Source organism: Prunus persica, chromosome G8, assembly GCF_000346465.2.
Source record: "Prunus persica cultivar Lovell chromosome G8, Prunus_persica_NCBIv2, whole genome shotgun sequence".
Taxonomy (NCBI): domain Eukaryota; kingdom Viridiplantae; phylum Streptophyta; class Magnoliopsida; order Rosales; family Rosaceae; genus Prunus; species Prunus persica.
This window is the reverse complement of record NC_034016.1, coordinates 11,566,427-11,686,483: the sequence shown is the minus strand read 5'-3', so window position 1 is coordinate 11,686,483 and position 120,057 is coordinate 11,566,427. Positions and strand designations below refer to the sequence as shown.

Below are 120,057 nucleotides of genomic sequence, written 5' to 3'. Positions count from 1 at the left end.
TGATGTTGAGGCAGAACAAACCCCTGCCGAGGCTGTTCCTTCTGGTAGAAGAAAAAGAAAAGGGCTTGCTCCCCCTCTGGATAGTACCGCGCGGCCTGGCATTCCTGGTAAGTTTAGAGCATTCCAACTGTTCTCTCTGGATTTATTCTGTTTTCTCTTTTCTAATCTTTTCCTTCTGTTCTGTCCAGCTGGGAGTCCTTCTCCTCCTCCTACTAAGTTAAAAAAGCTTAAGAAGAGGGGTGAAGTGGAATACTTTGCCGCAAAAGAAGCCGCAGCAATCCCAGCCGCTACTTCTGGGACGGACGATGAGCTGCGAGAAGCCTTTGAGGAGGTGGAGCAGGAAAAAGAGCTGCGAGAGCTGGAGGAGGTGCCCCAAGAGAAGGTGGCAGCGGTGGAAGACGAGGTGAGTTTTAGTCTGTGACTCGCACTAGTTCCTCTTTTGCTTCATTCCTTCTGTTCTGACCCCCTTTTTGTAGGATGAAATTCCTGCTGAGGTGATAGCGGAGAGCATTGCCTTGGCGCAGAAGCAACAAAAGGGTCCGAGTGCTGAGCTGACCAGCTCAGAACTGGCTCTTTTTGAGGATGCTGAGGCAGAACACTCTATTGCCGCTCCAGAGGCCGAGGATCAGGTGGAGCCATCTGCATCAGACCCCGTGGATCAGGCAGAATTAACCGTTGTGGTCCCGGAGGTTGAAGTGGAAACGACTGCAGCTGCTCCTGTGGTTGTGGTAATTTTCCTCCTTGACTATTCATGTTTTCCTGCTGTTCTGTCTGTTCTAACAGTTGTAGTCTTTCCAGGTGGAAGTGCCTAAGGCTACTGGTGTTCTGGCTACGGTATCCAGCCCCCTAAAGCCTCCCATTGTCGCTGTAAGTTTTTAATAACTTTTGAGCCTCCTTTATCTTCCACTTTCTGCCTGGTATTAACTTATGTTCTCTTCTGCAGATGCCTATTCATTCCTTCCCAGGATCATCTGCCACGGCTTCTTTTGCTGATCCAGAACTTGAAGAGTTTGAGGCCATGGATCTGGATGCCCAATTGGACAGACTGGAGAAACTCAGCTCTCCTCCAGGCAAAGCAAAATCTAGGGCGGTGGAGGAAGCCATGGAGAGGTTGAAAATCTGGCAGTCCACCGAGCTGGAATTTGATGAAGATACAGGGGCTCTTGATCAGCTGATGAAGGACCTGGACCTGCTGCATAGACAGAACATGGCTCCGAGGCCTATTCTTGAGATGGGCCTAAGCCTGGCCCGAGATGTGCTTAACCTGCATGATCGCTATGAAGATCTTAGGCCTACGTTCAAAACTTCTGAGTTCTGCAAGGCCACACATGAAGCCAATCTGGCTGACTTTGCTAGGCAGAAAACAGAACTGGATCAGATGGTGGCTGGATATAAGGAGGCCAAGGCTACCGCGGATAAGCTGGAGAAGCAGATTGAGGAACTCCAAAAACAGTTGGCAGAATGCAGGGAGGTGCAGAGCAGGCTTGGGGCTGGACTGAGTTCTAAAACTAAGGCCACTTTTCTTGTGCAAAGTATGGTTGCAGCCTCCAGGCCAGCTTTGGAGATTGCAGAGGCTTCAATTCACCAGGGGGTGCTGCTCCAGAAAGAGCTTTCTGTCAAGAAAGCGAACCTGCAAGAGACTCTTAGAAAGCTAGGATTTTAGCTTCTTCTTTCTTTTGTTCGAATAATTTGCCGCAAAGGTGGCTATTTTATATAAGCTTTCAAAGCATTTTTACTGCTTTTTATTCTTGATGAAATAACCGGACATGGTTTTGAAGGTACAGTAAAAACAGAACAACTTTAAAGTAAAAACAAACCTAAACAAAACTCCAAACAGAACAACCTTAAAGTAAAAACAAATCTAAACAAGATTCCTTTTCAAGAAACAAAAAGGTCAATCTTGTTCCTCTCCTATCCCGGGATCTGTTTGTACAGCCTGCGAATCCCACATGGTTGGATAGAACTTCTTTAACCATTTGCCATTGATTGGGGCGAAGTGAACAACCCCATCTCGGTCCTGCAACCTATATGCCCCCATTCCGAGGATTTGGTTAATTATAAAAGGGCCTTCCCATGTAGGTGACCACTTTCCATATCCAGCTATGTGTGTTCCAAGGGGCAGAATTGCTTTCCAGACTATCTCTCCCTCTTCAAAACTCTTGTTTTTGACTCTTTTGTTGTAGGCTCTCGACACAGCCTGTTTTCCTGCTAAGAGTTTGTTGAGGGTGTCAATTCTGCTTGCATCCAATCCTTCCAATTCCAGCAACATGGCTTGAGAGTAATCCTCCCCAGTGAGATCGTGCTGGTGAGCAATTCTAAGGGACTGGACTGCTATCTCCATGGGCAGAATTGCATCATGACCGTAGGTCAGAGCATAGGGAGTCATGCCAGTTGCTTCTCTTTTTGACGTTCTGTATGCCCACAAAGTTTCTGACAACTTCTCATGCCACTGCTTCGGATTCTTCTCTAGCATTTTTCTGATGATATTGATAATCACCTTGTTACTTGATTCTGCCTGTCCATTAGCTTGAGCATAATAGGGGGTAGATTGAAGCAGTTTGAACTTGAATGTTTCTGCCATATCTAGCATATCCCTAGATATGAAAGAAGAACCCCTATCAGTTGTGATTGATTCCGGAATGCCAAATCTCTGTATGATCTGTTCTTCTATAAAGATGATGATCTCTTGAGATGTTGTGGTTTTTACTGGCTTGGCTTCTACCCACTTGGTGAAATAATCTGTGGCAACGATGATGAAACAGTGCTGCTGGTTGCTGGCTGGATAGATTTTGCCAATGAGATCCATTGCCCATCCCCTGAAAGGCCATGGCTTTACTACTGGATTCATGGGAACCAAAGGAACCTGCTGGATTGGGCCGTGCCTTTGACAGGCTTCACATCCTTTGGAATAGTCGATGCAATCCTTCATCATGGTTGGCCAGAAGTAGCCATACCTTCTGATTAACCAGCACATCTTTCTTCCTCCTTGGTGAGCTCCACAGATCCCCTCATGGGTTTCTCCCATGACTTTCATGTATTCTGTCTTTCCGAGACACCTTAACAGTATCTCATCCTTACTTTTCCGGACCAAATCTTCATTCCACATGAGATAGTTTGTAGCCATGATCCTGACTCTTTTCTTAGAGGGCAGAGTGGGGTATCGTAAGTAAGTCATGATAGGCTCCCTCCAATCATCTTCAGTGATCGAGGCAGAATTGACTTCTATCTCCATTCCTCTAGTCAGAACTGACGGTAGACTTTTCCTTCCTATCTTGATGATCCTCTGGACGCAGTCTTCGGGCATTTGTATGCCTGATGCTACCTGAGCCAGTTCATTGGCTGCGAAGTTTTCCTCCCTTGGGATGTGTTCCCAAGTAGCTTCTCTGAATTCTGTCAATAGATTTCTAGCTGCCACTAGATATACAGCCAGAGAGGGATTCAGACACTTATATTCTCCAGCAATCTGTTTTAGGACAAGCATGGAATCTCCCAAGATTTCCACGGACTGGACTCCTAATTCTACCAACATCTCGAGCCCTATAATCAAAGCCTCATATTCGGCCCTGTTGTTGGTGCATTGGAAATCTAGCTGGAAAGAATAGCAATGCCTGACCCCTAATGGTTCTTCCAGAACAATTCCTGCTCCTGAAGCCTTGTCTGTCTTCGATCCATCAAAATATAATTTCCAAGGTGTGAGATGAATCGAGTAGATTGGATTGTTAAGGCAAACATGAGCTCTAGTTAACAGATCTGCATTTGCTATGTCCAAAGAATCCATGTCTTCAATTTCCTCTCCCGGGTGATCTGCCAAAAAGTCTGCCACAGCTTGCCCTTTGACAGCTTTCTGGGGGACATATCTGAGAGTGAATTCTGTCAAAGCCAAAGTCCATTTCCCAATTCTGCCCCTTAGCATTGGTCTTGTCAGCATGTATTTGATTAGGTCTGTTTTGGCAATGATATAAATAGTATGTGGCAGCATGTAGTGCCTGAGCTTTACAGCAGTGAAATATAAGGCCAGGCAAAGCCTTTCTATCGCGGAATACCTTCTTTCCACCTCTGTCAATGTTCTGCTTAAATAGTAGACTGCCTGTTCTTTTCCTTCTTTGTTATCTTGAACTAGCAGACTTCCAATGGATACTTCTGATGCAGATACATAAAGTTTGAGGGGTCTGCCCCTTTTTGGTGGGGACAGAACTGGTGGATTTGAGAGGTAATGCTTTATTTCCTGGAAAGCATGTTGGTGCTGTTCTTCCCATTTGAATGTCTGTTCCTGTTTCAGTCTCAACAGGGAGGAAAAAGGTTGGATTTTTCCTGCAGAATTGGATATGAATCTCCTTAGGAAATTGATTTTTCCTAAGAGACTCTGAAGTTCCTTCTTGTTCCGAGGTGGTAGAGCTTCTATGATGGATTTTGCTTTATTTTTGTCAACCTCTATACCTCTCTGGTGGACCAAGAATCCTAAGAAATTCCCTGCCTGGATTCCAAAAACACATTTTTTGGGGTTCATTTTTAGCTTGTGCTGCCTCATTCTCAGGAATGCCTTTCTCAGGCTTGCTACGTGATTTCCTTCCTTAGGGGATTTAATCACCACGTCATCTATGTATACTTCCAAAGAATGTCCTATCATATCATGAAAAATAGAATTCATTGCCCTTTGGTAGGTAGCTCCCGCATTTCTCAAACCGAAAGGCATTACAGTATACTCGAAAGCACCTATATGTCCAGGACACATAAAGGCTGTCTTGTGGATGTCCTGTTCTGCCATCATAATCTGGTTATAACCTGCATTGCCGTCCATGAAAGATAGCATCTGGTTATGAGCGGCTCCATCCACTAGCATGTCTGCCATTGGCATAGGGTATTCATCTTTAGGAGATGCCTCATTCAGATTCCTGTAATCTACGCAGATTCTAACTGCCCCTGTTTTTCTTTTGAGAACAGGTACAATATTTGCTAACCAATCGGCATAGACGGCTGGCCTGATGAATCCTGCCTTGAGCAACCTTTCTATCTCTTCTTTGACCTTCAGTTCTGTGTCCATAGACATTCTTCTTCTGGCCTGTTTGACTGGAAGGTAGCCATCTTTAATTGGCAGCTTGTGCTCCACTAACTGCCTGTCCAATCCCGGCATCTCGTGGTAATGCCAGGCAAAACAATCTCTGAATTCCTGCAAAAGTGCCGTGATTTCAACCTTGAGTGGTTCTTTTAACAGCGCGCTGATGAAAGTAGGCCTTGGATCTTCTTCTGTCCCCAAGTCTATCTCCTGTAGAGGATCCTCTACTTCTGGCAGGGAGTCATCTAGTGCTGCCGGTGCAAATTCCAACACTTCCTCCTGTAAAACTTCCTCCTCTTGTTCTTTTGTGCTTTCATGGGTGAATTCTGCCATATTGATGGCTGGATTCTGTATGAAAAGCCTCCTTTCTCCCCAGTATATCAACAATCTTTTTGTGATGGATCGGATTGTTGCAGCTCGATCCTTGTCCAGTTGACTGGGACTAAACATCAGAATTCTGGAAGTTCAGCACAAGAAAGTCTATTCCAGTCCTCTAGAGAACTGGCTAGACCTTCTTCAATGAGTCTTTGGGCCGTGACGCCATGGGGGCGGCCGTTCTGATTGACTCCAAGGAAAGTGTAGGGACCGAGGTCATCATGATAATACCTTGCTTCAAAGCACATGGCAGAGGGTAGGAATGGCCGTGGATCGGCCTCTATAATCTCCATGCAGCCTTCTTCATCCCATATTGCTAACTGCTGGTGGAGGGTGGAAGGGATACAAAGGCTCTGGTGAATCCAATCCCTGCCGAATAGTGCATTGTAGGTGGTGGAGGTAGTGTCTATAACAAAGAATGCTATTTTCAACTCTTTGCTTCCGACTACGACATCTACATCTAAGATGCCGTGTATTTTGGTGATGCCCCCAGCGAAGTTGGTGACGGTTAATCGTGTTGGAATTAGATCCCTCTCTGTTCTGCCCAACTTGGTCAGCATTCTGTGGGGCAATAGATTAATGGCTGCACCTCCATCTACCATGATCTTGGAGATAGGAATACCTCCAAGATTTGCCGTTATAAACAGCGGTCTGAGGTGATTTGCCATTTCTCTGGTTGGCTTGGCGAAGCAAGGCTGCCCTGTAGCTGGTTTATTGGCTGTTCTGCCTGTCCTAGGGTCGTCTGCTTGCGGTTCTGGCGGCTCCTCTGCTTCTGCCAACCTACATTCAAAGCTCTCCTGGGAAAAAACGTCCCCTTCCAAAGTGCTTTCTTGTCCTTCGGTAGCCCTGAATTCACCTGGTAGGATGAATACCATGTTGATTCCCAGATCACCCTGTAGGAGGTTTTCTAATTCTGCGCCAAAAGCTTCTGTTTCTGGGTCCAATTCTTCACCAAATTCCATTAATTCTTCCCCATATTCTTTCGTCCAGTCATCCTGTTCTGTTAGTTCGAGAGGCTCTTTCTGATCATCCGCAGAAGGTTCATAGTCTAATTGCTCTTCTTCATATTCCTCAGCGTAGTCGTCTTCTTTTTGTAATGGGGCAGACCCGGATTTCTCTGGTGTCTGCGTGGTGTCAGGATGGCTGCCGGACGACGAGGCTATATGGATAGGAGACCTGGCTGGTGGCTCTGTTTTCAGCAATTCCCTTGACTGGCAAGCTTCCTGTTCTGTCTGGGGAAGTGTTTCAGGATTCTTTCCTTTCCCGGCAGAACTGGGTTGTGAACGTACCTGCGTATTATCTTGGCTTTTAAGATATGTGCAGTATTGCCTCTGGATTCTTCTTTTCTGGGTTCTGGTCAGCTCCAGAGTCGGTCTACCGCTTCTTCCTACGGAATACCACCTCCCTTCTATGATCGTTGCCAAGGGTCTTTCGTTTCCGGGCGTCTTGACTGGTATTTCCTTCCTGGGTTGCTCCATCCTCCTCTCGCCGTAGTGTGCAGGCCTAAGACAGCTTTTCTGCCTTGTCTTGTCTCGGGATATAGTTCCAATTCTGTCAAAGACACTAGGTGTGGGCTGATTTTTCTTGTCTAGGACCACCTCTAGCTCTGTTTCACACTTGCACCTACTGCAGAGCACTACCCCAGCCGAGATGGTCGCTCTTGGTATCTGACTGGTCTCCCTTATGATTCTTCTGCCTCTGCTGCAACCAGCATCTGTGATAGGGTCGGTTTTCCTCTGTTCTGGCCAATTTAAGTTGACCATATTGACTTGCGGTTGAGGAAAAGGATCCGTTGTGACGGATGGTGGTTTTTCTGCCAGCTTCAACCTTCCTGCCGTTATTCCTTCTTGTACTACGTCCCTGAAAACGACACAGCTATTGGTAGAATGGTTCCAAGAGTTGTGCCACCTGCAGTACTGTCTGCCTTTGAGTTCTTCCGGCTTGGGTATTCTGTGAGGCGTCTCTATTGCCTTCTGCAGTAGCATTTCGTCGAACAAGGCATCGACCTTGGTTAAGTCAAAAGAGTAAACCTTGTTCTGTGTTGGTTTGTTTGGAACGAATCCTCCTGTGAATGGTGGCGGTTTTTGGTCTTTGGGTGGCTTTGTGAGGGCTTTGCAACTGATGGGATGTTTCAGTTTTGCCATTTCTGCCACTGAAACCTCTTTCTCCTCTGATTCCTCTGTATCTTCTTGTGACTCCACCTCGATCAGGTGGATTGAAGAAGAAGGGGTTTTGTAGTATGTACCTTTGGAGGAGTTCCTCCTTTGCTGCTCTTCCCTGAGTAGCTCTTCATACTTGGATGCCTTATCAGCCAGTTCTGCCAGATCTCCGAACACTATCCCGTCGAACCTTTTCCTGAGAGAAATTTTAAGGGCGGCTTGGGCCATCTGGATGAAGTGTCTTTCTTCCATTGGGATTCGGCACTTCATCTTGAGCTTTCTGAATCTGGTTATGAAATCTTGCGCCGGTTCATCTTCACTTTGCTTGAGGGCAGCTAGATCACTGATGGTGACTTCTGGCTGAATCCTGTAATAGTAGTCATGGAAGACGTTTTCCATCTGTTCCCAGGTTTGAACAGAGTTAGCTGGCAGGCTGGTGTACCAGGTAAAAGCTTGCCCAGAGAGAGAGTTGCCAAAAAGCCTTAATTTCAGTAGAGGGTTGTTTTCTATAGCTATGCATTGGACGGAGAACCTGCCTATGTGTTCGACTGAGGAAGCATGGGGATCTTCCCCGTTAAACAAAGTGAAGTTTGGCACTTTGAAACCTGGAGACAACGGTATTTGATCGATGTAGGCTGGGTATGGCTTTCTGTAAGTAGGCCTTTCCCCTCTTCTAGCCTCGGGTTCCATGATCTCTCTGATCATTCTTCGCAATGCCCCTACGTCATTTAAAGCATTGACTGGGGGAGCAATTTGTCCCTGTTCTGGCTGAACGTAATCAAACCTGGGCTCTGCCCTGAGTGGTCTGGGTGGAACTTCCTCCCTGTGTTCTTCCTGCTCTTCAACTTCTGGATGATTCCTCCAGTTTGCCCCCGGTCTATTCCTGTCATGATTAGCAAAAAGGTTGTTTCCCCCTCGGCCTCTCCTCCCTCTTGCAGGTGGAGGGAATGGATTAGGGTCCATCCTTCTGGGTCTATATGGCAATACTGCCGGTGCTTCAGGCAGAAGCGCCAAAGGTTGATCATGCGGGGCTGCATGATGTGAATTGAGCTGAGGTCCTGGCTGGTTCTGAGCCAGCGCCAGGTTATCTGGTTGGGTTGGGGCCTGATGTTCTTGATTAGGAAGGGCCCTCTCCCTCGGACCAGCCTGAATTTCTGTGTGGCTTGGCACTCCAGCTATCTGTGCCACTAGAGGATTTTCCTGGTATGGCCATATTAGTCCTGGCGGAGGGCCATAAGGAAGATCCAACTGCTGGATTACAGGATCTGGGTTCGGATTTCTGGCCATGGCGGATTCTCGGTCCTTCCGGAACTGTCTGTTTACCTGCCATTGCATCATGGCTGTCATGTTATCGAGAGTGTCCTGGTTCCTTTGTACTGTGACCTCTTGTCGGAGTACCGACTCCTGTATTTGACTCACCCTTTTGGAGCCAGTCCTGGAACGTCTGCTTCCTGTACTGCCGTGGGCAGACTGCCTAGCGTCGCTTTCTTCTGATTCGAGGCCTTCTCTGAGAACCATCTTGTTTTTCTCCATGTCTGGTGTGGGTTCTGACTAGATCTTCCGGCTTTTGTAAATCTGTGAATGATTCTGTCCGAGTTTGTATACTGAGAAATCCCACCGGGCGTGCCAAATTGTTCACCCGTTTTCGTGTTTAACTCCTGATATGGAAGGGCGAAGTTCCCCACTAGCTTGGAGACCACTTGTTGGTCAACAAGTCAGCTTTCTTTGGTGTGCGAGCGTGCCACTGCTAGCAATGTAAATTCTAGCAGACTCATTTTTAGAGTGGATAACCTGCGCCTCAAGTTACTGACTTCTAAAACAAACGATTGTGAATTTGGGTGAGGAATATCTCCCAAGTAAGTTCTTTTCTTGCCTCAGACTGGTGAGGACTTTCACAATTTATCTCAGTATCAAGATGGTTGTTCTGGCCAGAATAGATAATAATGAAGTACTGTTTCAGGCAGAACTGCCTTTTACAAAATTAAGAATGGAGAAATCAACTCTAGAAAGGCAAAAAGATGGCTGGAATCTCATTTCTGCCTGGGTAGAAACTTCTGATCCGGGCTGGACTGGGTATGTCTATGCTGGACTGTACTGTCAACAACTTTAGCTGCTTGGCTTCAGTTGTAAATCGATACCAAAGTTCAATTTTGGCAGAGCTTTAATCTACTTCAAGCCTTGGGAGACTTTTCGAGCGGGCAGAACTGCGACTTCTTCAGTTTGAAAGGACAGAAGTGGCTATTCTCGAGGATTTAACAAGCTGGAACTATGCTATAAAATTTGTTGAGGTTTTCATATTTGTGAAAACTCAAGCTGTGTTTGTTTTGGCTTTTGCTGAACCAAATTTGTAACGAGAGGGATCTCGCTTTCAGAGGACTTATTTTCTAAGTCTGAACTTTGGAATTCTGATCTAGAGCTGTTTTCCTGTTTGTATTTTTTGATTGATTGATGAAAAGAATGTGTCCCTTTTCTTTCTTGCCTGTTTCTGTTTTTATAAGAGACCCTCCTTTTGAAGGTGGTTTTAAATTTTAATAATGGGCGGCAAAAGATTTCTCAAAAAACGTAAAGCAGGAAAGATTTTTATCAATTATGGCAGATAGACTCCCAGTGGTCATTTCCTATAGCGATCCCTTCCCTGGTTTCCTGGCTGACGGTTTTTTTTTTATTTTAATGCCACCGTCTGTGTGAGCTGATCCTATGGCGGTTTTGATTTTTCTTTTGTATTTTCTGAACAACTCCCTGTCTCTTGCTCTTGAAAACGTGATTTGCGAAATCTTTTTAGAAGACGGTGTGTTGCTTTGGAGCAAAAAGTCTCTGATCATAGACGCCCCTTTGATTTTTCTTTCTCGGCAGTGTTTTCAGAAACGTCCCTTCTCACATAAAAACTCTAGTTGGATTTGCTGACTTTCCAGAGAGGTGAGGTAGCCACGTGAATGTGTCTTTAGTCTCTTGGGCTTGAGTTTAAACAATATTTTGTGGGCTGATTTTCAAAGGCCCAATATGACAGCTTTGGGTCTTTTTGGGACTGGATAAGTATTTCACCACGGGCCTATTTCTGGATCTCTTTGGTGTGTCGAATTTAGGCCCAAACACTAACATAGGGGAGTTTTTATGTTTAAAATCAAATGAAAATATAGATTACATGTTTCATGTTTTGCTTTTTTAGGTTTTTGTGGGTTTTAGTTTTGAGGGCATTTGAGTATTTTTAAGTGAGTTTTTGGCTATTTTTGAAAGTTTTTATAAAAACTGACATTTATGAAAGTATGAGATAAATTTTGACTATTTTTGATAAAAACTCGCTGCTTTGCAACAGTTCAATTCTCCCAAACCCACTGATTCTAAAAACTGACATTTATGAAAGTATGAGATAAATTTTGACTATTTTTGATAAAAACTCGCTGCTTTGCAACAGTTCAATTCTCCCAAACCCACTGATTCAATCCAATTCAATTTTAATTGAAATACTAGTAAGTACACCCCTATCAATGAGTACGAGTTTGTAATGACCTTATAATTGGGGGGGTTTACTGTAGTTGATCTGGATAACTTTACCTTCTCCCACGAGCAAAGACGCAAAGCTCGGAGACTAGTTCTATGCCAAAACCTCACGTCACGCCTGGTAATGGTATCTCATCAACTTGGACGACTCGTGCCCACCACCTCGTGATTGCATTCATTTCTACAATAAATTAAATTTCTCTCCAGATTTTCTTCTTTGTTTTTTCCTTTATATGTGCATTGCATGCACTGTTCCCCCTAAAAAAACAAAAAAAAAAAGGCGCTTGCTCTTGAAGACCCAGTTGAGCCAGTGCTTTCCTTTGGCAGATAGACTAGCCTTTTTCAACTCTTTAAGCTCTGTTCTATCTGGGTTTTTGCTAAAATGGAGGTGGGTCTTGTTGGGTTGCTCAGAACAGCTTGGATTGCAGCGATACTGCCTCTACTCATAGCTTCTGTACCTTCTTCTAGGCTGAGCTCATTTCATGGAGCTGTTTTGGAATTTGCCAAGAGAGGGAAGATCATGAAATCTTCTTCTCAGGTTAGTGATTGATTGCTTAACATGATTGATTGATTGATTGATTGTGATTGTCTTTTTAAGTATATGGTCTGTTTGGTTGGGGAGAAAGTGGAAGAAAATAAATAAGTTTAACGGTTTAAATTTTAAATTGTGATGGGTTTTGGAGGATGTAAACTCTTAACTAAGTGAATTTTGTACCGGGCTGAGTAGAAGTGAGGAGGCTTCCCCACGTTTACTTTTCATTTCCAACATTTTCTCCATAACAAACAGAGATTTTCTGAATTTGGAATATTTCCTTGGTTGATAGCATGACCTATGAGTTTGAATGTTTCATGTTCTTGCCTATATAGTTTTCAAAAAATTGCAGCAATGGAATCTTCTCTATTTAGTTTTGTTCTTTAGTTCCTTGCATGATCAATTTTCCCATTTTCAAACTTCAGAAATTTTCCTGTTCTTGTATTGTAGAAGTTCACAGTTCCTCAAAAGTTCTTCTGCCATTTCTATCTGGTGGCTGTAGTGTGGACAGCCCTACTCCTTGTTACAACTGGGATGTATGCGTATAAAACAGTGCCATTGGTTTATCCTACATTTCCCAGCCAATTGACTGGAGGTTCACACATCTTTTCATGGCATAAGTCTCATTCGATTCCTATAAGTTATAGATATGGCGTTTGGCGTTCTGTCTTTCTGCTTTTATTGATGGAAGTTCAAGTCTTGAGGCGCCTCTTTGAGACAATATATGTATTCAACTATAGCTCCTCTGCTCGGATGCACATTTTCGGATATCTGACTGGACTCTTGTAAGTTATTTCAGAAACCCTTGTCCTTTCAATTTTTTGCTATGATAGTTGGCTTTGTGCAATACATATATTGATTTGCAGCATGCATCTTTTCAACTGCTTTCAAGATGTCATTAATTTACGGCATCTTTAATGGTATTGTTGTTAATACAAGTTGAGATACCCCTTCCAAATTATACCTGTTCGCTGTGAAAACCAAATCTCAAATGATAAAGCATAAGAAAGCTGGCTGAAATTCATATTTTCTATAACTGCTACTGTGTTTTCCATAGGTTAAGCCTGGTTAAAACATCTCCAACTTTTTTCTTTCTTGCAAGATGTACTCTCTTCTAGATAATAGATATTGTTTTAATAATTGTAAAATTTAGGAGTCATATATTTATGGGAACTCATAACTGACTAACCTTTTTGTTCTCGAATGGGAAATGTTTTGCAGATGTCAATTTCCCATGTTCTTTCACGTTTACTGTATACATGATAGATGTTCTACTGATTTATGTTATTTTCTGATGTTAGCTTCTACACAGCAGCACCGTTGTCACTTTGCTGCAATAATGCTCTGGAGGTGTATAAATTTTCATTGAATGCAGTGGCTGAGTTCATTGTCAAAGGCAAGACTACTATGCAACACATGGAATTTGATTGGTTGGAATTTGTGAGTTCTCTTTTGAGGCTTCGTTGGCTCCAATGGACTGGTGCAGTTATATTCTTTTGGGGCTGGATCCATCAGCGCAATTGCCATGCAATTCTTGTATGTTTCATCACACACACATACTCTCTCTTCTGCTGTTCGAGTAAACATATATTCTATGCCCTAAGAAATCATACTAAGTTGTTTAAATTTGAAGAAATATATAAAACAAAATGGAATAACCTGACATCCACGAGGTGCTGCAGAAATATATACTGAACTGAATCATTTCATACAGCTGATTAGAGGAATTTAAATCTGTTGTTTCTTATTTCAATCCTCTTTGCATTCACTTTTATGCTGTCCACTGACTTATGAATATATTTAACAGGGCTCATTACGGGAACACAGTGGACAAAATGATGAATATGTGATTCCTCATGGTGATTGGTTTGAAGTCGTTTCATCTCCACACTATCTGGCTGAGATAGTAAGTCTCATGCTTCCCTTCACTGCCTGCCTCAGGAGTATTCTTTTGTCATGATTAACTTTGAACTTCTTCCTGAGTCTTGATTTATATGGTTAATTGCTTTTCTGGTGATGATGAAGGTTATATATACTGGCCTTGTGGTTGCTAGTGGAGGAACAGACCCCACAATCTGGTTACTTTTTGGATTTGTGGTACGATTTTTTTTTGTACTGAAAATATAATGTACATAAACATGCATACAGAAGAGTGCTCGCGTGCATACACGCACAAGAGACCGATGTCCTCTATAGTGACTTTACTCTTTCATTGGGGTATCTTTCAGGTGTCAAACTTGGTATTTGCAGCAGCGGAAACACATAGGTGGTACCTCAAGAAGTTCAAGAATTATCCCAGTAATCGGCTTGCCATTATTCCATTTGTATACTAAGTGCAAACATATAATAGCTTGTGCAAAGGTAAGTGATCGTAAAGCTTTGTTATACACACTTGAACAATCACTATGGTAGCTTCTTTTCTGCCCACAACAAGCCGATGGAAAGATTGAAAACTTTGATGCCCTTCCCAAACTTTTTTTCTTGTTTAACAGAAAGAAGGGTTGGATAGGAGAGCCTCTGACAAGTCTCCAATGTACAACTCTGTGGATGTTGACATACAAGCAAGTACATTGTAACTTGATACTCCGTACAATTTCATCTAAAGAAGCATGTAGCAACAAATAGGTATGCAATCTGTAATTGGTACACCAAACTATACATATGATTAACTTTAATGATCATTCTATTAAATATTAATACCAAACAAATACAACAGCCTTCATTTTATTTAGACTTTTCTTTGCAAGGCCTAATGCAAAGATGTACAAAATTATGGAGTTTTCGAACTAACCGATACAATGAGCATTGTTGGAGGACATAAAGCTCAGTTTATTGCAAGTGAAATTTCATAAGGGTTTCTGTTTTGCTTCCCTTTTTGTTACCCTTTGAAGAACATGTGGAAGCAGTGACTTGGAGGGTTTCGAATTATGCAGTTTATGCATAAACATCTACTCCCCAAGATAAGGAAGGTAGAGTGGTCCTGAATTTCTTGTCTATAGTATTGATCAGCTCTATGTCCTCTTTCTCCAGCTTGAAGTTAAGGACTTCCAAATTCTCTTTCAACCTCTCAACTTTTGAGGACTTTGGAATCACTGGTGTGCCCCTCTCAATGTTCCACCTCAGAGCAATCTGGGCCACACTCTTTTGGTACTTTTTAGCCAGACCCTGACAAAGTAAGAGAAATAGGTGAACAAATATTTTATGAATGCCTAACGTTCTCGTGCCAGAATGAGAATCTGGATCGCACGAGAACCTGGATCACACGTTCATCTGATTGCATGATCAGTCGTTCGTATCTGTAGAAAGAGTATACTTACAATGAGAACTGGATCTTCCAGAGGTGAAATGGAACCAAATGCTTTGACATTAGCCGTAGCACCTCCTAGAGGGGTGTGGGCCATAGGTACAACTCCATGTTTCTTACAGAATCTGACGAGAGATTCACGCTGGAAATAAGGGTGAGTTTCAAATTGGCTCACTTGAGGCTTGATTTTGGCGTAAGATAAGCAATCTCTGGTCAGAAAGAGCTCGTAGTTGCTGCATATAATATCATCATTTTTCTGTTAGGACACGAGACCAATTGAAAAAAAATTTCCTCATCAAAACAAAAAAAAACATTGACATAAAAGAGCCGATGATCATTTGATTCAATGACATTCACCTGAGACCAATGCTACGAACTAGGCCGAGGGAGACGGTCTTTTCCATGTCGTGCCATGTAGTTTCCAGGGAGACTGTAACGTCTATGTCCAACACCTTATTCTCGTCCAAAAGACTAGCAGTTGTACCAACTCCTGTGAGCACACAAGCAATGGATCAAATACCAATTCGTTGCAATCTAGATGAAACATACCATTTATCGGTTTTAAACACATGTCATGTTTTAATTGGATTATCCTAACACAATCACGAAAGAAAACGAGAGAGAGAGAGAGAGAGAGAGAGAGAGAGAGAGAGAGAGAGAGGTACCGCTATGCTTGGTGGCTAATGGGTAGTGAACAAGGTAGAGATCCAGATAATCTAACTGAAGCTTCTTCAGGCTATTTTTGCAGGCCTCAACCACATGCCCATGGTCTGAATTCCAAACCTGCAATTATATACACATGAACATAACCAGATAAGGTCTAATAATAATACTACTCTTAAAATTAAGCAACTTCATTAGATTGGCAATTAGACTACTGGCCTTGGAGGTGATGAAAAGTTCCTCCCTCTTGACAAGCCCACTCTGAATTGCTTCTGCAATTGCGTTCCCAACGTCTATCTCAGTCTTGTAATGAGCTGCAGCATATATATTCAGAAGTTAACAAATAAAAGTGACAATATTTTTAAATTATAAAACAAAAAGAACAAAATTTATATTAGTTTTGGTCGGGATTTTCCTATATCCTATGTGAAGCAAACATTTGACTGGTCCAAAAACATAGGAACGATCGCATGCCACTCATTTCTTTTCCTTCCCTCATCAAACTGCACCTTTGTTATTCTAATTTGGCATGTTGTCGGTGGTGCACTTTTTTTTTTGTCCGGCCAAACAACGGTATGGTACCATGTAAGTTTAGTCAGTTGTCCAGAGTAGCGAGCTTTAGAATGATTTAGACTATCGGTTTTTTTTTTTTTTTTTTTTTTTTGTGTTTGAATTTAAACTATCATTTGTAAAATAAATAAATATATAATATATAATATATAATATAAAAAATAAAAAAACTTGTTTTTTACAACTCAACAACGCTATTATTACAGTAAGAAGAAAAAAATTTGTTTTTTATTTGTCTTTATTCACAAGATATTGGAATATTAATGTAAAGATGAAGAAAAGATGGTCAATCTTGGAAAGAAAATAAGAAGAAGGTGAGGGGATGGAAGGGTTCATACCAGCAGCATCAAAATGGCGATATCCGAGCTTGATTGCGTTTAAGATGGCACTTCTGAGCTCTTCTTTCTCCAGACGCCAGAGGCCGAGACCGATGACGGGCATCTCGAAGCCATTGTTGAGAGTTATGGTGGACATATTTTCTCACTCTCCAAACACAAACCGACTTCTGCAGTCTTTTTCTTCTCTCTCTCTCTCTCTCTTCTCTCTCGTGTATGAGTATTTGCAGTGTTCTCTCTCGTGTTGTGAGTACTCAAACCTCGTGCCCCTTGTGACCTTATATAGCTGCATGGGCATGAAATAATTAAGGAAGCAGGCAAATTTAAATAAATAAAATGCAATAAACTAAAATAAAAAGAAACTTTATGTTGGAAAAGGTGATTGGGTCCACATGAATAATGAAATGAACAGTGATTTTTTTTAAATTTTAGTCCGGATGTTATGGGTCTTTATAATCTTTCGGGCTGACGTTGCGGTATCTTATTGCTCGTTTGATAATATTTTTGTTTTTTTTTAAAAAAAAATTTGGAAAACTGAAAGCTATTTGGAATTATTTGTTTTTGGTTTTTGGTTTTCATTTTAGGTAATATTCTGTGCACACATTCTCTCCCTCATCCATCCTCCTTCCCCTTTCCTCCAATCATCTATGCCTTCCATTTCATCCAATCGTTCTCTCTCTCCTTTGTCGTATATGTATTTTCTCTCTATCTTTTATTTATTGCCCAAAAGAAAAAACACTGAAAACAAGGAATGAAAGTGTAACCAATCAGGTTGTAACAGTCTAGGTTGGCGTGTTGAGTTCCACATGGGTAAACTAATTCGGGGTTCAGAAGTAGTTGCAGAGAGCCTTAGTGACCAGTTTCTTTTAGGGTATAGCGACGAGGCGGCTTGCGGCTCCTGGGTCGTGACACAGGTCTTTTATAAAAAAAATATAAATGAGAATCAAATGTAATTTTGCAATACCCAATGAGATAAGGTAAGCAAATTATGATGTTTTTGAGAGCGGGAAGAATCAAACCTAGGATCTTATGTGACTACAAAATTCATAATTCATTACTCTAATAATGAATTATGATGTATTAATCTCAATTTGTAAGAAGAGCGACTCTATCCATTATTGTATATATAATATCTTCAGGCAAAGTTCTTCTACGAAAAGGTTTTTTTTTTATCACCTTTGTGTACAAATTATATTTATATTTCGTCACCAATTAGGTTAAGTGATGTTGAGATACATAACACATAGTTGTATGAAATTAATATAAAATAAAATAAAAATCTTTCACTGCCAGTTCGGTATCAATACCATAATTATACACGAACTCACCATATTGCATTAGGCATGTGACAAGAGACATAACACAGAACATAATTGTCATGTAATCGACTTATAACCGACTATAACCAACTATAACCGACTATAGAAAATGAAAAATTCTCCATGCCGACATCGTTATCAACACCACAATCATATATGGAACTGAACCATACTCTGCCACACACATGAATGAGATAAAAGACAAAGCGTTTTAAATATATACCATCCTCCTTCCTTTCTACCCACACAAATATCAATCCCATAACCTATAAGACGTCAAGTACACTCCAACCACGCCTTGGAAAATATTGTCTGTACCCTCTAATCTCTTCTAGCGGGCTTGTGAACGAAAGGGGATTAGGGCATACAGGTGTCAGGTGAAAACCTAGCTCATCCTAGTTTTGTTGCTTCTTGGGCCTTCCTAGCTGAGAGTTACCCTGGCCTAAAGCCAGTACAAAAATACGGCTGCGAAAAGTCCCAAAACGCTGGCTAAAATAAGCCCAAGTTTTGACAAGCTTCTATCATTTATCCCCTGCACAATCTTTGTCCTCTTTTAACCAACCATTTCTAGGCCTTGGTGGCCTTGTATTGACCTAGTGGTCCTTATTAATCACACAATCTTTTTTTTCTTTTTCTTTTTTGGGCATACAATCAGGGCTGGTGAAATTGTATCTCTTTGTTTTTTTTCCGATCGACAGGTAGGCATGTGGCTTGGTCAATTGAAAATCGACAGGCATGTGCAACCCTAATTAGAACAGTGACGTAAGTTACGTGAACGGTGGAAAGACCCCCCTTGACAGAGAAATATGGAGAATCTGTTTACTGTTTTATTGGTTTGGAAAAACCGTTGCTATTACAAAAGCAACAATCAGAAGGTTTGGGGAAGCATTTTCCAATATCTACAGGGTATATTCTAATTTCTATCAACAACATGCTTTGAAAGGTTTAGATTTATTCAAATACGAGCCACAAGTTTCAAGAACTTCACCGTTATTCTCAGGGGTGTCATGGTAATTTATCGCTTGGTACGATAACACAACTCAAATTTGACATAAAGTTAATTAATGAGTTATAGGGTTAATCGTTATTCAACACGGATACGAAGATAGCACGAACACTAAACGAATGAGATTATCGATAAGCATGAAGAAACGAAACTTTGACAGATTAAAGAGAATGATTAATTAATCTTTTCAACTTCTTAATAGGTGTTGTATTGTATTAGCCGCTGCATAATTATAGGCTCAGTTTTGAGTCTACCATTCCAAGCCATGTACATGGATTTACTCAGTTTCCATTTTTTTTTAATTGGGTTAATAGTTTCTTATTATCATATCATGTCAAAATAAATCAACAAAATCAAATTTTGCTCTTATTAAAGGCCTTAAAATAATTATAAATAAAAAATTGTGTTAATGGATTTACTTTGTTTCCACTTTTAGTTCTCTTGATAAGAAGAACGTGGATCACTATCTGATTTAAATTCTATGCGTTTACGAAGAATAATTAAACGACTTAGAGTATTGATATTAATCTGAAAGAAAAAGAACATCATCAAGTAGAAGGAAGCAGCTGCATGCAGAAAGGAGGAGTTCGAAATGAATATTCTGACCGGTATACCAAGGGACTCAAGGATTCACAGAGCTCTAATGGAAGGATGAAACCTGGGATCTGAGAGCATCTGGTATTTGATTAGAGAGGTTGAAGGTGCTTCCTTTGCGTTCAAAAGCAAAGTAGATGTTTGGTAACCATTTCGCTTTTCTTTGTTAGAGAGATAAGGAAAATATATTATAAAAAGGAGAATAGTTACAAAACGAGCCAAAAGATTAGCCTTTCTTGATAACTTTCTTGATAACTTGTATGTCTTGTAGGCCACAATTACTCTCAATTAGAACTAAGAAAAATGGTAACGAGACTTGCTTTAAAGTGAGTCCCTACTTGGACTTGCTGCCAACTGATGATCTTAGCGAAAGGATTAATGTTAAGCTTGGCCCATTTTATACATTAAATATGAGATTACATTAAGTCCATATAGGGACTCTCCTTTGATCAAGCCTCGTTAGCATTTTTATTCTGACTAATTTCCAAATTTGCATGCCACACTTTCTCGTATGGAATTTGCGTCTTGTGGCCCAAATAATCATGCCTTCTCCCATGGTTACTATTTATAGGCTCCTAATTTACCAACTACCTAATCAAGGTTAGTCGACCTGAACGTAATCTACACTAAAATATAAGGGTGAGCATCACATACGTTCATTTGACAGCATAGAGCACCCCGATCAGGTTTGAAAATAAAAATGTTAACGTACTTTCGGTTTAGTGTAGTACATTAAAAACATTTAAACCAATGCACATAAAAAACAATTATCATATTATAAATCATTTGATATGCTCGCAACTTTCACAATCAATTTTTGGGATCTTGGTAACATCATGTGATGACCAATCCATAAGTAGGAAGAGTTTCCATTTCACTGGCTACACCTCATAGGTTGTCCGAAGCTAATCAACGGCCTCGAACTAGATGGTTAATTTGGGCCTAAACTACAAAACGGTTTCAAGGCCCATTGGGCTTGGACTCGTTGAGCTAGGTATGACATGTGGGCATAATAGGATGACCACATAAGCCTAAGAGGCCCAACATGAACCCCATGGCCGGTTCTACTACCTAGAGGGAGACTTTGGACTCCTTATTTTAGGGCTATAAATATGCACTTTGTCTCTTTAGAAGAGTTAGGGTTTTGAGCTAGGGAGTGAGAGCATATCAAGCTCCTCCTTAGCTTGCGTCATATCTTCCTCCTTGCCTTGGTATGGAGAAATTATAGGTCACCTCTCGTGGTGATTCCTTCGTAAACCAAAGAAGGCCTATCCTACAAGGTGATCAACTCAAGAATGTTTAGAGTAGAACAATCTAAACTACGACTAAAAGATACTTGGGGTTAGTTTTTTGTTTAAACTCAAAGATTCAATCTTTGCTTCCGTTGCCTAGAACCATATGTAATCTCACATTTGTGGTTCAATGAAACTAAAGTTTTAATATTTCCTTCACCCTAATCGTAAAACCCTAGGTCGAGTTTAGTTAGTATTCAAGCCTAATCAAGTCCTAAGTGCCCTAGAGTAAGTTTAGGGTTAGGGTTCGAGACTTGGAAAGGATTTTAGAATAAGTTCGAAAAATGTTCGCGGTTAGGGTTTCTGGTTCGGAACATGAAATTAGGGTTTGGAGGCTAAAAACCATTTGTGGAACACTAAAATAATTTTTAAAATGTTTTTGTTTATTTTAAAATAATTTTCTAGGATTTTAAATAATTGAAACTGTTTAAATCATTTTGGAAATTAAAGATTAATTTTTAAAGTCTATAAAATAATTAAATATAATTAATTACTATTTATTAATTTTTAAAGATTGAAATTAATTAAAATATTTAAATACTAATTATTCACTCAATAAACACTAATTAAAATCTAATTAATAATTGAATTAATTAAATAAGACCAAGATTTTACTTAATTATAAAACTTAAACTAAGTAAACTAATTAGGAAATTATAAGACTATTTAACTAAATTCGAAATGATTAAATTAATTCATTAAAACTACTTAATTAGCATTTTTTGTATTATATATGTATGTATGTATTTTTCAAAAATGCTTCCATTTCCCGTACAAGTACGGTGAAATACATATTTTTTAAAATCAAATATACAATACATGTACATACGTATTCTTCATGTTTGATACACGCAATTTTTACAAAATTTTCAATAATACATATAAAATTCATGTATTGTAAATAAGTTATATTAAAACATTATATAGTGACAGAACTTTACATTTGTACTTTTCACAAATTTTGTGGAATAAAACATGTATGTATTTTATTCATACTTTTTCCTTTTCATATTTTACTAACAATGAATTAAACCAAACAATAATTCTAAATTAAAAAAAACTCATAATTAAACTAACTAAACTAGAATTAAATTAATTAAAACTAACTAATTGAAATTAAATAACACTAGAGAGAGATTACCTTAAGTAGGAGTGAGAGGCTCTCAAGTTGAAGAAATCAGTGAGCAAGTTAAAATAAAAGTTGTGGGGGGTATATTTATACGCACAAGGGGAGTAATGATTTGAATAATAAAAAATTCGGTTGAAACAAGGGCTCAGATCGAGTGTAAAGGGCGGTGCCATCTGGGCCATCGGAGAGCCAACGGCTGTATTGCGCCAAAAGGATGAAAATGACATGTCGTCTATCTGCTACACGCAGCACGCATTGAACGGCCCAAATCGAGACAACGGAAGATGATCAACAGTTGAGAACGTGGGCGCACAATGATAGCGTACGCAACTGTCGACGGGTCGACACGCGGATATTGCTCTGGGTCGGGTCTGCCAATTGTAAAGCGGGTAAATTGCTGAATACTGAATTATTATGTTTGTCAAAATTTCCACCCTAAATTAATTTTTCAGCCAATTTAGCCTTTGTATTAAATTTATTTCCCAATTTCACCTATGTCGTTAATTTTTTCACAATTTCATCTAAATACCGGTCAAATATAAGGATAAATTTGACATTTTACAAGATTTTTTTTTTTTTTAGAATATTGAACAAGATATTGAGGTAAAATAGGAACAAAAATTAATTTGATTATAACAAAATACAATGATTATGCATGTCTTTCAACAGAATAAGTGGGGGAAAACAACATAACCCCGAGTATCATAACTTGCGAAGATCTATCCCAGCCTTTTTGGCAACGGCATCAATTTCGTTTTTCTCTATCGTTTTCAATGCTTTAGTTGACAAGCGCAGTTTAAGAAAGCGCTTCCTAGCCTCCCACCAAACCCTCTTGTATTGTAGGTTCACAAACTGAAACTTTTTGGTCTTGTGAGTTGAGAAGGAAATCTTGTTTGCCTTATTTGATTTCTTCCCAGTGGAAGGACAAATTCTACTGGCAACAATAGGCTAAAGGGTAGGAGGGGAAGAGGAGAAGATGGACTTGGGCAGCTGAGACGACATGTTGTTAAGGCCTAAAAAATTCAGGGTTGGGCTCAAATAAATTCCCGGCCCAATGCAATGCCTTATTAAGAAAAGACCCGATTTGGAGCACGCGAAAGTTCATCATTCATGCTTGCACAAGTCATGATCCACATGTCATGCCAAATAAATATGCAATCTGTCATGCTAAGAGTTGAAATAAGCACTAGCTTTATGAGCCCAAGCTAATTATCCCGTCAAGCGTCATATCCCTCTTCAAAGCGACAAAATTCAAGCACGCCAAGCGACATGCAATGCCAAGCGAAAAATTATTATTATTACACCTAGCCACGCTACAAGTTTGAGTGGGCCCAAGCCACGCAAAATGGTTGGGGCTTGTTGAGTGGGTTGTGATATGAATGGTAACGAGCTTTCATGAGGCCCATTAATGAGCCGAAAAATGAAAGTTTTGGACTGCTTGGGAGCCCTAAAATTCAAGCGCATTTCTTGAGCCCAAATATGTGGGTAAGCATAAATGAGAGAAATAGCCCAATACTTTAGGAAAAATTAGCCCATCATCTCAATAAAATAGCCTTATCACTTTAGGAAATTAGCCCATTCCCTTATGGGTTAACTAGGGCTGGCAATGGGTCGTGTCGTGTCGGGTTCGTGTCGTGTCGGGATAATAAACGTGTCAAGAATGCTCAACCCGAACCCAACCCATTTAATAAACGTGTCGTGTCGGGTTCGGGTCATCTTTTATCGTGCGGGTTTCGAGTCGTGTAACGGGTTCATAAAAAATAACATGCATGTTACAAAACTCACAACCGAAAAAATTTTAATTAAAAAAAAACAGAGAGAGTAGAGAAAATATAAGGAAAAGAAAGAAAGAAAAAAGATAGAGAGAGGAGAGAAGAGAGAAGGAAAAGAAAGAAAAAAATAGAGAGAGAGAGAGAGAGAGAGAAGATTGAAGGAAAGAAAGAAAGAAAAAAGAGAGATGAGAGAAAACTAAAGAGAAGGAAAAAAAAAGGAGAGAAGAGGAAAGGAAAAGAGAGGAAAAAAAAAAAAGAGGAGAAGAAAGAAGGAAAAAAAAGAAAAAAAAAAAGGAGAAGAGAGACGGAAAAGCAAGGAAAACTCAAAAGAAAAGAAACATTATAAATATCAAAAGGCATACCATAAAATCACAAAGTTGGTTATAACATGGTGGATAAGATGTTTGAGAAAATGAGGATGGGAGGGGTTCGAAACCCCTTGTGTGTGTGTTGAAGTCTCCATTTGTCTTTATTTTTTAGCGGCTTAGCGGGTTGTACACGGGTTGACACGACCCGTGACACGACCCGTTTAATAAACGGGTTAGATAGGTATTATAGCGGGTTAGCGGGTTGACCCGAAACTCACCCGTTTATTAAACGGGTCAGAACGGGTTGACCCGAAATTGACCTGTTTTTTTATGTGAATTGCTGGGAGGCTCCAGCACGTGGGCAAAACAAACCTCAAGGCAGATCGCTCAAAAAACCAAAGGATATTGGCTCTCGCAAGAGAAAAGGCAGCCTTCAAACCAGCCAAAGTTACCTGTCTCCTTCCTTTACCAGATCTTGCCATGAAATTGTGGAGGGAATGAGGAGAGATGATAGCCAAAGATAAGAAATAACCACTAGAATGGCTACGGGAAGACTTCTAAATTCTTAAAAATCTTGTCTCTATGTACTGAGCAGAGGAGAATTTCACAAAATTGGATGGATCAAGGGAGAGAAGAGAAATGAAAGGGGAGACTTGGCAAAATTGGAGATAACACATTAGGGTTTCTTGGGAAGGAGGAGCTTCCAGCTGTTATAAAAGGAGGTACCTCTTACCCATTAAACTTAACCAGAGTAGTCGAGCAAGCTTATTCTCTTAATGCTAGAAACATCAAACCCAAGTGCCTCGCCTTCTATCTCCTTCTTTTTTATCCTAGGCAACATTCATCTGCAGAGCAAACTTTATCTCTCACCTCTAAAACCTCTGCAATTTCGAGCATCATCCTTCCATCTCTCCCCATTTTCCCTTTTGGTAAACAATTCTAAAGCTTGACAGAGTTTTCGTCAAGCTGCCGGAAACTACTCAACACACCCAATATACCCCCATCTCTCTCTCTCTTCAACAAATCTTCTTAGAATCCCTTCCATTTCCTTAGAACCTCTATTTCTCATAGGAACTCACATCTCGCTCTCTCTCTCTTTAATGCTAAACTCATGATTGCTTTGCTTCCATGCCATAACTCACTCATGCCAAGCTAATAATTTATCTGTAAGCGACTATTAGTTTTGCTAGTGAAAGTAACCAAGGTGCTTCTTAAGGCTCAGCTACCCTTTAGAAGCATTCTTGGGGTCTAATTCTTGAACTCAGATTCAGGGAAAATTTTCACACTTTTGGCTCTTTACAGTAGCCCAGGCTCGCAGTAACTGCAGGAACAAAAAAGCCCATACACATGTCGTAGGAGATTTTGATGCCACCTAGCTGACTGATAAGAAAAATATAAAAAAATCAAATAAAGAAAAAGAAAACCTCCCACCAATTTCTTCTCCCCCATTTCCCAACCACCACCTACAAACCACTCCCTCCTCCTCCCACACTACACCTGTAGAAACCAGAACCCCCTTCACCCCCTCCCCCGATTGTGTTGAAATAATTAAAAGTTCTAATTAGTTATTTCCATATGGTAATTAAAAGTCGAAATAATTTATGATGCCTTTTTCTACCAAATTAACATAGTATACATTAAAGTATACCAGCAGATAAGTGTTTATAGCTTTACCCAGAATCAGCACACCTTCCCCCGATTTCTTCTCCCTCATTCAGATTTCTTCTGCCCTCATTTCCTAACCACCACTCACAGACCCATCCTCAACCTGCAGAAAAAAAAAAAAAAAAAAAAGGACATTTTGGAAAAGGCCAAAGGAAAGAGAAATATTTTTCAAAGAGGCCAAAATGGACAAAAATGCTTTATTTCTTTCTCATTCAAGCTCTTTGAAGAACCATAGGAAAAAAAATTAATTTTTAATTCAACAGTGAAGCATATGCCTAATATGGTATTTTTTTTTAACAGAGATTTGAATGGAAATTGTAAAAAACTAACGACATGGGTGAAATTGGCAAATAAATTTAATACAATGGCTAAATTGGCTAAAAATAATTAAGGGTGGAGATTTCGACAAGCGTGATAGTTTTGGGAGTATTCGGCAGTTCAACCTTTAGGCTATCTCCAGTCATGGGCTAAAAAAAAATTTGCCAAATTTGGAGGGCCACATTTGGCCATTTAGCCCTCCAACCAAGCCAATTGTAGGTCAGCTTTGGCCTAAGCCAAACATCTCGTGCAATTGCATATCCAACAGTCAATATTAAATGCTCGTTGACTTCATTGATAATGTCAACTAGTCGTTATGATTTTTTTTTAAATAGTCATTTTGAATGTTATCAATGTATACGTGTTATATATAGAGTCTTGTATCATAGTTTTTCTCAAAATAATAAAATATGAAAAGCCCTAAAATAAAACCCTGCATGGCTGGAGATAAAAAAATTTAACTCTGTACTATTCTTTAAAAAATTAATATTTTAGACGACTAAATTTATAACCCGACCTACATTTAGCCCATAACTTGGGATGGCCTTATAAAGCAGTTGGACTATTCCTTTCGACGACTTTGGCTTGCGGAAGCACGAGAAACACAACCACTGGGGAGAGAAGAGAGACCAGAGATCCAAAATTCTGAGATCCAGACGACGTCGTCCCAGATCCACGCTCCATAATGTCATCTTCAACCTTCAGCGGTGATGAAACGGCGCCGTTCTTCGGCTTCCTCGGCGCTGCTGCAGCCCTCGTCTTCTCCTGTAAGCAAACGCTAACCTCAAACTCCTTTTTTTGTCTCTATGTTTTTTGCTTTCTGCGATGTGTTTGGTTCCCGAGAAAGTTTAGATCTACTTTGGATTTGATCAATATCTGTTTCATTGGGTTGTCAATTGAACTTCGTTTCTATAATAACAAGCAATTAAGTGAAGTTGTAGTTGTGATTAACTTGGGTTTTCTCGGTTGAATTTTGGGTTATTTATCATATGGGACCCTGAAAAACAAATCTTTTGCTGGAAATAAGCTAAATTTGGTTATTATTCTACTAGTTGGTTATGATGAGGCCATCATAGTATTTTAATCTTCGTTGTTTATCGACTTCTGTGGTCTGCTGATAGGATTTCTAGAGTTGTTAACATGGTTCTCTATTAAATTTTGAATCTTTATTGCTAATAATCATAAACCCAATGACTCAAAAAAGGCTAATTGATCTATCTGGCTTGGTTTACAGTTAGTATTAGTGATTCTTGTAAAAATTGTTAGATGCCCGTTGAAGGTTTATTGTACTTGATGTGAGGGTTTAATTGGTTTGTTTAGGTATGGGAGCTGCCTATGGAACGGCAAAGAGTGGTGTTGGTGTGGCATCTATGGGGGTGATGAGGCCTGAGCTGGTGATGAAGTCCATTGTTCCTGTTGTTATGGCTGGAGTTTTGGGTATTTATGGCCTTATTATTGCTGTTATCATTAGTACTGGAATTAACCCTAAGGCCAAGTCATACTATCTTTTTGATGGTTATGCACATCTCTCTTCTGGTCTTGCTTGTGGTCTCGCTGGGCTCTCTGCTGGAATGGCAATTGGTATAGTTGGTGATGCTGGTGTAAGGTATGATTTTATGTTCTTTTGAGCGCATAGGCATGCACATAATTGTTTCATGTTGTCTGCTGCTGTTTTGGTATGTTTGTTGTATGGTAACGTGTATGATAAAAAAATGTCATTGAAGTGGATGCTATACGAGTCAGTACTCCTTTTCTTTCTCTTTTAGATTAGTTCTGTCTTTCTTATCAAAGGCAGGATCCAAAACCGTAGAAACTGAGATCCATTCACAACATATGTAGGGCAGCCATATTTGTCCTTGAACATTCTTTTGAGTAGTAAACAAAATTGATCTAATTGCAGAAATGGAAATACTGGTCTTTCTCTCTCCGCTTCTTTTAAATGTTTCTTACAGAAACTGCTTATTACAGAGTTTGGCCGTCAGCTATTCTTATTGACTGTCATTTCGAACTGAAATACTTCACCTCTCAATCTAAATCCCAAATTATTGATATGCAAGCCAGAATTTTCTAACAAGACTGAAATCAAGGGAAAACCAATTGGTGTGATAGAGGATCAGCAAAACCATTGTAAATTAGAAAATCCAAAGGAAGATATATCTGCTAGTTTTTATTGCAATATGAAAAGTTAAATTCCTAGACAAGGATAGTAAGTTAAAGCCATTGGTCTGATAGATTCAAGAACTAAAATTAAAGATAAAGGTATTGGTCTGGCAATGGATAGTGAAAACATTATAAACTATGCAAGGGCCAAGAAATCTTTAAATGTTTGTGGCAGTGTGAAAGTTATAGTCCATGGCAAGGGTAGTTTTCCCCGTTGCCCTGCAAATGAGACAATTGTCAATGTCTGTTTGTCATGAAAAACAAAAAAATCATTCTCAGGAACAACTATTGAAAGTGGTTTTAATTTAGAGCTTGCAATTAGTTTGGTGTTTGGCTGTAGCCTATAACTATAATCCACACTGGCCTGATTATTATCCTAATGTCTCAATTGTAGTGGTCGCATTTAAAATGAAAATGTCAGTTGCAGGACCCTTTAATGGTAGTTTACTTTAGAGCTTAGAATTACTATTATTTGGTTAGACAACCAGCATGTTGTTTGACTATAATTTGGCAGCATGGGTCAAAAGGAGTAAAGATGAAAGATTGCCCAGCAAGTTTTCATGGGTTATGTCAGGCTCGTGTTTGTCGCTTGAGAGGGGAAACATTTTAATAATTAGAAGTCATTATCTTGTTGTGCTTGATAGATATTCCCATAATTTCTCCATTGGATGCTCTCTACATGATTTGAGATTGATAATGCTCCATGGTCTCTACATCGTATCGGCCTAATTTCAATGAAGTTGTGCACCTCTGGAATAACTGAGCCTCTTTTGCAGAGCTAATGCACAGCAGCCAAAACTCTTTGTTGGGATGATCCTCATTCTCATCTTTGCTGAAGCACTGGCCCTCTATGGCCTCATTGTCGGCATCATCTTGTCTTCCCGATCAGGCCAATCCAGAGCAGACTAAACCATGCAGTCTAATATTCTTTATTGCTTATTAATGGCACTTGAAAGGGAAAACTTTTGGCTGATCTCTGGTTGGTCGTTGGGCCGTGCTTGCTGGTTCGTACAGATTATGTTTGTGAAAGTAACGACTGTGCCTTGTAGTAGTAGGATTGAGTTTATCAACAGAATAAAATCTTTCTAAGCAGGTTTTTAAATACGTTTATGTATTCTTCCACCAGAACTATGAACTGCTATATTTTTTATGATTCTAAATCTAGTGCATGTATGATCTTATTCATCCACCAATTATCCATAGGAGGCTGGTTGTGGTACATCTCAATTACTTGTTAGTCATAATGCGTTCATCGAATCATTGCAAAAAGAAAAACAAAATAAACAAAAATAAACAAGAGATTATAGTGACGGTTAAAGGAAATAAACCTTTTATTATAACTTCTTGTTTTTCTGTTGTTTTTTCCTCCTTTTTATTTTGTTGGAGTTGCTTTATTCTTTTGATATTATTCAATCATGAGGACAGCAATGAAATTGTCTTGAAATTGAAAGTATAGCAAAAACCTATTACAAAGAAAAATTTAAAAGATATCAGTTGGCGTTCATAAGGGTTGTGGAAATTTGGTACAAACATGTAGTAATTGATTGGAACAAAATAGTTGGCCTTCGTAAGGGTTTTAGAACGGTTCTAAAACAAAGCTAGTAATTGTTGGAACCTACAAGACCATATTTGAGTAAAATAACTTCTTTGATGGTTGAGTCGTAGTTGGGCTTGTAGAATGCAATTTGGGACATCTCATGTTGAGTAGTAAAGGTGAATCTTATAATGGGTTTACGGGGACAAGGTGTGTGAATGTGAAGGTGAAATGTCCCACATTGAAAAGTTAAAGGATCTAGTCAGGATTTATAAGGTGTTGGGCTACTCCCCCTATTGCCAATTGGTTTTAAAGTAGAACCTCAACTTTCTTCATGGTATCAGAGCAGGTTAGCCCACGTAAAAGTCCAACGATCACACGTGCTCTACGTTTTCCAATATCTATTGTCTACGTATTAAGCTTGAAAATTCACCATTCCTAACCCAAAAGCTGGCCTAAAGGTACCAAATGTATGTGAAGCTCTTGCAAAGTTTGGCTGGTAAATGGTTAGGTCGATGTGTGAGGCCTTTCCTAACTTGAAGTTTGGGTACTCTTTAGTACATAATACATCTCATGCATCTTAAAAAGGGCACAGCCTGTGATCTTTTTTGTAACTCCCCCATCCATCAGAAGGGGTTCAATTATTTTCTGCATGACTAGGCAGGCAGGCCCCCCTCCTGGGCTTGTAGCAGTTGAGTACATGAGTTGATTGGGTTTGACTTGTCTTCCTGCATAGGAAAATGGGAGCTTATGTAATTGTTTTGAAGTCCAATTATGGCTCATGCAACTATTAATAAATACTTTTTCTTTACTATAACTGATTTTGAAAATTAATTTACACAAATATTCATCGAGTGTTTGAGGTTTTAAATTTTTATCTGCATAAACGAATAGAAGAGTTCAATCAACTGAACTATATTCACCGACATATTTATTATACTTTAAATTCATACACGACACACCAACTTTTTTAAAATAAAAATGTATATATATAACTTTTCGTCATCACTTATTGGAAAATTGACAATTTTGTCAAGGTGAGATGTGATGCATGTGAAGATATGTACTTATTAGAGATAACAATTTGAATGCACCATCGAATCATGAGGTAGTGGGTAAGTAATTAATAAAATAAATCGTGGGGTTTCTTGACCTGAAAAAATTAGGTCATTGTTGGACAAAGCAAGTAATTGTTGGAAATTGGAACCCACAGAGACGACCATGAACACATCCAGTAGAATCCTCTCGTCACCTCCTGACAAATTGCAGATAATAATAGGCTGTGTGCCATGTTTTTCAGTAATACTTTGGCTAAATGCACAGGCTCCACATTAATTATTATTAATTACCAAAAGAAAAGAAGTGATTTTTTTTATTATATATTTTTGCTAGCTAAAAATAAACTGAATAAATTGGAATTAGGATTAGTACTATGTATATTGTTTGAAAAAAGGTTTTTTCTTTGGGTTTAAGGAATACATTACAAATGAGATACCTTGGGATCTTAGTTCCGTACATATTAAAGTAAAACCTAATAACTACATTCATAGGAAAATTACTATTTTTTTTATAAAAAAAAAAAAAAAAAATTTGTTGCAATGCACACTACAAGAAAATAACAGTATTAGTTGCTGACATCGGTGACACAAATGAGATGGTTAAAAACACTATTATTGCCTAATAGTATAATGAGCACCAATAACTATGTATGTGATACGATACTAAGACCATCTCCAACCATGTTGAGGTTAAACTCAAATTTTCATCTCTAAAATACAACTATTCATGTATTTTTAGGACTCAAATTGTTTTCTCCTCCAATTTAAATTTGTAACTTTATTTAAATTGTTTTAAAATAATTTTTTTTCTTTTCTTTTTGTCGTTAATTTTTCTTGACATTATTTTTGTTTCAACATTCTTGATTTAATTTTACTTTAAAAAATTCAAAATTCAAAATTCAAAACATAATATAATTTCACTTTTAAGTACCAAAAAAAAAAATAGCACATCAACTTAAATTTTTTATTTTTTATTTCGCAAAACAGAGCAACTTTAAGTTGCAAGTTTAATAAATAAATAAAATGAAAGAAACAACAGCTACAAATGGTGAGCTACCACTTGTAATGCTAAAGCAAAGAGAAAGCAGCAACTTTCTGGCACGCGGGGCTCACTCCATTTTTCCTCTTCACGTGGGCTGTGCAACCTGAGTTGGGGTCCACAAAAAATTTCCAGTCCTAGCAAAACCCAAACTGGAGTTCCGCTGAATTCCACCCATCTCAAATTTCCACACCTCAAAATACATAGGTACCTGGAGATGAATTTTGGACTCAAAACTTAAAATTTGAATTTTTACTCTTTGGGTTAGAGATGGCCTAATAGTGTTTTTAGCCACCTTATCATGGGTCACAAATATAAGTGATTTTTTTTTAAAGTACAAGAGGTAGTTTAAACTACACGTGAAGGTGGTTTCTCACACACATACTACCAAAATATAATGGGGATTCAAACATAAAACCACTAGTTTGAAAGTCAATCCCATTTTTTACTGGACTCGACCATGTTGACTAGTAGTTATTAATTATATTTTCTTGTGACGACATAAACATAAAAAATGTAAACAATTTAGTTCGAATCTGGATTACGTACCATGCTAATCCCAATGTTTAATTAGTACTAGCAAATACAAGGCTATGACCAAATTAGATGTTTTACCACAAGTCTTTTTATCCAAATTACATCATATGTGTATATGTATATATACATATATACATACATACATACATACTATATATATCATATATTCCAATCAACCCTAGTTAGCCAGGCCACATATCTTTGCTTAAAATGCAAATTAGGTCACCGTATGTGTCAAATTTCTCGAATTCACCCACATCTCTTTCCTACAAGTTTCTTATCTCCTTTTTGCAAAGGTAATCAACCCGTTGATAGGCTAGGCCACATCTCTCTTCTCTTAAAACGTAAAACTAGTTAGGTCACGACGCACAATTTCTCAACATGTTTGCCGCCATATCTCTTTTTCTCACTTTCTCCTTCTTTCACAAACAGATCACGCAGCCCCACCTTGCTGCTTTACAATTGTTTAGCAACTCAAACCCTTTTTATGGCAAGCAAGCAATCAACATTGAAGGCGATACATCCTGCATGATAGAGTTGCATACGACAACAACTTTGACAAAAAAAAATGGCTCGGTGGCCCGTGGATGGAGCTGAGAAGATAACCCTACGCAACATTGCATTATATGTACATGTTGTGTTCATTTTTTAGGGTTTAGATTTTAGAAAATATATGTGCAATGTGCTTTATGATCCAAAATCTTACGTGGGAAACCATGTTTCTCTGTCCTGCTGACCAAAACATGCATTTGATATCAATTGTTCTTTTCTGGAGTCTGATAAGGTGCACTGCTCACGTCCTTCAAATAATGGCCTAATTTCCATTCCTCTCTCATGTAATATTTTTTTTTTGGATATCGGTTTTGCCCAACTTTCTTTAATTATATCCTTTATGTGGTTCAATTGTAATTTTTTTTTCTTCCTCTTTTGATATGACTATATATATGTATGTGGTCCAAATTGAAAGAAGCAATTCATTGCACAAAAACTAACATACGAATGATATATAATATGTTCTTTTGTCATTCATATTATAATAGATTAGTAAACGAGCAATTTGAACCGTACACTCAAACAAAAATCTACATTATATATATGTAAAAACGTTGCATATATCGTAACGTAAGGAATTGTATGCATTGTACAAGAATATTTACCTAATTTGTCATAGAATTTAAACATGAGGAAAAGAATTGTTGAATTGTCATTTTTACCATTAATCAAGCTTACGACATAAAGGTCTATAAAATTTTATTTTAAAAAGGTGGACATTTGCTGATGAATTGAAGCAGGAATCAAGTAAGAATCTAGACCACCACAACCTTCGCTTTTTTGATTTGTGAATTAAGAATGGGGCAACCATACATTTGAGAGAGAGAGAGAGAGAGAGAGAGAGAGAGAGAGAGGAGAGAGAGAGAGAGCTAGCACTTTTTTTCTTTTATATTATTGTTTTTGTCGTGCGAGCAAAATGAATAATATCATATGTATCTGAACTAAAACTTCAAATTAGGAAAAGCGTAGAGATGATGGGTGGTAGTGACTCAATTTGCCACTTCAAAAGCTCTTCTTCAATATGATGGGTGTCAAAATCTTGTCCAAACAATTTGATACTTCCAGAGACCTTAAGGTTGCCACCGCTTAGCAATTGTGGCTGTTGACCTTTTTTGGCGCCCACCACCGCCAAATTAAGTGGCTCATGCCACCAATTTTGGGCAACTTTTTTTTCGTCGGTTTTTGGCACCGATTGGGCGTTGCAAGCACCCCTTTGAGAAGTAGCCATCTGGCTGCTATTATCAGTATGAGTTTAGTAATACTTATCTTTTTTTCTTTGGATCCGTCAAAGTCAGAAGATTACATTCATAATTCAGTTGTAAAGACCATCAGCTATAGAAGTTAATACAAATACACTAACTATAAAGGGGTAGTACAAATATTTAGGTAATGACTTCAAGTTTCGATGGTGTAAAATATCGTTAGTTCTATTGTAAAAAGGAAAATTTAGTTCTTTTTCTTTTTGTTTTTGGAAATTAATAAAGTTATACTTGTCACATCTGCTGCATATATATATATATATAGAGAGAGGATCGACAAAAGGGTACGTCTCTTTATAATTCCATTGTCCAATAAAATTTCGTTTTTAAAAATGAAACAAGAATAATATTACTTTATGAACAAGAAAAATAATAATTAAGCAAAAGCCTCTCAGTGGCTCTAATATAATATCAAATTAGAAAGTAAAGTGAAAAAGTTCAGAAATAAAAACATAAAAAATTAAAAGCAAGCCTATTGCGGCGATTCCTGGGATCCCAATTGTTTTTTTTTTTTTTTTTTTCATTTATAAAATTACAGGATATTATTATATACAAAAGCCATCCCTACCGTGACCTAAACCTAAAACCTATTGATAGAAAAAGCCGAAAGGGGCCTGCCTGGGAAGCTAAAGTTTCTTTTTCATTTGCTTTTTATTTAGAAAATAAAAAAAAAGGTTGAAAAATTTATTAAATTGATGGAAGAAAGGCCGGAAAAGCATGCGAGATAAGATATTTTAATGTATAGAGTGTTTGAATTATGAGAGGATGATGAATTTGTCGGCCTATGGCGATTTCATTTCTCCTTTCGGAAGTCAGGTGGTGACATGCACCAGACTTAGCTTCCGTTACTTGCACACGTAACTGGAGGAGGTATAGCATTATGTAAGCACCGAATGAAGAGTTATTCTTACCATCTAACATTTAGTCCATTTGTATTTGTGTAAATTTAGTTGGATAGGTTTCAAATTCGGCTCACATAAATAGCGAAAACTATATAATTATATTGAATTTGATATTTTGTTATAACCAACCGCATTATGATGATGTAACTTTGTTATCGGTGGATTATAATGATAAATTATAAATATCTTAGGCGCAAGTGTTAAAAAGAAGAAGTTATTCTTGAATTTTTTGTCTTTTCGGTCATTAAATTTCAATCATTGGATAAGATTGAATTTTTTTTTAAAACTAGATTAGATTCTAATCGACACCCACATCAGTGTAATCAGTACAACTCACATTTTATTGTTTCCAATTTTTCCCAAAATGGCTCCACTTTTTTAGGAATTGGCTTCTTTTTTTTATGAGCAAGGGGGGAAGAACCCCAGAAACAGAAAGGAATTGGCTTTCTAAGGGACAAAACATACCAAGCAAGGAATTGGCTTTCAATATGCCAAGCAAGGAATTGGCTTTCAATATAGCAAGCAAGGAATTGGCTTTTCAATATACCAAGCAAGGAACAAAACATGATACATACTCAAATATGACAAATACCTAACCAACGTTATATACCAACTTTTGATGTTGAATAAGTGCATCATTCAACTCTTCCGAGTTTGGTGTGTGTTTGTGGTCTTTCTACGGGAGAGTTTAGGTTTGTACTTTGCGTTGTGGGTGTTATACTTGGCTTTTATAGATATACGTTTATGCCCAACTGTATTTGGCATGTGTGACTTGGAGTAGAGGTATATTGTATGAGTTTAATAATGCTAATGGATCTCTCCATATTATTTGTAAAGTGGTTTTAAATCCTCTGGGGTAGTCGTAGTGGCTGTTGTGGCTATTGTATTTGTAGCCCTCATGACATAATTTATGAAAACAATCTCCCTAGTATTTGACAAAAATAAAACTCATTACAATATGCTCGCGTATTTGTAGCCCTCGAAACTTGAATCAATACGCTTGTGGGCTTGGTTTGAATTTGTCATGTACATTTAATTAATTGTGGTGATGCTTTGTTTTTGTTTTTATTTTTTTTTTCATGTACATTTTTTGTCTAATTTAGTTTTGAATTTGCACTCCAATTTGTTGTCATTTTGAACTCTTGAACCTTTTACCGTCTTGACCGTATTTTTTGAAGTTACAAAATTCGCTATTTCAATAATTAAAGAAAAAATAATTGTCAAGATAAAGTACCTAATATGCAAGCAAGTTTTCATTTTATTTTATTTTTTTTATATATTTAGAGCAGGTGCAGCTCTGGCATGGTGCAAGTGTGCTACTGCATAAGGCCCCCTAATTTTTGAGGGCTCTTGAAAAACTATGTATATATACTCCAGCGTGCAGCACATCAACACAAAAGTATATTTGATGGAGCTTAATTCTAGCACATATCCCTTGGTACAAGACCCAAATTTGAGTCTTTGTGATGTCATTCTATTTGTATTTTTATTCTATTTTCATTATAACAACAAAATTTTGAATAGTACCCAAAACAAAAGCAAGTATTTTCTTCCACCCAAAACAAAACCAAAAAACAATTTATGCCTTCTTCTTTCTTTTGAAATTTTTTTTTTTTACCGAACATATTAAAAAAATTTATGAATTTGATTTGTGATTGCTTTTACATGTAAATTGATGATAAATTTTAGTTATAAAAAATTTATGTTATGACATTAAGTCATGACAAATCTCTTTTTTAGTATTTTCATATTAGATTATATGAGGGTTCCAGTTTAAATTTTACATAAGACCCTCAAAATCTCTTAACCGACACTGATCTAAAGTACTCAATAATTGTGAAATATGAATCTAATTATATCAAACAAGTTTCAAACAAGTGCTTAGCTTGAAGATATGTTGTGGGGAGGTTGGTTTTGGGTGGGTGTGCCTTAAACAACCACAGACACCTCTGAATGCTACTGCATGCCTAAGTGCCAACAATAGCTCCAAAACGAACATGCCTTATTATTATTGTATTGAGGAAGTGGTCACACTCTGCTGATGCTGAACACCAATTTTGAACAAACCTCATCTATATTTCTAGATGGTCCGCCTCACCTTATCTTTTCCTATTGCTAGCTATAAGCTACGAAGAATTAGAGAAATTTGGTCCATTTCAGGACACATGGCTTTAGCTAGCTAGCTATCCCAAGTTAATTTATTATGACTGATGACTATGCGACTCATGGCGGCGTGGCATAGTGTAAGTGATGACACCGCACAAGGCTCTTAATTTTTGAGGGTCTTGAAATTTTTTTACTTTATATTAAATTTTTAGTATTATAAAACGTGTACATATATCATAGCGTACAATACTTCAAAAATAAAATGGGAGATTTACTATTAGTCTCAATATGAGGTCCAAATTATAAAAATACCTTATATGAAATGAACTTTAGAAATACACCCAAAGCTCATTTACAAGATAACAAAAAAGCTTTTAACTTCTTATAAATTACAAAACTGACATCAATTTCTTAAAACAAGCTCAACCCCAAAATCTCATAAAAATACCCTCAATACTTGATAGGGCATCAAAGTAATTTAATAATTAATATTAAATTCAATAAGGTCAGCTGTCATTTTTTGAATTTTTTTTGGGTTTGTTTATAGAAATTCAATTGTGTATGGTTTATTTATAATATTAGTGCTAGAAATGAGTATATCACTAAATATCTCAAATAAAATGTGTTTGGTGAAGCTGAGTTTTAGTGCATGTACCTTGGTAAAAATCCCTAGTTCGATTCTTATTCAAGTCATTCAATTTGTATTATTATTATTATTATTATTATTTTGGTAAATACCACGAGGTGTCTTTAGAAGGATGAAATTAATCCCCGCTCGGGGTTCGGCTTGTCCTTGGCCACAAAGCGCTTCCAACGGGTTTCGAATCCCTGCCATTGAGGCACCAGATAGCTCGCCAAATGAATGTGGTAGTTTGCCAACATCACCACACCTTGTGGTTTTTTTATTATTGTTGTTTTTCATTATAACAACAAAATTTAAAATAATTAAAACATGAAAAAAATCCAACTAAACTAACAGTAGTATATATCCCGTGTACGCTTTCTCCTTAAAAAAAGTACTTATTTCCACTAAAAAAATTATTTAACTTAAACTTATTTCTCTTAACATATTTTTTTGTCATAAAAAAAACTCTTATTTTTGTACCGAATATACTATTTAACTTTATCAAATGCAAACATTAAAACTTTTAAGAATTTGATTTGTGATTGTCATTACATGCTACTTGATATGAATTTTAGTTATAAAAAAATTGCTTTATGACATTAAGTTATGGCAAAAAAAAAATTTAGTATTTTAGTATTAAATTATGTGAGAGCTTCAATTTAAGTTTCTCACAGGGTCCTAAAAATCTCAGATCCAACCCTGCGACTCAATACGTGCTCAATACAAACATTGATAAATGACCATTTAAATGATATATTCGACCAATTACATGGTGTATTAGACTATAGAAGTAGTGCTACACCATTTCATGGGCCAAAGTTATCACTGATCAAATGTACTACTCAATAAACCATGATAACCCAACGAACTATTTGTAGCGAATACTAGCTTGTACGGTAGTTTTTTTTTTTTTTTCAGGTCTAAAAGAGTTGATTTTATTTAACAAGTAATTAAGTTTTTATCCTACAAATTTTTATATAATTGCAAATGGTAGCTGTTAGTAGAGAGATAAATACTCCAATTGAAATCTTATCATAAGCAAAACAGAAAATAGTCCAATTTGAATAACATCATCTGTTAATGTCGGCACACCTTATTAGATGCTAATATTTAATACACATGTAGATGACAATCTTGACCTGTAATTGAAGTCATTATTGTGTCTCCAACAGCAACAGCTGATTGGGGAATTTCCAACAAAGAAAAAATCGGATGATTTATTATTATTATTTTTAGTACGAGCGATTACACAGAGGAGGGGGAAATTACACAGTTCGAAGATACTGGTTCTTTCCATTTCCCTCATTCCTCGTAAGTAGATATCTTTTTTTTTTTTTTTTAACGAATTACAATTTGATATATATGTAAAAATAATTTATTAAAAATATAAAAATAAAAACAAAAAAAACTTATGCACATATAACACACTGCTGCTATTAATAAAAATATAAAAACTCCTACTTAAAACATCTCCAAGGGAGATGTCAAATACCAAACATCAAATTTAAATTTGATGGTTGATGTGGCAATTTGACATCTTACATAGCTTTACACTCTACTCGATATGTCAAATTAAATTATTATTTTATTACATTTTAGTGTTGATTTATTTTTAATTAAAAAGAGAAAAAAAAGAGAAAATAATAAAATATTCATTGCCATCTTGCTTTTGGAATGTCAAATATAACATCTCAACCTTTAGCCTTCATTCCACATCAACTTTGACACATCGGTTGACACTTTTAACACATCAATTGGAGATACTCTTACATGATAAGAATGGAATTGTTTTCCAGATGAAAATAAGTATCTATTAAAAGAAAACAAAAAAACCAAAAGCCAAAAGCCAAAAGCCGAAAGAACATGAAGACAAAAGAGAAAAAAGAAAAAGGTCAACCTTTCCATGTTTGTGTGCAGTATTGGTCTGTTACGATCTGAATAAACAAATACTAGTGAGTCTAGCAAAACTAAATGACCTAGGGGAATCTACTAAACGTGGTTTGAAGTCCTCAACGGTTAAGAATCTAGAAAAAGCAGAAAATCAGATCTGTGTCTGAATCTGGGCCCAACACACTGGGTCCTACTAGGTGGACTACTCATGGCTAGGATGACATTTTTTTTCTACGGATTAGGGTTTTCACGTTGTTTCAACGCTAATGGAGGTTGGGTATGAAAGATAGAAATCAAATTCAGGGATGGGGCAGAGTGGGTCTAGCTCCTAATCCGAATCCGCCTTGTTTAAAATATATAGTATTTATTTTTCATATGAATATATTGTTAAATTCATCCTAGTTGTGTCCTATGACTCTCATATGAATTATTTGAGTATGGTGTTCGGGACGAGGCGGGACATAGTATTTTAATCCCTAACTTGAATTAGCTTTGTTTAAAATATATATTATTTATTTTTCATATGAAGATGTATTAGATCATTGAAGCTAGGGGTTGTTTTGTGCACATCGTAGGTTGGGTGTTCACCTAATTCAAAATTTTATTTTATTTTATAAAAATACCTACTTATGTTATAAGCCCAGTCCAAAATTAAAAAAATTAAAAGCAAACCCTACATTATATCTTCTCTGCTCATCCAGGTGGTCCTATATTTTCTCTCTCCTCTTTTGGCTATGCGACATCAGCTTGTTTCTCTATCTTTTAGCTACTTCACATCAACATCTTCTTTCTCCCTCCATTTTCTATATATCTTTAATTATAGTATTAATTTAAAATTTTGTATTATAGTGTTTAATTAGGGATGAAAGAGAGTTTTCTAAATAATGCATTGATAATTTAAGAATTTAAGAGTTCTAAGCATCAATAGTTTTTTATTATTTTGCATTGCATTTAATTTGGGTTTTAGTTTTAGTTTTTTGCATTTGTGGAACTTTTATTTATATATAAAGATGCATTTGAGGGTAAGGCTCATTACGTCATCCTTGACTAAGTGTATCTTTTTATGTTTATTAATGAAATTCACTCGTACCGTCGACTTTAGTATATAAATTTTGCCCAATTGACTTTCGAATCCTGAAACCGCCATTGGATGGAGATGGGAACAACATAACCGAGCCCTGATTTGCCTGCATTACCATCAATATTAAGATGCGTTTGTTTGGATCAAAATTGGCTCAGCCCAAGTTATGCAATCAATGTGCTGATTCTATGGGGCTCGATAGAAGTTATGTTTAAAAGCCCAAACGCATCGAACAATGCAGGACTTTGAAGACGTTGACTAAACAAATTGGTCAACTGGAAAAGTAAAGCTCATCAGACAGAATGTGCCCGATGGATATCATAGAAATCAAATAATGATCTCAAAACCAAATTGAAATGGTTATTACAAAGTCATATGATTGAGTCCCTAAAACGGATAAAATGATTTCTTTTCTTTAAGATTCATAAATTAACAAACAATGTGAATATATGAATTTAAAATCAATTCTCTGCCAATACATGGCATGTCATAATTGGTCCCAAAAAGAAGGTCATTAGTTTAAATAAACAAAGATCTATGGTGTGGTTTATTCGAAAGTTTTTTGGCTGAAACTTAGAAGACCGTTATTTTCACTCGGGTAAAAGCTCGAGTATTCAATTTTGAACTAAAAGCTGACTTCGACAACTAATGGAAAGTCATATGGTGGGAGAAGAGCAAGACAACTACATTAAATGCGATTTGAACCATGAAGATCGGCCGCTCTAACCTGTCTGAGCCAGCTAAAAGCACAAGAATTGAGGAAGATCCAAAAGACCGCCAAACTTAGTTGCAGAGAAGAGACCAGTAATCAGGACTTTCCCTTTTTACTAAGAGGACAAATCCGAGAAGCCAAAAAGACTATAAATTAATGGAGGAGATATTGATTCAAGGACAACCAATTTCTCTCAAGAACAAACATCTTATTTGAACCAACTTTAAATACACTTGACTCAAACAACTTGCTAAATACATCTCACAGCTAATCAATGGCTTGGACTTGAATCAAATCCTCTCTCAATCTCTTGAGTCCCCAGTTGACAACTCCTGATTGAAACTCTCTTCTTTTCCCAAACACATACTCTGATTAATTCCCAGTTGACAACTCCTGATTGAAATTACTTTGTTATAGTTTGTAATCATAATGCTCTGCCAACATCAGTGCTTTGTATGATTTTTGTAAGCTAGTCACTTTTTCTAGTTGATCTAAGATCAAATTTGTATATACAAGTTTTCCTAAGCATTGTAGATACTGTTGACACCTTCATCGGACTCATTGTACTATCTCAAGTAGATTATAGTAATGTTTGAGGAGTTATGTTTTTGTCCAATAATCATTTCTTTGGTTCCTGTTAGGTTGCTTATTGTTCTTAGATCAAATGTATTTGATCTAAATAGATACGTATTTGCTTTCTTGCAACAATATAATACCTTTCGGACACCACCAAATTTAAACTTTTGTTACACTTTCTATCTGATATCAATTTAAAGTTGTTGCTTCTTCCAAGTTTGTCTCATAGCAAGTGAAATATTGAACTCCTCTTAACTGAGGCATAGAAAAGAACCTATCTAAACAAGAATCCCAACTTGAAGCATAATGGCTTTAGTTAGAGGTTAAGATCAACGGGCGCAACACCATCTTCGCATTTGGTTACTCATTCTCTCTTTCTACTAGAAGAGTAAAACACTAGTAGTGGCTCGCCAAACACATCCAAAGAAAAGGGCAACGTCAAGCCCAAACTAAGGGCTCAAACAAGCCTTTCTTGATCAACAAGTAACACATCGCAACTGAGTATCAACCTACAAAAAGACTAGGGCATCGCAATGTTCTCCAAAAGCCCACAAACACTTTTGGCACATACAGTGTTAGGGGAGAGTTTTTATTTATCAATTGGATGGGGAGCGAGCAGGGGGAGATGAAGGATTTGAACTTGCGACTTCTTCAAAAATTAGAAAGAGAAGTAACACTAGACGAAAAATTAATTGACTACCAAGGGAGTGATTATAAATGGAAACATTAGAACAAAAGTAAAATACTCACTGAAGATGTGGAATAGCATACAATACTTGATTATGTATTAAATCATTGAAGCCATGGGTGGTTCTGTGCACATGGTAGGTTAGGTGTCCACCTAGTCCAAAATTTTATTTTATTTTATAAAAATACCTACTTATGTTATAAGCCCAGTCTAAAATTAAAAAAATTAAAAGCAAACCTTACATTATATCTTCTCTACTCATCCAGGTGGTCCTATATTTTCTCTCTCCTCTTTTGGCTATGCGACATCAGCTTGTTTCTCTATCTTTTAGCTACATGACATCAGCATCTTCTTTCTCCCTCCATTTTCTATATGTCTTTAATTATAGTTTTAATTTAAAATTAAGTATTCTAGTGTTTAATTAGGGATGAAAGAGAGTTTTCTAATAATATCAATAATGCATTGATAATTGAAGAATTTAAGAGTTCTAAGCATCGAAAGTTTTGTTTTATTTTGCATTGCATTTACTTTGGGTTTTAATTTTAGTTTTTGCATTTGTGGAACTTTTATTTATAGATAGAGATGCATTTGAAGGTAAGGCTCATTAGGTCATCCTTGACTAGGTGTATCTTTTTATGTTTATTAATAAAATTCACTCGTACCATTGACTTTAGTATATAAGTTTTACTCAATTGACTTTCGAATCCCGAAATCGTCACTGACAGAATGGTTATAAATTGGTAGCATAACATACTAGTTCATCTAGCAATAAACCTTACTTGATATATCAAATATCAAATGTGGTAACTAAAAATGAATACAAAATTGTCGGGCAAACAAAGAATAAGAAAAATAAAACACTACAAAAATGAGCTAAAGAACATAAAGAGGTGACAATATTCTAAGATATCCAAGATTCGAGGAGGAGCTATTGTTTTCAGAGATTTGGTATCTAATGGTGGCATGATGACAAAAATACCCTTGGAAAGAGCATAATTAGGTGGGTAGATTGAGTCATTTTGGCGAATATTCGGCGGGACCCCTTGCCACATGATTAGATGTCTATAACAACTTCGATTTAGGTCATGAAATATCAACATCCACATCTTCTCCTTAATTAACTAATTTAATTTCACGTGACATGCAAGGAAAGAGAGAATAGTTTCATTCCAAGTCAAAGGGTCAATGGCATGAGTTGCGGGTAAAAGAAGAAGGCTTGTGCATGCATGTCGATTTCCTCAACCACTAACTCTTTGTCCTTGGCTCTTTGCTCCTTTTGCCTAATTATATGAAGATAGCAAAGGTCTAATTGATCTTCATCTTTGACTTAATATTTCCACCAAAAGTCAATTTTATTAATTGAAATGAATATTTATTAATATTATATTTTAAAAATAATCATGTCGTCCACCTAACAAACTATATCAAGTGACTGTATTTCAATACAAGACAATAATTTCTCGGAAAATACAAAGCTCAAAAGAGCATTGAATTATCTTTCTATTTATTTGCTACCATGGTGTAATTAATAATTCTATTTTTTTTTTCTAGGTTGTAATTGATAAGTTGGTTGATAAACATGTACCTGCCATAGTGTCAAAATAATAAACCATCTAAAGCAAGACCAAAATAATAAAGAACATCCCATATGTCAAAATTCATGTAGTACCTCATCTTTAGTATTATACTAATTATCAGGCCAAGTTCTACTTCTACGGTCTCGTTTCGGACGTGAAACTAAATTATTTAATAATAATTTTTCATTTATTAATAAAAAAATTATAATTCAAACTTAAGACCTCTTTTAGCATTAAAAAAAAAAGTGTCACACAATTATTGGCCGAAATAATGATTGGATTGCTACAAGGAGATAATTTTTTATCAATCCCTTTCTAGGAACCAGACAAGGGCTAATAGGAAAAGTTGATCCCGTCAATCCAATGGTAACAAAAGTGGTCGCCGTAAGAAATTCGATAGTAATTGAATCGGTCCAGTCGAATCCAAAACAACAATCAGTCCAATCCGACGTCTCAAATGAAGCCTTATCTCAGAGGGTCAATGTCGTCCATTCAAAGGCATGCACCACTTCCGGGATCTGCATGTAGAGCCCCCCATGATCCTTGAAAATCTCAAGCGTATTGGGAGGACTGAAAGGGATAAAGGGCATTTCAGTAAATTCGCATACAGAGCCACACGCAAGCCATGGCGTCCTGAGGAGGAAAAGATAATTTCATTTGACGGGGCATGCGGTGACTCAGTGAAAACCTGGCTCAGATAACACCCAACAAAAACATGACCCCTCAAGCGAGTCAGTCCAATCCAATTATACACCTTTTTCTTTTTCGAAGGGCAGTTAGTTTTTGGGTTTTCCCGCCTTTTGACGGGAACAGACGGCGCTCTATCAGGGGTAAGATTCATTTTTATCGCTAATAGCGGTTCTAATGTTTTGGAGTTTTCAGGCTAACTACTAAAATGTGACTTTATACTCAAAATATTACTCGTCCGCATTTTTCGATGTCAAAGTATCAATTAATTTTACATAATTAACTTTTTTTATCATATTTTTTTTAATATACAATATAAGCAATAATCTTGTGGATTTTTAACTTTTTGTTCTTCCGTGAAAATTGCTTCCTCTTGTAGTAGATATTTAATAATAAACAGCTTTTTTTTTTCTTCTTGTGTTGAGTAAAGCAGATTTTCCTATATGCTGCTAAGTTTTTTTTTGTTTTTGCTAATGCTACTAGGTTAACCTATTCAACTAGGTTAACTTGTTAAACTTGTTTAATTTTAAAAATATAATTGGTCTTTTATTAAGTTTCCTTTTTTTAGTTTGAGAGTAAATAATTGGGATTTTTTTTAAACAGTACTTGGGCTTAAGTAACATACATATTTATATATAGAGGTTTATAAAAATTGAGGGCCTTCTAATTTGGAGGCCCTAGGCGACCGCTTTGCTTGCCTATGCTCCAAGTCTCCCTTGCTGCTTTGAGAAAAAAAAAGTTGGCTAATAGTTAGAGTGACGACTGAATATGTAGAGATGCTCACCTAATCCCGTAAAGCTTGGTCGAGTTTTTTTTTTGGGTACTTGTTACCTCCTCTTATGAATAAATCATTATCGCATTTTTTCTATAGAAAAAACTAATATTTTATATTTAATGTTCGTAGCGCTGGGAAGGAGCTTCTTGAACTTTTCTGTATTTGAGGTAGAGAGTGTCATGCTTTTGAGCTTTTCTATTTATTTTTTTCTTTATCAACGTTGTTTACGTGTGGGATGCGCGTAAGATAGAGAAATAAGGTCTCTCTCTCACTCTCACTCTCAGGGCTTTTTTTGATAGAAATTTAAGACGTCAAATTTGCAGATTCTCGCGCGAATAATAGGCTAAACAAACAGCTAAAGAAAGCCTTCCGAAATTGTTTCAAACCCCACCCAATATCTACCTTCGCCAAATAAATATCTACCGGTTTTTTTATTTTATAAAATCTTTGCCTCATATATATTTGTTCTTTTCATTAAACCCAAGGCCACAAAAATGACCAAAGGTGTTTGGTTTAGCGGAAAAAGAGTCATGACGGGCTGATTAGTAGTCTGTAGCTCGAATTTTTACGTTACTTTGACAATGTGTGTGTAAGGCAAAAAATTCCTTCCTTTCCTAACTTCGGCTAAATAAAAAAGAAAAAAACACACGCAGAAAAATCATGAATTGAAAATGAAAAATTGCCACACAAAAAAAAGTCCACGAAATTAAGATTGGGAATTCATCCTGTGTTTATTGTTGGGGTGGGATGAGCCGAGCTAAACCGAGTACTGAGGTGCTCAAGCTTAACTATAACCCTTAAACCAATGCTCAAGATCGGCTTAAATGATATTTTCAAGTGCTAATTGGGAGACGGTTATTACATGTCTATGAGTAAACAACATCTCGCTTTGTATTCTTGCATTTTGTTAAAGGAAAGCAAATAGCATTGTCCTATAGTTATTTGCATTTCCCTTTTCTTTGGCTAATATTTGCAATATATATATATATATATATATTTCATTCAAGCGATATTAAGGGAAGGAGCATTTTAATACATGACCTTGCATGTATAGGTAAATGCTTTTAACATCTTCAGCTACATGGTTCTTGCAATATTTGCATTCTCTTAAATTAAAACAAAATAATGAAAAAAAAAAGAAGCAAATAAAAACTGAAATTCGAATCTCATGACACTTTGACGTGTGTGAAAATCCCTTTCCTTTGCATTTATTTTCGCCGCAAGAGAAGAAAACTCAACCTACAAGAGCTAACCAAATTAATAGAATGACCAAAATACCCTTTACAAGGTTAAAATATTATTTTTGAGTATATGAGATTTTGTGAGAACACTCTAAACTCAGGCAAAGACCTAACCGCAACAAGTATGATACCCATTCTTCATGTGGTGTTTTTCACATATAATATAATAATAATTTTACACCTTAAATAAAAATTATTCAGTTTTAGAAAAACACCATGTACACCATACAAGTCCAATACTATAAAATAACACCATATTAAAAAATTACGAGTGACTAGCACCCATGACACGCCTTCAACACATTACACGTAACTTTCTCCTAAATTGAATATGTGAGTTTGTATAATCCATCGATTTCAATGCCTGACCTGCACGTAACTTCTTTAATTATGTGTTAATTGAATTCGTGTTTTTTTTGAATAATGTTGCTATTTCCATTCTAGTCATATTTTCCTTTTCACATTATCTTCAAAATTTTTAAGATAAATATTTGAAAAATGACATCTAGGACGTAGGGGAAAAATTCAATTCACATAACCCATATATTTTACCGTATGATTATATTCCATGTTCAGCTGTTGAAACACAACTTCATGTTCTGCATATCTCTACTAATGATTAATAAAGAAAATTTACTTGAAATAAGAAAGGGGGTTCAAATAACTCTTTTGACATAATGATGAGTGAAAAAATAAAATTATATATTTTTAAATTTATATAATTAGTGGAAAAAATAAAATAAATAAAAAACTAAAACAGGGAGTTGAAATAACAGCACCCTTATAGTAAATGCAATCAGTTTTACAAATTACACCTGTAAACCGAGAGAATGTAAATAGTAACACGAGCGGCAACTACCTACTCCATCCTAGCCGTTCAAGGAAAAAGAAACCCCAGATCTCGCTGGGAGAAAGAAACTTCCCCGCGCTTTCCTACAACAAAATACCGCACTCGCGAAATCTTAAAACCTACCCCCATTTTCTCGCCACAGAACAATTTGGACCACGAGATGTCTCGGAAGCCGCTGCGGACCAAAAGTGGGCCCCATTCCTGCTACAGGGGCCACGCGGCAACTCGACGCTGAGTGGCCACGACAGTCCCACATAATATCACGAGAAATTGAACTTACAAGGAAAAAATTAAAAATAAAGATATTTTATTCGCCGAGGCCCAAATCAAAAACGCGGGGCCCACCGGCCCAACCCTAATCCCTTGATTCCCTCCCTATAAAAAGGCGCCCAGGCTTTCATGCAATTCTCGCCACTTCCATCTTCCTTTCCGAATTCTTAAACAAAGAAAAGAAAAGAAAAAAAAACTTCCCCAACTAGAAACTCCATTTTCTTTCCCAGCAATTTTCTCGGCCTTTCCTGGAAAAGTAAAGAAAATTTTCCCGAATTTAGATTCCTCTCCGTTGTTTTTTTTTTTTCATTTTTCAGGTGAAAACCCGTAACCACCTACCTTCCTTCCTCATCCTTATCCTGTCACATGCACTGCATGGTCGGGTCGGATTTCGGAGCTTAAAACCAGAGACCTGTTGAAATCTCAATCGTGAAACCCTCTCGCTCTCTCTTTCTCTCTCTCTCCTGAGGTTCGGTGTGGGGATAACGGAGCTTGCTGAGCGGGTTACAGGGGGACCGACCCGTTTCAATAGAGCCTTTACTGCTTCGTTTGAGGGGGTAGCCGGGGCTCCGGCCTCGGCGGGTTCTAAAGCCCCCAGCCATTACAAACTCACAAAAATCAAACCCTAACCCCCAATTTCTCTAATTTTTTATTTCATTTTTTGATTCATCTTCGTCGCGGAAGAAGAGATGCCGGCCCTGGCTTGTTGCGTGGACGCTGCTGTGGCTCCTCCCGGCTACGCCTTCGCCGGGGATAGCTCTCTTCCCGCGCCGCCATTTTCCGGCGTACCTCCGGCGACCACCGCCGTCACCACTGACAGTTCCCATTGGTCTCCCTCCCTGTCATCCGACCTCTACCGAATCGACGCCTGGGGTGGGCCCTACTTCACCGTCAATTCCTCCGGCAACGTCTCCGTCCGTCCGCACGGGTCGGCGACCCTGCCCCACCAGGAGATCGATCTGCTGAAGATCGTGAAGAAGGTTTCGGATCCGAAACCAGATTGCGGGCTCGGGTTGCAGCTCCCGCTCATTGTTCGCCTGCCCGATGTGCTCAAGAACCGGCTGGAGTCGCTCCAGGGGGCGTTCGATCTCGCGATCCAGTCTCACGACTACGGGTCCCACTACCAGGGCGTGTTCCCGGTGAAATGCAACCAGGACCGGTTCGTTGTGGAGGACATTGTCCGGTTCGGCTCGCCGTTCCGGTTCGGATTGGAAGCTGGGTCGAAGCCGGAGCTTCTCTTGGCCATGAGCTGCTTGTGCAAAGGTAACCCAGAAGCCCTTCTCATCTGCAATGGATTCAAAGACTTCGAGTACATCTCTCTGGCTCTGTTTGCTCGCAAGCTCGCCTTAAACACAGTGATTGTTCTTGAGCAAGAGGAAGAGCTCGATGTGGTTATCGATTTGAGCAAGAAGCTAGGTGTTCGACCCGTGATTGGGGCCCGAGCCAAGCTCAAAACCAAGCATTCGGGTCATTTCGGGTCGACTTCGGGCGAGAAAGGGAAGTTCGGGCTCACTACCACTCAGATTTTACGGGTTGTTAAGAAACTTGATCAATTGGGTCTGCTTGATTGCTTTCAGTTGTTGCATTTCCATATTGGGTCTCAGATCCCTTCGACTGCTCTGCTCGCCGATGGCGTATCCGAAGCTGCTCAGATCTACTGTGAATTGGTCCGCCTCGGTGCCCACATGAAGTTCATAGACATTGGAGGCGGTCTGGGTATCGATTACGATGGATCCAAATCCAGTGACTCTGAGATTTCAGTCAGCTATAGCCTCGAAGAGTATGCTGCCGCTGTTGTCCGAGCAGTCCTGAACGTTTGTGACCGGAAGTCGGTGAAGCACCCGGTGATTTGCAGCGAAAGTGGCCGAGCCCTCGTGTCTCACCACTCGGTTATGATATTTGAGGCCATTTCTTCCAGCGCCTGTGATGATGTTCCTCCCATGTCTGCGTTTGCGCTTCAGTATTTCATCGAGGGGCTCACAGAGGAAGCTCGTGCCGATTACCGAAACCTCTCGGCTGCGGCAATCAGAGGTGAGTATGAGGCTTGCTTGACATATGCTGATCAGTTGAAACAACGCTGTATTGATCAGTTCAAAGAAGGGTCTCTGGGCATTGAGCAATTAGCCACTGTTGATGGGCTTTGTGATATGGTTTCGAAAGCAATCGGGGCATCTGACCCTGTCCGTACGTACCATGTGAATCTCTCGGTTTTTACTTCAATTCCAGACTTCTGGGGCATTGGGCAGACGTTCCCAATAGTCCCGATTCACCGCCTCGATCAGCGGCCGGCGGTGAGGGGGATATTGTCGGACTTGACCTGCGACAGTGATGGGAAGATTGACAAGTTCATCGGTGGCGAGTCGAGCCTGCCGCTGCATGAATTGGAAGGTAATGGTGGGGCTAGTGGCGGTGGGCAGAAGTACTATCTGGGGATGTTCTTGGGCGGGGCTTATCAGGAGGCACTCGGAGGCGTCCACAACCTGTTTGGAGGCCCGAGCGTTGTTCGGGTCTCCCAGAGCGATGGACCCCACAGCTTTGCGGTAACGCTGGCTGTGCCAGGGCCGTCGTGTTCGGATGTCCTTCGAGTGATGCAGCATGAGCCCGAGCTCATGTTCGAGACACTGAAGCACCGTGCGGAGGAGTACGGGCAGGGCGACGATGGCGGCATGGCTAGCGCCGCAGTCGCCACCAGCCTTGCCCGCTCCTTCCACAACATGCCGTATCTGGTGGCAGCTTCATCGTGTTGCTTGACTGCAATGAACAACCATGGCTTGTACTATTGCAGTGAGGATGATTATGACGTTGTTGCAGATTCTGCTGGTGGTGGTGGTGGTGAGGAAGATCAGTGGTCTTACTGCTGTGCTTGACAGAGCTTTACTGCTATCAATTCAGTCTCGAACATCCCTTTTAGTGCTTTTTGTGTGTCTGCTGGGGTCGTCTCTTTTAATTTTCCCTGTTCATTTTTGTTTTTGTTTTTGTTTTCTTTGAGTTTAAATTTCATGAAGAGCAATGGATGTCATGTATGTTCCTTTGCAATTTGTGGAAAAGAGTGGGATGGGAGCCGAATCCACCCTTTTGTAAATTCGGGCCCCTATTCCCTCCTCTTCCTATGTTTCTAAGTAGACTTTAAATAATTTTACTTTTTTTTTTCTTCAGATATTGCTTGGCTTTAACCTAATTTTCTTTTTGGCTTTTGTTCTCCATTTGCATGTTACAAAGAAAGTTGCTTGCCATTGAAACTGATGATGTTCTTCATTGCTTTATGATTTGGGATCCTTTGGTAGGGCCCTTGTGGGCGGCGGTTGGTTTGAGTTGTGTTAAGTGTTCGATGAAAAAAAAGTAAATAAATAGAATGGAGTCAATGTCTTTTGAAAAGGGTCGGATAAGGAGATTCTGAGATCATGGGTTGTGGGGTCTTCTGGTGGTTGTGTTTATATTCTGTCTTTTGGGTGAATAGTTTTTGCTTTAAGTATACAAAAATGATGTAGAATAAACTGCTTCTTCTGCATGATTCGATGAGATGAAGAGCTTGCCTTTGGGTTGACCACAATTTTGTGGGCTTCTGTATGGCTTGCTTAGGCTTGTGGAGCCTCAAGACGTTTGTGGTCAAGATTGGCTGTGATGTTATTTGCAAAGACTGGTGGTTGTGGTCAGTCTTGTGAGTTGTGACGCACACAAACCATAGATGCAGCAGGTTGTTATGGTTGGAAACTTGGAAAAACTGCAACTGTAAAATGTAAGGAGAAACACTTTCTTATTTTGCTACCCCAGTCTATCCTTGTATGTTAACTTCGGCCGGAGATATCAAAATCAAAATTTGGATTTGCTTTCCTGAAAATAGAGGGGTAGGACTTGGTGATGCTTGTAGAACAATGACCTACCCAGGAATGGGATTTGATCTTGTGTCTTTTTTTTTCATTTCTTTTTTGCCCTACTCAAATGGGAGATTCATAAGAGCATTTCCACCGGTGCCCCCCCCAGCCCGGCAACAGGGGACCTAGCCCCAATTTGTAGTTTCAGCGGGCTTTTACAGCCCTGGTAGTTCATAGGTCCCAACAAACGAGGCCAGCCCAAAGGCAAGAACAGTCTGGGTTTGCTGACGTCAGCAACGAAAAAAATTATAAAAAAAACTAAAAATTTCAGAATTTTATTCTTAATAAATACTTAGTTATATTCTTCACTTTCCATACCAAAACTTTATATAAATTCCTATCATTATATCTCATGTGAATAGTGGTTGCCCTTGGATTGCCATGGCAATGGGTGGAAACACCACCAACTTTTACAAGGACTGTCACTATTCACATGAATAGTAACAACCATTGCCTTACCCTTACCCTTTTTCATAACAAATGGGTGAAAGTGCTCTAATAATGCAGCCCTTTTGGAACAAAGTGAAGATCCTTCATGATATTTATGTACCCTCTATGTCACAATTGAGCACATACTGAGAGCACCATCTTCTATAGATTGCTTTGTGTGGTCGGTTCCCTCTATTATGAGCTCCTTAAAATGAATTTTAATGTCGACTGATTAGATGGAGACACATGCCGTGTTTTGCTCGCTGCGATTTTCCTCCAATTTTGGGGATGTTGTGGCTCACATTGGCAAGAACAGATGTTTTGGAATATTAATCTGATTTCTTTGAATAAGACTCTGTTTCCCAACAAATTAACAAAATCGCAAGGGCTCTCAAATCACATACATATTTTTCTTTTTTAAGATAGAAAATAGCATATTCATTCAGCTCTGAAGATTCACACGTAGATTTTTTTGAGCTGGACTGAACCATATTCTCACGCTTTGGTTGCTTTTTAGTCAGAGAATATTGCTCTTTTAACTGTTGTAGACGTGCATGACAAAAAACCAACTGTTGTAGACATGCATTGTTAGAATTTCCTTGTCAAGCTCATCCATGACTGGTCACCTATCTTATTCAATTGTCGTCGAGCTTTAGGATCACTTGCCACTGAGTCAAGTTTTCTTGGTGTCTCTGCTTAGCAAGGTGGCAATTTCTGATACGACCTGTTACACAATTCAAAACTCGTACGGAAAAAATATGACTTAAACCCACACGATTAATAATTGGGTAATTTTCGAGTCAACTCGTTATGACCCGTTTAATAAACGGGTGGGTTTCGAGTCAACTCGCCAATGCGTTTTAAGTACCCACTAACCCGTTTAAATTTTGTTTGACTGTAATAAATATTATAATTATACACTTATAATACAAGGATCCCTTGTGGAGTAGCAGTAAGCAGTTGAGATTTAAGGAAAGAGGTTGTTTTTTTTAAAAATAAATTTTCTTTCTGTCCTCAGAAACAGGTGTCATAATGGACGTAAATAACCATCTTATAGTCAGTACCATCGCCAATGCCGTTAACAAACTGACAAAAAAGGCCTTTTATGATAAAGAAAATGAGACTGTTAAAATTCAGCATCATAGTGCTTTGCACAGATAAGACTTCTCTCCGTGGGCATTGATTCAAAACCGAAAAGTACTATGTTCCTTGCATTTCATAATAGCCACAAACCAACACTAAGCACACACAACCGCAACCCGTTGACAAACACCAAACCAGAAAATAGATTATCTAAGACATCAAATATGTCAAAACGCCAAAGCAAAGACTGAGGGGAGGGACGAGTAGAAGGACATGGGGGGAAATGGATGGGAGGGGAGAAGAGGGACGTTGCCGACCCCCAAAAGGGGCAGCGGTTGGAAGTCTTTAGTCTAGGGTTTTATTTTTTCCTTTTGCTCTCCTTTCGAGAGGACCCGAAGTATTAAACTCACTAAAGTTAGAGTGAGATGAATTATTTTTTGCACAAGTGCTTTTGGGTTAATTAGTATTACACAACTTCGGTATACAAATTGTATATGATGCTTATCTTCTTGGAAGTAATCAGCTATAAGAGCGGGCAACAATCCGGTCAAACTGATCGAATTAATTGATCCGAAGTGTAGTGGTTGGTTTAATTTAGTTTAGAACACAAATTAAGGGGTCAAAAGAGTCCAAAAATTGAACGAGACTGTAATGGTTCAGATTTGGTTGTGGTTTGGAGCTCTTGTAAACCAGTCTAAACTAAACTGGCTAAGTCGATGATGACCACTAACCAATACCACATTTAATTGAAGTATGGTATATATAATGCACTGGTACGTTGCACATTTTAACTATTTAATTAAAAGATTAAAATCATGTCGTCGATAAAACAATGCACCGGTACATTGGCCATATATGATTAGAAACAATGAAAAGGTGCAACGGAATATTGTAAAATAAGACAGTCATAAACAATACAATGTTATATGGAAATTTGAAATGGAGTAAATTGGGAGACCAATATGCATGTGAGTGAGTTATTAGGTTGCAGTGATAGGAAAGAAAGAAGAAAAAGAACAGAAGAACGAAGATTTTGTAGCTGTGATTTGATATTCTGTTGATGGTGGCTTGCACTTTGCAGGTGGACTGTAATTTTGGTCATGGAATATGCATAATGCAGCCTTTTTGGAACAAAGCGAAGATCCTTGATGATATTTTTGTTCCCTCCAGTTCGCAATGGAGCGCCTAAATTAACGCCATCTTCTACAGATCACTTGTCTGTCGGTTGCCCCTATAATCTTGAATCTAGTTCCTACCAAGCTATTTTTGTTTTCAACGGAAAGGAATCTAAACAATAACATTACAAGATTATCTCCACTCCAAAAGGTTCCAAACTCAAATTTAATACAACTATTTATCTATATGTAAGGTCTCAAACAGTTTTTTCCTTCAACTTTACGGTTGAAGCTCCAGCTTTATTCATTGTTTACTAATTGAAAACTTAACAAAATAAATTAATAAGTGGTTCCACTCCTAATAGCACCGATACATTTTGTGATAGAACCCCACATTTATTGGGCTTTGTTGATGATTAAATTGGAGATAATATCAATGTTGCTGGTAGTGAACTGATGATTCGTCTCTATGAAATTGAACATAAAGCTTCATCCACTTGCGGTTGGCACCAAGCGTTGAAGATGATCTTATATCTTTAAGATTGAATGAGAATATTCAGCTCTGAAGATTCACATATATATTTTTTAGCTGGACTGAACCCGATTCTCATGATGCCTTGCGTTACTATAAATCCTATTGTGGCCTTGATAACCAATCTACTTGTCACAGCATATTAGCCTTTTTACTATTGTGGACATGAATTGCTTTGCTTTGTTTAGAATTTCTTTTGTCAACTCTTGCATGATTATAAATCATCTTATCTAAATGTCCTCAGCTAAGGGATTTGGGGATAGTGGGATTCTTCATTCCTCTTTCCTCAGCCCTAAGATTCTAGCATTACTTTACTCCTGCAAAGGTGTCTGAATCTGTTGTCTATTGAATCTCATGTTTCTGAGCACACTTTCTTGGAAGAAATCAGATTGGGGCTTTGATAGCCTTACATCTTGGATACGATGAGGGATTAGTGTAGTGAAATTGTGTCATGATATTCTAAAATTTTTGGCATAACTTTACCAACTTGGATGTCTTTTAACTGCTAGGATAAAGTACAAGAGTTCACATGGAAACTAGGGTTCCGAAATAATGACATTTTGTTCCACTTTTAATTTTCTAGTAAACTGCCTTAACATTTCAGATGTGCTCATTCCTTTGCAAGTTTCATATATCTTTCAAAGAATACCTCGTGCCATCTTTACAAAATAGTACGCGCCTTGCACAGCCTTACAACATCTCGTTGTCAAGGCATACGTTTTCCATGACCTTACGTTAGCTAAACAACTGTATGCTTAAGGCAATTCACCGATGTATTGCCTCGACGCGCACCTTACAATGTATTTTAGTGTGTTGTTTAAAATAGAAAATGCAAAGGACTCATTAGTGTAGTGGTTCAAGTCCTAGCATCTGTGTAGGTGAGTGTGAGTTTAGTATGTTATCACCCTCCTCAACAGAAGATGTCTTTAAAAATAAAAAAAAAAGTTTTCGTAAAATTAGGGCTACTCTTTGGTGGATTATTAATTTTGGGCTAAGTACGAACCAAGATGATGAACATGAACCATTGAGCCCAAAAAAAACACATTAGCCATTGCCCTTTATATGCAATCTCATATTTCAGGCCCAATGATATCCATATTGGAATCGGACTTAGATTCGGGTTTGGATTGGGATTTGGACTTGGATTGTAGGCTGACAGTGAACATAGCGTGCACCAAACGCACAGAGGCGCATCTTAGCCTTTTCTTGCGCAATCGGTTGTCTAATTCTAGTATTCTACACATTCCACAACACATCTTCCCGGAGAGATCAAAAGACAACCAAACACACAGTGACTTGATCATCTTCTTCTCTTCTCTCTCCTCAGACGGTATCGCAATTCTCACCTTCAATTTTCCACTTAATTACCGTTTTGTTTCTCGTTTAGTTTTCCAATTCATAATCTATTTAAATCCTAGATCCATCAAATTTTGCATGCCCAGCAAAAACCCATCAAATTTTGGAGCTTTCTCTTTTGACCACATGTTTTTCTTTTGAAGAAAGGTCAAAACTGTGTTGCTTTTGGGTTCAGTTTTGAGTAAGGGTATTTGAAGTTCTCCCTTTTTTTGGGTTGCTGCACTAGTAAGACATTGATCAATTATCTGTATTTAGAAATTTAATACAATATATTGATTATATCTTTCCTACTGATATGAATGTAATTGTTTATTTGATTACTCTAGCCTAAAGTTTTCGCTCCGAGTACAATGAGGAAAACTAAGGAAAATTTGATAGAAGTTGGAAAAGTTGGAACCTTTCAATATTTGTTACTGTGATCTGGGCATTAATTTCTTGTTGGGGTAGATAAATTTATGTACGGATTAATTGTTGGGTTTTGTGTAAGTATTTAAGCTTGTGCTTTTCTTTTCTTTTTGATAGGGAGCTTTTGGAGGTTGTTAGCCAGTGTGCAAATCCATACGCAGTGAATATGGTATGAATTCAGCTCAGTATATATAAGTATTTATCCAAAAATAAGAAAAAAAATGTTTTACTTTTCACTGTTTAAGCACTTGATACCAGTGGGTAGGTGATGATTTTCTGGGTTGAAGAATATTACTGTTTATATTTGTTCCTTCTTTAGTTAAAACAATGTTTATGTGTTTATGTGAAGTCCTTGGCCTTGGCTCACTGTGAGTAACACTGATTCAGTGTTTCAGATAGTAATTGCTTGAGTGGCTTTGAAGTTAACTCATAGCTTAGTATCTACTTTGCATTTTCGTGTTTTCGAAGAAGTTACTGGTTATGGACTCTTTTTCGTTTAGATTGATGATGGGCATGTGTTATTGCAGACCAAACTATATAATATTGGCACAATTTTTTAAAAATATCAGTTTATGAAATAAAGATGTTAACAGCTACCATTACTGTATATTGGTTGGCATTTGTTACTTGAAAAGATTTTTCTCATTCATTTTTCTTCATTTGGATTTCATGAAAGTTTTATAACCTGTTGTCCTGGATTAGCCTTGAATTTTGATATAAATTATTCTGTAATGTTGCAGTATTTTGATGGTTATGGGTATCACGGGACTTCATTCGAACAGACATATCGATGTTATCCTGCATCTTTTATTGAGAAGGTTGGAATGCTGTCTTATTTTCGTTTTTCTTTAAGAATTGTAACTAAACTGTCATACAGCTCTTTTATCAGTTCTATATAACTCTGTGCAAGGCTTTCTGCGCCAATTATATTACTGTTGCATGATGAATGTAGACTTGATTATTAGGTTTCTGTTGTCTACTGGATCACCTCCCCTCTCCCCATTCGGACATTTTTTCAGTCTTGGAGATATTTTTCTTTTAAGAGAAAAGAATAAAAGATTAATATCACCCTGGGGAGTGTTTTAAGGCAGCCAAATCCTGTACACTTTCCCTGATGTTCCTATATCTGATATCAATTTATGTTATCTGTTTTGCAGCCACAAATTGAAAGTGGTGATAAAAGTAAGTCTCCAATGTCTTGTCAGTTTCATTAGTTAGCTCTTCCTTTTGTTGTGTATTCCTGATTTGTTTGTTTTCTGTTTTTTCAGTTATAATGCCTCCCTCAGCCCTTGACCGCCTTGGTTAGTTGTTTTACTTTAGTAATTTGTTTTGGTGATTTCTACTTTAAATTAATTTATTTTGTAATATGTGTCGCCTCTGATCTAGAGTGCTTATATTGAACATGATGCAGCATCTTTACACATTGATTATCCAATGTTGTTTGAGCTTCAAAATGATTCTGCTGAGCGGGTCTCTCATTGTGGGGTGCTGGAGTTCATTGCAGAAGAAGGCATGATCTATATGCCTTATTGGGTAAGAATTCAGTGTGTTTGAATTTATGCCTGGCTTTACTTGAACAAGTTACAGTGCGGTTGTTTTTGGTAGCCAAAATGTCTTCTGATCTTTAGTTTGAGTTGTTTCTATTTTGAATTGGCTATACTTAGATGATGGAGAATATGCTTTTGCAAGAAGGTGATATTGTGCGAGTGAAAAATGTGACTCTTCCGAAGGGAACATATGTTAAATTGCAACCCCATACAAAGGACTTTCTAGATATCTCAAATCCAAAAGCGATGTAAGTTAATGTTTATTATGCTATTGCTTATTCATTTATGTATGTTTATTATGCTATTGCTTATTCACTTTGTTTTCTTGTATTAAACTTGGTTCTGTTATTTTCAACATGTCTCTGCAGTGTGTTACACTTGTGTCAATTCAGTTATTTTCGGAGACCCTAGGCATGCATGGAACTTAGGAATGTTTTGGTTTTCCCATTTCATCCTTATTTTAGATTATGGGTTCTTTGATTTGTGTGAGGTTGGAAGAAAAGTTTGCTTCTAGAGGAGGATTATTGTAGGAGGAAATAAAATCGGTGTTGTACAGCAGAGGAATGAATTGATATGAGCTGTTACTTAGAGGACAACAAACAAGTTAATTATGCATATTTGATTTGTTGCCATGTTATTGTTGAGATATTGCCTTTCTTTGCAACTGTCTTGTGTGAGTGGTGTGTCTATTTTATGCTGAGTACCTGTTCCATGTTCATTCCAGGGAACTATCTTTTTTTTTGTTTGTTTTAAAAAACAAATAATTTCTACAGGTTGTTTGCTAAGTTTTCTGTAAACTATCTGATGTAAAAGAAGTTGATTATGTTGTTTTTCATGCAGCTTGGAGACAACGCTGAGGAATTTTTCTTGCTTAACCACGGGGGATAGTATTATGGTAGCATATAACAACAAGAAGTATTATATAGATATTATAGAAGCAAAGCCTTCTCACGCAATAAGTATTATTGAGACAGACTGTGAGGTGGACTTTGCACCTCCTCTTGACTATAAGGAACCGGAAAAGCCTGTTGCATCTGGTCCTCTAAACAAGGCAGCTGCTCAAGGTACATATTTATTTCCTTATTAGTATCTCTGGCATATGCTGTTTTTTTTAGTGTGGCCTTTTCTTTCCCAAAAAAATTACTTCCTGTCCATGCACTTTCCTGAGATTGAGTCAGCTTATATATGAGGTTCATGCTAAAAACATTGTTCTAATGAAGTTAGACATAGACATTATACGATATCTTTGATGCACTTACTTCTAGAGGCTACACAGGTATTGATTGAAATATCTTATTAGGGAGTTTATTGAGGAAGAATCTTACTTGGTAACTGCGTGAGTTTTACCAACTTCACTTGCCACTGTGTCCCTGCCTATCTCTGCGAATTATTTAAGAATTATCTACATTGTTTGCTACAACTGGCGACAAATATTGGTGATTAGGGCTTTTTCGGTGGAGTCTTTGACAGAATCCCCATAAAAACCAGTTTTCTGACCTTCATCTACCTGGTAGAATATATTCACCAAAAAGAAACTCGGCACTATAAATTCCAGTAAATTGTTAGATTCTGTGAAATGTTTACAAAATTTTCTGCTTGAAGCTCTGAAATTGAAAATATGAAATGGTGGCATACAATGGTGACTCTTAAAGGTTTTCTTCAAGTAACAGAAATTACATAGCTTGCGCTGCCTTTAATTTTGATTACTCCATGTATTTCCATCTAATCTAACTATTCCATTGTCCAAGTTAATTTAGGAATTATATGATTGTCTTGCAGTTGAAGAGGATCCTGCTGAGATGGAGCCGAAATTCAACCCTTTTACTGGAGCTGGGAGACGCTTGGATGGGAGGCCTTTGAAGTATGAGCCGGCACCAGTTTCTTCCTCAGGTTCAAAAGACAAGAAACCTCTGGTCACCAACGGTAATGCACAGCCTTCTACGGGATCTAGTTCACAAGCTACCAGTCGTCAAGCTCAGGGAAAGCTTGTTTTTGGAGGAAATGCCAACCGTGCTCCAAAGGAAACACAAAAGGTACTCTTGCTTTTCTTGCTTTTTCTTGCTTCGACTTCCATAAACTTTCTTTGGAATTATATTACAAACCTTAACCCAGTCCGAAGCTGACTGTAAATCATTTACACTTTTCTTTGGAATATAATTAACTCTGCAGGAAGCTGCAAAGGAGACTAAAAAAGAGGAGCAGGCCGAAAAGAAAGAAGACCCGAAGTTCCAGCCTTTTACCGGAAAAAAATACTCATTGAGGGGTTGATTGGATTGTGAAAACCATGTGTTAGCTTTTTAACTTATGTTCCACATTATCTGACCTTATCTGCGTCAGATTGTGTGAATATAACAAAATTATGTACTGATCTCAGATGTTGTATTGTTGGATAAAAACAGTAGATTTGTCAAAACTGATGATAGAGATACAACTTCAGTTTGTGTAGCATTTTGATTTTTTATTCTCTCCATGGGATCCACCTGCTTCTTAACATCATGATTAAAATTTACAGCAATGAACTGATAAATGTGTCAAATTACAGAGTAACAACTCGCTTGGGCTGTTTTAATATTTTGATGTGGGATTCTAGACGTGACACGTGTACTTGGTACGAAAAAGGGCCTCCCGAGCATTGTTGCCTAAGTCTATAAATTGGAGACGTACCCTTGTATTCCTTAGAGCATTTCCACTAGTTAGCCCCTTGCCATGGCAAGGGCAGTCCTAGGGCAGCTACTATTCACGTGAATAGTGACTACCCTAGCCCTCATCAGCAAAGTGTGTTTCCAGCAGTTTAGGCTTGTCATGGCAAATACTATTCATTTTTTTGGTTTTTTTCACAACTTTGTTTACTTAAACAATTAATTTGGATAATATTTTCGGATAAGATTTTTGGGTTCCTACGTGTCAATACTATTCATATTGGATAAGATTTTCGGTTTCAAATTTCAGATACATTTCAAAATTCAAATTTCAGATAAATTCAAAATGTCAAATTTCAGATACATTTCGAAATTCAAATTTCAGATAAATTTCAAATTTCAAATATCATTTGAATTTAAAATTTCAGATAAGATTTTCACCTTCTAAGATTGCGCCGCGTGTCATATCTATCTGTCTAAATTTTTCTATAAAACCAGAGGTTCAGCTCATACTTTCCACACCAGTTCTTCTCTACATTTCCATTCCTCATATTTTAGATTTCATTCTCCATTCTCAATGGCAGACATGCAAGATGTTTTGGAGAGGCAAGAGCGAGAAGCTAGAGAAAGAATGCGTAGACGAGCTGCAAGTAAAAGGGCGCAGAGAGAACTAGATAAGCCACTTGGCATAGTAGTTGCTTTGCTGGAGGAAGAAAACCAGAGTCGCTGTGGTTCACGAGAAGGCCGTGGTCCGAATGTGGACAGACATAGACATTCTCGGGGTAAGAATCTTCTGGAAGATTATTTTATCCCACAGTCTCTGTACTCTGATGTCTATTTTCGAGGGAGATATAGAATGCAACCCCATTTGTTCAAAAAAGTCATGCATGATATTTGCAATTATGATGAATATTTTGTTCAAAAGAAAAATTGTGCTGGAAATTTGGGACTTCTTCCCGAGCAAAAGTTCACAACTGTGATACGAATGTTGGCGTATGGGTCATCTGCTGATCAGGTAGATGAGATTGCCCGGATGGGGAAGTCCACTATTTTGGAGAGTTTGGTGTGATTTTGTAATGCAGTGGAAACTCTGTACACCAAAGACTACCTACGCAGACCTACGTGCAGGGACCTGCAACGGCTTTTCCAAAAAAGCTGAGTCTCGAGGATTTCCTGGCATGATTGGTAGCATTGACTGCAAGCACTGGCAGTGGAAAAATTGTCCAACTGCTTGGCAAGGGGATTACAGAAATAGAAAAGGACAGAAAAGTATCATCCTAGAAGCAGTTGCTGGTTTTGATACATGGGTTTGTCACGCCTTCTTTGGAGTTGCCGGATCTTAAAACGATTTGAATGTCCTGGGTCAATCCCCAGAGTTCAATGATGTTTTGAGAGGTGAAGCCCCAAATATCACATATGAAATCAACAGTATTGTTTACCGGAACGGGTATTATCTAGCTGATGGCATCTACCTGAGGTGGACAACATTTGTGAAAACAATTCCACATCATCGATCCTATAAGCAAAAATTTTTTTGCTCACTATTAAGAGGGGTACAGAAAAGATGTTGAGAGATGCTTTGGTATCCTTCAAGCCCGGAGGGCTATTATCAGGGGCGCGACACGTCTATTTGACGAGGAGGTGCTTTGGAGTATAATGATGACTTGTATCATCCTCTATAACATGATTGTGGAAGATGAATATGATTACGATGCTGATGAAGTGTATGAACCAAATCCCATGGACACGGCCCTAACACGAATTTATGAAAAACCAGTGGGGCCAAATGGAGAACCAGTGCAGCATGAACCGTTGGGTAGAGATGGTAGTTTTATGCCCCGTATGATTGATCGCTACACAGAGATGCAATCGTCGTATATTCATGAACGCCGTCAAGTTGACTTGATGGAGTATTTATGGACAGTGAAAGGCAATGAAGGTGAATGAAGTGAAGTGAAGATGTTTTTTTTTAAAATTTATTATGTTTATATTGTATTTTTAGTTATGCTTTGTTTTTTTTTATGCTTTGGTTGTGGGTTGTTTATTTTTTATGCTTTGGTTGTGGGTTGTTTATTTTTTATGCTTTGGTTGTGGTTTGTTTATTTTTTATGCTTTGGTTGTGGTTTGTTTATTTTTTATGCTTTGGTTGTGGTTTGCTTTTTATGTATGGAATGTTTTGAATAAAAAGGAATTTTGTTGAATATTTTCTTTATTCACTAAAAGAAAAGCAATACAACTAATAAAATAAAATACATGAATTAAACAAAACAAAAAATACAATAATCAAAGGCAAGTAAACTAAGACATGAAAGGCAAGCAAACTATTTTAATGGTTTTCATCATTTAACCAATCCGTGTTGCTAGGTCTATCGTCACGAAAAAGTCTTCGTCTCATAACATCCCTTCGTTCTAGCTTCCAAAATTGTTTTGTTTCAGGGGACATATGGCTTGTATCCATGGCCATGGTTTCCCAATCTTTTTTTTCAATGTTTTGTTCGCGTACATACTTTCTTTCTTTGCATACATACTCCCTTTCTTTTGCATATTCTAGTTGAATAGCCATATCATGCTCTTGTTGTTTCAAGTCCATTTCAATTCTCATGGCTTGGTGCTTTGAAAGTTCCTCCAAAAATTTAGATGCATTCTTGCTAGAATTACTCCCTCTCTTCGCCTTCGCCGCCTTCCTCCCAATAGGCCTTGACTCCTTTTCAATGGGTGAGTCTTGACTCATCGGAGAATCCATAGGTGAATCTGATGCCGGCGTCTCATAGAGTGAAGTCTCGTTCAACACTACCATCGGACCCATTGGAATAATTTGGAATCTCTTACAATTCTTTACCACCTCCCAATAATGGTTATGGTTGAAACTTTTTTTCCCTTGTCCAGTAGCACCAAACCACATTTGTGCTTGCATAATCTATAAAAAAAATTAAATAAAAATGCAAGAAACTTTAAAAAATATTGACAATGCAACATGTAAAAAAAAAACTAATGCAAATGTAATAAATTTTTTAAAAAATGCAACATGTATAAAAAAAAATACAATAAATATTAACAAAATATATAAATTGCAAGAAACATTTAAATAAAAATTAATAGATAATGTCAAATAATTTACATCACTGCTAAGGTTTTCTCCGCTTCTATGGTTGTCCATCACTTTTGCTAAGGCATTTCTCCATTTCGTAAACTCTTTATTAAGAATTTTTCACCTACTAGATAATGTCATTTCTGTACGTGTCGAACCAATTGCCCTTTCACAAAATGCTTGATGAATTTTTTTTCTACATATGAGAAAATTTAATCTCATTACCCGTTATGGGACAATGACTAACTTGGACCCAAGCCTCACACAAGCTAACATCTTCCATCATGCTCCATGCCCCTCCATTTTCAGTAGAAGAACCCATAATATGATAGAGAAAAATACAACTTGAAAGTGAAAAAAATATTGAGTAGAAAGTGAATAATAGTAGAAGGAGAAGAAAATGTAAGAGGATTTGGTGTTAAAAGTGAAGAGTATTGGTTGGTATTTATACCAAAAAAAAAAAACAGTAATTTTTGTGTATTTTTTAAAAAAAATTTCAATTTTTTTTCATTTTTTTATTGCATAAAAATTGGCTGCCGTTGGATTGAAGAAAAAAATCGAATCGGAGAGCCAATAGGCCGACATGTGTAAGGCAGTCGTTGGCGGTTACTGTAGCGCGTTGTTTCAATTTTTTTAAAATGTTGGCGCGTGCAATGCACGAGCTAACGGTAAAAAAAATTTGAAAACTAAAGGGCTGATGCTAGCCTGGTGTCGGCCATGACGTCACCGCCATCGGGCTCTTGCTCGGGCCAAACTCCATCTCGGGCCAGCCCAGTCTCGTGGCCCCCACCTCTTGCCCGGGTTGCCTTTTGTTGTTGAAAACCCATTTTTCTCCCAAACCCCCCCTCCCCCCCAGCCCGAGTCCAGCCTTAGCTGCTGGACTTGCTCTTAGTCCTTGACACTAGAATTCATGTCTCAAAGTCAGCATTTTAATAATTTTTGCAATATAACACATGCACATTTTTATTCTTTAGGTTTCTAAAATAAATTCAAATCAATAATGCTCATAAATAATTTATAATTTCATATTATATAGTGAGGTATCCGTAAACTGAGATTTATCATAATTTATAATTATATTGTACACTATTGGAAGTTCATCATCAAACCTAGATTGTCAAGATACTACTATACTAGTAAGGCAACTCACTTTTCAGAAGAACTCTAGAACATACTATTCGAGATTTGTCATTTTCAACCCTAATGTTGTGGCACTGAAATCTCCATGAATTTGAACATATGCTATAAAAGAAACTGGTATTTAGATGGAGTTTAAGAAAATTTGGTTTATTTGGTCTCGTGACGTCAAAATTTACTTCCTTGGAAATGTTATGATTTCAAATATCATGGACGACAATTATAATTATAAATAAAAAGTTTACAAAAATCATGTATTTTTGTAAATAAAAAGTTATATTTTAATTATAAAATTTATAATTATAGAAATCTTATTAAAGATTAATTAGGGTCACCATATTTGTTCATTTTTTAATTAAATTGTTGGGAGGCGGGTAAAATGGGGACGCTGTCGTTTTGAGTTGGGTATCGTAACGACGTCGTGCAGTAGAGCCCGAAAATGATTGAGGCACAACCCAAACACACGTACCACGCCCTCTCTCTCTCTCTCTCTCTCTCTCTCTCTCTCTCTCTCTCTATGCGACTGTTTGTTTAGTCAGAAAATAAAAAACCAAGAAACGGAAACTCTTCGAACTTCCAACTTCAAAGCACGCGAATCGATCGGAGCCGATGCGGATTCTTAAATTTATGTGAGTGATTTTCGTTCACTTTTCATTCTTTTGAGCTTTCAAGCTTCAATCTCGGAGATCCTCATTCAGAATTTCCTGCTGGAAAACCTAATTTCACTGAAACTCCAGCGCTTCATATTCGAAGTCATTGATTTGTCATTCATTTACAGTTTGATACAAAAATAAAAATTCTCCAGAAAAAAATGGTAGATTTTACTCAGAACTAGCTTCCTATTTGACTGAGATTGAGCTGTGCATTCTGTGATTGCTTATGTTTAGCTCTTGCTTGTTTGAATCACTTTTTCTTCTGTCCTTTTAGTTCTTGGATATTAGCACGTTGAGTTAGTATGCGAGGGAGTGTGTGTTTGTTTGTTTGTTGGTTTGCTAAGCTACATCCTATATGGTGTATGCAACAGACAGATTAGTACATGAATTTAAGATTTGTATTTATTTAATCAATTTGGAAAAGGAAAAAAAAATAAAATCTAGTAGCTGTTGTGGAAATGGAAAACATGAATCCTACTGTGGATTTAGGTTTTAAAACCTTTTCTTCTTCTTTTTTCCTCTTCGAAATTGTGAATGTTTTGAGCCCACGAATGATTGTTTATGGAAGTTGAGAACTGCAACATACTGCTTAGAATTGTAACTGGTTTTCTTTTGAGTGAATATAAACCATGCTGAGTAACTTGACTTCTTGTTCCCTTTTGAGACCATAAGTTACTGGCTAGTTTTGGATTTGCTTAGCTCAGTTTGGTGTGTCTAGGTAGTATTTAAAATGTCTGTTTTTCTTTGGTTAGATTATGGGGAAGTAAATTCAAGCTAATTAGTAAAATTGGTTGTTGGTTTTAGAGTGATGATTTTGAGTCTTTCAAGAAGTGGACGCTGCTGTGTAGGAGAGTAAGTGCAAGATGGGAGGATGATTAAAACAGAGATAAGGATATCAGTTTATTTCTTTTTCTTCGAAAGTTTGAAATAGTGGAATTATTTTTTCAGTTTTTTTTCCTTTGAAGGTATCTTAGTTTTCCTTCTCCAAGCATTTAGTGCTACTATAGTTTCACCAAAAAAATATAAAAATTTCTTTTATTGGTGTTACCCCCACCGGATGGGGTTCTTTTTAGTGTTTGGTGCCCTTTATGTGTAATGACGTAGTACTTTGAAGTTATGATTAAATCACTTCTTTATCACTCTGACTGGAATTTTTGTGTACTAGTATTTTGATTTAAGCATGCTTGCATGCTGTCCTTTCAAAACAAAAAGTATTTACATGTTCTTGCATATGTGTGTGCCTCCTTCAACTAATTCATCTACTTCCTTTTTCTCTTTGAGCATTTCAGATAGGAGATCTAATATATGGTAACCGCAACAGATTTTGCCATGTTTGGATGACTTATTGTGTACCTGTTACTTTAGCTGTATTAAGCATGGGGATGTATTCGTGGTATGCACTCAGCAGATAGCAGGAGAGGAGGACAGAGTAAGTTTTGAAGTATTCTAATTTCTTCTTGTGTTCCGAAGTTAAAATAGTATCTTTTTTTGTTTGCTTAACATGGATTTTACTTTATTTTTTGGTCAAAGTGATTGCTTAACATGCATATATTACACTTGCTAAGGTATGAATGCAGCAACTACTAGAACTCATTCTCAATGAGGATTGTTGTCATTGTTATCATCCATGCTGCTTGGCTTAACACATTCTTGCTAACTGTATTTGTATTCAATAAAGGTCCTTTAAGTTTCACTAACAGCACTTTAAGTCCAACTGGCTCATTTTCCGCCTAAACCATGCATTAGTTTCGGGTTCCAAGACTTTGGATTTGATGATTAAAATCTAAGAATCCCCAGTAACAATGGGCAGGTGCTCTTTTGGCTAGCTCAAGTGATATGGGATGGGACCATTACCAAATAAAAATTAGAGAGAAAGACATACATAAGGGACTCAGGTGGTGATGCTATTAGCAGTTGTAATTTGCAGTAAGCATCTAATGGGAGTTGGACCCTTTTCATTTTGTTGTCTTCTTAATGAAGTAAGCTACAAAAGAAATGCCAATATCATTGAACCAACTCTTCACGCTATTTGAGATATTTCATTTTTTCGGGTGGAATTTGGGATATTTCTTCCTACATGATTCGATAGGTATATGATAATATTTCAGTAAATATGGTTCTTCCTTTATGACTGGATTTTGTTTCTAACTTATTGTTTAGTGAATTGGCAAGATGATTATATGTAGATTCCTTTCTATGTGCTTCTTGACTAGTGTTTTGGGTTTGTAACTGCGCTTATGACTCTTTGCTTCTCTGTGATACGTTCACAATTCACAGTTGTATAGTAGCTTAACATTGATTCCAGATGTTAACAAATGTACAGTGGCTTAAAATTGATTTCAGCACTTGCTGTTAATAATTCAAAAATGGATGATGGTCGGCAACATGAAAATGGGAGACATAAGATGGACTATTACAGAGGGGCGGCCTCTCCGGTAAGAAGAAAGCATGTACTACAATGTGGTGTTTATTCTTTGTATTATGCAATTATGGATCCATTTGAATGGGGTAGATTTGACATGTGCAGTGGAATATGGCGACCCAGCAGCAAGCGAAGGAACCAAATGCCCTAGTCATGAACAAGAAGATCATGTCCATTATTGCTGAGAGGGATGCTGCTATTCGAGAACGGAATGCAGCACTTACTGAAAAGAATGAAGCCTTAGCTGCAAGAGATGAGGCTCTCCGTCAGCGAGATGAGGCACTTGCTCAGCGTGATACTGCCATGATGGAACGAGACAATGCCTTTGCAGCCCTTCATATGCGGGACAATGCTGTGAACTTCCCATTGGGTGGTGGAGTTCAACGTGGAGCCAAGCGCCTGCACCACCCTTCAAACCATTCAGTTACACTGGCTGAGGCTCATTACAGCACAAAAGATATGCATATAACTGATGCCTTCCCTATTTCAGTTATATCTGCTGAAGCTGTCAAGTCACGTCAGACAAAGCGAGCAAAGGAGAACAAGGCATCCAGGGCATCAAAGCCGTCACGAAAGAAAGTAGGCGAAGATTTGAATAGGCAGGCTTCATCTGATGGGATAAAGTATAAATCAGAGTGGGATACTCATGATTTGGGATTGAATCTTGTCTCTTTTGATGAGTCTACAATGCCAGTGCCAGTTTGCTCATGCACTGGAGTACCACGCCAGTGCTACAAATGGGGGAATGGTGGGTGGCAGTCATCTTGTTGCACCACCCATATGTCCATGTATCCACTACCGCAGATGCCAAATAAGCGCCATGCCCGGATGGGTGGGCGCAAGATGAGTGGAAGTGTTTTTACAAGATTGCTCAGTCGGCTAGCAGCAGATGGTCATGATCTGTCAATACCACTGGATCTGAAGGAATACTGGGCCAGACATGGGACAAATCGCTACATAACGATCAAGTAGCTCACGAACAATAATTTGGAAGGAAGTATGTTTCCTGTTTAGGTGCCTTCTCTCTCTCTCTCTCTCTCTCTCTCTCTCTCTCTCTCTCTCTCTCTCTTCCCACTCTCCCTCTCCTGTCTCTAAATTTAACTGATATCTTCATTGGCATGTGGTTGTATTGAATGATATCAAAGGGAGATCTTTTTTTATAAAAGTGTATTTCCTTGCCCATTTGGTTAACATAAGACATTTGTAGGGTACTAGACATGTAGCACTGTACCTGGCTTCCTTCTGTCCAACCTATTTCTATAGGATATAACACACGGCAAAAATTTAGGGCCCATGGCTTCCAATAAAATAACCCCTGGGTTTTTGAGGTGATGTGAAAAGAGGCACAATATGCGTATTCTGTTAGCACTCCGAAATAAGCCTCCTAGACGAGAGAAACTTGCACGCACTGGTGCTTTTCGTCATAATTTTCTCCGTATCTCTAGCAAGAAGAAAAATGAAAACAAAAAATGAAATGATTACCAAACAAATCTTAATGGTATCTTAATGGTATTAGTATATACGAGTTGCTAACATTGTGTGAACTATGGACCAAAAATCAGTTCAAACCACATCAATCTTCGTTGTTCTCCAGATCTATATCTTTCTCGAGAAGAACTACACAAAGCAGCGCAGCCACCTTTTTTGACATTGACATGGCCACCAAAGCGATCTTAACCCTTCCAAGTCAGAGCAGTTAAAGATTAATGTTCAGCCAGCACAATTTCAGGCATTAGAGAATCAGCAGGCCATGGTGCAAATTCAACATGCAGTATCCACTTGAACTGATTCTCTCTCTCTCTCTCTCTCTCTCTCTCTCACACACACACACACACACACACACACACACACACACACTGTTTACCCTTTTTGAATTTGAGCATGTTGAAGGCTAAGTAAAAGTCTCCATTAATTTTTTAACCATTAATGGTTTCTAAGATTAACTTTCTTTTATGTGAGCGTGTTACTGATAACAATTTAATACCCTCACAAACTTGAATGATTTTATATACTTGCGCTCCAAGTAATTGACTTTAAACAAATGATTGTGATTTTGGGTGGGAAAACCTCCAAGAGAGTTCTTTATGTCTCAAACTGGTGAGGACATCACAATTTGTCTAGATAAAAATGGTAAGTAAAGCAAAATACATGGATTTAAGAAAGATATAACAAACTAGTCCAAGTAGAACTGTCTGAAGTACAAAGCACAGAAGGAATTGCCAAGTCTAGATAGGCCTTAGATTGTTGGACTTTGACTTATGCTTAAAAATACAGTCACAATGATGATTTAAGATCAGGTGGGACTGGACTTCGATTAACTGAACTGGATGTTTCTGCACTGGAATTGCATGTCATCACCTTCAGCTAATAGAGATTAGCTAGAAATTGATACCAATGTTGAAGTTGACAGAGCCATAAACGAGTTGAGCCATAAATAGGCTGAAAAAGTGAGCAGAATTGCAGACTGGTACTTTTTCTGGTTGATTTTGAGTAATCTGGTAGCCTTCTAGACAATTTTAAGACATTAAGATGTTCTTTGTAAATTTTGTTGAGGTTTTCATATGATGAAAGACTTGACTTTTGCTTGATTTACCTAATTTGCTGAACCAAATTTGTAAGAGAAATTAATCTATTTTGAGTTCTGGTTGGAATACCTTGTCTGGGTTGCAAAAGAAATCTTGTTTTTCTCCTTGACTATTTGGGCTTTCCTTTGAGCTGGATTGCTTCATGATGAAGACTGCTTGCTTGCTTTTGGTTGTTGCAAGATCATATGATCTTTGACTGTTTGATCAGTTTGAACTGTCACAAATATCCTGCTGAAGCAATATTTCAGCGATTTGTAATAAATAGCCGTGATTCTTAACTAAAGCAAGACTGACCTCTCTTTCCAACTTTTAAGGTCATCACTTTTATTTGGAGTTTAATCACCAATGGTAAGGAATCAATCTTGATATACCTTAATGACTAAGAAATTGTGAATTGGGTTTGAACTAATTCAATTAATTTGATACTTGGATTATATCACCATTGGTGGTAATTTACTTCTCAATTTATCCAAATAACATGATTTAATTTAGTCAATTTAATCTATTTTGTTGAATAGTATGGGACATTTACCATTTTTTGGTAACCAAAGCCTAATATTCTTTGTAAAATGAACCCAAAAGCCAATGTGGGCTAGCACATAGAATTTAGGACCAAGCAATGCCCCCTAAGTCTGAATCATTTTCTAAACAGTTTAAGACTTAAATGACAAGCCTTTTTAATAATGCGCGCCCTTTTGATCCGTTGAACCTGCCCACGTATGCTTATTGATTGTACCTTTTGGGAAGGTGGGTATTAACAGCTAGTTAATTCTGGGCAACTCTTATTCTCCCACGATCTATCCTTTTTAAGGTATAAAGCTACAACCTACTTTACTGTTTCAAATAACAAATCACAAAAATTTAACCCTTCACTTCTTTGAGTAAACCCAAACTGAAACCTTTGAAACCTCTAATTCTCAAGCATTTCTTCCTAATTATGTCTTCAATTCCTTACTGATGGCCTCTCCTAAGTCTCGTGCTCGCAATTCTGCCTATTTTCCCCATCCTATATTTCAGCCGATGGCGTTGACAAACATGCCATTGAGATTCGGAATAAACTTCATCCATATACCAAGAACAACAAGCTTGATGAAAACATTCTTCATATGATGGGGAACACACTTCTCATAGGCCCTCATTGGTTGGGAGAAGTTCCCAAGAAAATGGCCATACTTTTCAAGGACAATGTTGAAACCCCACTTTGCTATCACAATTCATCTATATCCTTTCATACATGGGTCAGCAAGAATTTGAGCAGGTCGAACCCTTCCAGCGAAGTGAGGAACAACGCAGTGAAGTGGTCTGATTGGTTTGATAAGCTATCTCCAAGATATGAGAAGAACTAGAAACAAGCTGGTATTTATGATGCTATACTTTTCTCCAAACTCTCATAAACATGGATAAGAACCTACTTGTTGCTGCCGTGTGTTTTTGGAATTCTTCCACTAACACTTTTGATTTACGAGTGGGTCCAATGTCTCCAACTTTATTGGATATGGCTCAGATATTTGGGTTTAGACCCCATGGAAGGCATGTGAATTGAGATTACCATAGAAAGAAGAAAGGTGAGAAAGTGGCGCATACCTTTGACATCCCAAATGCAGAAATCAACCAGCACTGCTCCTTTTCCAATTATTTGAAGAAGTTCAAGAATGAGAAGGATAAGAATCAAAGGCACATGTTATTTCTATTATATTGGTTAAACCGTTTTGTCTTCTCCAACAGAACTTCAGTAGTTCTGCTCGAGTACAAGCACCTGGCAGAAGCACTTCATAACCATACAGATGTAGCTTTGGGTCCATCAGTTCTGGACCATCTTTCAAGAACCTGCACACTGCCACAGTGTATAGCCCCTTAAACATCAATGCTCCAGATGCATTTTGGATGATTTAGGTTTGACTCCAGGTGCATTTTGGATGATATGGGTGCAATATATTTTTAAGATCCGGTGAGCTCTGGGTTTAGTAAGGGGAGGAATGGATGGGTGATGATTGGTGAGGGAGGTGGTGACCCATGGGGGAGAAAGAGAGAGAAAGATAGAGCTTAGTTAGGAGGGGTGGGCCATTTCTTCTCTTTATTTATTTATTAATTTATATTATTAATGGTTTTGAACTTTTTTTAACAGTACATTGGATGGAATGTGAGAAAAATTAAAGCTAATGGTAAATTGGCAATAAAAAATAGTTCAGATCCCTACTTTTCTATAAAAAAAAGATAAGGGGTAAATCAAAAGTATGCTACATGTTCAGGGGGCATTTTACCAGTTTAGCATTTTAAATATAAAATGTTCTTAATTATTATTATTTTTTATCATCAAAATCCAAACCCTAATATCAGTGTCTGGTGAAGAGAGATTGATAGAAGAACAGGTGTGAATAATAAACAAATTAATTAAAATCAGCATAAAATAAATGCCGATAGGTAAGTAACGTAAGATAGCTCTTGCGAAGCTCAAACCTCATCAAGACACTCTCCAAGAGCACAAATATCGATTAGCATAATTGCTCCAACACAGTAGAGCCCAATGAGAGCCCTATTTTTTTAAAAAAATGTCTTTTTGCATCTCTTATATAATTTTTTGACACGTGTCCACTCATTTAATGCCAACAATAAAACAGTTAACTTTCAATAAAATTATAAGGCTTATTATCACAAAACGTCCCTAAGGTTTACGAAACTATAAGATTGCATCCTTAATGATTTTTTTTTGTCATTCGTGGTCCTCAAGGTTAGTACGCGTGATCACAGATGGTCCCTGCCGTTAGATTCTGTCAAAAACTCCGTTAGTTTGCTGACATGGCAAATATGTATATCACAAAACATCCCTGAGGTTCACCCACCTATTACAAATGGTCCCTGTGAAATTTTTTAATTTTTTAATATTTAAAATTCATAAAATGTTGGTTTTCTTTTTAAAATTTTATGAATTTTAAATTATTTAAAAATATAAATTATATTTTAAATACATGTGACACTATATTATTGTAGATGTGGGCTCCATATATATGCCACATCAACAAACTAATGGAGTTTTTAAAAAATAATTTAACATTCATAAAATTTAAAAATAAAAAAAATTAAGGGTTTAGGGTTCATAAATGGTCCTCAAGATTAAAATCCTTCTATAAATGGTTTTTTCATTTATAAATAATTTTAAAAAGAAAACTAAAATTTTATGAATTTTAAATTAAAAAATTAAAAAATTTCGTAAGGACCATTTGTGATAGGTGGGTGAACCTCAAGGATGTTTTGTAATATATATATATATATAAAATATATGCCATGTCAGCAAACTAACGGAGTTTTTGACGGAACCTAACGGTAGGGACCATTTGTGATCGCACATACTAACCTTGAGGACCACGAGTGACACAAAAAAACATTAAGGATGCAATCTGATAATTTCGTAAACCTTAGGGATGTTTTGTGATAATAAGCCAAATTATAAAAATTAAAAAATTAAAGCTAAAACAAAACAATAAGAGCAGCCACAAAATTCCCCACCCAAGTACCTAATATCGATAGCCACCAAACCTTATCGGTGCCAGCACCCTGACCTAAGCCACATAGAATCGCCACCCTGTTTCCCTCCCCTGCTTCCACCATCACCACCTCCTCTACCCCATCTCCCCTCAAATTTAGGTTTCAAAATTGGTTAGTGGGTTTCAATTGGGTTTCTGGTATTCATGCACCAAAAAAAAAAAAAAAAAAGGGCATGAATCATCGATCTTATAATTGTATAGAACAAATTGAATGGTCTTGACGGAGTTGGTGTTGTGAGGGAATTTCAAGGAAGGGAAAAAGTGGGTATAGGACAGTATTGGTATATAGTGACTTTGTGGCTGAGGGAGGAGGCCAGGGAAGGGGTATGGGGGTCACTAGGGGTGGTGGCTGCTGCTATGACGTTTATTTTATCTTTCATTTTTAGGTTTTTCTTTCTAAATTTTATTAAATTAATGGTTAAGTGGTGGATATCTGTCAAATAATTAGACAGGAGATGTTTGTGCAAATTTCTCACGGGAGAATATTTGGGTGTAGATTCTTCACCCTTCGAGCTTTCTTCGCTTTCTTCCTCTATTCTTGCAAAAGAAATAGGAGTAAAAGACCACACCCGGGGGTATTGGCCAAAGACCCTCCGATGCCTAAGTTAGTTCAATTGGATCTTTGAGAAAAGATACATCAATAGCTAAACTGGACGAAATTTTCTCACACGGGGAGAGCTGGGTGGTCGGAGCTGTGTGTGGTGGGAGTGCTGTGTGAGGAGAGTAGGAGAGAGGGGCATAGAGAGAGAGAGAGAGAGAGAGAGAGAGAGAGAGAGAGAGGGTTTGCGTAGGGTTTTTTATTATTTAAGTTTAGGATTCCCTTGAATGTTTGGTGTAGCCATGTATTTATAGTCTCCTTGTGTGCTAGAGTTTTGGGAGAATAATCCTTATTTGGTTAGGATAATTCTTCTGCAAAAATATGATAGGAATTACTCTAAGAGATTTGGTGGAGATTGGTTCCTTGATTTAGGGAGATATTCCTACCATAAATCAAAGATAATTCCCCTAATTAAGTAGGATTTAATTAGGGTAATTAGTTCCTTTTCCACAGGTTATCTTTTTATTGGTTGGTAAAATATATGCTCCCACAAATACCCCCTTCATCTTCTGCGTGGCCCTTGTGAGGCATGGAGGAGATGAGAAATATTTTTTGGGCTTTCCAACTGTATTTGGGCTTTCTTCATTGAGTTGGGCTCCTTTTGCAAGTTGGGCTCCTAATTGGAGTAAGCTTTTGACTTCTTTTTGGAGTTGGGCTCTTAATGGGAATAGACTTGTGATTCCTACTTGACCTAGGATGCCTAACTTTTATAAATACAAGGCTTCTGTTCACTCCTCTTCAAATTGCAAACTTGTTTTCTCCACTTTCTAGCTTATGAGAGAGATCTTGGAGAATTTTACTGTTTATCGAGGAGAGGAGTAGCCGTGCACACCAAGGTAGGTTGAATTTATTGTTTTCTTTTCTTATTCTTTTTTCTTTGCGGCGAGGACCAATTAGGTGGGCTTGGCTAGTTGTCGTCATGACGACACGGGGTGGCCAGCGTGATCAGTGGCAGTGGCGACGTCGGTTGCTGGTGGCAGAAGTGACACTAGCTGCGGTGGTGGCTGTTGAGTAGCTGCTGCCGCAGCTTTCTTCCCCATTTTTTGGCCACAACATGGGCCTAACCTATTTAGGTTGAGGCGGCGCCAACCAACTGCTTGGGTTGCAAACTTACTGCTTGAGCCTTCGAGTTGCTTTCTTTTCTTTTTTTCGCTGGGCTGAGTCGTCGACTTGTTGCCGCGACTCTGCAGCTTGGGCCTTCTGGACATGGTTTGGGCTGCTTCGTAACTAAGGTCAATTCTTCACCCCTCCCTTTTTTTTCTTTTTTTTTTGCTGCTTTTTTTTTTTGTTTTGGGTCAATTGCAAAATAGGGTTTTGATATGCAATTTTTTTTCTTTTGTTTCACAGTTGTTCAGCCATCATATCTTTTGAGGGAAGTAGTCGATCACCGAGCTCACAAGTGCCCTTGTATTTGTGTGGTGGTTTCAAGGTGCATAAGAAAAAATTTGTGGCTAATCTGCATCGTGTTACGTCTGAGGCTCACTTCCAAAAGTGGCATGCCACCTATGCTTCTGCCATACTTGATGACGTGCATGTCAAGTTGGCGGCGTCTTCAATTGATGATGCATCTTGTGTGGACTCGAATGACTTGGATGCTCGAATTATCACATTCCATCATTTCTACTTCTCCTTAGGCTTCACGTTGCCATTGTTGAAGTTCTTCAGGAAGATGTTTTACCACATGGAGTGTGCCCCAAGCCAATGTACTCTGAACGTCTACCAGGCGATCATGTGTTTTGAGAGTTTGAGCCGTTTCTTCAAGAGTTCTTCTATTTCTTCGAAGTGAGGTGCTATGAGAGGTACGCCCAAGTCCGTGTATGCAAAGCCAAGTTGTTTGACAGTCTCAGCCAAGGAGATCACGTATGGTACTCCAATGTGTTGGAGGTCAAGGGATGGTGGGAAGGCGAGGTCGGTGGTGGTCCACTTGTTCCCATCACCTACTGCGATGATATGTCATACTTCTACTGATTTGCTTCCACTTTGTATGAATTCTTTGATGTGTGACTAGCTGACTTCTGTCTTCTACTTGCAAGAAACTGGATCTTGGGTCGAACATGGCTAAGGTCCGTCGGGTCCTAAACATCCCTGCGACTAGGTTTCGAACTGAGAGGATTGCTCCTCTACCTAACCATCGTGATTCATCTACAGAGCCACGAACAGTCAAACATGGAGTTGATTTGGCGTCGTTGACTCCTTTGGAGGTGAGGATGGTGACGGCTAAGAAGGTTAGAGAGTCATCTACTCGGGCGAAGGGTTATTCAGAAACGCGAACAATTGGTCTAAAGAATGACAAGTCCAATTTCGCAAGGGAGGCATGTGTGTCTGATATGCTTAAGACGAACTTCCTATCAAGCCCGTCTGCTTGCGTCAAGTTGGTTGATCATATCCATCATGCTGGTGACCTTGGCACTCTATCAAGTCTTTCGTTGGAGAAGCAAAAGAAAGAGGTTGTTAAGGTGTTGCAAAAGGGAGCAGTATTGTGAAATTATTGCAAGTGCACAATCCGCACAAGTAATATAGAAATAAGTAGAGTGTCGTTCCCACGAAGATTGTAATTTCCTATTAACTACCAATTATGATTAATTCAAAAGTTTATTTGAACAGTTGATTAGAAGATTGATTGATTTAAGTAAACTAAAACAATTATGAAAAAATAGCAATTTAATTAATGATGAAAAATCAAGTTTTTGAGACACTAGAGCATCTGATTTCACAATAACCAATTTCACTTAATTCTTATAGCCAATTAACCCTAATTACTATCCATGTTGACAGTTGGTTTCTCCTAATTCATTCAATATCCCCTCTTGGGCTCAACCAAAAGTATTCTCAATTAACAACCCATTCTCTCTCGAATAACGAATTTAGAAAATCAAGAACCCATTAAGTTCTATGAGAACCTACAAGAAAACTGCATGAGTCATGTTAGTCCCTCTCGGGCACTCATTCAAGTCATGGTATTTGTTACAAGAAGCAAACACTAAACATCTCCTCTCGGTCTTCACTTGGATCATCAATTAAATATTAGCTAGATATTTAAATAATTAAGAGTAGTAACAAATACTTAACATGGGATAATAATCAGAAATTAATATAACTATAAAAATTAAGTATTCATGGTTAGGCTACATCGTAGCCCTAGCAAAGGAAATTAGTTCATGACAAAAGAAAATATAAACAAGAGAATTATTGTCATAAAACCGATTTGGCCGATGGACTTGATCTGCGGAATCTTCACAGGAACACCTTCGTAAGCTCCTCAAGTAGTGTAGCAGCAAATTCTTGGCTCTCTTTGATATTTCTTTGGGTGTGTGATAGTTGTATATGGGAAGGTATGGTGGAAAAGACAATGATCTTGCTCTTAGGTTAAAGCTTTACAGGCCAAATGAATCCTCCATAAATAAGGAAAATATATTTGTAGAGAATAATTGGGAAATAGAGAGAAAATAGGAATAAAGAATCTCAAAATTGAAAAAGGGAAAAAAAAGGCGCGGTGCTTGAGATAAAAATTGGGGAATTGGCTTTTGGGTAAAGTGAATAGGAAATAATGGAAAACTAAAAACCCAATTCGAAAAGGAGAAAACAAAGTGTTGCTGTTGAAAGGAATTAATGTTCTCCAACTCAAAAGAGGAAAACATCATGCGGCTTCAGTGGAGAGGACTTTTGGCAAGAGTAATCAAGCCCAACTAATATTCATTCAGCTGCAACCACATGATGCCTCAACCTATGCAACCAAATTTGCACACATTTGCAATGAGTCTCCACCAGCCAATGTCTAGAAGTCCACCTTGGTACGTTACTTTGGCAAGCTCAATCTTCAACATATTCCATTTTGGATGCTTTCGTTTTCACTTGCCTTGGTATTTATTTTCAGCAAATTCTCACCAACTCTACAACAATCATTTCTGCATGGCATGTATTCTTTAACATTAGCAACTGACAACGCAAGCCATGCTAGCTTCACATGATTTCAGCTCCAACATTGATGGTAAACTTCTCTAACTTTATCTTCCTGGAGCCGGTAATTGAGATAAGTTGTGGGTATAAATTGACGCTTGCATAGATGCACTCTAGGTGTTTGATGAAATCACAGATTGAGTTCTTGAGATTTTGTTGAGTTGATAATTCCACCCATTTCGATCCCTTAAGCTTCCAAAATCATAGTTTTTGCTCCAAACCCTTGTTAGGAACAATTGCCTACAAAATCTTCACTAAACACATTAAACCAACTAATTTCACATGAAAACAATGCAAATAGATATAGATTATATATGCAAAATATGAATCTATCAAGTAGTTTTTGCTCTTGTGGCCATCCAGAAATTGTTTGCTGTTGCCATTTCTTCTACTCAGCTTCGTGAGTTGTAGAAGATGATCTGGCTACCAAGGTCTCGGCCGAGCAAATCCACTATGAAATGAGGATGTCTAAAATGTAGGAGAGCATGTTTGTGCTAAAGGTTCCCTTGCTTAAAAAGATAATGAACTCAAGTCTTCTGCTACTGCCCTACATGGTCGCAAAGAGGCCTACTTCCGTCTTAAGTGCAAGAATGTTGATATCTCCCAAAGTTATAATTAACCTTCTGGCCAAGTTTAACGCCTACAACGAGGCTGCTGAACGATCCAAGTTGGAGGCTATTATCGAAGCATACAAATTGGGCTACTTGGACTACAAGAGTGGGGCCGCTCATTATTATCCTATTGAAGATGAAGATGAAGATGTTGAGATGTTCTGCCCGGACATGCTTCCTGCTTAAGGTGTGTAGATCAATGCTACGAATATGGGGGTAGCCGAAGAGTAAGTAGCTGACGAGATTGTAGTTAAGGAGTGGGATGCCAAGAAGGGCGCAGTTGACGAGGTGGCAGCAGGCTTGGCGGAGGAGGCAGCTAGAGTTGCTGATATATGGTTGCATCTGATGAGCATGTAGTTGAGCTAGGAGGAGCCACAGACGGCATAGTTGATCAAGCAGAAGTTGAGGAAGTCGCTGACCAGAAGATACTCTTTATCTTTTCAAGCTTTGTAATATGCTTTTCTATTTGTAATAATTGGTCATGTTTGACCATCTTCTTTCTTTTAAACTTGGCCGGTTGGTCACTTTACTATGGAAACTTTAGTTATTTCTTTAACTTCAATTCGAATTGTGTCTTATGAATCGCTTGAGTGACCAGCCGGAGCCTTAGTTGCTCATTTCCCTTGAGATGTTTGAATGTTTAGCCACCGCTTGCTTGAAGGGTGCTCTTCTACTTCTCCTTTAGGATGCTTCATGGTAGTCGCTCTGCGTCTCCTTTAGGACACTTCTTATGGACGATGACTTGGTTAGCCTGCATCTCCCTTATGATGCTTCATGATGGTGGCCCTACATCTCCCTGAGGAGGCTTCTTATAGACGATGTCTTGGCTGGCCTGTATCTCTCTTAGGACGCTTCATGGTAGTCGCCATGCATCTCCCTTAGAAAGCTTCTTATGGACGACGACCTGGTTGACATGCATCTCCCTTAGGACGTTTCATGGTGGTCGCCCTGAGTCTCCTTTAGGACATTTCATGGTGGTCGCTCTGCGTTTCCCTTAGGACGATTTGTATGGACGACGACCTAATTAACATGCGTCTCCCTTAAGATGCTTCATGGTAGTCGCCTTACGTCTCCCTTAGGATGCTTTTTATGGACGATGGTCTAGTTGGTATGCGTCTCCCTTAGGATGCTTCATGGTGGTCGCCATGCGTCTCCCTTAAGACACTTCTTATGGAAGACGGTCAAGTTGGCTTGCATATCCCTTAGGACGATTCATGGTGGTTGTCGTACGTCTCCCTTAGGGAGCTTCTTATGGAGGACGACTTGGTTGGCCCATGTATTCCTTACGATGCTTCATGGTGTTCACCCTGCGTCTCCTTTATAATGCTTTAGGGTGGTCGCCCTACGGCTCCCTTATTATGGATGACGACTTGGTTGGCATGCTTCTCCCTTAGGACGCTTTGCGTCTCCCTTAAGATGCTTCTTACGAACAATAGATTGGTTGACATGCTTCTCCCATATGAAGCTTGTAGATAACTGCACACTTCTTGCGAACGAAAAATTGAACTTGTATTGATGCTTGTGCGGTTACAACGCTTTATTTGAAATAGAAATAACAAAATAAATAACCTAAAATCATTAGTAGTTGCATTTCTTCTTCAGAAGTGGGCAGGGCTTAGTCGCCTGCTAGGAACTGAGCCAATAGGTAAAAGTTTCGTGGGTAATATCTTTAGAGGTGACATGCATTCCATTGTCTTGGAATCTCCTTCCCTTCTAGAGTGTCAAGTGTGTAGCTTCCTCTGCCCTCAGGCCAGCTGATCACATATGGGCCTTCCCAATTGGGTTTCATCTTCTTCAATCCTTGTCTTTGCGCAGTAATGAAAGCCTTTCTAAGTACAAGGTTACTAGGTTAAAATTGTATGACCTTGGCCTTCTTGTTGTAGTAAGACTTCAACTGTTGCTGGTAAGAGGCAACTCGGACAATGGCTCTCTTTCATTCTCCCTCAAGTAGGTCGATGTTGACCTTCATTTGTTTAGAGTTTTGACTAATACTTCCCACCTCAATGCAAATGGAGGGGACATAAATGTGCAAATGAATGATTGCCTCACTTTCTTAGGCTAAGGAATATGGGATTTCGTCGATCGATCTCCTTTTGGTGGTTCAATAAGCCCATAGTACTCCAGGGAGCTCATCTATCCATTTTCCTTCTGCGCCTTCTAGTCCCTTCTTCAGGCAATCCAATACAATATTGTTGGATGCTCGAGTTGGCCACTGCCTTGCGGATATCTCGAAGTAGACATGTGTTGCTTGATACCATACCTTTTCTGCACACTTGAAATCAAGATATCTTGTTGGCGACCAGTTAACTAAAATGAAGCTTGGTTAACCGCCTCGGCCCAGAATGATTAGGCAGCCCTGCATCAATCCTCATGCACCTCTCACGCTCCATGAGAGTTCTGTTCATCCTTTATGCAGCTCTATTTTTTTGGGGCGTCTTTTTCAAGGTACAGTGACTCTTGACCCTTGCTCTTGCAAAACAAAGGAACTTGCTATCCTTATATTCACCACAATTGTCACTCCTTAAGAAGACCTTGGATATCTCCTTCATGAAGTAAACCCAAACCTTTTTTGAAAAATTATCCATGAAAGTCACGAAGAACAACCGAGCAGCCTCTCCCCAAACCCCCGCGACCACCCTCCCCACCGATTCCTTGGAAAAGTTCGTTCCCTTGTCTCTCCTTCGAACGACGTCGTTTTGCTCCCCCTTGGACTTCACCTACTCTTTGTACTCCTCGATCTTTAACAGGATTTTGCATATGTTGTGGATCTTCAAGATTCATTGAATTTTGAGGGTAGGATTTTTAATTTTCTTAATAAGTTATTAATATTATTTTTAAATATTTTAAAGCATTGCAGCATTGCAGCATTTTTATATTTAATTTGAATTTCAGAAATTTTAATAGTTAAAGCACCAAAATACCCGTCTCACGTCATCAAATTAACACTTATTCTTATCAAATTAACGGAATGGGGTAACAAGTTTTAAACCTTTATGTATATTATATTGGTATTTTTTAGGTTTATATAATTGAAAATGTAGATATCAATGATGAAAACAAAAAATACCATAAAAAAAACTACTCTATAACAAAACAATGTAAATATCAATGATGTAAACAAAAATAAAAATTGCAATAAACAAAAAAAAACCATAACTTCAATAAAAAATAATAATCTATAACTGTTTATACCTAAAAATTCTCGGCCCAGGGGCCCATAGGATTTGCTGACGTGTCACCATTCCTCTCGCTAAGTCTCTGGCCCAAAATCTAAGGTCCAAATCGAGTCAATCAAGCTTCTCCAACCCAGGGCCGTTCTCGACCCAATTAGAGATGAGTTGGCCCAAAGGTGACAGCCCATTTTCGGCCCATACCGAGCATTTTGTTGGGTGGTGACCAACGATCACAATACTCAAGGTCGAGGTCAAGTAGACACGAGATGATGGCCACGACGTGTCCACTATCTTGAGACATGCACGAGTGTAATAACCCGATCTTAAATCAATTTTTAATTATTAATTTATTCTAAAAAAAGACTATTTTGCCCTTAGAATATTTTATTATGTTTAAAGTTAACTTTTTGATTGGGAAGGAATTTGGGAATTTCAATTGTACTGTTGCATAGAGCACGTCGAGACAAGTCCGTAAACATATAGTGGGCTCGGATCGGAGTTGTAACGAAGAAATGGCAATAAAAAATGTTTCAGTGGCATAACCGTAAATAACTCGAAGTTGGTTTTAGAAAAATCAGAAAATCCCTTCTCTCTCCGCGTGCGCGACATCTCTTCCTCCTCTCTCTCTCTCCCTGATATCGTCCTTCTCTCTATCTTTGATTCACGGCCATCCGCCCACGGCAGGACGTGAGAATGGTCACGTTCAAATCGGCTCGACGTCCCGGTCACTTTGTACCCAAAAGTCCTGGTCACACTCTGGTCATTCACGACGACGCCACAGCATTTCTGGCGAACTCCTCCGTCGAATCATGTATGTTTTCGAACCCTCTCTGCAAGCCCTAGCTGTTTATTGGTTAGGAATTGTGCGATTGTAGCGTTTTGGGATTTGATTTCGAACCTAGGTTTTGACTGGATTTCAAAGTGAAATTCTGACCCATTGCCGTCCAAATTAGACCTCTCCGTAGTTGGATAAAATACTCCACTCGTTTAGTAGTATCTATAGTCGGGAAGGTGGCCCTTGATTTTGAAGTTTTTCGGCGAACAATATCGCTTTAGACACCCACGCGCTGCCGGCACGTATGGCGGGCCGTGGGTACTGTAGCAGAGGGGTATTTTGTCCTAGTGCGATCCCTTAGTTGTCACGAGCGAGTAGGTGTGCTTGGATTCCAATTTGGATACCGTTTGAGTCTTGAACAGATTTTGCATATTGTGCGATTTTCGGGTTTTGATATGTTCGGACCGTTGGATTGACCCCAAATTCTCATATGTTGTACCTTGTATTTTCAGGATCGTATAGAATGTGACGGATCGTGAATCGGAGTCCCAGATACCCTGTTCGATTTGGACCAAACTTGAATCGTATAGAATGCAAGATAAATTGTAGTCGTCCAATCGTGCGATCGTGATCAATCCGACCGTTCGATTTGGACCAAATTTGCAGGGTAGGTTTAGAAGAGTGCATTGAACCTATAAGGACTCCCAGAATTGTGATCGGAGGTCATGGGCCCTGCAGGTCCGGTTGACTAAGTTTAGGCGATTTGACCCATCGGTTGACCGTGAGTCTTCCGAGGCAGTTATATCCTTTGAGAAGTGTTTCAAATGGCCATGTAAACGAGTCTTGATCGAGAATGAGTTATCTGGGTCATGTTATGAATTGAGTATAGATAGTTACTTATAAATTGCTAATATGCTCAGTAGCTGAAAATGATGAATCATGGCCCTTGGTTTTTATCAGATTGTGCATATATATTTTAAGTATAGTTGAGAATTAATTTATCAGAAAGTTGATATAAAGGTCGGGAAATGGATTGTAAAATAAAGGGAAAGTATTGATATAAGTTTGGGATATGGTTTTTCAAACTCACCACAAGGGTGCCCCCTAGTTGTTTGTAACAGTGTTATTTATAAATAATGCCCTACGTGTTTCGGGGACCCCTAAACTGTGTGGTGCGAGGAATGCGACTTATGCTGTCCAATGGTCCCCTGAGGCCTGTGAGGAGTGCGGCTTTGATAGACATGGTATCTCCGAGGCCTGCGAGGATTGAGGCTTGGGTAGACTTGGTATTTCCGAGGCCTGCGAGGAGTGCGGCTCTGATAGACATGGTATCTCCGAGGCCTACGAGGATTGTGGCTTGGGTAGACTTGGTATCTCCGAGGCCTACGAGGATTACAGCTCGAGTACACTTGGTGTCTCCGAGGCCTGCAAGGATAGAATTGACAGTATTAATGGAATTGACAAATCAGGAATGGGGGTACGCCTAGGTGGAGAGAATTCCGGTTTTGAGATGTTCTTAAACTAAAATAGAGGGAGTTCAGTGTATGGCTTATTTATAATCAGTATATAACTGTTACGAGTATTGGGAAGTTGCAAAGTATTGTTTTAGAGTTATGAGTATGATTGAGTACATCACGCACATGAGAATTCAGTTTGATTTGCAAAACACATGGCAATATGATGAATGAATAAGATATTCAATTACATTATTAAAGGGAAAGAACTACGTGTGGCTTGATTCCTCAGTAAGGGTACGTAGGCAGCCTAATGTTACAAGGTGCATCCACGAGTTGGAGTGTTTTTGATTGCTAATGTACTATTGATGTTCTGAAACTTGAGATGAATTTTATTAGCAGAATAATTTATTGGATTTGCTGTGGCCTGAGGCAAGAATGATATGATGCTTGATTGCTTGGATATAATTTAATGCATGCTGAACGATTGGGATCAATGTTTGTTGACAGGTGGAAACTTTTGGGAAACGAGCAAGTTACAGGGGAGACTCTGCCGAATTTTCAGCAGCAGTCTAACTGATAGTAAGCCGTAAATCGTATTCTCAGTCTTGACCTTGATCATTGGAGACCGAGGATATGGGTCTGGGATCAGAAGTACTTGTCCACTATCTGGAGAAGCGCGCCGATTGAAAGCTAGCTGATCGAGGGGTCCACGATCGAAAAGTAAAGAGTAGAAAATTTATCTTTTCCTGTCATGTATTTTCAATATCTTTAAATGTTTTCCTATGAGTAGTTGTAAACTTAATTTTCCATCCATCAATATATCAACCGACCCTTGATTTTCAAGGCGCTGGAGCACCATCCCGTTTACTTTTCCATCCACCCCATATATCATACAACTTTTGTGATCTGGCGAGGCATTGGAGCATTATGCAAATCTACCGACCGTGGTTTCCAACACCGCCATTAACGGCCTTGTAGCTTAGGCCATGAACCTGATGGCGGAGAACTGTTGCCCTCTCAGCCATAATCTCTTTGAGCGTAGTCAGATCAAACATGTGCAATCTACACATTCATCCATTTATCTGTATCATCATCGATTGCACGGTAATCCGTGCTGGCACGCTTGCGCACACTCTATCCAACACAAAGTTGGACAACTTGTGTTGGCACATATCCCCTCGCCTGAAATGCCAGGGCGTAAGATTTGCGCAGCCAACAATAACAAAATAATATATATATCGATGATGTAAACAAAAATTGCAAACAAAAAAGAGAAACTGCAAAAATACAATATAGATATCAATGATGTAAACAAGAATAAAAATAGAAACTGCAACAACACCAAAAAAAAAAAAATAAAAAAATAAAAAATACTATATAACAAAACAATGTAGATATCAATGATGTAAACAAAAAGAAAAAGAAAAACTGCAACAAAAACAAAAATCAATTCTATAGAAATAAAAACTGTAATGCATTTTGTATTTTTAAGTTACTCTTATGTTGGTATTTTTGGGCTGATAGAGTATAAACTGCAACACAATTTGTATTTTTATGTTACTCTTATTGCTACTGCCAAACTGCTCTAAAGACACATTTCAAAGAGCACGAAAGAAGGGTTTATGCCTTTTCAATCTCATTTAGCATTTAAAAAAAACTTAAAGATGTCTTTTACACAAAAGACACAATAAATGTATGTCTAAGAACGAATTTTTTTGTGCCTTTTGAAATTTGGGCACGACCTTTGTGTCCAATGTTAATATCACCTTTCATCTTATCACCTCATTGTTAGTGAGAGTAATTATTATAGTTTAAAAGCATGATTAATTGTGCTTTTCATAGGACACGAAAAACTTTTTTGTGCCTTCAGGTTTTATATACTTTTAAAAATAATAATTTAATCTATTTATCAACTCATCGTTTTAGGAGAAAAAAAAATTTATCTTCTCCTCCTTTTGCCTTCCCCCTTACTCCTCCTCCACCCTTTGCTTTCTCAAAGACCATAACTCTTATCTCTAGAAATCCAAAATGAACCTCCTTTATTCTCCTCCTTCGATCTTAATGATGTCTCCCTTCTCCCCCATCTTTCTACACCACAGCATCCCCAATGCGAAAAGCACTTGAAGCAGCTGAATAATAGGACCAAGAATAAGAAAATTCAAAGAGATCAATCAGCGGAGACAACGATTCCAATAATCCCATGAACAATTGTAAATTGAAAGAGGTGATATATATATATATCTCTCTCTCTGTTGGTGCTGCTCTAAATTTTTATGGATGGTCGACTACATTCTTTGTGAAATGAACGAAAATTGTTGATGCGAAAAAGTAATTCGGCACGTATTTCGCCAACTTAATTATATTATGTCTTCGGTAGGTCCCTGTCTTCGGAAGGTGCTTGTCTTCGGAAGGGAAAGTACCTACAAAAGGACACGTTCGGTAAGTCCTTGGGGTACCGGTGCGGTACCGGCCGAAGGCTCTCCGATGCTTTAGTAAGTATGGATTTAGTAATATTAACTGACAGATCAATCGGTAGCCTACCATTAGTTCTGATCCCCTCCTTTTGGGGATAAGGGTCTCCTTATATAAGCCTTGGGGGATGTGCACTGTGCTCATATTTCCGATGTGGGACTGTGGACATGGATTGTGAGCATGACACGTGTCCGATGGTAAAAAGGGGCCAAGATAGATGGCTTCGGTAGGGATCATGCCGAAGGCATTTCTACAGCCAAACGCGATCCTGCCCACGTGTCCGGTTGTTATAGGCCGTTTATCTTCGGTATCAACAGTAGTCCCCCAAGTTCTCTTCCGAAGATACTTCGGAAGGGAATTTAGTCCTCCACTGCGGTTCGGTGGTTGACCTGCCGTTCGGCAGGCTCGTTCGAGGAGACTGACCTGGGACTCGAGGGGTTGTTGATGCTGATAGGTGAGAGGGCAGAGAGACGCTTCGTCTTTCGTGCCTGGCGTGCAGTTGGCAGCGCCATTCATCAGGTGACGCGTGGCCAATAAAAGCACGTCTGACGGCGCATTAAAGAATCGTTTAGTATTTCGAAGCGTACCGTTACAGCTCTCTCCCTATAAATAGAAGCTGCTCCGGATGTGAAGCTCACTTTGCAATTGTGAGTTTGAAGTGAGAGCTCTGCGCAGGTGATTTCCGAAGAGATTGAACGGTAATCAAGGCGATTTTCTCAGCGGTTTTCGGTACTCAAGGCGATTTCCGAAGAGAGTGAACGGCAATCAAATCATCCTACACCACTCAAGGTAAGATACCGTTCGGTACTTCCTACATAATCTCTTTTCGTTTGGTTGTATCTCCTTATGCCGTAAGCTAGCCGATCGTAAAATAGGATTTTTCTTCGGTAGTCTAGTGGCCATAGGTAGCGATGTAGGTATCGGTAGGATAGTGTGGCATGGGCCTTAGTATCCCTTTCTTTGTTTTGTAGATGTCCGATAGCGAGTCGCCGTTCGGCAGTGAGCCCAACGCTTTCGATGGGGAGTTGTCCTCGGGCTGGGATACGTCCAGCGAGGCCGTGAGCCTCGGCGCCGAGGGTGGAGAAGACACCGATACCGAGTTATTCGGTGAGGAGGTGAACTCCGTTCCCACCCATGGCATCGGAAAAGGGCTCATGACGGGGCAACCGCTACCCTTGGCCGCGGTATATAAAGACGGTACCCGCGTCGGCCCGTTGGGGCATCAGCTTGAGGCCTCCACCTCCGGTCGTAGTGAGGGCATTGCCGGTCCCTCCCGGTCGAGGGTGACGATCGTCCACCAAGGGCCGCCTACTATACCGATGGGTGTGCCTAGGAAGACACTGTTCGGGGTCGACTACCTAGAGCCCAACAAGATCACCGAACGCGAATTGGAGAAGATTAGGGCCGAGTACCTTATTCCGGACTCGGTGAGGATGAGGATACCGAGCCCGGTCGAGTCCCTCAGTGACCCAAAGAACAGTGAAGTGACCTTCTTCACCGACGTTCTTCTGCAAGGGGTTCGGTTGCCGTTGCAGCCTGCCGTGCAGAAGATCCTTGCCCAGATCGGGTACGCTCCCGGCCAGTACAACCCCAACTTCTGGGTGGCCCTGATGGGGGTAATCGCTGCGTTTGGGATTGCCGAGAAGGGGGAGCCTTCCTACGAGCAGTTCTCGTATTTGTACAGCGTCACTAAGTCCAAGAGCGCCGATCACGGCGACTGGGTTCAGGCGAACTGCCTGAAGGCTTCCGAGCGGGGGCATTTCATCAGCTCGGTGCCGACTTCTCAGAAGTCGTGGAGGAATCGGAGGGTGCTGCTCTCCGGTGATTGGGAATCGCCATCGGGAACACCCCCTAGCTTCCCGGTCCCCACGACATTCCAGATTGCCGGTAGGTGTTCGAGCTACCGATCGGTAGGCTGGCCCCCTTTTTTTTTTGTATTCTATTAATTTTTCTTCGTTTGACAGGCAACACTACTACAAAAAGTGAAAAAGACGACCAGAAAACAACGACGGTCTCAGTGAAAACCGTCGTGGTTTTTAAAACGACGACGGTTCTAAAAACACCGTCGTTTAATACCACCTTAGACAACTAAAAAGGGAGATTCAAATGGCTGTTCAAAAACAACGACGTACTTAATTAAACAACCGACGTCTATTTGAAACAGATTTCCGCAGTGTAAAATCAAAGCGAACAAAGAACGGCAGAAGTTATGAATCGACCGACGTAGAAAGTAAAGACGACGATTTCAATAAAAGCCGCTGTTTTTACTTATAAAATAACACGACGAGGTTTTCGTATAAGACGCTGTCTAATTACAAACAAATCCACGGCTGTAAAATACAAAATATCGCCGTATTAAATTAATTTACAACGACGACAAATATAAATATATCGACGTCATTATTGTATAGTTCTACGACGTTCTCTTTAAATCGTACTATAAAATCTAACGTCGTATTTATGCATTTTATACGTCGTACCTTTAATTTAAACCGTCGTCTTAATAAGAATTTTTGTTAACAATTTTTTTCTTTGATTTTCTTATCCTACGTCGGTAGATATACTTAATGACAAGAATTGAAATAACCACGACGGTTTATATAAAAAACCGCCGACATAATCAGATTTTTCTGAGATCCCAAGGGTTACGAAATCTTACCAGATGGAACTCTGTTCCACATCATAATCTTAACAGATACACAGATTTGAAATCAGAGAGACAATTTTTTGGAAGTTGATGATGTGTGTGCGTTTGTTTATCTACAAATATTATACCTAACGTCGTTGCAAATTTGCAATCAGAGAAACAATTTCCAACGACGGTTATATTATACCTAACGACGTTTAAAACAAAAATCAACGTCCCTAAACAAATATATTACGTCGTCTTAGTCTTACTTAAGACGACGAAAAACGACGACAGTAATACAAAAACAGTCGTTGTTTTTATATTCTTATTTTATTTAAATTCCAGAACATTAATTTCCTTCATTTTAAATTTCCTCCGGAAAAAAAACTCTATTTATAACGCACTGTAATTGAAAAATAAACTGAAAGTTCAAGGGAAAAAAAATTCTATTCATAATTTAAAAATTAAAATCCACGTCGGTTATATTAAATATAACGACGTTAAATGAAATGAGTCCACGTCGAACTAAAAATATTGCGTCGTGTTAGTTAAAAACGACGTAGTTAAATGTCACCGCCGTATTTTTTTTTTGAAATGGTTTTATATGTAAGCAACTTTTCGACTTACACATGCACTGTTTCCAAACCCGATTAAAAATCTCAATCTCCCAGAGAAACCTTTTCGTCTTTTTTCCTTGTCAGAGCATTGTCAGAGTTTCTCATCGTCTTCCTCTCGTCTTCTTCGTCGTCTCTGAATTTAAACATCGATCATCTTCCTCTTGCTTTCATTGCACGCAAAAGGTAAGCTTTCATTTTCACTATTTTGGTTACTGTTTTGCATGCTCATACGTTTTTTGTTTGAAAAATCTTTTTACCTTTTTTCTGGCCAAAATCATTTTACTTCTTTCCAAGTTTGATAAAATATACAGACAAAGAGGGAAAGTTTCCAACTTTGAAGACAACTACCTCAACTAAATAAGACGACGGTAGACCACGACGGTTCGTCAGTTGTTCTAGCGTCGTCTGAAAATTGACAAAGTTGTTTTTAATATAATAGTCTTTTTTTATATGCTTGTTTAATTGCAGGTTTGATTTCTCTGAACAATGGTTTTTGTTTTTCCTTATTTGATAAAATATAAAGAAAAAGAAACTAGGGTTGGTATCTAATATAGACGAAAAATATCTTATTGTTTTACGTCGTGTGAATGTTAATACCACGACGGTGTATTACTATTGACGTCGTATGAACATAAATACCACGACGTTATATAAATAATAGTTTTACCACGACGGTGTATTACTATTGACGTCGTGTGAACATATTTACCACGACGTTATATAAATAATGGTTTTAAACATTTATTACGTCTGAGATTATTTCATTGCGTCGTCTAAAATCATATCATACGTCGTATTTTTTTAATACCGTCGTTTGTGTTCTTAATGTTTTCCTGAAATATTTTCACTTGCAGTTTTGTCTGTTAAAATGGTTTCTCAACAACAAACTAAGGATTCTGGCTCCAAGAAGCTTGGAGTGGTAGCTCCCCAAGACAAGTCTTCGAAGGAGATGAAGTCTTCGAAGAAGATGAAGTTTGCTTCATCATCTGCTGAGACAGAACCAACCAGCCAGACAACAATCTCTGATGATTCAAAGACTGGTCGAGGTATGAGCACAATGCCTCGTGTTGTGAAGAGAAAGCTTCAGAAACTGAGGCCAATTGTTGAGTACAATAAAAGGGGGAAAGGTGTTGGCCAAGCACATATTGAGATGCAGTCGTATATTGGTGTCTTGGCACGCTCCAGGATCCCACTTGTGGACAAGAAATGGTCCCAAATCCCAAAGGATATAAAGGAGCAGATTTGGGAAGCAGTTGACATGGCTTTTGTCGTAGGCCAAGGGGGCAAGACCTCTGTTTTATCTTCTGCTCTCAAAAAATGGAAGGATTTCAAGTCTACACTAACGAGGCATTATATCCTTCCATACACCAATGACAGGGAGAAATTAAGCCAACCCCCTGAAACATATAAATTCATAGAGAAAGCACAATGGGATGCCTTTGTAGCTTCAAGGCTATCCAAAGATTTTCAGTCTGTGCATTCTCAACATTCACAGATTAGGGAGAAACTCGAGTACAATCATCGATTGTCTCGAAAAGGATATGCTGGATTGGAGGATCAATTGGAGGAAACCATGTCTGGGGTAGAAATTGATCGATCTACCTTATGGAAGAGAGCTAGACAGGACAAACATGGTAACATCCCTGATCCAAAGGTGGCAGAGAAGGCAAAATTAATTGTAAGCCTACTCACTCTGTTTTAAATTTTTATTAAACTGTGAATTATTCTTATTACGTCGTATGTTATATTTTTCGTCGTGTGAATGATATTACCACGTCGAAAAGTTTTTAAAAACGTCGTTAACGGTCTAAATAGGAATCACTACTCTGTTTTCTGTTATTATAGCATACGACGTCGGTGGTTCATTCTCGCGTCGTGTAAATGATATTACCACGTCGAAAATTTTGTAAAAACGTCGTTAACGGTCTAAATAGGAATCACTACTCTGTTTTCTTTAATTATAGCATAAGACGTCGGTTGTTTATTCATTTCGTCGTTTTAAATAAATAACCACGTCGGTATAACTACCGTCGTGATAAGTTATAATAACGTCGTTTTATATGTTATTGCGTCGTGTGAAATTATATAATACGTCGTTTGTACATAAATAACCGTCGTGTGTTTTTTTGTTTATCTTTGTTTTAGGATGAATTGCAGAAACAAGTCTCGGAAGGCAAAGTCAGAGTAGATGGCAGCAATGATGTGCTGACCATGGCTTTGGGCCCCGAGCATCCAGGCAGGGTGAGGGGAGTTGGTGCTGGTGTTTCCCCAAGGCAATATTTCAATTTGCCCAAACCACAGAGGGTGAGCTTTGACGACCGTTTGAAGGAGAGTTTAAGAGTTCTCCTTCAAGAAGAGACTAAAAAGATGGAGGCTAAGGCAAGGGAAGAGGCCTTAAGGATGGAGGCTAGGACAAAACAATTGGTAGAGGCTGAGAGGGAGCATTTCCTGAGTCAGCTTTCCCAATTAATTCCCAATTTTGATCCAAGCATGCTTAAACCAAGAATTAGCCAAAGCCCCAAAAATCCAATGTCTGACAAAGCTAGCTGCTCTGGAGGTGATGTGAGATCCCTACATTTGGAGGATGATACTGCCAAAATGGGGAAACATCAGCCAGATGAAGAGAAGGAAGAAGAAAAGAGAGATGAAGAGAAGGAAGAAGAAAAAAGATATGAAGAGAAGGAAGAAGAAAAAAGAGATGAAGAGAAGGAAGAAGAAAAGGAGAAAGAAGATGAAGAAAAGCATGACGACAAGGTATGTTAACATAACTTTTTTATTTGTTTTTCAAAATTTCAGACGTCGATATTTTTATTTAATCCGTCGTTTGTTTACAACTTAGACGGCGGAATTTTTTTAAGACGTAATAAAATATTTAAACGACGGTTTTTTCACCGTCGTTTAAATGGTTTCAGACGACTCTTTATTCATAAAACCGTTGTTTTTATTAAATTACCACGACAATTTTTTCACCGTCGTTTAAATACTTTTAAAACGACGTTTTATTCCTTAAACCGTCGTCTTTATTGAATTACCACGTCATTTTTTTTATTTCTTTAAACAGGTTATTGAAGTTGGTGCTTATTCAAAAATGGAGGCGCCATCTTCTTTAAAAACCCTTTGTCGTTTTGTGGAAACGACACTCCTGCCTGAGGATAAGACAGTCCAATTTACAATTGATAAGGAGGTGTTTGGTGGTGAGCGCGATACCTTCCTCCTGCCTGAAGATATTACACAATTTGCAGGCATGGAAGAAATTGGAGCTACTGTATTGGCTGTATATATGAGGTTTGTACTTCTAAAATAATAACTCGTTGGTTTATATATTGCGTCGTCTTAACTAACTAACCACGTCGTCTTAACTAACAACCGTCGTGATAAATATATTATAACGTCCTCATCTATTTCAGTACGTCGTTTGAAATATTATAATACGTCGTTTTTTTTATACATAACCGTCGTGTTTTGTGTGCTGACTTGTTTATATTATTTTATTTGTTTAGGTACTTACACGATGTTTTGAAAAAAGCCAATATGTGTAGTATGGTTGGCTTTATCGACCCTGCTACAGTTAGTGCCAACTCTGGCACAATAACTGCAAGATCACGACTGGTAGCAGCTCGACTTCAGAAGACAGACGGTGAACAGATTTTCATGATGCCTTACAATCCAGGGTTAGTCTCCTTAGGATTTTGTTTTTAAGATTTTCAATAAATGACAGCTTATAAACTAACCACGTCGGTGTTTTATTTTATTTAGTCGTTTGAAACTACTAACCACGTCGGTATTTATTTATCGTCGTGATAAATATATAATGTCGTCGTTAGCTACTTTACTTCGTCGTGTGAAATACTATAATACGTCGTTTTTGTAAATAACCGTCGTTTTTATATTAATTTTGTGCAGCCGTCATTGGATTTTGCTGATTGTAAGAGCAAAGAGAGAAACCGTCTATTTTCTGGATCCTCTGCCAGGAAATCGTGTGGTCGATGAAGAGGCCAAAAACATCGTGAACAGTGCTTTAAAAATATATAATACCCACATAGCCCGAGCAGGACGTAAAAATGTAATTTGGAAAACTCTCTCAGGCACACCAAAGCAACCCAGCAATGTCGAATGCGGGTATTATGTAATGCGCTTCATGAGGGACATCATCATGGATCCTTCCTTGGGGTTTGAGAATAAGGTAAGAAGAAATTACCTTCATACATTTCACGTCGTTTTTTGTATTATCAACGACGGTCGTGTAAAATTAACGTCGTTGAATGGATATACTACGTCGGTTATGAAAAATATCGTCGTCTGTGATTGAATTTCTTTTTATTTATAAACCCTAATAGTCATTGTTTATGCAGTATGCCAAGGGAAACCAGGAAGCTTCATACCCCCAAGAAGCCATTGATGAAGTCCGGAATGAATGGGCAGAGTTTGTTTTCCAAATTATTAAACAGGGCAATTATTGAACACTTGATATTTATGTATAATGTACCAATTTTCTCTATAATATGTAATGTAAAAATTTGTTGAGGTTTTCTTAAATTAAAAAAAAAACAAACATACAAATTGCTTAACCGACGTGTAATACTTTTCCAACGACCTAATAAAGTCAATAACCGTCGTATTTTGTTGTTGCGTGTTTTAAACAAATACGACGTAAAAAAATAGTTAGACGACGTTCTTTGAACAATTGAGTCGTTAATGGTTTACAATATCTTCAATTTCTTAAGGGTTCAGGGTATAATCGACGACGTTTATGTAACGACTGCGGTTAAGTCGTAAAATATATATTTTACGTCGTATAGTTAAATAGCCGCCATGGTTTCTCATTTTAACGACGTCATTTTAACGACTTAGTAGTCTATTACAATTTACAACGTCTACAATTTATTAACCACGACGTGGTTTCTTGTTGTGGTAAGAATATTTTATTATTTTTATATCAAAATATTCAAAATAAATATAAAATAAATCAGAAAATTGAAAAGTCAACTCCTATGAAGTCATTGATATATTTTCTTCCACATAAACCTTGAAAAAATTCATTTTGAATAATAAATTTTAAAATGACCATCCAAAACAAAATTGTTTTGATGAGTCATAAAATCACTTCTAGTTTTATGGTTTAGGGTTTAGAGTCTAGGGTTTAGAGATTAGGGTTGTTATTTATTGGGGTTTATTTTTAAAGTATAATTTTTGGGTAGTCTAGGGTATATGTTAGGCTTTAAAACCATAAAACCTTTTATAAACTTAATTTTTTAAATTGTATAATTTAGTTTTATGGGTTTAGGGTATTAATTTTTAACGACGGTGTTTGGGTCGTGGAATACATATTTTACGTCGTACAGTAAAACATACGACATGGTTTACGCTTTAAACGACGTCATTTTAATATGTAAGTCGGTTTATATAATTTACAACGTTTTTAATTTCTTAACACCGACGTGGTTTCTCATTTTAACGACGTCATTTTAACGACTTAGTAGTCTATTACAATTTACAACGTCTACAATTTATTTAACACCGACGTGGTTTGTTGTATGGTAAGAATATTTTATTATTTTTATATCAAAATATTCAAAATAAATATAAAATAAATCAGAAAATTGAAAAGTCAACTCCTATGAAGTCATTGATATATTTTCTTCCACATAAACCTTGAAAAAATTCATTTTGAATAACAAAAATTTAAAATGACCATCCAAAACAAAATTGTTTTGATGAGTCATAAAATCACTTCTATTTTTATGGTTTAGGGTTTAGAGTCTAGGGTTTAGAGATTAGTGTTGTTATTTATTGGGGTTTATTTTTAAAGTATAATTTTTGGGTAGTCTATGTTATATGTTAGGCTTTAAAACCATAAAACCTTTTATAAACTTAATTTTTTAAATTGTATAATTTAATTTTATGGGTTTAGTGTATTAATTTTTAACGACGTGGTTGGGTCGTGGAATACATATTTTACGTCGTACAGTAAAACATACGACATGGTTTACGCTTTAAACGACGTTATTTTAATATGTAGTCGTTTATTATAATTTACAACGTCTTTAATTCTTAACACCGACGTGGTTTTTCAGTCGTCGTTATATAAAAAATTCAAAATAAATTTAAAATTAATCCGAAAAATGAACGGCCTTACGTTCTTAATCCGAAAAATGAAGTTTCCGTCGTGGAATATTAAATTTACGTCGGTACTTGTAGAACTTTCGCCTTGGTTTTTCTTTCGACGTTTTATAACGCGCGCGCTCTAAAAATTTTCGCGCGACCTAAATTTTTTTAGATTTGGCTCTTAGTCTTATACTTCGATCCCTGAAACCTAAAATTTCAGATTTCACGCGACATAACATTTCGCTCTCTCACTTCTGCTCTAATTAAAAGTTGCACTCTCCAGGCTCGTCGAATCTGTGAGCTCGTCCAACCTGTAAGTACAAACCCTATCTTCCCCTTGTAAATTCATTGAATGATATTAGGTTCTTTTGTTAAAGGGTTTTAGGTATATGCTTTGCGATCTGTTAATAATGTGCTTATAGGTATGGGTTCATGAATTTTCTGTTTAATGGGTTCATGACAAGATCAAATAAAGGTGTACTTTTGCTGGAAATCAACACAAAAAGACACAGATCACCAACTTCCAAATGATTTCCAGCAAAAGGACACCTTTATTTGATCTTGTCATTTTCCGCTCTGGAGAAGGTGCAAAGTGCACCAATGCTTATAGGTATGGGTTCATGGATTTTCTGTTTAATGGGTTCATGGATTACATTATCTGTTATGTTGAATTGGGAATGGATTTAATTTTGTCGTATCTTTTAATCACCCTATGTTATGTTGAATTGGGAATGGATTTATTGTTTTCATGCTTGGTTTCATGTATATGTTGGTTTCTTGCTTGGTTTCATATATATGTTGTGTTCTTAATGGGTTTTGTGTTCTTGTAAATAAACTGAGACACGACGAATTTTAAGGCGTACGACGACGATTACACGACGGTGTTTTTAAACTACCGTCGTTGTATTACTTATACACGACGGTTTTTTCATAAACCGTCGTTTGTATTACTTATAATAGACGACGTCTGTTGAAAATCCGTCGTCTATATATGCCAAATACGTCTGTTTTTTATTAAAACCCGTCGTCTCTGTTGTTTATTACTTGCGATTAGATCATTGTATAATCTGCTATAGTGATGGTCATTGCCTGTATTTTCACTTTATTATAGATAATAGGTTATAGTGTCGGAGATGGATAAGTCATGGATGCACTCGGATAGAAGATCGAAGGCATATGAGTTTGGGGTGGAAGCATTTTTGAACTTTGCTGTAGAAAATCTTCTAACTACAACACATATCCGTTGTCCATGTGTTAAATGTGTTAATTTGAAGTTGTTTGGGGTTGGAATTATAAGGGATCACTTATACTTTAATGGAATTGACCAAAGCTATAAGAATTGGACATTTCACGGAGAACCTTGGGAAGCAACTACTAATGCTAGCAGAAATGTTGAAGAAGATGATGGCCATAGTAGGTACAGTTTTGTGTCTGAAGAAATTGATATGGATGATAATGATTTTGGTGATTTTGGTTCGGATCCGTATGAGTTTGCCAATCTGATTGGGGATGGAGATCAACCAGTGTACCCTGGTTGTAGAAAGTACACGAAGTTATCGGCATTAGTGAAGTTGTATAATTTGAAGGCAAAACATGGGATGAGTGATGTCTGTTTTACAGAATTATTGATACTTCAAGGCGATTTGCTTCCAGAAGGAAATACAATACCAACCTCCATGTATGAGGCTAAAAAGACTTTGTGTGCATTGGGGCTGAGTTATGAGAAAATGCACGCATGCCCCAATGATTGCATCTTGTATAGGAAGGAGTATGAGGATTCAACTAATTGTCCTACTTGTGGTATCTCAAGGTGGAAGGAAGGCAAAGATGCAATCTTGAAAGAGGGTGTGCCAGCGAAGGTGGTGTGGTATTTTCCCCCAATTCCAAGGTTTAAAAGGATGTTTCAATCACATGAGACAGCTAAGAGTTTGACTTGGTGGCATGTTGCTAGAAAATCAATTGACGGTCAGATGTCTCATCCGGCGGATTCCCCGTCTTGGAAACTTCTTGATGATAAATGGCCTGAGTTTGGTAATGAGCCGAGAAACTTGAGATTGGCTCTTTCATCTGATGGATTCAATCCCCACAGTTCTCTAAGTAGCAGATATAGTTGTTGGCCGGTTATCTTAGTTACATATAATCTCCCTCCATGGCTGTGCATGAAACGAAAGTTCATGATGTTAACCTTATTGATTTCCGGTCCTAAACAACCCGAAAATGATATAGACGTCTACTTGGAGCCTTTGATTGATGATTTAAAATCCTTGTGGGTTGGGATTAGAGGAGTGTATGATGCACATAATGGAGAATACTTTACACTCAGAGCTGCATTAATGTGGACAATTAATGATTTCCCCGCCTATGGAAACTTATCTGGTTGTGTTGTTAAAGGATATAAAGCTTGTCCAATATGCGGCGATGATACACCTAGTCACAGGTTGAAAAATGGCCACAAAATTTGTTACATTGGGTATAGAAAATGGTTACCAATCAATCATCCATATAGGAGGCAACGTGCAGCTTTTAATGGGAAACCTGAATATGGCATACCTCCAGAGCCATTAACCGGAGAAGAAGTGCTGCATATGGTTGAAAATGGTGACAGAGTTTGTTGGAAGAAGAAATCAATATTCTTTGATCTCGAGTATTGGAAATACCTTCCTGTGAGGCATGCCCTAGATGTTATGCACATTGAGAAGAATGTTTGCGATAGTATCATTGGTACATTGCTGGAGATCCCTGGAAAAAATAAAGATGGGATTGCTGCTCGATTAGATTTATTGAACATGGGGGTCAAAACTGATTTGCAACCCGAGTATGGAGAAAGACGTACTCGTTTGCCTCCTGGGCCTTGGAATTTGTCAAGAGCAGAGAAGAGAGAGGTTTGCAATTCTTTCTATGGTATGAAGGTCCCTGAAGGTTATTCTTCAAATATTAAAAATCTTGTATCTGTACAAGATTCAAGACTTCTTGGCCTTAAATCACATGATTGTCATACCTTAATGCAACAATTGCTCCCTGTGGCAATTCGTTCTGTTTTGGAGAAGCCTGCAAGGTATGCAATAACTCGTTTGTGCTTCTTCTTCAATGCTATATGTGCAAAGACTGTTGATGTTTCCAAGCTAGATAAGTTGGAAGAAGATGTAGTAGTTACTCTGTGTTTGCTTGAGAAGTACTTTCCCCCTTCATTCTTTGATATCATGGTTCATCTAGTAGTACATCTTGTCAGAGAAGTTCGTCTATGTGGGCCAGTATATTTTAGGTGGATGTATCCGTTTGAAAGATATATGAAAGTGCTGAAGGGGTATGTTCAGAATCGTACTCGTCCCGAAGGTTGCATTGCTGAGCGGTATATAGCTGAAGAAGCGGTAGAGTTTTGTACTCAGCATTTATCTGATGTTAGTACAGTTGGAGTGCCTTCAAGCCAAAAGATGGGAGTTTCAAAGCCATTATCAGGTTGCACAGTGAGCGTAGTTGATCAGGACCTGTTGAATCAAGCACATCTATATGTCTTGGAGAATACGGAGGAAGTCCTACCTTATATCGAGTACGTATGAGTTTTATTCTTTAAGTTTCCATTTAAAATTATTTCTTATGTTTATCTTATATATTTGGGACCGTAATGCTTGAATTTTTCGTGTCATGTAGGCAACATATGATCCACATCAAGACTGCTTATCCAAAATTTAGAAAGAGAACAAAGTGGCTGCAGGATAAGCACAATAGCACTTTCATTCAATGGCTACGCTTCAAGGTATATGTTGTTGAATAACGTATTTCTCTTTTAATTTTCTTCTTATTTATATGTTAGGATGAATTAAGATATGATTAATTTGCAGGTTCAAAGTGAACTTGAGGAAGACAATCATGGCGTATCAGAAAATTTAAGGTGGCTAGCAGCTGGTCCAAACATGTCAGTGCCATTATATAGGAGCTATCTTATTAAAGGTATTAAATTCAATATCAAGGCACAAGATGATGTGCGGACAACTCAAAATAGTGGAGTTTATTTACTTGCACATACCATGCAAGTTGCTAGTGCCAAGGATAAAAACCCAATTCTCTCAAATATGGGTTTCTATGGTGTCATTCAAGAAATTTGGGACCTTGACTACCAAAAGTTTACAATCCCAGTCTTTAGGTGTGATTGGATAGATAGTTCTGGTCTTGTAGTCGACGAACTTGGATTTACCCTTGTAGATTTGAGTAAAATTGGACATAGGAATGACCAATTTGTTTTGGCTTCTCAAGTCAAACAAATATTTTTTGTTGACGACCCGATGCATCGTGGTTGGTCGGTAGTGTTATCAATGCCTAGTAGAGAATATAATGATGTTATTGGTGATGAAGTATTAGGTGATGTGATAATTGAGTGTGAGCCATTTACTAGAGGGATGCCAAATGTTGACACATTTGATGAACTGGTAGGTGAGTTAGGCGGTCAAAATATTCGAGATGGGTGTGAAGATATATGGATTGAATGATGCTTATGTAATTGGCAGTGTATGACATTAATTTTGTAATATATTGTAATGTGATTTCTTCACTTTCTACGTTCAAATAAAACACGACGTTATTGTGAATCAGTTATTCAGCATATTTACCGACGTCTTAAAGCAACGTAACAATGAAGAACCACGACGCTATTGTGAAGCAATTATTCAGGATATCACGTCGGTGAAGGATAAAGAACCGCCATGTAATTCAAAATAACACGACTCCAATCCCATAATACCGACGTCTAAAAAACGAGATATATAATCTGAACGTTAAAAAATACGACGTCATCATACATTTTCCACGTCGCAAGTTCTTTTATAAACGAAGAGGAACGAAATTAATTCCGACGAAAATTCATTATAACCGCCGTCTAATAACAATTAAACGACGTTATTTGTAATACGGCTCCCATCATAATCTACGCCGTCTATATGTTCTGTAATACGGCTCTCATTTATTTGGAACCGACGTTGTTTAGAAGTTCAACGTCGTCTATATTATTAAGTGCGTCGTGAGTAATGAATACATATAAATACAACGTCGACTATATAAATGTATACGTCGTAAATAATGACACTGACAACTATTTCCACGTCATCTTTTTTAGAAAAATCGAAGTGGAAAATTTATTTCACGACGGTTTTTTGTAAATAAGAGACGTTGTAGATTTCAATAACGTCGTCTTCTCATGTATTTAAAGACGTCATATTTTTTCTTGTCGTGTAAATTGTATTTAACGGCGTAGTATTTTAGTTGTCGTCGTTGTATGTATATCTTGCGGCCTTGTTCTTTTAATATGTGTCATATTTTTCTTTTTTAACGACGGTGATTTTTTTGAGTTGGTCGTCTATTCTCATCCTCGACTATTTTCTAGAACTTTAGCAGACTAAACACGTCTGTTTATTGTTTTCCGACGTTGTTGTATTTAACAACGTCTAATATTTATCGTCGTTGTTTGTTTCTGAAAATAGGACGTATAAATTTTTTAATACGACTCTCATATATTTGTAACTGACGTTGTTTAGTTTTTCAACGTCTACTATAGAAACACATACGTCGTAAATAATGACACTGACAACTATTTCCACGTCATCTTTTATCGAAAAATCGAAGTGGAAAATTAATTGTACGACGGTTGTGTTTATATGTGCGACGTAGTAGGTATCAATAACGTCGTCTTCTAATGTATTTAAAGACGTCATATTTTTTATTGTCGTGAAAATTATATTTAACGTCGGCGTATTTTTATTGTCGTCATTGTATGTCTATCTTGCGGCCTTGTTCTCTTAATATGTGTCATATTTTCCCTTTTTAACGACGGTCTTTTTAGAGAATTGGTCGTCTATTATCATTCTCGATTGCTTTTTTTAGATCTTTTTGCAGTACAAAGACGTCGTTTTGTATTTTTTGATGACGTTGTATAGTTTAACAACGACGGTTATTTAGCGTCGTGGTTTATGAGGGAAAAGATGACGGTGGATTCCACGACCATTGAAAAACCAAATACACGACGGTGATTTACCGTCGTCTTTTTGCTTTTTTGTAGTAGTGCAAACTCAAGCAGCCGAGCCCCAAGCAGAGTGAGATCCGGCAGCTTGACAGGGTAAAGCTGAAAGTACCCGCTGCCGAGCGAGTCTACCCGCGTTTCCTTTTCACCAACAACCTCATCAGAGCCGGCCTCGTCAACCCTGCCGAGAGTAAGTGTATCTTGCCTTCAGTAAGTGTTTTTTGTTTGCGCATATTGGTATTGCTTGTCGACTGACCAAACGCTCATGACCAGTGACGGACGCAAGGAAGGCTACCGAGGCAAAAAAGATGAACGAGTCCTCCAGGAGGCGCCTGATGTTGGGCCTGGAGGGCAAGAAGAAAAAGAAGCAGCCTGAAGCGGTTTTCGCTCGGCAGGCAGCAGTGGATCCCGGGGATCAGACTCTTGCCGATCGCCTGCTGGAGCTAGGTGCCGAGCCTGTGCTCAGGCGGGTTGGCGAAGAGGGCTGGGCACCGAGGCGGATGGGCGTCGAAGCCGCTGCTGCCAAAGCTGCTGGCAAGCGGCCGGAGACGGTCGATCTGGAGGCCGACCTGGTCCCCAAGCGCCCTAGCCAGTCGGAGGTCCCGAGGGCCGTCCTTGCGGTAGAGGACGAAGACGATCCTTCCGAGGCCGTCACCATCGCTTGCCCGGCAAAGACGGTCCAGTTCGTCAACCACATGATCCTCGGCTCTGAGATGGAGTTGCCAGAGATCGACGAACTCCCGAAGAAGTTTCTTCGGGAGGAGGCTGGACGCGCCTTTCGACTCCAGGCCTCGGTAAGATTTTATCTCTTCCTTCATCGTTTTATTTTCGTAAGTGGGGTACGCTTCTGAGACTCTTTTTATTTTTGTGTGCAGGCGTCTATGGATATGTGGCTCTGCGTGAAGCGGGCCATCTCTGCTGCCGAGCGCGCCAAAAAGGCGTACGAGGTCGGCAGGGCCAAGGTTGTCGAGGTTGGCAAAGCGCTCCAGGAGCATGCCCACCTGGTTAAGAGAAAGAGTCTGCCGAACGGCAGGTTCTAGCTGCGGAGGAGAAGGTGGAGGAGATGAAGGGTCTCCTGGAGGCGGCTCTGGCGACAGCGAGGGATGCCGAGGCGGCCAAAGAGGCGGTGCAGGTGGCCTTGGAGGAGTTCGAGCGGGCCTGTTGTTCGGTCGGCGATCCGGGGGTACCGCGCGTCTGAAGAGTTCACTGTCCTTCTGGATAAGGAGGTGGGCTCGGAGATGGCGGACCTGTTGTGCCGATTCAAACGGTACAACCCTGGGCAGAAGCTGAACCTGAACTTCATCGCCGATCCTCCTCCTCTACCGGAAGGGATAACTGAGGAGATGATTGAAGAGTACGAGGGGGAGGACGCCGCCGAAGGCTCCGGATCTGCCGAGGCCGCTGCCGCGAATGAAGCCTGAGGGCCTTGTTATTTGTAATAATTGTATTAGTTTTTTTTTTATTTGTACGTACCGAACACATTGATGCCGAGGGCATCCCTAATTTAAATGCATGTTTTTCTCAACTGTTTGAACAATCTGATTTTCTTTCAATTGCCGATTGTATAGGATGTATAACGTTAAAGGGATTTCGAAATTGACAAGTTCCGGTGGAATCTGTAGGGTAGCAATTTCGACAAACATTTATTGCCGTAGGCTAATAAGATGCCGTAGAACGTTAAGTCACCATTATTGGCTGCCGTGGGCTAGTTGAGATTTAAAAAGATGTTCTAAAGTAATAGTGCCGAAGGCTTTCTATTAATTTCTGCCGGAGGGCATATACATTTCAATCGGTTACAACTTTGTCTTGCCGTAGGCTAGGTTACAACTTTGTCCTGCTGTAGGCTAGGTTACTTGAAATAATATTTGAGATGTTTTACGTTCCAAGGGTGACCGAGGGTCTTGCCGTTGGAGTCCCTTAGGCGGTAAGTTCCCGATCGAAGGATACCAATGATCTCATAAGGTCCTTCCCAGGAAGGGCCGAGGGTTCCTTCCGTGGCATCCTTGGTTGCTAGGAATACCTTCCGCATGACCCAATCTCCAATTCGGAATGAGCGGTGTTTGATCCTGGAGTCGTAATACAGAGAGATACGTTGCTTGTAGGCTTCATTCCGAAGGTTGGCATGTGCCCGGTGCTCTTCAAAAAGGTCGAGGCTTAGAGAAAGTGCTTCTTCGTTCGGCTTCGGTGCGAAAGTTTCCGTTCGGTAGGAAGGTTCACCAATTTCCACGGGTATCACGGCTTCCGAACCGAAAGCCAAGGAAAAAGGGGTTTCTCCAGTGGACGTTCGGTAGGATGTCCGAATGGCCCAGAGTGCTTCGGGAAGATTTTCTGGCCAGGCTCCCTTGGCTTTGTCCAGCTGCCGTTTCAGTAGCTTCTTGATGATTTTGTTTATTGCTTCCACCTGACCGTTCGACTGGGGATGTGCCGGTGATGCGAAATACAAGTTGATTTTCAGGCGGGTGCAAAATTGCCTGAAGAGTTCCGAATCGAACTGCTTGCCGTTGTCGGTAATGATTGCATACGGGATACCGAACCTGCAATAAATATGGGTCCAGACGAAGTCTTCCACTCTTGCTACCGTTATGGTTGCTAGAGGTTCAGCATCTACCAATTTGGTGAAGTAGTCAACGGCAACCACTGCGTATTTCACCTGGCCTTTGCCCTGCGGCATTGGACCGATCAGGTCCAGTCCCCATTGTGCGAAAGGCCAAGGACTCACAATCGGTGTCAGAGGTTCGACAGGGATGTGCAGTATGCTGCCGAAACGCTGGCATTTATCACACTTTTTCACCAGCGAGATAGCGTACTGGTGCATGGTTGACTAAAAGTACCCCTGCCGAAAGGTTTTGTGGGCGAGTGACCGGGACCCGGAATGGTCGCCGCACACACCATTATGGATCTCCCGAAGGACGTAGTCCCCCTGTTCTGCCGTAAGACATTTGAGATATGGAGTTGTGTAGCCACATTTGTAAAGGACGTCGTTGATGACGGTGCACCTTGCCGATCGGTACCTAAACTTTCGGGCCTGGGCTTTGTCTTCTGGAAGGGTGCCGTTGGTCAGGTACGAGTAGATAGGAGACATCCATGTATCTTCGTACCGTACGGTACATGTTTCAGAGGTTACCGTGCTCGGTCGAGGAAGAATCTCCACCGGCACCGTTCTTCCGACCTTATCATTGATTGCTGAAGCCAGCCGAGCCAATGCATCGGCGTGGCTGTTTTCGCTTATGGGGATCTGCTTGATCTCGTAGGCTCGGAAGCTTAGGAGCAGCTGGTGGGTGGACGAAAGGTAGGCGTTCATGGAGGCTTCTCTGGCCACGAAGTCTGCCGTTACCTGGTTCACAATGAGCTGGGAGTCGCTGTGAATCCTGATTTGTTTTGCATTCATGCTCTTGGCTAACCGAAGGCCGGCCAGGAGGGCCTCATATTCTGCCTCATTGTTGGAGGTTCGGAAGTCGAATCGGAGGGCGTACTCGATCTTGAGTCCCTCTGGTGTTGTCAGTACCAAGCCTGCTCCGCATCCTTGTTGGTTTGCCGAGCCGTCGACGTGCAGAACCCATACGGGATTTGAGGTGTCGAACCGTTCGGCGTCTACTTCCATTGGTGTTCCAGTTTCGGTAACCGGCTCGGGTGTCAGCTGTGCTGTTGATGGGGTGAGCTCGGAGATGAAATCGGCAATAGCTTGACCCTTTTCGGCGGGTCTTGGCATGAATTGTATATCGAACTCTCCGAGTTCGATCGCCCACTTAATCAATCGGCCAGAAGTCTCTGGTTTTTGGAGTACCTACCGAAGCGGTTGGTTAGTCAGAACTTTGATCCCGTGTGCTTGGAAATACGGCCGAAGTCTTCGTGCCGAGACTACCAGGGCTAGTGCAAGCTGCTCTAATAGGGGATACCAAAGTTCAGCACTCTGGAGTGCCTTGCTCGCATAGAAAATTGGTAACTCTGCTTTCTTTGGTTTCCGAATTAATACCGAACTGACAGCAGTGCTAGATACCGAAAGGTATAGATAGAGAATCTCCCCAGGTAGTGGTTTTGACAGGAGGGGTGCTCTGCCCATGTAGTCCTTTAAGTCTTGAAACGCTTTATCACATTCGGCAGTCCATATGATCTCTTGTTTGCCCCCTTTCAAGGCTTTAAAGAACGGAACACACTTATCGGTAGTCTTGGATATGAAACGAGTCAAGGCCGCCACACGTCCGGTAAGGCTTTGAATGTCCTTCGCGGTTTTCGGCTTCTCCATGTCGATGATTGCCTTTATTTTTTCGGGGTTCGCTTCGATACCCCTCTCACTGATCATGAACCCGAGGAATTTCTTGGAAGATACACCGAAGGCGCACTTCGTCGGGTTCAGCCTCATCCGGTAGTCCTTCAGTACGCCGAACATGACTGACAGATGCTGCAGATGTTCTTCTGCAGTTTTGCTTTTTACTAGCATGTCGTCAACATAAACCTCCATGATGCTGCCGATGTACTTGGTGAAGATTCTGTTGACGAGCCTTTGATATGTTGCCCCCGTGTTCTTCAGGCCGAACGGCATGACGTTGTAACAGTACAAACCCCTGTCTGTTATGAAGGCGGTGTGTTCGCTGTCGGGGGGGTGCATGAATATCTGATTGTATCCCAAATAGGCGTCCATGAAGCTGAGCAGTTCGTGTCCGGCAGTGGCGTCCACGAGCTGATCTATCCGTGGCAACGGGAAGCTGTCCTTCGAGCAGGCCTTGTTCAGATCAGTATAGTCTTGGCACATTCGCCACCCGCCTGTACCCTTCCGGACCATCACTGAGTTTGCCAGTCATACCGGATACGTAGTCTCCCTGATGAAGCCGATGGTTTGAAGTTTGTCAACCTCTGTGCGCATCGCTTCGTATCGTTCGGCATCATACGAACGGCGCTTCTGTCTTACAGGCTTATATGCGGGGGAAATGCTGAGTTTATGGCTGATGATCTCAGGATCTATGCCGGGCATATCTTCATAAGACCATGCGAACACCTCCGAATGGTGCCGTAAGAAGTCTATGAACTGCGCTCGGAGGTTAGGGGTGAGTCTGGTGCCGATTTTAACCCGACGATCAGGCTGCTCGTCGCTCAGGGTTATCGTTTCCAGTTCTTCGGCAGGTTGTGTGTGTGGAGTCGGGGACTCATCTCTAGGGTCGTCAACGGGTCCCGTACCGTTCGGTATCCCCTGCATAGACATGGTCTCGTCGAGGATTTGGACAGAGGTTGACTTGAGTGCCGTGGCATAGCAAGTCCGCGCGCTTAACTGATTTCCTTGAACAGCCCCTGTGCCGTAGGGGGTTGGGAACTTCATCAGTAGCATGTGGGGGGAAAGATGCGCCTTGACCTTGGTGAGTGCCGTCCGCCCAACTATGACGTTGTACGCCGTCGGGCAGTCAACGATGAGAAATTGATCGTATACCATGATTTTCCTTGGCGCGGTGCCGAAGGTAATGGGTAGTTTTACACTACCGATCGGTTGGACCAGGTCTCTGGAGAAACTTAACAAAGGTGTCAACTGCCGGTTCACCTGGCAGTCCTTTATTCCCATCTCTCGGAAAGCTTCGGAAAAAATCACGTTTACCGAGCTCCCGGTATCGATCAGCACTCTTCCTACGTCGTAGTCGGCAATTTCTGCTCGGATGATCATTGGGTCGTCATGGGGATAGAGGATGCCCTCTTCCTCCTCTTCGCAGAATGTGATTGGTTCCCAACGAACTTTCGGGATTTCCTGGTGTCGATTCACCTCTATGCCGAATACCTGAGGAAATTGCGCGGCACGCACATATTGCTTCATTGACCGGTTGCTCATTCCTGCGATGGTGGGGCCACCGCTAATAGTGCTTATCATGTTTATCTGCCGAATTGAATTCGACACGGGCGCCGTTGGCTGCCGGGCGATGTACTGATCTAGCTTCCCCTCTCTGATCAATCGTTCGACAATTTTTTTCAGGCTTATACAGTCTTCCGTATTATGGCTGTTGTGCTGATGGTATCGGCAGAATTTACCGGTATCCCGGTTGTCCTGCCGATTGGGTCTTCGGGCATTCGGCTTCGGTATTATTTCCTGTTCGTTCAACAGGACGGCCTCGTAAGTAGTGTTCAACAGGGTGAAGACTTCAGTGCCGTGGTCACGATTCGGCAGTGGTGCTCGGTTGTCGTTGCGACCATACCGCCCTTTCCCTTTCTTCGAGTGTTCTCTTCGATCGGCGCGGTCGTCTTTTCTCTTATGACCTGCCGAATATGGGTCGATTCTCTCGTAGGGTGTCGCTTTTGCCGGATAAGCACTTGGTTCGGCGTCTCCTCGCGGTGCCGAAGCTGCGGGTTTCGAGTTGAAATATTCGGCGTTGGCGTGGATTGCCTCCTGCTTCATCAGTTCGTCGTACGTGCGCCAGTTGCTGCTGTATAGTAGATATTGAAAATGCGAGGACCGAAGGCCACTCTTAAAGGCGCCGTAGGCTGCCCTATCGTCTGTTTCCGGACACCTTGAGTACTCGTGACTGAAGCGCGCCGCGTATTCTCTCAACGGTTCGTCTTCTCTTTGCCGAATCGTGTACAGATCATCAGCAGAGTAAAGACGGTCTGTTTGGATCATGAAGTGGTTGAGGAAAATCTGCTTCAGTTCGTCGAAGGAGTCTACCGTTTCTGGCTCCAACCGGTAGAACCAGTTCAGGGCTGCCCCGGTAAGGGAGGACGGGAATAGCAGGCACTGCCCTTCGTCGCTCAGGCCCTTGCATCCGATGGCGGACTGAAATGAGTGGAGGTGTGTTAAGGGGTCTTCCGTTCCCGTATAGAACGGTATACGAAGTTGCTGCCCTTCCCGATCCTACCGAGAGTCTCGGATGCGCCTGGTAAACGGTCCTGGCCGAAGCTTTCCCCACTCCGGTCCTTGGGAGCGGGCGTTGTCGTTTTCCATTTTCTGGATTCTTTGAAAAAGGAGTCGGACAACGGGGTCTCGGCTAGGGATTTCCTCATATGCGTAGTCTTCTGATCGCCTTTGTAGGTCCAGTGGATTAACCTCCGAGTTCTGCGAATGTGTTGCCGAACGGTAGGTGAAAGTTTGCGTCAAGGACGGGATGTACTCGGATTCCGACTCCTCTGCGGGGCCCAGCCCTCTGACTTTCAGAATAGGTGACTTGTCCCCTAGGACTTTCATCCGTGAGTCCCTTAGTCGAGCGCTCACCCTGATCGGAGACCTCTGTCTCTCCTCATCTCGATCGTTAGTCCGATGTTCCCGGTGGTTAATCCGATGTCGGCAGTCGGAGTAGACCTTCTTGGGGATGTGCGGCTGGTCCTTGGGTGCCGGAACTACCAACTGTTTGGAAGGTGCGGGCGTTGCCTTCGCTACCTTCTCGCGTTTCTTCTTCCAATGGGGGGGTCTGCAAGCTCTCGGAAGAGCGAGTTGTCTGGATGTTCTGCGTGTGCTGCTGGTGGAGCAGCTGCTGGGTTTCGTCCACTTTGGACGAAAGAAAGTTGTTGTGCTCCTGAAGCCTCGCCATGTCCTTCCGTAGGGACGCGATTTGGACGGCCAGCTCAGCTTCGGCGGTTGTTTGGGTGGCGGGGGCATTCCCGAAGGGAGTGCATGGGGGTAGCGCTGGGCTAGCTCCGCTCTGCCTTCCGAACGGTATGCCTTCTTCCGACAAGTACGTGGGTACTGAAGTGGTCCCCATGTGTTTTGGAGATGGTGGGTTGATAATTTTTTCGAGTTTCCCACAGACGACGCCAAACTGTTGATGCGAAAAAGTAATTCGGCACGTATTTCGCCAACTTAATTATATTATGTCTTCGGTAGGTCCCTGTCTTCGGAAGGTGCTTGTCTTCGGATGGGAAAGTACCTACAAAAGGACACGTTCGGTAAGTCCTTGGGGTACCGGTGCGGTACCGGCCGAAGGCTCTTCGATGCTTTAGTAAGTATGGATTTAGTAATATTAACTGACAGATCAATCGGTAGCGTACCGTTAGTTCTGATCCCCTCCTTTTGGGGATAAGGATCTCCTTATATAAGCCTTGGGGGATGTGCACTGTGCTCATATTTCCGATGTGGGACTGTGGACATGGATTGTGAGCATGACACGTGTCCGATGGTAAAAAGGGGCCAAGATAGATGGCTTCGGTAGGGATCATGTCGAAGGCATTTCTGCAGCCAAACGCGATCCTGCCCACGTGTCCGGTTGTCATAGGCCGTTTATCTTCGGTATCAACAAAAATGAAAAGGTTGCGTTATGTAGGACAAGCCTAACAAGTTTGTAGTTGTTCATTGTTCCAATTGTAAGACAAAGCAATTTTGCTTTGACTGTATTGAAAGATGGGAAGTAAGAATTAAATGTTGACAGTTTTAATTTGAGTGAGCTAATTGTGTATTTGCATAATTTTATTTATACGCAATTTTTAAATCTAATCCTGTATTTATTTGCGCGAGTTTGGTTGAAAATTTAAATTTAGTGAGCTCATTGTGTTTGCACTACTTGAAAGAGAGAGAGAGAGAGAGAGAGAGAGAGAGAGAGAGAGAGAGAGAGAGAGAGAGAGAGAGAGAGAGAGAGAGCGTGGTGACAGTGGACAAAGATGAGGAAGTGGCGGTGCTGAAAAAAGAGAGAGAGAGAGGCGAAGTGGCGCTAATTTGGATGGCAGAGGGATGTAAGAAGTGGCGGTGGTTGGCAACCCTAATGTATATATATTTTTGAAAAAGTAAATACATTGGGCACAAATGAATGGTTTGTGTGTATGTACAAAAGTCAAATCAAAAGCAGCAATTTATGTTGTCAGATATATGTCATATACGTACTCAAAAGTATTGAGTTTAAGACACCATAAAGTAAAATCGTGCCCTATAAACAATAGAAACTCCTATAGAGGAAATCGATTATTTTAAAGTGGCTGTAGTGTGGTTATCTGTACAGAGCACGAATAATTATGCCTTTTTGCATTAAAGAGCACAAATAACAATTGTGCTCAAAACTAGATATTTTAGTAGTGTATAAAATAAATATTTTTTAGGTTTATAAAATAGATTAAAACAAAATTAAAAGTCAAAAGCAACTAAATATAATTGTAAGAGCAAAAACACCTTTATATAGCTAATAGAAACTACGATAAAATACTATCAAACTCAAGTGATATCAATGAAGTAAACAAAAATTGCAAAAACAAAAACAAAAAAACAAAGAAATACAATTAGCTACTACTCTATAACAAAACAATATAGATATCAATTATGTAAACAAAAACTGAAACTGCAAACAAAAATATAAACTACAAACAAAAACAGAAACTATAGCAAGAGCAAAAAGGAAACTGCACTTCAGAGTTTGGTGAAAAATGCACCTATTAATAAGTTAGGAACCAAGGCAAAACCATGATAAAAGTACTAAAATAATTAAAAGACATATCAATTGTTGATAGAATTGTATAAGTTCCATATACTTCCCATATTCATACTAAAATCCAAATGCTTCCTAAACAAATGTACATAAAATGTAAATTGCACAATAGTTTCTAAGCAAAAATGCACCTATTAAAAAGTTAGGGGCAAAAAAATACAATACCGTGATGAAAGTACTAAAACAAATAAAAGATAGCGCCTTGGATATTGTGGTGCTATAGTGACGCGACTGTTGGACTGTTCAAACCAAAATTGACCACGAATGCAGGCTATTTAGGTTGGATATTTTGGGAAGATTATAGAGGAGGTGATGGCGAGCAACTTTCGTGAAGGAACGACAGTGAGATAAGGCCTTTTTGGTGATGGAAAGTCGTCATAAAATTGGGTCTGCAGCTGCCAGGTTTTCCAGTCGAGAGAGGGAGACTCACATATGATTTTGGCCTAGCTTTTTAAACAAAAAGGTAAATTGTATTTTTCTTTTATAATTTAGACACGCCGGACAAATCTGGGCCTTTGATTGAGCTTTTTCAAAACAAAATTTTAAATCCATTCACTAAATCCAAAACAGAAATACTCAATTTACAATATCCTTATTATTAAACTTTTTTTTTAATCACTATATACTAATTTTTCTTTCATTCTTCCACTTTTTAAAGAGAATATTATACACATGAAGGACCATTTAATAACCATTTATTTTTATTTATTTATTTATTCTTTTTTGGTAGGTAAGTACGAGTGGGTATTGAGACTGAAAAACCAGAATATCGAGTCACACCGGATAGAAAAAACTGAAAAAAATCCTTGTTGACTTTAATAAAAAGTCAACAAACCGAACCGAAATGATTCAAACTGGTTTTATTCTCGATTTCACACCTTATAAAACCGGATCGGACTAGACAGCACTGGTTGTGTATTATTTTGTATTTATTTTTAAATTATTTAAGTCCAATGCTTAATTTCTAATCACATAACTAATATTTACCCAAGCCCAACTTCAAAGCACCTTTTCTAGGCTCAATCATCTCTCATTGTATGACATGGGATCGTTTGTGAATTTTTAACCCTAGAAAAAATAAAATTTTAGTTGGAATTTATAAAAATAAATAATTTGAAAAATAAATAAATAAATATTTGGTTCAAGATCGGAAAAATCAGAAACCGCGTTGGAACTGATGTAAACCAGACCGACTGGTTTCATAATTTTTTTTCGAGTTTTTCTATTTAAACCCCACACTTTTCTTTGCTCACCCCAATACTTAAATCATTAAGCTCTTAAGTTTTATTATTGTGTAAAACGACAAAAAAGGTCATCCAGCTTAATATTTAACCCTAGTACATCTATACACACACCTCACACACCCCACCACTCTTTATATTAAGGTTTATAAAACACGAACTCTTCTACACTCTATTGCCATATTACTCTTCTCTTTCAAGAAACCCACTATACTCTCATATTCTCTTCACAAACCCTAAATACGGTATGCAAATAGTAGCTTGTGGGTCGTCAATTGAGGTATGTAATGTGAGATTATTTATTGGTTTGGGACTCCTCCTAGAATTATGGAGGATGCTGTGATCAAAGACTTGTTGTAATTTTCTTTGTGAAGGGCAAGATAGCGGGGTTTGGGGTTGATGAGTTATTTTATTTTATGCTGGGTGTGTATTTAGGGGTAGTTTAGGAAGATAATATGATTTTCTTAGAAATTGTGAACATTTGAATTAGAAGTTGGGGTGAACTTAGAATATGGGATGAACAAAGAAAAGTGCGGGGTTTAAATAGAAAAACTCTTTTTTTTTTTTTCACAAAAATTGAACAGAATCACACTAGTTAAATAGTACCAATTCCATTTTCAATACGAGTAAAAACCAAATCGAACTGGACCGCGTCCATCCCTATCGGTAAGTAGACCTGGCAAACGGGTCGTTTTAACAGATTTCGAGTCGTGTTCATGTTAACCCATTAAGTTAACAGGTTGACACGACACGACCTATTAACTTAACGGGTGGAAAATATCAAACCCAAACACGACCTGTTATAATTTACGTAAAATCCGCATGACCCGTTAGAATAAGTAGGAAAAAAAAACCTATTACCCAACTCTAACTCTTCTTCCCCCAAACCCCAATGCTAACTTTACTTCCCTCTTTCCCTCTTTGTTCCAGTCTCCACACAACCCCCCCACCCCCCCCCAAGAGGCGGAGCTACAGTGGAGTCAATGGAGTCGCACAACCTCTTGGCAGCCATGGAAATAAGCCTAGAGGTCCCTTGGAGCTGCTGGTGAGACCTCTTGGAGCTGCACACCAAGTGGTAGACGAAATGTCTGAAAGAACCATCAGTTGCAAGTTGAAGAAGAAAGACCATCGCGCGCCGGTTTTTGTTTTTTTAAACAACTTGGGCAAAACGACGTCATTTTGGCCAGGTCTGAACAAATTAAAAAAAGACCAGCGTATCCTCTCCAGCCATTTTTTAATGGCTTATTTACTGTAGCGCCCTCCGAAACTACGGTCAAATCCCATATTGCCTCTTAAAAGTTAAAGTGGCCCATGTTATCCCCTTAACCAAGGTTTGGTGTTCCACTTTGTCCCTACAGTCATCTCCATCCATAATTCCGTTAACATTGATGATGTGGCAGGGTTAAATTAGTAATTTTATATACATGGGTTCTTTATCCACCTCCAGGTTGGACAAACAAATAATAAAATATAATTTATATTTATTAAATACTTTTTTAAAAATTAACATAAAATTGAAAGAAGAAAAAAACTAGCCCAGATCCAATCTCCCTCATCCTCCCAGCACTTCAGCCTCGCCCTGCAAACACCCACTACCCTTTCAATTTCATCACTCAGCTCATTTCCTCCCCAAAAGTACCTACACCAAATCCCCACATCTCCTCAACTGTGGGTTCATTAAATAGCCCAATGAGTGACATACTCATGTTGCTGATTTTGCTGGGCTAGGAACAAAAGCAAGAGCAAGAAGAGTTTGTTCAAACATGAAAAATTGATCCTTGAAGCCAATCAGAAGCAAGACTCAAGGTATGAATGAGTAATTCTTTGATATTCAACAACACTAGGCTCAATTGAACGAATTGACCAGTCTCGCAAGAAATGGACTCGCAAATTGGAATTTGAGGCGGCTGCGGTGACTGTCGAGTCTGTAAATTCATGTGCAGGTTCAGAGCCAGGTTCGGCTGCTCCTGCGGCGAGTCCTCAGCATAGGCTATGGGTTGATTTTTTGTGTTTCATCACTCCGCTCCTTGCACTACTATCCGTTAGATGGTCTGTGGTTGTGGGGGATGGATGGGTTAAGGAAGGTCGAACATGCGGTAGGGATGAGGCTTAGATCGAGAAGGTTGTGTAGAGGGTGAGAGAGAGAGAGAGAGAGAGAGGGGGGGGGGCGGGGATGAGGGGCTGGGAGGGTGGGGAAGGCGATTGGGCTAGATTTTTTTTTTCTTTCTTTCAATTTCTATGTTTTTTTTATAAAAAAATTTGTTGTATAATTGATTTTTTTTTTTATATAAATAATAAATATAAATTATTTTTTATTATTTATTTGTCCAACATGGAGGTGGATAAAGAACCCATGTATATAACATTACTAATCTAACGCTGCCATATCATCAATGTTAATGGAATTATGGATGGAGATGACGGTAGTGGGCAAAGTGGAACACCAAACCATGGTCAAGAGGGTAATATGGGCCGCTTTAACTTTTGGAAAGCAATCTGGGATCTGACCGTAGTTTTAGGGGGTACTACAGTAAATAAGCTTTTTTTAATTCCTTGGGCCAAAACTACGTTGTTTTGGCCAGGTCTGAACAAATTAAAAAAAGACCAGCGTATTCTCTCCAGCCATTTTTTCTCCACAGACTCGATTCCAATTCTAAAACACCCAATTTTTTTTTGCTTTCTCCTCCAAGTTCAAACCCTAAGTTCCCAACTCAATTCCCCCTCCCCTAAACCCTCAGCTCCATCTTCTCTCTTTCTGCCGCCACTAGAGAGTGCCTCTGAGCTGCTGTGTCGTTGCCGTGTGGTGGTGCCGCCAACTACTCTCTTTGCTTTACTCATTCTAATTGTGAAATTTCACAATCCAAGTAAGTTCTAAACCTTATGTTACTATGTATGATATATTTAATCTAATTGAAATCCAATTCATATTTATTTTGATTATATTGTGAATTTTTATTTTCAGTATTTTGTATATGTTGAATATATTTAATTTAATTGAAATCTAATTCATATTTATTTTGATTATATTGATGGTTTGTTTATATTGTGAGTTTTTTATTTTCATTATTTTGTATATGTAGAAAATATTTAATTTAATTGAAATCGAATTCATATTTATTTTGATTATGTTGATGGTTTGTTTATATTGTGAGTATTTATTTTGATTATTTTGTACATGTAGAATTATTATGGAACGGTTTTTTAAGAGAAAGTCATTATTGGGTTCGGGTAGCTCAGATAATGTTGATAGTTCAAATAATGTTGGTAGTTCAAGAACTCCGAGTTCAAGACAAAATCAGTTAGATGGTGTTTTGGGTAATCTTCAAGCGGACCCTGGATTAAGAACTCGAATGATAGATTATGATGCTAATATGAGAGATGAGGTCCGAAGATCATATCTACAAAAAGGACCTTGTCAACCTAGAGGTCATAATTTCCCAATAACTAATATGTCAGGAATTAATCAACGCTTCATTCCCCAATGGTTTGATGAGTTTGATTGGTTGAAGTATAGCATATCTAAAGATGCGGCATTTTGTCTCTATTGCTATCTCTTTAAAACCAATTTTGAATAAGTGGGTAGTGAGGCTTTCACTGGAGATGGATTTAAGAATTGGAAGAAAGGGAGAGAAAGATTTAAGATGCATGTTGGACCGGTTGGGAGTGTTCATAACAAAGTTAGAGAAGTTGCTATAAATTTGATGAATCAAAGCACACATATTGAAACGGCAGTGAGCAAACACTTCAACCAAGCTCGTAAGGCTTATCGCACATGCTTGAATGCATCAATCAAGTGCACTAAGTTTTTATTGCGATAAGTCTTGCTTTTCGTGGCCATGATGAAAGTGCTACTTCAAGAAATAGGGGAAATTACTTAGAGCTATTGCAATTCCTTGCAGATAATGATGATAAAGTTAAACAAGTTGTGATGGAAAATGCTCCGGGGAATCTCAAATTACTAGCTCCTTGCATTCAAAAAGAAATTGTGAATTCATGTGCCCTTGAAACACTTGATGCTATCATGGATGGTCTAAAAGATAGATTTTTTTCAATATTGGTGGATGAAGCACGTGATGTGTCGGTAAAAGAGCAAATGGCTATGGTGTTGCGTTATGTGGATGACAAAGGGCATGTAATTGAAAGATTTGTGGGTATCCAACATGTTACCGACACTACTTCAAGTTCACTAAAGGATGTTATTGACACATTCTTTTCTCGCAACGGTTTGAGCCTTTCCAAGCTACGAGGACAAGGTTATGATGGTGCTAGCAATATGAGAGATAAGTTGAATGGCCTTAAAACAAAGATATTGAAAGAACAACCTTGTGCATATTATGTTCATTGCTCTGCTCATCAACTTCAACTAGCTCTTGTTACCGTGGCAAAGAAGAATATATACATTGCCTCTTTTTTTGCAACGGCTAATAGTGTGGTTAATCATGTTGGAGCATCTTGTAAGCGGCGTGATTTCCTTAGAGGACAACTCCAAGAAGAGCTTGTGATAGCTTTTGAAAATGATTGCCTTATAACGGGGTGAGGCTTAAGAAATTGTGAATGCAATGGCTTTAGTGAAATCATGCAAGGAAAAGCTACATTGGATGAGGAATAATGGGTTCGATGCATTGGTTGATGAAGTATCTTTTTTTTGTGACAAATATCATATTGATGTTCCTAACATGGAAGATGCATTTATACTTCCAGGGATGTCAAGGCATAATGCTCCAATAAAGACAAATCGTCGTCATTATCGTGTGGAGCTCTTTATTTATGTCATTGATGAGCAAATTATGGAGTTAGAGGATCGCTGTAATGAGGTAAATACCGAGTTGCTTATTTGTTTGGCATGTTTGAGTCCGAAAGATTCATTTGTAGTGTTTGATAAACCAAAGTTACTTCATCTTGCTCAATTTTTTCCTCAAGACTTTTCGAATGAGGATCGTTTAGCACTTGAAGATCAACTTGAGATATTCATTATGTGCATTCCAGTAGTGATTTCTTTCAATTGGAAGGGATTTGTGATCTTGCAAAAAAAATGGTGGAGACAAGGATGCATCAAGTATTCAATTATGTGTATTTGCTCATTACATTATCTTTAGTTTTACCGGTTGCAACTGCTTCAGTGGAGAGGACATTTTCTATCATGAATATTGTTAAGGGTCCACTTAGGAACAAAATTGGAGATCAATGGTTGAGTGATAACTTGATTGTTTATATTTAGAGAGATATTTTTGCTTGTATTGAAAATGAAGTTATAATGCTTCGTTTTCAAAATATGAAACCTCGTCGTGGACAATTATAGCTTGTAATATTGTTTCTGTTATGAATTATGAATGAAAGTACTATGACTTCATTTTCAATATGTTTTTCTATCCTAAATTTTTATTTAGACTTTTACACTAAGACCCCTTTGTGGTAAAATTTCTGACTCCGCCACTGCCCCAAAAAAAAAACCTTCTCTCTCTCACAGGTATCTTACAGAATTGATCCCTCTCTCTCTCTCGGGTCACCACTTTCACAGTCGCTCTCATTCAATCCAACCTTAAAACCCAACAACAACAGCAAAAACAGAGGAATAAAGAAAATTGACTGAGAGATAGAGGCCCTAGGGCGAGAGAGATGGGGGCTGTACATGAAGAAATCTAAAATCTCAGGTGACGTCGCTGTGATGGAGGTCTCTGTCAGGGGCGGCCCTGGGGTGGTGCAAGTGGCGCCACCGCACAGGGCCCCCGATTCTTAAGGGCCCCCGAAAAAAAAATTCTTTGTATTATATATATATTAATATTATATGAATCGTATATATAGTATAGCGTATGGATATTTGCACAACAGCGTGTTCATGGGAGTTGGATGGAGTGCATCTCTCTTTGGCAAAAGGGCCCGAGTTCGATGCTCCTTGAGGTCGTTCTATTGGCTAGCCTTTTTTGATATTATTTTTGCATTCAAACTTTACATAATTATAAAATTTAAATAAAATAATAAAACAGAAAGCTTTTTACAAACAGGCAACATGAAGCTTAACTTAACCACACCAAAGGAGGAATAGCTTAACTTTACAAAATCGAATTGTGAAATATCTTGGAAAATATAGTTTGGCTTTTCGTGGAAGTAATGAGAAGATCCATGATATAAACAATGGAAATTTTATGGGCCAAGTGGAAATGATTGCAGAGTGGCAAATTTTTATAGTATTTTCGTATTAGATTATGCGAGGCCCTAATTTAAGTTTCGCACAGGGCCCTCAAAATCTCAGGGACGGCCCTGGTCTCTGTTTCACCAGTCTTCTCTTGGCTGGGCTGAGTACGTTGAGTGGAGAGTAGAAGAGAATAAATAAAAAAAGGCAGAGATAAAGAATGATGGAAAGAGGAAGAAGAATAGGAAAAAAAAAAAAAAAAAGACAGGCAGAGAGAAGGGAAAAGAAGAAGAAAAAAAGTGAGAGAATTGGTTGAAGGAAAAATAATATTAAAAAAGAGAGTGGGAAAGATGAAGAGATGAAAAATGACAGAAAAAAAAAGCTGCGTCTGTTTGGTGTTAGGAATTAAGATATGTTTTTAAAAACATCTTGAAAAATTACAAAATTATCCTCCTTAACGGGTGGATGCAAATATTCGCGAATTGACTAGGACCC

General features: G+C 38.9%; 9 protein-coding genes across 13 annotated transcripts; 6 read left to right on the top strand and 3 right to left on the bottom strand.

Moving 5' to 3' along the window:
* LOC109950862 (uncharacterized protein K02A2.6-like) lies at positions 1,895–2,932 on the bottom strand. Its single transcript, XM_020571008.1, has one exon. It carries the CDS (start codon positions 2,930–2,932, stop codon positions 1,895–1,897), a length of 1,038 nt encoding a protein of 345 aa, XP_020426597.1.
* LOC18766685 (polyprenol reductase 2) lies at positions 11,105–14,310 on the top strand. Of its 2 annotated transcripts, XM_007200320.2 has the most exons (7): positions 11,130–11,623; positions 12,068–12,402; positions 12,919–13,153; positions 13,425–13,523; positions 13,643–13,714; positions 13,846–13,978; positions 14,110–14,310. In XM_007200320.2, the coding sequence occupies exons 1-6, from the start codon at positions 11,468–11,470 to the stop codon at positions 13,948–13,950; spliced, it is 1,002 nt and encodes a 333-aa protein (XP_007200382.1). In that variant the 5' UTR covers positions 11,130–11,467; the 3' UTR covers positions 13,951–13,978; positions 14,110–14,310. The 2 variants fall into 2 exon arrangements, with proteins under 2 accessions (XP_020425781.1, XP_007200382.1); XM_020570192.1 differs by lacking the exon at positions 14,110–14,310 and having other exon boundaries at positions 11,105–11,623; positions 13,846–14,070.
* On the bottom strand, positions 14,283–16,755 carry LOC18768305 (NADP-dependent D-sorbitol-6-phosphate dehydrogenase). The gene is made up of 6 exons (XM_007200397.2): positions 16,493–16,755; positions 15,804–15,898; positions 15,587–15,704; positions 15,279–15,411; positions 14,935–15,154; positions 14,283–14,782 (listed from the first exon to the last, which is right to left on the bottom strand). The coding sequence occupies exons 1-6, from the start codon at positions 16,626–16,628 to the stop codon at positions 14,552–14,554; spliced, it is 933 nt and encodes a 310-aa protein (XP_007200459.1). The 5' UTR covers positions 16,629–16,755; the 3' UTR covers positions 14,283–14,551.
* Positions 22,532–24,827, bottom strand: LOC18766617 (50S ribosomal protein L28, chloroplastic). Its single transcript, XM_020571007.1, has 2 exons — positions 24,780–24,827; positions 22,532–22,777 (listed from the first exon to the last, which is right to left on the bottom strand). The coding sequence occupies exons 1-2, from the start codon at positions 24,825–24,827 to the stop codon at positions 22,532–22,534; spliced, it is 294 nt and encodes a 97-aa protein (XP_020426596.1).
* LOC18768326 (V-type proton ATPase 16 kDa proteolipid subunit) lies at positions 26,441–29,271 on the top strand. The gene is made up of 3 exons (XM_007200325.2): positions 26,441–26,659; positions 27,213–27,498; positions 28,829–29,271. Exons 1-3 carry the CDS (start codon positions 26,578–26,580, stop codon positions 28,959–28,961), a joined length of 501 nt encoding a protein of 166 aa, XP_007200387.1. The 5' UTR covers positions 26,441–26,577; the 3' UTR covers positions 28,962–29,271.
* LOC18766643 (arginine decarboxylase) lies at positions 48,133–51,170 on the top strand. The gene has a single exon (XM_007200245.2). The coding sequence runs from the start codon at positions 48,701–48,703 to the stop codon at positions 50,876–50,878; it is 2,178 nt and encodes a 725-aa protein (XP_007200307.1). The 5' UTR covers positions 48,133–48,700; the 3' UTR covers positions 50,879–51,170.
* LOC18767269 (ubiquitin fusion degradation protein 1 homolog) lies at positions 56,253–60,841 on the top strand. Of its 2 annotated transcripts, none has more exons than XM_007200351.2 (10): positions 56,253–56,372; positions 56,921–56,972; positions 57,544–57,621; positions 57,961–57,985; positions 58,072–58,104; positions 58,215–58,336; positions 58,468–58,598; positions 59,191–59,414; positions 60,130–60,383; positions 60,520–60,841. In XM_007200351.2, exons 2-10 carry the CDS (start codon positions 56,970–56,972, stop codon positions 60,616–60,618), a joined length of 969 nt encoding a protein of 322 aa, XP_007200413.1. In that variant the 5' UTR covers positions 56,253–56,372; positions 56,921–56,969; the 3' UTR covers positions 60,619–60,841. The 2 variants fall into 2 exon arrangements, with proteins under 2 accessions (XP_007200413.1, XP_020426251.1); XM_020570662.1 differs by having other exon boundaries at positions 56,254–56,623; positions 60,520–60,818.
* On the top strand, positions 65,691–69,500 carry LOC18768853 (protein BASIC PENTACYSTEINE4). 3 transcript variants are annotated; one of them, XM_020570637.1, is made up of 5 exons: positions 65,691–65,843; positions 66,672–66,719; positions 67,157–67,296; positions 68,211–68,302; positions 68,395–69,500. In XM_020570637.1, the coding sequence occupies exons 3-5, from the start codon at positions 67,263–67,265 to the stop codon at positions 69,259–69,261; spliced, it is 993 nt and encodes a 330-aa protein (XP_020426226.1). In that variant the 5' UTR covers positions 65,691–65,843; positions 66,672–66,719; positions 67,157–67,262; the 3' UTR covers positions 69,262–69,500. The 3 variants fall into 3 exon arrangements, with proteins under 3 accessions (XP_020426226.1, XP_007201267.1, XP_007201266.1); XM_007201205.2 differs by lacking the exon at positions 66,672–66,719; XM_007201204.2 differs by lacking the exon at positions 66,672–66,719 and having other exon boundaries at positions 68,191–68,302.
* Positions 116,621–117,969, top strand: LOC109950861 (zinc finger MYM-type protein 1-like). The gene is made up of 3 exons (XM_020571006.1): positions 116,621–116,858; positions 117,009–117,188; positions 117,332–117,969. The coding sequence occupies exons 1-3, from the start codon at positions 116,621–116,623 to the stop codon at positions 117,967–117,969; spliced, it is 1,056 nt and encodes a 351-aa protein (XP_020426595.1).

Bases quoted from the DNA above. Each gene is read 5' to 3' on its own strand.
- LOC109950862 (XM_020571008.1), bottom strand. From the start codon at position 2,932: ATGATGAAGGATTGCATCGACTATTCCAAAGGATGTGAAGCCTGTCAA.
- LOC18766685 (XM_007200320.2), top strand. From the start codon at position 11,468: ATGGAGGTGGGTCTTGTTGGGTTGCTCAGAACAGCTTGGATTGCAGCG. The intron at 11,624-12,067 runs GTTAGTGATTGA...CTTGTATTGTAG, and splicing joins TCATGAAATCTTCTTCTCAG to AAGTTCACAGTTCCTCAAAA. The intron at 13,154-13,424 runs GTATGTTTCATC...TATATTTAACAG, and splicing joins GCAATTGCCATGCAATTCTT to GGCTCATTACGGGAACACAG.
- LOC18768305 (XM_007200397.2), bottom strand. From the start codon at position 16,628: ATGTCCACCATAACTCTCAACAATGGCTTCGAGATGCCCGTCATCGGT. The intron at 15,705-15,803 runs GCCAGTAGTCTA...ATATAATTGCAG, and splicing joins AACTTTTCATCACCTCCAAG to GTTTGGAATTCAGACCATGG. The intron at 15,155-15,278 runs GTGAATGTCATT...TATTATATGCAG, and splicing joins GTTCGTAGCATTGGTCTCAG to CAACTACGAGCTCTTTCTGA.
- LOC18766617 (XM_020571007.1), bottom strand. From the start codon at position 24,827: ATGGGGAGAGATGGAAGGATGATGCTCGAAATTGCAGAGGTTTTAGAG. The intron at 22,778-24,779 runs GTGAGAGATAAA...CCTACCCTTTAG, and splicing joins AAATTGCAGAGGTTTTAGAG to CCTATTGTTGCCAGTAGAAT.
- LOC18768326 (XM_007200325.2), top strand. From the start codon at position 26,578: ATGTCATCTTCAACCTTCAGCGGTGATGAAACGGCGCCGTTCTTCGGC. The intron at 26,660-27,212 runs GTAAGCAAACGC...TGGTTTGTTTAG, and splicing joins TGCAGCCCTCGTCTTCTCCT to GTATGGGAGCTGCCTATGGA. The intron at 27,499-28,828 runs GTATGATTTTAT...CCTCTTTTGCAG, and splicing joins GTTGGTGATGCTGGTGTAAG to AGCTAATGCACAGCAGCCAA.
- LOC18766643 (XM_007200245.2), top strand. From the start codon at position 48,701: ATGCCGGCCCTGGCTTGTTGCGTGGACGCTGCTGTGGCTCCTCCCGGC.
- LOC18767269 (XM_007200351.2), top strand. The intron at 58,105-58,214 runs GTTAGTTGTTTT...AACATGATGCAG, and splicing joins CTCAGCCCTTGACCGCCTTG to CATCTTTACACATTGATTAT. The intron at 60,384-60,519 runs GTACTCTTGCTT...TTAACTCTGCAG, and splicing joins CTCCAAAGGAAACACAAAAG to GAAGCTGCAAAGGAGACTAA.
- LOC18768853 (XM_007201205.2), top strand. From the start codon at position 67,263: ATGCACTCAGCAGATAGCAGGAGAGGAGGACAGA. The intron at 67,297-68,210 runs GTAAGTTTTGAA...AATTGATTTCAG, and splicing joins TAGCAGGAGAGGAGGACAGA to CACTTGCTGTTAATAATTCA. The intron at 68,303-68,394 runs GTAAGAAGAAAG...TGACATGTGCAG, and splicing joins ACAGAGGGGCGGCCTCTCCG to TGGAATATGGCGACCCAGCA.
- LOC109950861 (XM_020571006.1), top strand. From the start codon at position 116,621: ATGGAACGGTTTTTTAAGAGAAAGTCATTATTGGGTTCGGGTAGCTCA. The intron at 116,859-117,008 runs GTCATAATTTCC...ATTTTGAATAAG, and splicing joins AGGACCTTGTCAACCTAGAG to TGGGTAGTGAGGCTTTCACT. The intron at 117,189-117,331 runs GTAAGGCTTATC...AATTCCTTGCAG, and splicing joins CAAACACTTCAACCAAGCTC to ATAATGATGATAAAGTTAAA.